This window comes from Pan paniscus, chromosome 21 (genome assembly GCF_029289425.2).
Source record: "Pan paniscus chromosome 21, NHGRI_mPanPan1-v2.0_pri, whole genome shotgun sequence".
Lineage (NCBI taxonomy): Eukaryota > Metazoa > Chordata > Mammalia > Primates > Hominidae > Pan > Pan paniscus.
The window spans coordinates 66684153-66828331 of NC_073270.2; the positions used below are offsets into that span (position 1 = coordinate 66684153).

Genomic DNA, 144179 nt, shown 5'->3' on the forward strand with positions numbered 1-144179 from the left:
AAGCAACTTCCATGTCATAAGAAATGCAGAGCAGTGGCACAAAGGAAAGACCATGAGTATCCTGAGAACCTCGTCTCCTTGTTCTCTGCTCTATTCTCAGAGCTGGGAAATACATGTGGCATGTAAACAGGCATTCAATGAATGCTAGATACAAGAATAAAACTCAAAATTTATTTACCAAAAAAACATATCTGGCATTGAGCAATATCTATCTCAACTATGTCTAACAGAGAACAATTATATAATAGACTTTATTTTTAGAACAGTTTTAGATTTACAGAAAAAATTAGAAGCTAGTACAGAGGGTCTGCATACACCCCACATCCAATTTTTTGTCCAATTAACATCTTACATTACCATGATACATTTGTCACAATTAATGAACCAATATTAATACATCATTAACTACAATTTTGGAGGATACCCCTCTATTGGAATTCGTTTGATGTCTTCTCATGGTTAGACTGGAGTTATGGGTTTGGGGGAAGAAAGCCACAGAGGTAAAGTGCTTTTCCTATTCTTGATTACAGGAACATCTTTGGCTTTGTAAGAAACTGGCAAAGTAGCTTTACCAATGTGCATTCACAACAGCAGTGAATAAGAGTTCCTATCACATCATATCAAAGGTACATAGTATATGCATGACATTACTGCCTGCCTGCATCAGCCTTGATCACCTGGCTGAGGTAGCGATGGTCAGGTTTGTCTGTTGTAAAGTTACTCTATCTCCCCCTTTCCATTCTATAATCCACCCTATGGATGGATGACTTCCATCCTGTACTCTATGGAAGGAAGCCACTATGTGTAGTTAATACCTATGGGGTAGGAGTCTTGCTTCTACTCATGGAATCCTACTCATGAAGACAGGGTATCTGCGTAAATTATTTGAAATTATCCTTCATTGGAAAATTGTCTTTTCTCCTTGTTTATTTATTTGTTCATTCATTTAACCATTAATTTATATCAAAATAGGTTAGTGGAGATTTATTTTATAAGTTGAGTTATAACCCATGCCTTTATTGCTCCTTTAGTTGGCCTCCTTGGCTCAGCTTTGGTCATTAGGAGTTTTCAGTTGGCTCCTGTGCTTTTTGAGATAGCTTTGTCAATGTGTATGTTGTTTTATATTTTGTATGTTTGTTTGTTTTAAGCACTTTCTTCCTTTTTGGCCCTACAAGCTGCTTCAGACCCATCTTGTGTATTACCTCCTCCACTCCCAGAATGAGCCATTTGTTTAAGGATCCCTGGTTACTTTTATTGGAGAATGGCACTAGAAATGAAGATCTGGACACTAGATGTGTTCGTTGCTACTTGGATGCCACTATTTCCAGGCCTTATCAACTAACAGAGCAAGGGAATATGTGTATGTATGCTAATTCATGTGTATACATATGCCTATGAATATTTCACCTATATCTATATCAAGCTAAACATGAGTTCCATTGATGTCTCCAACCCTAATCCATAATCATGTGGTTCATTCTCGGCTCCTCCTCTCGCACCTCTGTAACATCCACTCCAACAGTGAGCAACCTGGCTTCCCTATCCAACAATCATTTAGTTAATTGCTCAATTCCAGTATACATGTAGAGTGACCTCAGGACTCTCATCCCAGACTCCATGGGAAATAATTTCACCAACTAGTGTATAGTGCTTGTATATCTTTTGCCTTTAGTCTTACAGACAAGTTGTTTAGATCAGGACCTTTCTTCTCCCAACTCCTTGTTCTGGGTTGATTCGTACAGTTGCAGCCCAGTTAGATTCTCTTCTCACATGGTTCCTCCCTGGGATGACAAACCTCTTAAATGGTCTTTAAACCATTTGTATTTTAAGGTTTACTCTTCATTCTCTTAAGTTCTATGGATTTTGACAAACTTATAATGTCATGTCTCCAACATTACAGTATCATGCAAAATAGTTTTATTGCTCTAAGATACTCTGCACTTCATCTATTCACCATCCCTCTCCTCTTGAACACCTGGAAACCACTCATAAACTTAATATCAATACAGTTTTGCTTTTTCTCAGAATGATATATACCTGGAATCACACAATATGGAGCCTTTTCAGACTCGCTTCTTTTACTATGCATTTAAATTTAAGCCATGTTTTTCAAGGCTTCATAGCTCATTTCTTGTTTTTCTCCCCATAGAATGATATTCCATTGTATGGATATACTATAGTTTGTTTCTCCACCCACCTATTGAAGGATATCTTGGTTGCATCCAATTTTGTTTGACTATAAATAAAGCTGCTATACCTTCACATGCAGGTTTTTGCACGGACATAAGTTTTCAAATCAATTTGGTAAATACCTAGGAGTACAATTGCTGGATCATATGGTCATATTATGCTTGGCTTTGTCAGAAGGTGCCAAACTGCCTTCTACAGCGGCTGCACCATTTTGCATTCCCAGCAGCAGCGGATGAGAGTTCCTGTTGCTTGGCAGTCTCGTCAGGATTTGGTGTCACTGTTTTGGATTTTAGTCATCCTAATAGGTGTGTAATGAAATATCACCATTTTAGTTTTTAATTTTCTGATGGAAAATGATGTCAAGCATCTTTTGATATGCTATCTGTGTATTTTGTGCAATGTCTCTTATGATATGTTTTACATTTTAAAAAATTAGGTTGTGTTCTTATTGTTGACTTTTTATGACTTCTTTGTATATTTTGTATACAAGTTCTTTATTAGATACATGGTTTGCAAATATTTCTCCCCATCTGTGGCTCATCTTTTCATTATCTTAACAGTGGTAATGAAGTTTTTAATTTCAGAGCAGAAGTTTTTAATTTCAGTGCAATTTATCGATTATTTTCTCATAAACTATGCTTTTTGGTGCTGTATCCCAAAACTCATTGCCAAACCTAAGATCACCTAGATTTTCTCCTGTGTTTTCTTCTGTAAGCTTTATAGCGATACATTTCATTTTTAGACTCATGTTAGACCTTTTTTTTTCAACTTTTATTTAGGTTCAGTGGACATATGTACAGGCTTGTTACATGAATAAATTATGTGTTGTTGGGGTATAGTGCACAAGTGATTTCATCACTCAGGCAGTGAGCACAGCACCCAAAGGGTGGTTTTTCTACTCTCACCCTCCTTCCAACCTTCACCCTCAAGTAGTCCCTATTGTCTGTAGTTCCACTCTTTCTGGTCATGTGTAGGCAATGTTTAGCTCCCACTTGTAAGTGACAACTTGTGGTATTTGGTTTTCTATTTCTGCATTAATTTGTTTAGGATTATGGCCTCCAGCTGCAACATGTTGCTGCAAAGGACACACATTTGCCAAGGGGGTGTCCCGGCCTCTCAGTGGTTCCTCTCCTCTTTTTCCAGCTATGAGGCAACCCTGCTGTTTCTGAGAGCTCTACAGGAAAAAACTTTCTGAAGACACCTAGGCTTTTAAACATATGTATGTGTATACATATATAGATAGAGAGATATAGATATAGATATATAACCAGCACACCCATTTAGAAAAGATGACCCAAATTACATCTACATTTAGACCTTGTAGAAACCTTACTATCATGTTAATTTTCATGTTAATTTCACACTCAAACTGTTCAACTTTCTCCTAGGAGTTTGAAATGGCCCTTGTGCCCCTTAGTAGACAACTGGCCTTCCCCCCAGCTGAGGGCCTTGGGGAGGGAGAGCTATGCAGCCCTGGGTGCATCCCAGGAGAGGCTGGGTTCCTGCCCCGGGGCCACCTGATCTATTTACCTGCTCTAGCAAAGGCAGTTGTAGGGTTTCCCAGACTAATTATCACCTGATTCTGCAGCAGGCACATTACAAGGTGTGGAGCAGGGGCCATGTCATTCCCGCTGTTGTCTTACACGGGCAGGACTCGTAGGCTTGCTGTAGAGCAAATCATAGCAGCTCCGTGGTGAAAGGGCACCATCCTACCCTTTAGAGAACATAGTTGTGGATGGAAAAACAGCCTTGTTCTCAGGAAAATGTCAAATGACTATTCCGAAAGGAAAATAGAAGCTAACTTCAATCTTCAGGAAAATGAGAGATCTGAGATGGAAGTGCCATATTTTGCAAAGTAGACAAAGCTTTTCCTCTGAAGCTCCTCACGTGGTCTGTGTGTGAAACCCAGTGAAACCCAAGCTGGTGCCCTAGGCACGCAAAGCACCTGCCTCAGAGTCTACTTTTTGCTGGCTTCTTTCAATCCTCCCAACTTCATTTCTCTTCACAAAACGTGTTCATGGTTTCTGCTCCCAGGACCCTGAATTTCCACTTATCTAACTCCGTCAGTCTAACTCATCTCAAAATTATATATATTATATACAATTATATATATTATTATAATTATATTTATAATTATAAATATATTATATACGTATATATATATTGCTTAAACTGTTCCAGCTTTGACTGTTGGGAGCTATATCAGTGGGTGCCTGTGCCTCTTGGACATACCCCCATCTATGTGTTGTTGTTTTTTAACTTTTAAAGTTTTATTTTTTGAGCATTTCTTTGCTTTCTGACGCTGTAAGATGCTACAGACTCATCTTTTATATTCTTGGCACCAGTCCTAGAATCAGCTATTTCTCCTAGGAGCCCTGGTTTCTTTACAGGAGAATGGTATGAGAAAGCAGTAACTGGGCTCTAGGTGTGCTCCCTGTGAATACTCATTGCTGTTGGCCTGTTCAGCTGACAGAGTAAGGAGACTTATATGTGTATACTGTGTATATGCACCTATCTACAAAGATTTCTATGTGTATACTAACAGTGTATATGCACTTGTCTATAAAGATTTCTATGTGTATACTGTGCACATGCACCTGTCTATAAAGATTTCTATGTGTATACTGTTCATATGCATATATCTACAAATATTTCTACATGTATGCTAATAGTGTATATGCATTTATCTACAAAGATTTCTATGTGAATACTGTGTATATGCACCTGCCTATAAAGATTTCTATGTGTATACTAGCTGTGTATATGCACCTATCTACAAAGATTTCTATGTGTATACTAGCTGTGTATATGCACCTATCTACAAAGATTTCTATGTGTATACTAACTGTGTATATGCACCTAACTACAAATATTCCTACATGTAACCATCTGTATATTATTCTACACATGAATGCACAGGTTTAGTGTTTCCTAGGATAACCTCCATCGCCTCCCAAATAATCTCCTTGCCCTCACATCCTCATCTCTCAGTCTGCTTCTAGGGGAGCCCAACTTAACCTAGCATATCTCTGGACCTGGGAGAATCTCCAGGCCATCTTCCCAAGGATGATTTGAAGTTCTGTCTCCACCCTTTTCCTGACCTCACTGTTCGGTCTTCTCTGCCCCTGCAGGCTGGTTGGGGGTAGGGCTTCAAGAAGACTCCAGGGTCCCCTTGGGTGGCGATGCCACAGCTGTCTCTTTGGATGTCCCTAGGATATACTGCAGGTTTTCAGCAGCACCCTTCAAAGATGCACTTTCTTTATTTGGACAAAAATCTTCTGCCAAAAGACTGCTGGCTTCATATCGGCAGGATGCTCAGCAGCCCAAAAGTGGTCCCAATTTCCTCATATGCCTTGGCTGTTTGGCTGAGCTCTCCAGATGGCCTTCAGCAGGTGCAACATTACAGGTTGCCTCACTGCATGACACGATCTCTGATACACCCGGACTCTTCTCTTCTGGCTCCTGCATGTCCCTTTCTTCTTCCTGCCTTGGTGACATGGCTCACATTAGTCCTCCTTTCCAGCCCCTATCCCACCACCCAAACCTACCTACCATCCCCTTAGGTGCAACTGAAACCTTCCCTACGAACCCTGCTCCCACCATGACTCTTCATGGAGCCAATCCTCTTGGCTCCATTCATGAATGGAAAGTAGTTTTGGTCTCCCATGCTAACTTTGATCCATTGGAAGCAACTATGTGGAGAAGAAGTCTGAGACCGGCTTCGAGCTTATTGGTGTCAGTTAGAGGTGTCTGCTACCTGGTGAGCAGTAGCCTAAATGAAGCTATCCCATCCCCCTCCTACAATTGTTCATGTACATTTAACATGACTCTGTCATTAAATCATGAGCTCCTTAAGTTGGTCACTCTGTGGTGCATATTTTTTCCTTCTTTGTGCTTCTCTGACTCATGTATCTAGACTTTGATTCACTCATCTGAGCATAAAGCTGAGTTATGAGGTTTGCATTCATAGATATTTTGGGAGTGCATGAAGCAACACCACTATATACACCTGATCAGCTAAAAATGTGTTCATGTCAGCTGGTAGCCTACAGAGTGTTAAACATGCAATCAGATATACAGGATTTTAAACCATTTTCCCTTCTGTTCTTTGAGTTCTCTGTTCTACAAACCTTCCTCTTATGCCATAGCACATTTGATTATGAACCTTCCAGCCAATTTTCCCTAAACTCACAGAGTAAACCAAGAGGGAATGAGCATGTGCACTTGATTCTGATGAGATATAATTTGAGTTGCTCTTGTAATATTTGAGTTTAAGTCACTCGTTGTGCATTGGACTAAATCCAGCAACACCATTGGTCAATGAGATTTGACTTTGTGTTTTATATTGTAAAATAAAATGCAACCGACCCCATGCTTTACTTAAAGAAAGGTTTTAGTGGAAGAAAAATAGTAATAATAAACCAACACATTCTAAAGCCTTTCCTGAACTTCTACTGCAGTTTGTGAAAATGTGATTCATGAGGATGTATTAAATATTAAAACCAGTGTAAGACTTAATCCAAATTTGTAGGGCAGCTTTGCTTAATTTACTGTCTATCACAAAATTTCCTTTGCAGATGACTTTTAGTCTGCTGCATAAATAATAAAACAGTGCCCACATCCCTCAATTGCTTTACCATAGCCCAGTATTAAAATTGAACTTGCCGACATTTAATTCTCTCTAGGATGTGTGTCCCCTTTTCTCTTCTCTCTTTCTTATTTCTTTAACTGGGATACATTATACTTCTATCCTGACTTTATGAGTTCAAGTGCAGAAGCTGGAGGCAGTTTTCAAGAGTCAGGCCCATGTTTGGCTTAAGCTTGAAACATTTTCTTGGTAGCAAAAGGGTAAGTACTCAGACGGACAAGTTCCTAAGAATACTCAAATTGAAGGTGTCACGGAAACAAGGATTTAGCCCCTTTCCTCAGCCCTCTTCAAAAATCTTGCCTCTATTAATGAGCCATATTGCTACTAAATTCAGTTTCATTTCACATTTTCCATGTCGCAGGTCCATCCATCATGCTCCCAGGTGGATGGAGAAAGAGGCTATTGCACAATCAGAGAGTTCTCTCTGCCAGGGAATTTACTGACAATGTTCACTTGTAATTTTCCTCTTATTAGGAAAGCAGTAAAACACTGGAAGCCAGAGGGTCTCCCTGGCTGCAGTTTTTCTTGCCAGGGTGGGTGATTTGATGGAAGCTGCGGGAGACGTGGTGCCTAGGAGTCGCTGATGGGAGTTGGGTGATTGCAAAGGAGGGACTCTAGCAAACCCTGGTTAAGTACATCTTTAGGGAATGGCTGGGTGAAGGGGGCGTTTCCAGGCAGCCAGAGAGGGACCGTGAAGCCTAAGTGCAGAGAGTCGTGCTCAAACTCGCTCATCTCTGCATCCTCAGCGCTCAGTGGAGCACATGGCACGTGTTAGGCACCACGTGTATTTTTGTTGGATGGGTAAAGAGAGGAAGACCAAAGGAGACATGGAAAAAGGGCAACCCCTTCCCATCTTCCACAGGTCCCAGTGCGAGTCAGAGGACAAAGGCGAGGAATGAGGGGAAGAGGTTGCAAAATGAGAGGCTCCCATGGCCTCACAGCTCTCCTCCCCCACACAGCAGGGGTTCCCAAACTTGGCTCATGAAGGTTGAGAATCTGGGTCATCTCAAAGCCAAGAGGACTGCAGGAGGTAGTGAACCACAGGGAAACATGTCTACAAGAATGGGACCCAGTGGAGGAAAGAGAAGGGAATCTTGTGCCTCTGAGCCTTGTGCTTCCAGGCCCCTGAGAGTCCCTGGCCCTCTGCAAACCCCCAGGACAGAGTAAAGACTGGAAGGACAAGCTTTCCCACCACTCCCTCCCTGCAGAGGACTCAGGGAAGATAACCCTGAGTTGTCCTAATTGGCACTCAGCTCCAATTCTCTCTTCATGTGTTCCTTCTCGCATTCACACTCAGCAGCATTTATTGAGCACATGCTGTGTTCCCAGCACAGTACTAGACACAGAGAATATTAGTGAACATGCCAGTCCCTGTACTCTTGGAGCTGACGACCTTGTTAGGGAAACAACAGATATTGGATAAGTAATGACACATTTGATGAGTATTTCCAAAGGACAGACTACAGTGGGGACTTAGCCTCCAGGTAAGTTCTGGCTGTGGGAAGAGGGCATGGTAGGGGCTATCAGAGGGTCCCAAAGCAATGGAGAATGTGTGAGAACCACCTTGTTCCAGAGAGCACTTTTCTGCTGCATGGAAGGGGCTGGTGAGACAGTGGCTGGGTCCAGCCTGGGATGGAAGTCTCCATGAGGCTGCAGCAGTTGCAGGGTGGGGGAGCCCAGCAGGGTCTCGGATACTGAACTGAGGAACTGTCCAGCCTGAGGGCCAGGTCAGGGCCTCTGGTGCAGTGGGAAAATGAACAGGAAGCCGGTGAAAGCGTCATAGGAATGGGGCCAGAAGGGGAATGGCAGGGGAGGAGGTTGAGCCCCCTCTTCAAGCCTGGGGCAGGAAGATGCTTAACTCATCCCAGAACTTAACTCCTCCCTCACGTCTACCTCTGCATCTGGGCAGCACTTCCAGGACCTACTCAGCTTGGGGGCCCTCCCCTGCCCCCTTCTCGGCCCCATTCTACCCTCGCCCTATCTCAGCTGCTCTCCCTACTTCCTCTGTAGCAGGAGAGACCTGCCTGACTCAGAATTCAAAGCCTAAAATACAGGACTTGATGCAGACGAGCAACTGGCTCCCTTCCAGGGGCCTGGAAATGCCACTTGTTCTGTGTTTTGATTTGTTTTTATTCTTGTTTTAGTTTCTCTTAAGAAAGTAATGCTTTTCTAGGAACATGTTTTTTTCCAAGTGACAGGATAGTATGGTGACTGCACACACAGCTTCCAGAGTGAACTGTCTATGTCCTAACTCCAGTTCTGCCACTTCTTACCTTCACCCTTGGGTGGGTGACTCAATCTCAAGTTTCTCTGTCTATACGCTCTATACACTGAGGGATCACAGGGATCTTATTTCATAGCGGGGTTATGAGAGTTAAAAAGGTGAACCCATATACAACTTAAAATAACACCTGGCACGTAACGCATGATGGAAAGTGTTTTCAATGGTTGTTTTCATGAGAACAATGGTCCAGCTCTGAGGTTCATACATTGGCCAGTAGGAATATGGAGCCAGGAGGAAATCTCGCTGACTGGCATCCATGCCTGCTGCATTGAGCAGCATGTCTGCTCAAGACAAAGCAGGACTGAGAAAATGAGACACCATCCCCCAAACAAAAAAAAGAAATATTCCTGTTAGAGATGATGCCATGGGGCTTTACGGGAGTGGCTGAGACCCTGACCATCCTGTGATCGAGTTCTGCTGGAGGTCTCTGTGGCCAGGGATCAGGTGAATGTACAAGCATCATAGAAGCAAACCACAATCAAACCTCTTTCTATTCTCATCCCTAGATTTGCCTCTCCTCAAATGCCCCTTTTTTTCTTCTTCTTGGGCCTTAAAAATCTTTCTGCAGTAATAACATATGCAAGGAGGTGGGGACAGCATGGAGCATCTCTGAATGCATCCGGGACTGCCTGAGAGCCAACTGCTGGAGTGAGATGTTGCTTTGGCTCTGTCTTTAGTCAAATCGTATGACTCGCCCACACTTCCCAGAGGACTACGGATTATGAGCTTCACCATGAAAGGGGACAGTCCTTTGGGGATGAAGCAAGGTGGAAAAGTAGAATCTAGGCATTCCAACATCTAAGTCTGAGAAGGGGAAAATGAGGAGGAGGCGCTGGGTGCCAGGATGATGCTCTTAGTCACCTGTGTGCCTTCCCTGCTATGGGACGCTCATTCCTGTACGCCAATAAGAGACCAAATCCAAGTTTCATTAAAATTTCATGAATAGTCCTTGACACAGTCTTCCTTCCACTGTGGCATCTCGAGGGTACCTACATCCTCATTATCCAGTCTGTGAGGTGTGCCTGACCAGACTGAAGGATCTCAGGACAGGGCCAGGGCTTCTTCTATGCTGTCGCAGGTGGACTTCACATATGGTGTTTCCTGGAGATGGCTCTCCCAAGGCGTTTCTCTAGCTTTGTACTCATAATTTGATTTTTATTAAGTAGTAAGAAAATCTCCACATTTGTGCATGACTCAGTTCTGGAAAAATCTAGATCTTTCCATGCAACTCATAGGGATTTCCATATCCAGGAAAGCAGCATCAGGGTCACCAAAGGAGTTATTGGAAAACACAGATTGCCAGGACCTCTGTACAGCCCCACCTGAACTTCGGAGACTTTGACTCTGTAGGTCTGGAGTGGAACTATTTAAACGCTGCTAGGGAGGGTCTAATGCTTGAATATTGCACTTCAACTAGAGAGAGAAACTTGTGGAAACTACTTTCACTGGTGTCCAAGAGATGAATACTTAGTAGGTAACAATACCTTCAAGCTGCTACTGGCATCAATGTGAAAAGCAGCCCATAGAATTGGGAAGAAGAAGAGAGAAAGTGTCTAAGATGGCTTTTAGGCCATATCCATTTACCAGCTATCCACTAGCAGCTTCCTAGGGCCCGGGTGCAGGCTGTGCACTGGGGACAGAGTAGGGGGTGGAGGGACAGTATCGCCCTTCCCTGCCTTACTCCTCTTTCTCCCATTTTGAGATTCCACCTGCTCATGACCCCCTCTCAAATGGCCATCTCACACTGGTCATCACCCAGGGCAGCCTCTTCCCAGTCTCTTGATTTTCTCATTCTTTGGTGACAGTGAAGCCTAGGAGTCAGGAGTTCAGGATCAGGACTCCAGGGTGGCTTGGATTAAACATGGCCCTCTCTCTCTCCCCTGTAGTGTGGTCACAGGAAAGCTGCTTAATGTCCTTGAGTCTCAGATTGCTCATCTGTGAAACAGATAATTAGAACCTCTTACTGTGGAGTGGCTGTGACTATCAAACGGCCTCACATGGTGTGCAGGGCTGGGAATGATTGGCATGGAGTTGAGAAGTCAGAAACCCTCTGTCATTAACATCCAGTTACCTTGCTGTTGGGCCCCTCATGTCTCAGGCCACTGGGTAGGAGTTTTGGGGTATGAAGACACACAAAATAAACAAGCAACATCCCCTGACTTCAGGTTGCCATGGCCTCTGAAGAAGGGCAACCCATAGGTAATTATGATGTGGTGTCACAAAGAAAGAGAATTAGATGATCCTGAATAAAAGTCCTGAGCCTTGGGCAGCAGTGAGCCATGGGCCAGAAGGATTGCAATGGTAAGACCAGTACAGGAAACATGTAGGGGACTCAAGTCACCATGCAGGGCTTGAGCGTGGTGTGCAAAGGGGGAGGCCAGCTCCGTGGAGTGTTCTATGCCCCAGAGCTCCTCCCAGGGTCTGGCTATGACCACATCCATGCTCAGCTCTGTCTCATGTCTCATCCCACTTCCCCCACCCCTTTCTCCTGAGCAGTGTCCCCTATTAAATCTTGCATCTCAGGGTCTCCTTCTGGAGAATAGGAACAAAGGTAAATGAACCTGAAATCTGGACCTGTTTCTAACATTTAGTAGCTCTGCAGCCTTGAGCAGATCTGTTGAGCTAGGAGGCCATCCTCATTTTCCGTTTGCAGTCTCCAAACTATTTGCACAAATCTTGGCTCTCCTTGATCATCACAATAACCCTGTGCAGGTGTTGCAGTAAAACAGGTCCTGCGGCCTCCAAATACAGAAAGGTGACATGTAGGAGGCTAAGGTTCCAAGCTTCTAAGTTGCAGAGTCAGGGCTCTGACTCAGCCCTACCGTTGCAAGTTCAGCACCATCCACCCCTCCCCTTTCCGCCTCTCTGTCCTAGTCTAGGTGATTGTGAATTTCATGACAGCCAAGTTAAATATGTGAAAGCATGATACACATCAGGGATGTTGGTATAATACTTTGAATATATAATAACAAGAGCAGAGGCAAAAATGGAAGCTATGATGACAATGCCTTCCCATGAAGGGAACAGGAAGCCACGGGGCTGCATTTCCAGCAGGTTCCTCCCAGACTGTGAAATCTCCTTGTACCTGATCTCATAGAGAGATGCTGTGGAAAATTATAGACGTGATCAGCTTTGCAATGATAGAAATGCCTTTGGCACCTGCTTCTCTCCTGAGATTCCCTGAAAAAAAAAAAAAAAAAAAAAAAAAAAAAAAAAAAAACCTTAAAGCAAAGAGATCCACATTTGGGTAATTATCCAAGTAGCCAAAGGGGATCCTAGGGCACAGCCACTCCAACTTTTAGAAAAAGGCCAAGGAGTGAATCAGGACTTCCCATAAACACTTCTCTCTGGGTGCTTTTATACTGTTGCATTTCTTGTTGTTCCTGTTATGTCTGGTTCTAACTTGGTTCATTAAGAACATAACTAATGAGGCTAAATAGAGACAGCTAATACCTGGGCTTGGTGAATCTGCACACCTTGCCACCTTCTCCTGAACTCTCTTCTCCTTGTCCTCCTGCTCTCCCTCCTCCCCTTACCTTCCTCCCTCTCCCCTTCCCTCCTCTTCTCCTTCTCTAGCACCGCAATTTTTCAGTATCCTCACTGCCAACATCTGTTACTGTATTTTTACTAAGGTCCATATATTGTCATTCCAATCATCCTTTATTGTTAATTTAATTACACCCTTTGTACAGATGATCTGCCATTCAGAGAGTGACATAGCTTGCCCAAGGTCACACAAATGCTAAGCAGATAAGTCTAAATTCAAACTTGGTCTCCAAACCTACCAGGTCCACAATTCTACAAATTCTGAAATCCACCCGTCACAATGAAGACAGCCTGGCCCTGATCTGGTCCCATGTAGAGGAGAGCTTGCAATGCAGTGGGAAGGCTAGTACTGTCCCTTCTTACTCCGCTGCAAAGACCTTCCCAATTGTTGCAGGCGTTCTTCTTTGTCGTGACTGACTCTAGGCCCCAGGACCGAGAGGTCCAGCAAAAGCCTTGTCCCAGATGCATCCCTGAAGCTTGTCCACACAAATCCTTTGATATAACAGCGCCTTGAAGGGCTTTATATGGGCAACAGTCCACTAGGGGAGCTCCCAACAGCACTGTTGATGGTGGGAAGACACTGAAGAGTGCTGAAGAGCTTGTCTGGAAAGGGCTAGAGGAATCGGTGCTGTGGTGGGCACGCAGGAACTCAATGACACCCTTGAAAATGAAATGAGATGCTGGTGTGGGAAGCTCCCAGCTGACGTTCCAAATCATGGGTATAGTGTGAACCTTTGGAATAAATGAAACATATGCACAGGTGAATACAGACATGGACTAACATAGACTTCTAGAAGAAATTACTAAGAACAAAAACAAAAACACCTGCCACTCCTAGGGAGAGCTTTCTCTGGGGAGAAGAATCTAAGGCAAGATGGGACCCTGGGGTCTGCATTTGTCTTTTCTAGAGTCACAATAAAACAAAAGTAAAATGACCTCAAGAAAGTCATTTTCTTCCTCTCACTCTCTTGTGTGGGCTGCTGGCTTCAGCCTGGAGCTGTGGGGTTTGATGGGTTCAGCCCAGAGCCTCAGACACGCTCCCATCCGTCTGTTTCTCAAATCCTCCAGCCCTTCTACCCCCCGCCCCTGGCTTTGCATGTGCCAAACCGACCGTTTAGGGTGCTCTTCATCTCCCTGGTTGCTTCCTGCCCTGCAGAGACACCCTCGAGCTTCAGTTGTCCCCTGCCCACCTGACCTAATAGCCAGTTTAATCACTGTCCCCGCACCCTGTTTCCCTCTTACTTCTCTCCAAATGTGTAAGTTCATACGCCCCTGTCCGCTGTTTATGACCTTTTCTTCCATGACCTTTTCCTCTCTCTGTGCTCCACGAGGATAGGACCACCTTTGTTTCATTCATTGGTGCAGAGCCAGAATCCAGCCCAGCATCTGGCGCCAGGGGGTCACCTGCAAACACTCCTTACATCAATGAATTAAGGGATGGCAGGAAGCATCCCAAGCACAGATCAGGATGCTTCTTAAATATTCAGCTCTGCAGCTTCTCATTCCTGGTTTTCAGACCTTTCCCTGCCTTGACTTTTAATTCCCCCATCAGGGCGGACAGAATGAAAAGTCTTCTGACACTTGGTTTGTGGTGTAGCCAGAGTTCATGGGCTTTGCACCGCATGGAGTCTGGGTTTGAATCCTGCTGCTGCCACTTGTCCCAAGTGCTGCCCCCACTGTGTGACTGGACTGACTGCATCCATGAACTCAGTTTCTCTTCTGTCAAAAGGGCTCATGCACATTTTCTCAGTTTGTTCTCAGCGTGAGGTAAGCAGACCTGCAACCATGTCTAGTCACATTGTAGGGGGAGTAAGATTGACAATATATTGATATGCTCAAATGTATCATTAAGATTTAACTATGGGAAGGAGGTATCTGTCATTATAAAAATAACAAGGCAGAAAAATAGATTATTAGCTTAACATTCACGGGGAAAGACAAAAGGAAATTTCTAAGTTTTGCATTGTTTTGATCACAAGCGTGTATGCAGAACACTTCCATAGACACCAGCCAGCCTTGTGACCAATAGCATCACCGCTGAGAACAACTGGATGATCAAGAGCAGCTAAGACCATCCATTCTTAAAAATAGTAACATGGACACTCAGAGTGTGGGCCTGAGAGACTCTCGAGAGATGCGTGGGCTGGAGAGACCAGGACCGAAGAAGGGCGTGGGCCGTGCAGCTGGGACTCCACCCACCTCTTCTTGGCACCAGTTTCTGAACGTGTGGAAATCAGTTCTTTCAGGGACAGCTCTCAGCCACTGCTGGGAAAAAAAAAAAAAAAGGTCAGTAAATATTCTGTGTTCCTCATCCCTTCGTGTGACAGCTCAGAGACATTTTCTTTGGTAATTGCAGAGTCCCCACAGGACTGGGTGCCCTCCTGCTCATTAACTCACCTGTGCCGGCTTGGGTCCCTCCCCGCCTCACTTCCCTAGGACAGCTGCGGCTCCCTGGAACCTCTCCCACACAACCCACCAGCCCTCAAATCTTTATCTCAGAGCCTGTTTCTGGAAGAGCATGATGTAAATAGTGCTTGAGACCTGCTTGGCAACTTCAGAAGCCCCTTCCCCTACAAGTCCTGGTGAGCCCCTAGAGGCAAAGTTCCCCTAGCCACATGTCCACACTGCAGTCCCGATCTACCCGCCTGCGTTGCTGCAGGGAGACCCAGGTCCCTGCCACGTGAGACATCCAGGGAGGGGAGCTGGAAAGGTGGTCTTCTGAGCATTCCCACCCACTTCTGTTCGGGACTATTCTTCTCAAAGTGAAAGGGGAAAGGCGGGGGTGTCAGGGAAAACAGTAGGATCCCTCCCTTTGGTCTTAAATTCCATTAATCAGCTCCCTAGAAGCCACTGGGAAGGAGGATTGAGTCCCCTTGGCATTACCAGTGATCCCTGATCCTGACTCAAAAGCCACTTCCTGCTGTGGAGACGTGAGGGCAAGTTGCTGGGGTTTTTACACCGAGATACTTACTTCATCACGGTGTGAAACTCACTTCTCCAAATGATTGACATTTCTAGGACAAGGAAGCCTTCTAAACTATGTCCATGAGTTCAATATAAACCCACTTTTCATTCAGCTTGATGGTAAAAATAATGTTTCAGACAATTTTGGTGTCCGCTGCAAAGTGGAAGCCTCTGTAAATGTGCAATGAGAAAAGAAAAATCTTTAAAGGAAAAGAAGGATTCAGAAATAAGCAAAGAAAGGCATATCACTCAGGAAGAGAAGGTCCACAAATTCTCCATCTCTCATGTTCAGAATGTGCCTTCCACACGGCTTCTCTGCACCTGAGTTCTCCAAAGACACCTTCTGATATGCGGTGTAATTACAGTCACTGTGTGTGAGTTCCGAGGAAAGCTGTGGGGATTTGCAGAGGAAAGGCATGTTCCTGGGCGCTGGGTGTGTGTGGGCCATCATAAGGGTCTTCTCATTATTTAATTTACAGATTAAAATAGAGCCCTTAAATTAACTATGTTTTGCAGGCTGAAAATGTTGTTTAAGAGCCATTTCCTCATTGAAAATAGACTGAATGCTGTGGTGTTGAGCACAGCTTCACCTATGAATTTCAGGTGATGGAAGGGGTTGAGCTCCTGCATTGACTTCACCATGAGGAGACATTTTTTCTTCCTTCCCAAAATATTAGCCCATCCTGGTAACTCTTGTCAGGGTCTTGACATTCTGACAGGCACAGTGTGAAAATATGTGGGATTTTGTGCTTAAATTCCCAGAGACCATGAGCCAGGAAGGATAAGGAACTGGAGACGGGCTTTGCAGGTTTGAGAAGCTTGTATACTTTTGGAAAATAAGTATCATCTCAGGTATTTTCAACTCTGCAGATAAACAGATACCTGCAGACCGTCCCCAGTTTCTCTCTGCTTAAGGCCCCTACTCAGCCCAGAGCCCCTGATCTTTAGCAGGTGATTGGTTTCTTCTCCCCTGGTCTCCGGCCGGCCCAGGCTCCAGCGAAACAACCCTGCAGGTCTCCAAAAGCACAGAACCCTGCTCATCCTCAAGGCCTTTGGGATGACTTTCCCAGGGGCTCTGTGCCCTGTACCTATGCCAGGGTCTAGGCCCCATCCTGTCTTATCTGGCACGTCTCCTCTCTAGAACTCTTCCCTGACAAGCTCTGTACCCGCAGATAAACCCCTATGTGTTTCTCTTTTGTAACATATAAGAGGATTGTGACTGAGTGATTGTCCAAACCATAAATGTCTGACTTCCAGGTAGCTGGTGAGCTCTGCTCAGTTAGGAACTCTGTACAACTTGCAAATGGGGAACTTGAGTGCCTGCCACATGGGTGCTTACTTATAAATAGAGAGGTATAGATATGGATATGATATTAATATGCATATAAAATGGATATGACATGGATCTGAATGTGGCTATGGACATTATATGAATATGGATGTGGATATGCTATGGATATAGCATATTGATAAAATATATACATATGGATATAGATATGATATTGATATGTATATGATATGGGTTCAGATATAAGATGGATATGAATAGAGATATAATATAGATAGGTATATAATATAGATATGGATACAGATATGAATATGGATGTGATATGAATATAAATTTGATATGGAATGGATTTGATATGAATGTAGATATTATATAGATGTGATATGGATGTGAATATTATATGGATATAGATATAGATGTGGATATAAATACAATATGGGTATAGATATAATATAGATATAGAGATGTGGGTATGATAGGGACATAGATATAATATATATGAATATAGATATGTTGATATGGTATAAATATGATATATAAATGGATACAATACAGATATGAATTTGATATATGTATGTATTTGATATAAATAGGGATATAGATATAATATGGGTATGGATATGAAATTAATATGGATGTAGATTTTTATGAATATGGATATAGATATGGATATGGATATGCTATAAATATGGATATAGATATAGTGTGGGTAATGATATAAATATGATATGGATATAATATGGTTATGGATATGATATGGACATAGGTATGGTATGATATGATATAAACATGGATATAGAGATGATATCATATGGATATGACAGGAATATGGATATAGATTTATATGGATATTGATATGATATGATATGGAATTAATATAGATATGATATGGATATTGATAAGATAGGGATATGGAAATAGATGCAGACATTGATGTAGATTCAGATCCAGATCCTGTTATGGGTACTCAATATAGATATTGAGACTAGATGACACGTGCATAGAGATGCACGTTGCTGTGGATACAGGTATTGATACACACATAGACACCAATATAGACGCAGATACAGATATTGCTATTGTAGCCTGAATGTATGAGTGAGAGGACACTCCTTAGACTTCACCTCCTTCCACCCTTCCTCCCAGGTTCATCCCAGCCAGCATGCTTTGGACAAGTGACCGTCTATGAGGCCCCCATATCCTCATCTCTGAAATGGAGGTGCTACGTCAGAGGATGGAGGTGTGGATTAACGAGGCAAGCATAAGAAACACATCACCTGAAACTGTTATTCACTTGCAGATGAATTAAGTGTTCCCCAAACCTGGCTAACTGACAAGGCAAGTCTGGGATACACTGGCCCAACCCTTCAGCACTCAATCCATGTGGACACTGGAGTTTGAACCAGGAAACTATTCATAATTGGGGTGGTCCATGCATTTTCCCTGTTGGCATGCCCTTCACTTACCTCAACAGGACAGAAGAAACGAATAGCCAGAATGAATAAAAATGAGGACTACCTTTGGAATAGAAATGAGTTGCTCAAAACCTCCTCTTTCTTTCCCAATTAAGCATCACTACGTGGAGGCTGCCGGATCACCAAGCACTAGAATGAGATGGAGCAGAAGTTGGCTGCCCAGCAAATTGCTGCCTTCGCCTTGATGATTGTACATTCCCTCCAGCTCTAGCTGGCTTAACTGCAAATATCATTAAATTCAAAATCTCACTCTCTCTCTCCCTCCCTCCCTCTGTGTGTGTGTGTGTGTGTGTGCGTGTGTGTGTGTGTGTGTGTAGAACCTATTGATAGCCACAGGCAGAGCTAATCAAATGCAATGCACATTTCATACTTTCATGCAATTTCACACAATTATGAATTTTGCAATAATGCAAATGAAAAGAAAACCAGGAACCAAGGTGGGTGAGTTGTGGGAGGGGGCATCAGAGGGCCAAGAAGTCTCTGGTTCTTTCTAAGCTTCCCTGAACCACTGGAAACTTGCCAAATGTCCCCAACCATTGCCTCTATCAGGTTGTTGTATGCACCAGGAGCAATCATTGGGAGGCATTTAGAATCCGAGTGATCCAGGGTCAAGAGGCATCTTGGAGAGGAGGTGGAGAAAACTTCCACCTGAGCCTCAGAGTCCCTGCAAAGTGGTCCTCTAGTCACACTCCCTGTTGCAATCATTACTGAGCACCAACAGGCTACAAGGATAGAGCAGCTGAACACATGTCATCACGAGGTGGCTCACTGCTTTCTGAATCACGGTTGGCAAACTTTTGTGCAAAAGGCCAGACAATAAATATTTTAGGTTTTGCTTACCAGATGTTTCTGACACAACTATGCAACTCTGTCATTGTGGCCATCTATAAACAAATGGGTACGCCTGTGTTCCAATAAAACTTTATTGGCAAAACCACATGTTGGGTGGATGTGGCCTGAGGACCACGGTTTAACAACCTCTGATATAAGGGATCACTGGAAGAGTGTTTTAGAAATACCTGACCAAGTGTATTGGAGAGATGTAGAGTCAAACATGTAAAAACATGACCACTCAAAGTGACCTCAGTGGAACAATGGGTCTAGTTAAGAGTTTCACTTCTCAGACTGAGGTAGGAGGTGGGACTCAACTCCAGAGGCGGGGCTTGGGCACTAAACCAGATTGAGGACTAGCTAAAACAGGGTCAGGGAAAAAGCATCTTTCCAAAAAGACACGCCCACCAGTGTGTCAACTTAGTGTTGTCAAGGCAACACCACTGCCCCTTTCCATGGCAATGATCCAATGACCCAAAAGTTACTACCCCTTCCCTAGAAATTTCTGCATTAACTGCCCCTTAATCTGCATGTTATTAAAAGTGGGTATAAATGTGACTGCAAAACTGCCCTGAGCTGCTCCTCTGCCTACCGGGTAGCCCTGCTCTGAAGGAGCAATCATGGAGCTGTGACACTGCACCTCAATAAAGCTGTTTTCTTCTACCTGGCTTATCCTTGAATTCTTTCCCGGACAAAGCCAAAACCCTCGTGGGCTAAGCCACACTTTGGAGCTCCCCTGTCCTGCATCAAGACCGGTGCCTGAGATGAAGTTCATCCTGTAAGGGCTGGAAGTGGGGAAGCTCTGAAGTGGCGTCTGCACAAATGGAGAAGGCCACATGGATGGTGACTCATCTATTAATTGGATATTCCTTTGGAAGTTTAAAGGCTAGGTGTTCCCAAGAGGACAAGCTTTGGGGGCTCCACACCTACTCCTAGCAACTGTACTCTAATCTTCTGATTTGCAATGGGGCTGCTGTAAGTCTCAGTTTTTGAATTTCTGAAACACATATTAATCATGCAACTACAAGACTATCCTTGTAACCCAGTGCCACTAAAGCGATCTGGGAATGTCCCTTCCGTACACCTCTACAGACACAGCTAAGCAAAGCTTTCATAGTAATATCAGAGTAGCAGCCAGGTGTATGAATACAGGCCAGGAACCAAGAGCACACAGGAGCTTTCGAGGCAGAAGGCACATATCGCTGTGACTGCAGGGTAGGGCAGCGGCAGTAGGGCATGAACCACAGGATGAGAGAGGTGCTCCAGAAGTCTTCTTGTAGAGCAAGAGACCAGTGTTGTGCTTTTTGTTCATGGCCCTGTTGTTGTGTGTTTCTCAGCTGTACAGCCCATAAATGACATGTTGGCTTTAAGAGATAAAAACCCAGCCATAGACTTGTCTCATGTCAGCCCACACAGCGGGACTCCTGGGGGACTTGGTCATTGGACAGACCTTGGATTTAGTCTTGGCAAATAGATTTAGTTTCCCCATCCAGTTGAAAGAGGGTCTGTTTCTGTTACAGACTAATCAATGCACATATGGGTTGCTTGTTCAATAAAAGAAACTAAGTGGAGATATTTAAGGAACTTGAGAAGTATTCAAAAAATCTAAAGCAAAAATGGTTTAACTGCAGACACTGGCATGTAGTTCTTAAGGTACACAATTAAGAAAATTTGTACAGTAATTAGGTCAATTAACGAGAGTTCCATGTTCATCCTCTTCATTAGCTAAGCCTGAGAATTTTTCTTTTCTTGCCCAACATCTCAAAATTCTTAGTTTGAGCTGATTTTTCTGATAAATTCTTAGAAATTTCTGGTTGAGGCCGGGCACAGTGGCTCATGTCTGTAATCCCAGCACTTTGGGAGGCTGAGGTGGATGGATCACTTGAGGTCAGAAGTTTGGGATCAGCCTGGACAACATGGCGAAACCCCATCTCTACTAAAAATGCAAAAATTAGCCATGTATGGTGGTGCATGCCTATAATCCCAGCTACTCTGAAGGCTGAGGCACAAGTATGGCTTGCACCTGGGAAGTGAAGGTTGCAGTGAGGCGAGATGGTCCCATTGCACTCCAGCCTAAGTGACAGAGGGAAACTCTGTATCAAAATAAATAAATAAATAAACAAATAAATAAATAAAAGAAAATTTCTGGTTGGCATGAGGTCTTCCTATTAACAAAAGCTGACAGGTGAGCATTTTATGTACCAGGAGTATTTGCCAAGCTGACCCCAGTGATCCCAGAGAGTCTTTTGCCAAAACAGGTGCAGACCATAGAAAGTATAGACCCTGGTCAAACCAAAAGCAGCCCCTATTCACAATACAGTGCCCCTCTATCATGAGACTCTCCTTTGCTTGGCTTTCTAACTTCAGCTCCCACTACTGACATCACACTGCTCTCAGGGTCGGCCTCTGCTCTGAAGAGCATGGTCTCCCCTGCTCCACACCGCACAACCCATCATCTTTCAGACATCTCTTTCTCAGCTTGGGTTCTCTTTCACTGTCTTCTCTACTAGTCCTATTTCTATTCATCTTTCTGCGTCCAACTCAAGCCCTTCTTCTCCCAAGTAGACCCTTGTAACCTCTGTAAACTTGCATCCTATCGAACTTCTTAGTGCCCATTTTCAATAGTGTCAACGTTTGTTTTTAATTCTCTCTCTCTCTCTCTTTTTTTTTTCTTTTGAGATGAAGTCTTGCTCTGTTGCCCAGGCTGGAGTGCAGTGGCGTGATCTTGGCTCACTGCAACATTGGCCTCCCAGGTTCAAGCAACTCTTCTGCCTCAGCCTCCTGAGTAGCTGGGATTACAGGCACACGCCACCATGCCTGGCTAATTTTTGTATTTTTAGTAGAAACGGGGTTTCACTAGTTGGTCAGGCTGGTCTCCAACTCCTGACCTCAAGTGATCCACCCACCTTAACCTCCCAAAGTGCTGGGATTATAGGCATGAGCCACCGTGCCTGGCCTAATTCTCTCTTTCAATACATAGATTTTGGTTTCCCAAAACCAGTGAGCATGGACTGCATTTTATATGTATTCAACAAGTGTTTATTAAGTAACTAACATCAGTTGTTCATTATTTGTAACTTAAATAATATGAAGTCAATTGGCATGATTAAAGCTCTATGGTCTTCTGCAAAACAGCAATGATCAGTTACCAATTGCTTTCTTTAAGTATAGCGTGGAGAATGGAGTTGAAAGTGACCAGCATTGTGGCCTTTGTTCTGGGGGGTGCCTGCCATACTGATGGCAGCTGCTGCTCCAGACAGCCTGTCACTGCCATCACGTTGGCTGCAGCAGGGAGGCATTGCCTGGGCTGCATGCCCCATGGAGCCAGCGGGAGCCCCATCCCTTCTAAGTTGGGGTGGGAGCTCCCTGGGTGCCGCTGCAGCTGCCCAAACTGCCTGCAGACCCAGGCTGCTGCCCCATTGGCCTGGGAAGGCCCCCTGCCCTTGCAGGCTCAGAAGTGCCTGCTCCCACTGCCTGGCTGCTTTCTGCTGCTGGTGTCTGCTCCAATCTCAGAAAAGTTGGGGCAAAACCTGGGCATCATGAATGGCAGCAGAAGGCAGATAGGTTCCTGGGCAGAAAAGGATGGGTCCCTGGTAAGGCCAATCCCATGGACTGGAATGAAGACTTGTGGTGCCTTTTCTGTGTCCTCCCATGGCTGCCCATGAGCCGGCTGGCACACACTTTCTCCCCTCTGTGGTCCATAGAAGCCCTGGGCTTTACCAGAGCAGGCAGAGAATGGAGAGATGACAGGATGACCAGCAGCAGACAGGAGTGGGAAGACCACTGCAGATGATGGCTGCAGAGATGATGGGGACAACCTGATGGCAGAGAAGAGCCACCCTCTCCAGAGTCTCTGCTGAGAGCTGAACACTTGATGGGATGACCTGCATACAAAGAGGAGCTACCCACTGTAAGTCTCCCCTGAGCTGTTCTAACACTCAATAAGCTTCTCTGTCTTGCTCACCCTCCACTTGTCTGCATACCTCATTCTTCCTGAATGCAGGACAAGAACTCGGGAAAAGGTGCCACTGGCCACCGAGATTTCTGCCCAGAAAAGCGACACCCCAACGATCCCGTAACAATACCAATGCTATTATCCCAAAATAAGCTGGACATATTCCTCAGTGTGGAATTTTGGAGAAGGCGGTAGACGCAGCATTGCAAGGTCATGTTTCTACCTGTACTCTGATCTGTTTTATTGGCTTTGTAATTTTTCTCATACTGTCTATTTTCCTCTCAATAAAACCTTAGAATGCTCTTCAATATGTAAGATAAATAAAAGCCAGAAAAACAAAAGTTTGAGTGGTCACTTCACCAAAGAATATGTACAATTGAAAAATAAACATATGAAAAGATACTCAACATCATTAGTCACTAGGAAAACGCAAATTAAAATCACAATAAGATACCACTACAACTATTAGAATGGTTAAATTTAAAAGAAAATCCCACTGTAACACCAAATGCTGGGGAGAATGAGGGGCAGTAGGAGCCCTCACTCCTTGCTGATGGGATGAGTGACATATCATGACACAGCCACTCTGGAAGATAGTTAAGAGTTCCTTATAAAGTTAAACTTACCGTAACTCAGGACCACATTCCTAAGACTTTATTGGAGTAAAACTAAAAAACCCCTGTTCACACAAGAGGCTGCATGTAAATGTTTGTGGCAGCTTTATTAAACATCTCCAAAAACTGGAGACAATACCAATGTCTCTTAATTGGGGAACTGAAAGACAAATGGTGGCCCAAAATAAAGGTCAGAAATAAAAGGAAAGAACTCTTGATTCATCAAGGAAGAATCTCAGGTGAATTACGCTACTTGAAATAAGCTAGCCCCAAAACACTGCATACTGTATGGTTCAATGTATACGACATACAACCTGGAAAAGGCAAAATGACAGAGACAGAAACTAGATCAGAGATTGCCAGGGGCTAGGTGGGGGATGGAATGTTCTGTATCTTGATTGTGGTGCTAGTTACATGACTGTACACATTCGTCAAGACTCACAGAACTGCATACTGAAAAGGTTGAGTTGAACCGTGTCTAAATTATATCTTAGAAAAAAAAAATATATATATATATATATATTTTGAGTCTCGCTCTGTAGTGAGGCTGGAGTGCAGTGGCTTGATCTCAGCTCGCTGCAACTTCCACCTCCCAGGTTCAAGCGATTCTCCTGCCTCAGCCTCTCGAGTAGCTGGGACTACAGGTGCATGCCACCACACCCAGCTAATTTTTGTATTTTTAGTAGAGATGGGGTTTCACCATGTTAGCCAGGATGGTCTCAATCTCTTGACCTCGTGGTCTGTCTGCCTCAGCTTCCCAAAGTGCTGGGATTACAGGTGCGAGCCACCACGCCCAGCCAAAAAAATATATTTTTTAAGCTAGCAGGTATGATTTTAATTAAGATTTGGAAGTCTACCTGCCCAGGCTTCCCAAGGTGCTCCAGTCAGATCCTGGGTCACCACCAAGTCCCACAGAAACCAGTTTGGAGACCTGTAGACTAGCTCCTCACTGAGCCATTTCTGGATCTCCAACTCTCTGTCATCTTTCACCTGGGACTCTCATGGGAGGTGGATGCAGCAGATTCTCTGAAATCCTACTTTTGAACACTGTCGTTTTCATCAGCAAAGCCATTTCCTGGACTGCTCCTATGTCCACCACCCAGACTGTCCAGCCAGGCTGGGCACCTTCCTAGGGCGAGACTGTCTCAGCTTGTCTGCATGGACTGTCAGCCTCCAGTCTAGAGGGAGGGAAGTACAGGGCTGGGCCTCCTGCCTCTTTTCCTATGGAGGGTGGGGATGGCATTGCACGCACATCAACCTGACGCTACAGGGCTTGGCCTCTTGCCTTGTGTCCTGTGGAGGGCGGGGATGGCATTGCACGCACATCACCCTGACGCTGCACTTGCCCCAGAAGTCAGCACTCAGGGATTTTCCTCCACCACGGGGCTGCCTGAAAATGGAAATGAATTCTCAGCACAAAACAAAAAGACAAACTGGTATGATGCCTCAGAGCATGTTCGTTTGGGGTTTTCAGTTGTTTTAAAATTTTCTTTTCATTCTAATAAAGGACAGCTTTGTCTTTAATCCACAGATATGGCTGAATCGCTGTTTTCCAAGCAGCACACAGAAAATTTTCCTACCTGAGGAGCGGAGTAGTATCCATGGAGACACAACACCAAGGCCTTCAGCGTCTCATAGGCTGGCAGGCCCAGCAAGGAGCAAGTGCTACGGCTTGTTAGTAAGAGGTGGCTAATGAGAGAGCCTGTTACTGACTCTGGGGTCCCTGAAACACCTTTCACTGGGGCCTCGCTCATTCCTGGGAGGAATGCAGTTGAGTGGTTTGATACCAGGCTTGAGCGGGACTGCGGGATTTGACTCCTATCCCCTCATTTGTGGCTGCAGGATGCTAGACAAGCACTTAACTCCTTTGAGCTCTTCTCTGTAAAAGGCAGACTGTAGCACCTACCCCCTAAATGTATTGAAATGTTTCAACAAATGTGAGCACAGAATCAGTACCCTGCCAGGTCCACACTGAGAAATCAATGACAGCTGTGATTAACTTCATGCCCATGCCCATTGGGTCCATTCAAGCCACCGAGCCCCGTGGTTGAGTTGGGCTACAGGCTGCCCTGTCCCCACCAACACAGCACATCTCGGCGGTCCCAGACAGGCGGGAGGATGGACCATGAGACAGCACCTTAGGGAAGGCGTGAACGCACGGGAATCTGGCGGGCATCTTTGGTGAGGTTCCACCCTCTCCCGGCAGAGACCTTGGTGGAATCCCGGGACTCCCTCTCCAAGGAAACCCCATCAGAGGGGCCCTGGTGGGTACCCAAAGGGCAGCCTAACTCCAGGGAGAGGCAAAGGACAAGAGAGGCCGAGGAGCCAACCTGACGCCTAGAAATCGTTCAATACGTATGTATTGAGTGAGTGATTTAACGAATGACCTTTAGAGTACCCATAGCTCTCCACTTCACCTGGCTGGCTGACACCACATACAGACATCTCAAAGACACAGAAGGTAATGGAACAGAGTGGTGACTTGCAGGGGAGGCGCACAGCAAGGCCATGCTGGCCCCCCACACCACGCAGTTCCCAAGGGAGCTGTTGACAAAAATAACTCCTTTTGTGTTCTGACTTCCCCTTTCACAGGCCTGACCACCATGTCTGCCTTCCCCTCCCTTGCTCCCCAGAATCCTTTCTGTTCCCCAGAAGTGCCACGATCTCCCTGAGACCGGCCTTTGCTCTCGCTGGTGCAACTCCCTGTCTTTGGCATCACCCATGATGACTTCAGCACGGGACTCAGGTCTTGGTTGCCATGGCACCGATCAGAGGCCCTTCACCCCAGTGCTGCAGCCTAACACAGTGCTTTATCACGCTAGTCACTTCCCAGAATCACCTTGTTTATGGTTGACTTGTGTGCTGTTTGTCTTCTCCAACTAGAGTGAAAGCCCCATGAAGGTGAGATTTTCATAGTTGAGTTCATCACTGACTCCCCAGTGCCCAGAACATGCCTGAGGCATAAAAAGCATAGATGTTGGATGGATGGAGGGAAGGAAGGAAGGAAGGAAGGAAAGAAGGAAGGAAGGAAGGAAGGAAGGAAGGGAAGGGAGGGGAGAGGAGAGGAGAGGAGAGGAGAGGAGGGAGGTAGGGAGGGAGGGAGGGGGGAAGGGAGGGGGAGAAAGGGATGGAGGTAGGGAGGGAGGGAAGGAGGAAGGAAGGATTATGGGTATTTGGATGGATAGATGAACATGGCCGGGCGTGGTGGCTCCCGCCTGTAATCCCAGCACTTTGGGAGTCCAAGGCAGGTAGATCACAAGGTCAGGAGATCGAGACCATCCTGGCTAACACGGTGAAACCCCGTCTCTACTAAAAATGCAAAAAATTAGCCGGGCATGATGGCACGTGCCTGTAACTACACAGGAGGCTGAGACAGAAGAATAGCTCAAACCAGGGAGGCAGAGGTTGCAGTGAAACAAGATCGCACCACTGCACTCCAGTCTGGGCGACAGAGTGAGATTCCGAAAAAATAAATAAATAAATAAACAAACAAACAGATGACTGCATGCATATCTGCATGTGTAAATGGATGAATAGATAGATAAATGAATAAATGTGTGGATAAGGGTATGCATGTGTGGATGGATGGGTGGATGGATGGATGGGTAAGTGGATGATGGGTGGATGAGTGATGGGTGGGTGGTTGAGTGAATTAATAGGTGGAGGGAATAGATTGATGGATAGACAAGTGCCTGGGTTGATGACTTAGCCAGTGGGAGGCAGATGCTTCTCTCCTAGGACTTTCTGTCTTCCAGGTAAAATGCCTCCCAGCTTTGTGCTGATGCTAGTTCTCACAATGAGGCAAATTCATTTTATATCATGCAAAGAACCTCGACTTTATGGGGAAAAGGCGATCCTTGGCTTCACAGACAAAAGTACCCCAGGCGGGTTGCCAGGACCTCATTCCATGCCTCCAGTTCAATGGGGCGCTTGGGGCTGAGTGGCGAGAGCAGCCCCTGAGCAATGTGGTGATTTCTGAAGTGTGCTTTCCCTGGCTGAGCTCACTGAGCTTTCATCTTTGTAATTACGCTGGGACACATTTCTCATTACAGACACGAGGAGAAACCACAAGCAAGCAGGCAGCTGGTTAAGCAAGAAAGAGCAAAGCAAAGATTGACCTAGTTTGGATAAAGTGGGATCTTACCTGAGTCTTTCCCAGATGGAAATCACACAAAACCAGAGCTCTCTGTGTCTTGCACACACAGATTGTTTTTCTTCACTCTCTTTTCTTTTACAGTGATTTTTTTTACAAGTTTTGTTCTATTCTAATTGAGTAGAAGTATAAAGAATGAAACTAACTGGGAAAATCTGAATGTTCAGCATGCACAAAGCCGCAGGCACTCGGCGTCCTCTGGAGCCTCTGCCTATAAGTGTAGGTTTGAACCTAACAAATGAAAGTCTTTAGAAGAGTTCAGATTAATATATGTACATGATGCGTGATGGATCTGGGGATGGCTGGGGAGGTGCGAGGAGGGCGGCATGTATCCTGACAGCTCATTTTGGCTCAGTGGCTGGAGTCATAACCATGGTTACCAGTTCAGGGTCTCCAGATGGGAGTGACCAGGGCAGTGAGAAGCTCAAAACACTAGCAGGACTGAGAAAGGACTGAGAATGACAAGCCCAGAGTAAAGCAACTCAGCAGCCGGGACATGTGTTCATGTACTTGAAGAGCTGCAATGTGGGAGAGAATAGTTTATGTGACTTCAGAGGGTAGAACTCAGGCTAACTGATAAAAGTTTCACAGAGGGACAGATGCACGTTTTGAAAATGAAGCCCAAACTTGTCCCCGCAGCTGGCCGAGCCCTTCACAATGAGGCCGCTGTCTTAGGAACAACCTCTCCTAATGCTCTCCTTGTTTGCTCTGCTCCAGTCACAATCGCAGAACTTCCTCCAACACACCTTGTCCTTGGTGGCATCAGGACATTGGCACTTGCTGTTGTCTCTTTCTGAAATGAAATCCCCTTTCCCTTACTAGGGCTGGATCCGGTTTAACTCTTTACTCGAGAAGTCCTCCCTGACCACCGTGGCTGAGGTGACGCCCCAGGGTCATTCTCTGATGCTGTGATCATCTGGGTTCCTTTGATTCTCAGCATTTATCACTCTCCGAAACAAACTTGTGTATGCGTTTATTTCTTCATTACCTCACTTAACGTGTATGAAGACGGGCTGCATCTCTCCTGTGGGCCTCCTATGCCCAGCTCCTAGGAGGGTGTCTGATGCACAGAAGGGGCTCAGCCATGACAGACTCAGTGAGCGCATGAATATGCACAGAGCAGAGATGCTCCAGCAGGGTCCGAGCAATGATGTCCCTACCACTCAGAAATCAAAGGACCAGCTGTATCACCTTCACACAAGAGAGAATAAGCCTCACCCACACCAGCGAGACAGCAGAGCCTGCAGCTGCATTTCAAACCTGAGCCGGTTCTCTAGCCTGCAGGGATTCGAGGCTGAGAGGTGTGCATTTCAATCATAAGTTTTGTTTTTGAAAATCCTGAGATTTCTGGCAATTTTGTTAATATTTGATGTATCAAACAATAATCAATATCTCTTTTAGGACACTTTTAGCCATGACTTTATATTAACCTATTTTATCTCAATGTGCATTTGTTCTGGAATGAAAATCCAGTGTTTCTAAATTCAGATCTCCTAGGTTCCATGTTTTCAACTCTACAAAATCTAATTAAACATGAGTTTAGAAAATGATCATTATCTCTCACATCCTGGGAGGGTCCACACAAGCGCTTCTCCAGGGGGGCTTGTCTTGAGTCAAGTTCTACTCAAGGCCATCATATGGGCAAGGCCAATTTTAATCCAGTGATGGGGGTGGTGGAGGGAAGCTTATTTTTCATATTAAGACAAATACAGATTTGTAGGGCAAATTCACTAAGATTTTAAAGAAAAGGCTTCAATATTTAAGACATTTCACAATGAGGTGGGACACTTCTATGCTATATTTGGCTTTCAATAAACCCAAATAGCTAGGAGTGACCGTATGACATCATTCTGGCCAATGAGTTTGATTCAGAAGTTTGTGGGAAGAGAGTCCTGTTGTGAATAAAATGGCAGCGCCTTCTCCTGCCTGATGTGCCATGATGATGCGGCCATGCAGATGAAAGCGGGATCAGGAAGGAGAAGCAGGATGGTGGAATGACCTTGTCCATTGACCCAACAGCCCTGGCCCGAGGCTGTCCAACTGTGGACTTGCTGTAACCAGAGAAGCTACCCCTCCCCTTGGCCGGGACCCTGTGGTAGAATTTTCCAGAAGTGACAGCTGAGTACAGTCCCAGATGGAAATGCCTCCTTTGGCCTCCAGAACAGAGGCGCAACAATGAGGTCCCACTGGGGATTTTCAGAGCTCAGGACAGGTGGCAGGTCACCTCTCCAGAAGTCTCTACAGGACAGAGTTCAGAGAGGAGTTTGGCTCTGAGGCAACCAAGTTAGGCTTTACTGGAGCTGCCGGGAAACAGTAATGGTGGAAGAAATCCCCAATCCACTGGTACAGCAGGAAATGGCTTACCGCAATACGACTTGCTTAGGGCTTGCAGGTGCCGTCTCGTATCCACGACCGGGTCAGACATAGAGCCTCCACATTCCCGTGCTTTGTCTCATAAAAGATTAGCTGAACTGTGGTTTCCACTGGTCAATCAGAACAAAGTGCTCGCTAACTGACTCAACTACGCTGTAGTTAAGAGTATCTCCACAGGACCCTGGACTCCGACCCACCCTCCGCCGGACAGAGCACGCAGCCTCTGCTCAGACACAAAGAGCACGCTCCACGAGCTTTGCTTGTTCCTCTCTATAAAAGAAAAGCCCTTTTCTACCAGGCATTTGAGATGCTTGCAGATCTCAGGGTCAGAGTGAGCCCAGTTGCCACAGTCCCTTCCTTCAACTGCGACAGTCTTTTCAAATAGCATCTCTCCTTCCATAGGTCTAGACTTGAACACACACATAATCTTGACATCCCCAAGCTGTAAGGGTTATGAGAAGTTATAGGTCCAATCTCGTTATTTGCTTGTCAGTAAATTCAGTCCAGGGCTGGTGAAAGGATTGTACTAAGTCTAGGTAGTGTAAGTGGTGAGCTCTGGGCCAGACCTGACCCCTGCTTTCATGTTCTTTGCAGATTATCACAGCTACAAGGGCAATCCCAGGTGAGCTGATGCAGGCACACACATCTCCAAACACACAGCATCACACGTGCACAGGCACACAGGAATGTGTGCACACCTGTATCTACAGCCCCTGGTCAGTCCGAAGAGCAGCGAGTGTTGCTTTCTTCACCCCACCCTATAGTTAGATTGACACCTCACAATGAGAACGAAATCAGGAGGCCACAGCCCTGGATGTACCCTGCCCTGCACAAAATCATCCAGTTCTCTGTCTCCTCTCTCTGTCCTGCTCCCGCTCCACAGCCACTTCTACCAGAGGTGGCCTTCTCCTGCGCTGCTCTACCCAAGTAATGGCAAGGCTGGAGGAGTTTGCAGTGACCACAGGACGTACAGGCAAACCACCCTTCTAGGCCCCGTGTCTAGGAGTTGGACTATCAGACATCCCTCTCGAGAGTGGAATCGAGCAGGGTTTGTTCTTCTGTGTCTGGCCTATTTCACTTAGCGCAGTGTCTTCTGTGTTCACTTATGTTGCTAAGGGCTGAGGGAGGGAAATGGGGAAATAGACTCAAGTTCCAGTTAGGAGAGGTGAATAAGTTCCAGAGATCTGCTGAATCACACAGTGGTTAGTGTTACCAATACTGAATAGTGCACTTTAGAATATGTTAAGGGGCCAGATCTCACATTAAGGGTTTTTATTGCAAAATAACAAACTCCCACACAGGAACACACCAGAATGTTTAGAGGTGATGGACATGCTTTGTCTTTTGATTGTGGTGATGGCATCACAGGTGCATACATATGTCCAAATTTATCAAAATGTATAAGTTAAATATGTGCAATTTTTATCAATTATACTTCAAAAAACTTCTAAAAAGTATAGTTAAAGAATCAACTTTTCCTGTAGGAAGGGGAGGAAAGGGACTTTATCATGATAATATAGTATAATTATTTTATGTGCATTGCAAAACTAATATGTATATCATGTATATTTTATGTACATAGCAAAATTCTACCCCCACTGCAATTTAAGTTAACAAACACTGAAGACTCATTTTGTGCCAAGCTGTGTACCAGGCACCTAAGACAAGGCTCCACCTGCCAGACCCCACAGTGAAATGGTGCAGAAGTGGTAATAACAGTCAAGTAAATGTAAATACATGATATATGTACATAAACTTATAAATATGAGTAGGTGCATACAATAAGCATATAAATTCATATTCTTATACTGTATATGCAATACATATATGGAAATATGTATATTTATGGGCTTTATCTCATATAAAACTTAAGATAGGATGTTGTTGTCCATCCTGTCATCATGTGCTTTTTAAAAGTGAGGAAATTGAGGCTTAGGAAGTTGAATTAACTTGAACAGTAACACAGACCTCATAACGGGGTATCCCAAAATAAGACTCTGGTGGTCCTATTCCAGAGCCAGAAATACTAATTGTCTTATTGCATTGAAGACAGACACATAAATGGGCAATTTCAATAGAATGGACACTGTTACAAAGGAGGTGTGACTAGATCCTAAATCCATCCTGAAGTTTACTCAGAAGGGAAAAGAGAACACAGCTTTATCAGAGAAATCTAACCATCCAAGAATGCTGGGTTCTTGTAACTGCTTCCATATTCAGTTTGCTGTGGTATGTTGCTGGGTGCAAATGGATGAAAAAGTCCAGTCTCATACAGATATGCAGTTGGAAGGGAGAGGATTTCAACAGTGTTTACAGATCTCTTCAGTTCCTTGTGCACATTCTTTTTTGATACTATACCAAAACTTAGCAGCAGTCATTTTTTTAAAGGTTACATGCGATGCAAGTCTGAAGTTACACCAATTAACTTTTCATGTTCTATTAAGTGAAAATCCACTGGTCTATTTGAAGTGTAAGGGAATCTTTTACCAGTGCATAATTTGATAACATCATGTTGGTCAGTGGGAAAACAAAAGTTCACTATGTTAGGCAGATTTTCCATTATGCAATATCAGAAAATGAATAACATTTGCTAATATCACCAGATCTCATTAGAAAAGGCTTGAAGTCTGGGGATACTGCCAAGACAATGAGTGTAGATACAAGTTTTCCAAAATTTTTATTTGAACTTAGAAGCTCAAATTTTATCACTGGAAACAAATACTATTCGTTACTTTCCTCAAAGTGACAGGCTCACTTCGTTTATATTTTTAAATACACTTTTTATTTTAGCAGAGTTTTAGGTTTACAGAAAAGTTGTGAAGAGAATGCAGAGTCCCCATACACCCCACATCCAATTTCCACTGGTGTGAATACTGATACATTGTTATTAATTTAAGCCCATAGTTTATTCAGATGTCCTTTGTTTTTACCTACGGTCATTTTTCTCACAGAAAAGGATTCTGGGATGCCCCACAATCCCATCCGGGATATCACAGTGCATTTAGCCATCGTGTCTCCTTAAGCTCATCTTGGTGGTGACAGTTTCTCAGACTTGCCATATTTTTGATGACCCTGGCAGTTTTGAGGAGTACTGGTGTATTCGTCTTTTCTCATGCTGCTAATAAAGACATAGACTAAGACTGGGTAATTTATAAAGGAAAGAGGTTTAATTGATTCACAGTTCAGCATGGGTGGGAAGATCTCAGGAAACTTACAATCCTGCTGGAAGGCACCTCTTCACAGGGTGGCAGGAGATCGAGGTGCCCAGCAAAAGGGGGAAAAGTCCCTTATAAAACCATCAGATCTCATGAGAACTCACTATCATGAGAACACCATGAGGGGGCCACTCCCATGATATAAGCACCTGCCACGAGGTCCTTCCCACAATATGTGGGAGTTATGGGAGCTACAGTTCAAGATGAGATTTGAGTGGGGACACAGCCAGACCACATCAACTGGTCAGGTATTTTGTTGAATGTCCTTCAGTTGAGATTTGTCTGATTTTCTTTCTTGTGGTTAGACTGGGGTTATGGGCTTTGGGGAGGAAGACCACAGAGGCAAAGTGCCATTTTCACCACATCCTATCCAGGGAGCATATTATCAACTCTTGATGTTGACCTTGATCACCCGCTTGCCTCAAGGAGCTTTCATCATCTTTCTCCCTGATAAGGTTTCCCTTTTCTGTCACCCCCTGCACACTGTGTTCTTTGGAGGGAACTCCCTATGCAGGGTGCAACCTGTACCTAGGGAGTGGGAGTGAGGCACCCCCTCCTTGAGGTTGGAGCACCTACGTGAATTATTTGGAATTCTTCTGCACAGGAGATTGGACCTAATTTATTTTGGCGAAGATTTGCAAAATATCCAACTCTGAACAACTGTAGTTTATCTGTCAGTTAATCTTTCAAGTAAAACTGCTGTTTCTTGAAAAACAGAGCAGTTCAGTGCTCACCTCAAATGAGCATACCGAGTTTTTCCTTGGGGCAGCCATTGGGTCCTGGTAAGCCACAGAAGACCCTCAGGCCCATCTCCCTCATCATCACACAAAGTGTTTGCTCAGAGCACCCAAAGTTCAAGAATTAATAAAATTAATACTTTTTACTGTTTCTATGAGTCATTTCTTAAGTGATATTGGCATTGCTTTATTTTCCTGAAGAGTGTGGTGATGAAGGATGCAGGGATGGCCCATGCTGTTCAGTGCCACATCCTCGGTCCATGCAAAGGTGCCAGCACTTTTGCCTACAGTTGTTCTTGCCCCATCAGTGTTAATGCCAGTGGAAAAGGCAGATAATGTCATAGTATGATTGTGAAAATAGTTTTGACTTTATGAACCCTTCAAAAGAGGGTACCCTAGAAGTACCCTGGAGGTCCAGGGGGTACACTTTGGGAACCACTGTCAGAAGGTAAAAACGTAGCTTCCTCTTGACCTAGTTAAACTTAGCTCTCCAGGTCTCTCAGAGAGAATCAAGATCAACCTGCTGTAGTCAACCTGTTGCTCTCCATGGTCCTACAGATTCTCATCATCACCTTGACTTTGCTCCAGCTGTTCCTCATTTCTGATGCTCTCCTGTACCAGAACAATGGGTGCCTATTGGAAAAGTCACTCTGAAAGCCCCAACGCCACCTCCCCAAGGCCCCAAGTCAAGAAACCATAAAGTCTTCCTCCTGGTTCCTTTTTGTATTCATTATCCCCCAGACTTTAAAAATGTCTCCTGCCTTATTACTGATTAATTCATTGAACACTTATTAAGCACCCTATTGTGCTGGTCCCTGGGCTCATTACCTTGAGTGTCCTGCTCTTCAGAAGAGAGAAGATGCACTCAGCCTTTCCAGGCAAACAAAACATTAACCCTTTTCCCTGAGTCTTAAAAAATTTTATTTTGAGCCAGAGTTAAATTATTAGCATATATAAGCCTAGTTATTAATTACATTCCTTCTCATTAAGGAAGTTTCCAGGGTCAAGTTTTCAACTGAAGTTTCTAGGCAGTTTGCCCAAGTAAGGACTTCATTAAGAACCAAGGCAAACATTAAAAAAAAAATGCAGAGAGCTCAAAAGGGACAAGGAAATGGCCAGGGAAGATGGAAAGCCACGTTTTCCTAATTTACTCTCTCACCTTGGGCTCCCTCTTTCGCCCTCTTGGATCTTGGTTGTTGGGGATGAAGAGAGGCCAGCTTTGAAGGGATCTCAGTCATACCTCTAGGGCTCTAAATCTGGAAGTATTTCCAGGAGATGGAAGGAAGAATGCCAAGAAGGACTGCCTGCTCGAAAACAAGAGGTTGGTTTTGTGATTCTGTCTATTGCGATAGATTCATCTGCAAGAAACAGAATCACTAGCTAAGAATGCATTAAACTCAAAGACATGCAATCATCTCACTTAACAAAACGTTTGGAGGGAGAGGATCTTGGGCCTGATGCAGTGGTCCATTGAGGACCCAGGTTCTTCCTCTACTTCCACTCTGCCATCTTCCCTGTGTTGCTGGTTAAGCCTGGGGCTTTCTGCCCTCTGTTTACACAGCTTTGAGTGTCCCATGCAACGATAACCAAATTCAAGACAGGAAGAAGGAAGGAGCAACTTCTCCTTTCCTCTTTTAATCAGGGAGTAAGCTCCTTCTGAGCCTCCACAGCAGTCTCCCCTTCATGTACCATTGGCCAGAAATGGTTCCATGCTCACCATGAGCCCTTCCTGTGGCAAGTGAGAATGATGTCAAGGTGGGAATGCGTGGTTTATTAAGGGCCCAGCTTCCCTCAGCAGGTAGCTGCTTGAACCAGAGTAGGGTTTCCTGAGCTGGGAAGGGGAGTGGCAATGGTCACAGGAAGGTACCCAGCACTGTTCAGCATGGTAAGTCAAGGAGACCCTTCCCAGGTCCATGTGAGGTTCCCATAGTGTGAGGCTACCAAACATCCATGTTCCCTGGGAGCAAAAGACCCCTTCCTACTCCACCTAACAGATGCAGGCATCCCAGAGAAGCAAAGCGCCTTTCCTAAGATCAATCCCAGGTCCTCCCAAAACCAACATCCATGCTCTCAGCCCTTCCTTCTCTTTGAGGATGTTATGGAGAAAATAAAAGAATCAACTACATGGGCCTTGGACTAGAGCTTCCTTAAACAGACCCATTCTATTCCTGAAATTCTATTACTTTAATCAATCATCATGATACCAAAATGGAATGCATTTATTCACTGTCATTGTTGGGTAGCACAAATTAATATGTAGATACAGATGGCACTGAGTATTTTGAAGCAAAATACAATGTATATCAAAGAAGCAAAAACCATGTACTTATAGGACTGAATAATTTAAGCAAATTCACAGCATCACTGGGTGTGAATTTGTTGAGCAGAGCACAGCCTTTTGCCTAGAAGTGGCAATTTCTGAACAGCATTAGTTAAAAAGATAAACCTCCCCACAAAGGAGAAAATTTCTAAGACTTATATAGTAACACAACGTTTTATGGGGTGAAAAGTCATAGGGATGACAGATGAGATGAGATGAGAGGAATTGATGGATACAAGGACAGATATAGGCAGGTGGAGCATCATCGTCATTGCATATTCACCCATCCGCAACACTGAATAATAGTAACATCCAGATGGAAATCTCAATGCTCTCAGGACACCTGAGGGCATCAAAACTTTTCTAAGGCCCCAAAGCTAACTCCCTCTGAAGGGTTTTCTTGCATCAGCTCATTAGTAAGATTCTTGGTCACTTTCTACAGTCTCCACCCAGTTTTGAAATACTGAGAATTTCAAGAATTAAGATGAGCAAACTTTCTAATCTGCCAGTGTGAACATAACTAAACCAGCTTCCCTGGGAAAACCACAACTTCTGAAGAAGCCACATCTGAATGCTGGGGTCCATCAAATGCACGTCTTGCATTTGAAAATCAAGGGTATCCCCCAGAGGAGCCTGCACCTGGACACACACTTTAAACCACTCATTCCTCTGGGAGAGAAATAAATTCCCAGTATTTTAGTAAATCGCTGCCTAAGAAGGGCAGAGAAGAGACAATAGAGTCGGTTGCTTCAGTTCCTTGTGACTTCAGAAACCACCCAGGAGACTGGAAACTTTCTCAGCTTGTTATAAGATTAATAATTTCTGGGGTCTTGCTTACATAGAAATGGAAAAATAGAAGATTGTTTCGTGTTCATCTTTTCTTCCCACCTCATGCATTTTTCTTCTCAAGCATTCACACTTTGCCTCAGCTGAAGAGTTATTTGATTAATTTGCCATTTGGTTTATTTTCCTTGTGACACCACCTTGCCCTGCAGTGTCGCTGGGCACCCTGGCCTCACCCCTGGCTCTGAGCCCGTGGGTTTGGATTCTATCGCTGGTCTAGGCAGCTGACTCCGCTCACACTTCTGATTCTCCCATCGATGGTGCCATCTGCTCTGCTCCGGAAGCTTCTGGTTCCTTGTCTGCCAGCAGAGACATTCACACCTGCACCACAGGTGCACCCACATGAAGAGGAGGCTGCTCATCCACTCTCTTTGCCCCCTACTTTCCTGGTTACCAAACCCTCAGAATCATTTCATCGCCATCCAAATTAATGTTAATAGCACCTATCATTTCTTGACATTATCACATTACCCCAAGAGTACACGAAAGACGTTACATGTGCTCTCTGGGGCAAGCAGAGTCCTAAGGTGGACCCCAGTGAGTCCTACCCTTGTGCAATCCCCTCACCTTGAGCCTCTAGCATAAGCAGAGCCTCCGAGTTGCTTCCAGTCAACAGAACACGGCACAGGCATTGGGATGTCTCTCTTGGCTACATGGCACCCCACAGAGATGTCGTCTTCACAGACTGCACTGGAAGAAACCCCTGCTGGCCTTGAAGAAGCCTCCATGTCATCAGAGGGTCTATGAGAGTTGGCACCCCTAAGACCTGAGAACAGCTCCTGGCTGACAGCCAGCAAGAATACAGAGACCTCAATCCTACAGCTGCAAAGAACTGAATTCCAGCCAGCAGCCATGTGAGCTGGGAAGAGAAATCAGAGGAGCACTGCCTGGCTGACACCTCCGCCACCAGCTGAAACCCCACGCTTGACCATGAAAATGTATCCTGAGATCAGTGCTTGCCGTTTTAAGTCGCTATATTTGTGGCACTTTGTTCTAGACCACAGATATCTTCTACACTGGCTCATGGAATTCTCACCACAGCCGCAGAGCACAGGCAGAATTAATGTAGTGCTTCTCAAAGTGTGGTCCTCAGACCAGCAGTGTCAGCATCCTCGGACCAGCAGTATCAGCATCCTCAGACCAGCAGTAACAGCATCCGCAGACCAGCAGTATCAGCATCCGCAGACCAGCAGTATCAGCGTCACCTAAGGGCTTGTTAGAAGGGCCAGCTCTCAGGCCTCTCCCCAGATCTGCTAAATCGGAAACACTGGGTGTGAGGCCCAGCAGTCTGTACTTGGGCAAGGCCTCCAGGTGACCTTGGGGCACCTTCAAGCTTGAGAACCACTGGATCAGCCAGTTCTTTAAAGTTGCAGGTGATGAGAAACAAACCCCAAATTCACTTTGGCACCGCGCAGGGAGTTTGTGGCCTTGTCAGGTAGGAAAATGCAGAAGGACGACTGGCTTTAGGCTCGGCTGGATCCAGGAGCTCAGCCTATTGTTGACTTTGATTTGGCCACATCACAGCTACGGGTGGGCTGTGAGCGGAGAGAGGTGAGGTGCATCAGAGGACAGCCAAGCTCAGAAAGAGGAGTGGATGGACATCGACAGGAAGCAAGCACAGAAATTGCAGGTGCTCCCTGCACAGTGAACAGTGTTTGTCATCTTCACCTCTCAGATAAGCAAACTGAGGACTCCAGAGTTAGGAATGTATCAGGGCCTCAAGGCTGGGATGTGGCAGAACAGAAACTCAAACCTGCTTTCCTTGTTCCTAAATGTCATCTAACTGAGTTACCCAGGATGGCCTCCAGAAGAGGCGAGCGTGTGTAGGAAGAGGGGGCTCTTTCTTTTTTTTCAAAAAAAAGAAAAAGCGGCAACTCAGGAAGGGAGGCGGCCAGTCTCCCAATGTTCACCTAATAAGAGGATGTCAGCCCAACCATCTTTCATATTCTAACCCTGTGTGACTTTGGGTTGCTTTGGGGGCCTCTGAGGACATTTTTCTCACTGGACATCACTGCACGGTTGTCCAGGTTGCTCACTTCCACAAAGCCTGATGGGCTCCTCCATGTGGAAACCAGAGCCAGGTGTGCCACCCAAGCAGGTGCCCTCACCCCAGCCATGGCGGGACTGTCTGTGCAGCTTCCAACACCCGCCTCCCAGAGCAGCAGGGTGAAAGTCCAGCTTGCCTGGGGCATCAGTCATTTCCCCTCAGGCCAGTTCTCAGCATCCCTGGAGATCATCCTAGGATCCTCAATGAAGGCAGCAAATTGCATAACAAAAACTTTATCAGGAGGAGAGTTTGAAAAAGCCTCTCTTGGAGGGCCACAGTGGGTTTCGGTGAGGTAACCGAAGTCTCCTTTCCCAGGTGAGGACTGAAGCCAATTAGCTCAGGGGCTGAGACACTGGCCTCAAACTGAAACATCAGCAAATTCTGTGAAACTTGGTGAGATAAAGAATCTCATTTAGGACTAAAGAAGACTTTTTCCTCTCTTGTCTCAGATTCTGTACAGATACAATCATTTTCAGAAAGCCAGTAGCAAGAAAAAAAAAATTCCACGGTTCTCTCATCCCAGAAATGCACTCAGTGACTTGATGTTTTTAAAATACATATCCAAGATACAATAAGGAGCTTCGAATATTTTTAGATATCATGCAGTGCTGGAGAAGTGAGAGTGTGGAGAAAAGCAACTGCCCCATGCTGAACCCAATGCAAAGCACCCTGATGACAGTAAGAAGTCAGCCAGGAGATTTATACATACTTGCCATGATCAAATAGGTGTAAAAACATCAGGAGAACTGTTGAAGTAAACTTATTTGTAAGAGGCACATTCAAAATTTCCATTAGAAAAGTTACCAAGCACCTGGTTTATATGCTTATGTAAACTTTTCTGGGAAAGTCTCCAAATTTGTTGAGAACATGGACAGTTTCTACCTAGTTCCAGTGATGTGTTTGGATTCTGGTCCTTGGAAGACAGAAAAAATTACCCTTTACTAAGAAACGCTTTCCTGTGAAGACACTGATTACAGAATTAAAAGATGCCCACTGTATTTCCATCGTGAAACAATGCACACAGATTCCTAAGTACTATTTACATTGTTGAAAATAGACTGCGTGACTCCCAGGCATGTTGTGGTCTGTCTTGTATATGTAGGAGGTTTGCTGTTGTGATTTTTAAATGTTAGAAAATTTCATTTAAAAACAGTAGCTCTTCTCAATCCAGTTTCAAAACGCAGTCACACATATGCACCATAGAACAGTATGATTATATTAATCTTCTTTCATGATTCTGAACTCATATGCAATACAATGGGCAGACACTAACATCTCCAATTTCTCATGAGTACTTTTGAAAGCTGCATTTCATTTGAAAGCAATATTTACAAAACTCTCACTTGGCTGTGGTTTTTGCATAGTGATTAATTATCAATAGAGGAAACCTGGAGAAAATTCCTTCATCTTTTCCCTGGTTCTCTTGGAAGGACTAGAAAATGTGGTGTTAGCTCCTGCAGCTTTCCAGTAACCATTTGGCATGACCTCTCGTTACCGTGTTATTGGAAAGAACACAGGATTCTTTGGGGAACACAGATGTGGCTTCTGCACACATACCGTGCTGGAAGGTTAAACTGTTAATGCCAAATTTCTTTAAAGATGAATTTACCTTTTCCTGATGCAGAGATGCAACTGAGGATTGGGGATTTAGGATAATCTTTCGGGGAAACAAATGCAAACACTGTACAAACAGAGATGGGTGACATTAGCACTCTGCAGGCCCTCCTCCTTGCTGAAACCTGCCTCCTTTCTATCTGAGGACAGCTGTCACTCACTTCCAGAGTCCATTTTAATGCTGCGATGATGTTTTCACTCCAAGGCAGCTACCACGGGCCTTTTGTCTTCCTGTCATTCTCTCTTCATTAAAATATTAATATGCATTCTCTGAAGGAATTGTTGATGAAGTATAGATTCTGGAATAAAATGGATATTTGTCATGACTTCAAAACTGATTGACTAATCCTGGGTCATATCTACCACTAGATTGATTTCTTAAGGTTTTATGAAAAGAAATAGGAATACTAATTGATATTGAGGATGAAAATATGGCCTGAAGAAAGCATAACTACAAATCATTAGACAAAATCAAGTTGGCTGTTTTAGTGTGGCCAGCTAGTTGTACTTGAAATGTGTAGGATGTGGGAGCTTTTGTGCAATGAGAGGTTAGGGGGAGGTAGCTTTTGTTCAACACTCTAAATCTGAAAATCCTGATAGATATTATTTATTTATTATTTATTTATTTTGGCAGAAGGTTTATTGTAACACTGGCTACTGGTTACCTCCTTTGGTTGCAGTGACAGAAACTGAATTTGAATCAGCTTAGGCATGATGGAGTCATCGACCAGCTCCTCCAGCCGGGTCTAAGGAGGGAGGCTCTTCAGAAACACCTGGACCCAGGGGCTGTGAGGATGGCACATTCCCCTCTCTGCATCTCTCTGCAATTTTTAACCTCAGCTTGGTATCATGACACGTGCAGATTCCCCGTCTTCCAGAACATGGAGACACAGTGATCAACAGTGACCCAAGTTCCCTGACCCCCGCTTTAGCAGCCCCAGCAGCAAGGGCAGCCCAAGCTTTCCACCTTAGGGTGACCTCAGATGCCCACTCAGTAGTCTTCAATGGGGTTGCACAGCCTCTCAGGGAACTTTGCCTGTGGTGTCACAATGATTGGAGGGTGCTTCCAGCATTGGCAAGGGAATGAGGGAGTCAGGAACGCTAAACCACCTTGCACAGTTGAGACCTGTGCCCACCCTCCATGGTGGATGTTTACTTGTCCAGCCAGAGATTCCCAGAGAAAAGAAGCTTGTTAATTTTCTGAGCCTAGGAGCGTATGCTGGTTTGCAATGAACGCAAAGCATCTGTAACACACTCTGGGTTTTCCAGAAACAGACCTCTGTGAATTTGTATTTTCCGAAGTGGAAAGGCCTGACATCACCGGGAGTTACTCCCCATTTTAGAGTCATTTCTGTGGCCGTGCCTTAGGGCCTTCTTGCATTGGTATAAAGGAATACCTGAGAGTGGATAATTTATTTTAAAAACGAGTTTAATTGGCTCACAGTTCTGCAGACATCACAGGAAGCGTGGTGGCATCAGCTTCTGGGGAGGCCTCAGGAAGCTTCCAATCATGGCAGAAGGCAGAGGGGGGCACAAACATGTCAGGTAGTGAGAGCAGGAGCACGAGAGAGCGAGAGGACGTGCTGCACACTCTGGCGACGGAGTCTCACTCTGTCGCCCAGGCTGGAGTGCAGTGGCATGATCTCGGCTCACTGCAAGCTCTGCCTCCTGGGTTCATGCCATTCTCCTGCCTCAGCCTCCTGAGTAGCTGGGACTACAGGCACCTGCTACCACACCCGGCTAATTTTTTGTATTTTTAGTAGAGACGAGGTTTCACCGTGTTAGCCAGGATGGTCTCGATCTCCTGATCTCATGATCCACCCGCCTCAGCTTCCCAAAGTGCAGGGATTATAGGCATGAGCCACCGCGCCCAGCCTCCTGCACATTTTTAAATGACCAGATCTTGCAAGAGCTCCCTATCAGGAAGGCAGCACCAAGCCATGAGTGATCCATCCCCACCACCCAAACACCGCCACCAGGCCCCACTTCCAGCATTGCAGATCACAATTCAACAGATTTGGGCAGGGACAAACATCCAAGTGATATCATTACAGCAACACCGCTGGTGGGCTGGAGCTGCCAAGGGCCTGTGGGCACCCTCCCTGCTTTGTGAGTAAGACCATCGCCCACCCACAGCCGGCCAGCCGGCCACAGAGCATCCGTGGGGTTGTTCCAGAACATTTTCATTTTGAAATATATATTTTATTATCAATTGCTTTCCTTTCAAGTGACCTTTATATTACAGCTAGGGCATAAAATTCATTTCTTATTAAATTGTGCGTGTAGGTAGGTTACATTATTTCATTGCAGGAGTAGAACATAGATCCTTGACTGATGGCTGTGCAAGGAGGCTGATGGGACAAGGGGCACGAGCGGGGATGACTGGAGCTCCCACAGAGAGTCTCGGCTCACAACCCAAAAACCGGAAACCATGCCTGCTACACTTGCTCAGAGACAAAGTACAGGGCAAAAAATGGAAGCATGCGCAGAAATAAATGTGGATTTAAAAAGCAATACATGTGTCTTAGGATTCTCCAGAAAAACAGAACAGGATGTGTGCATGGGTGTATTTGTATACAAAAAAATAGAGAAAGAGATTAGTTATAAGGAATTGGCTCGTGTGATGATGAAGGCAGGCCGGCCTCGCGCACCGCAGTCCGCAAGCTGAGACGCAGGGCAGTGGATGCTTTCGCTCCAGTCCAAGAGCAGGTCTGCTCTAGACCCGAGAAGCACGGAGACTTCAGTCCCAAAGTCAGAAAATGACCCAAGTCCTAGCTCACAGTCGTCAGGCAGCAGGGGCTCCCTCTTACCTGGAGGAGGATCCGTCTTTCTGATCTATTCAGGTCGGGCATGGATTGGCGGAGGCACTCACAAGGCGGGGAGCACCTGCTTTTCTCAGTCTACCGACTCAATTGCTAATCTCAGCCAGAAACGTCCGGGCACCCCAGAACCCAGTCATGTTGACACATAAAATTAACCATCACGACACGCAAAACTAAACTCACAGATCATATCCACTGGGGAGAAAATCTTCTCACTACAGAACTCTGCAATTTAACAAAAAAAGTAATTCTTGCATCATCTAGGGGGGTGGGTCTTAGGCGTTACCTGAAATTTTCCTGGTTACGTATTTTTAGGTATCAAGAGAACCAAGGGAGCATTTTCTTAATAAAGTGATTACAGGGCCCTAATGTTGCCGATTAGGATGGACATTTTCAGAATTAGATTTGTGGAGTTAAAATTTACTGAAGCACTGTAAGTCGGGAGTTCTCCCCCACCCCGGGCACTACTGATATTTTGAACCAGGTAATTCTGTGTTGCGGGGTTGGGCGGGCGGAGGGCGCGTCCTGTTCTGTGTTGCGGGGTTGGGCGGGCGGAGGGCGCATCCTGTGCTTTGTAGAATGCTCAGCATCCCTGACTTCCATCCAGAAGGTGCCGGTACCACCTCCCCCAGGTATAACAAGCAAAACTGTCTCCAGACATTGCCAGATCTTCCGGGGAGCATAAACTGCCCCTGCCCAGTTGAGAGCCACTGCTCTAAAGGAAACAAGGCAATTCACGCAGTGCTAGCTGCTGATTTTTTTTTTAATTTAATGTGGACAGTAAGCTGCACATGCTGTTAGACAGGAGCAGTGATACCCATGGCTGTTGACTGAGACACTCCCAAATTCCATGTCCCCAAAGCTTTTAAGCATCTTTATGCAGAGGCCCAGGCTAAAATTTTCATCCTGCTCATCTTCATGAGTGTAGCAGCATCATAGCAACTGCCTCTGGCGGCCAGCGCTGGCGAGTGTTTGGAAATGAGCGCACATCAGCACACGCCAGCTCCAGGCCTGGTAAACAGGGGTAGGGAGAAGTGGCCGACGACTTCAGCTTTTTAGAGCATGAAGGGGCCGAGTCTTGAAACTCACCACAAGATGGTTCCGAGAGGAGAATGTGATGGATGCTCACACATTCAACATGACAAGTATTAAGACTCATCATTGAATCAGATCGCATTAAAAGATTAATATAAAATTAGATTCAAAGATAGCTTTGAAGGTGGACCTTTCCCTTCACCAGAGTTAAGCAGAGCTCTAAAAGCAGAATCAGCTGCAAGGCACAGGCAGCGTTCTCCTCCGTTTCTTCTTGCACATGGAGTTTTCACCACGGGCTGAAAGAAATTTGCCAAAGAGTGAATATTTCCTCCAAGATATGCTTGGAATATAAGAGAAGCTGCCGATGACAACGCCAACCAAGATGACCCATCTCCCAAGAGAAGATCTCAATGACGCCAACCAAGATGACCCCGTCTCCCAAGAGAAAATGCCAACAACGCCAACCACGATGACCCTGTCTCCCAAGAGAAGATGCCAATGACAATGCCAACCATGATGACCCATCTCCCAAGAGAAAATGCCAATGACAACGCCAACCACGATGACCCTGTCTCCCAAGAGAAAATGCCAATGACAATGCCAACCAAGATGACCCCGTCTCCCAAGAGAAGATGCCAACGACAATGCCAACCAAGATGACCCCATCTCCCAAGAGAAGATGCCAATGACAACACCAACCAAGATGACCCTGTCTCCCCAGGGGATTTGGGAGGTCCCTCATGCAAACTTGTGTTGTCTCTGCTGACCGTGCTGCCCAGGCTCCCGAGGGCTGGGCTTTGTGCTATTTTCCCACTTCCTTCTGTGCTGAATCCAGAAACATCCCTGAACATGGGCCCTTAGTGTAAACACTACTGCCCATAGAGCACTCAGGGCTTGCCAGTACTCAGCTCAAAGCTTTACTCAGATGGTTTCATCGAATCCCCAAGGAACCCCACAAGGAGGGTTTGGTCCTTAGCACAGTTCTCCAGATGAGGAGCCGTGAAAGGATGCACACCTCTCCCAAGGCAGAATGGCAGTGGGTGGTGGTGCTGTGATCCCACACTCTGACCCCTGACACCCAAAGGCAAACCTCGCACCTGCCAGGCTGACCCACAGCCCTGTCTGCCTCTCTCACTCCTCCCGCCACTCCACACCTCTTGACAGGGAGGTCTCCTCAACACAGAGAGGCCCGTTCTGCCTCCATAAATTTGTGCCAGAAAAAACCGCTGTCGAAAGACCCAACCTCCAGCCTTACCTGGAGAAGCCTCAGTGCCTTCCCCACCAGATCTTACTCTTACCGTCTGAGGCCCCAGCACTGTGCTTTTGCTCTGTTAAAATAGAAACCAGGGCATACTATGTCCTGCTCAGAGCTCCCCAGAGGCTTAAAATAGAATCCCAGGGTGGTGTGAAACCCATGAGCTTAACTTCCCACCTCAAAATCTAGAAAAAGAATAAATGAAACCGAAAGTAACAGAAAAACAAAGAGTATAAATCTATGAAATAGAAAGTAAACAATAAAGAAAATTAAAAAGGCAAGCAATGTTTTGAAAGGCTAAAAAAAGGTTAAATTTCTAGCTAGACAGAAGAAGAAGAAAGAGAGAAATTAAAAATTACAAATATTAAAAATAAAAGGAGTGCCTTCACTGAGATACTGAAGTCATGTAATGATAAAGGAATATTATGAATGAATTAAGGCTAATATATCTTAACAGTCAATGAAATTACAAATTCTTAAAATATAATGTATCAAAACTACACAAGAGGAAACAATAAAAACTGATTTAAGAAGAAATATATCATGTAAATGTCCTATATGTTTTAAGGCATTTCAATCTGTTATCAGAAAGTTTCCCACAGGGCAGGTGTTGTGGCTTATGCCTGAAATCCTAATACTTTGGGAGGCCAAGGATGGAGGATTGCTTGAGCCCAGGAGTTCAAGACCAGCCTGGGCAACATAGCAAGACTCTCATCTCTACAAAAAATTTAAAAATTATCTGAGTGTGGTTGTACGTGCCTGTATTCCTGGCTATTTGGAAGGCTGAGGTAGGAGGACTGCTTGATCCTAGGAGTTTGAGGCTGCAATGATCTATTATCACATCATTCTACTCCAGACTGGGTAAAAGAGCAAGACTCCAAAATATTTTTTAAAAAGAAATAATTTCCCACAAAGAAAGTTCAAGGCTGGGTGCTGCCTGCCTCTCCCTAGTTCATTTCCTTCCACTGGCATCCCACTGGTAAGTAATCCAAATATTTAGTGTTGCCACTTTTCAGGGGCTGACAATGCTATGCCCATCAATGATGATGTTCTCGCATCCAGGTCAGAAAGTCCATGAATAAGCATCAAAATCCTAGTTTAGAATCTGCCTCATTGGCTCATTGTTGGTATTAATTGTCATAACTAAGTTTTCCTAGCTAGGACACAGCTGGGAATGCCCCCACCAAAGAGGAATTGAGAGGTTCTTGCAGAATTCACACTGTGGGAGAGTGAAAAGACCAGGATCAGATAGAGGGAGAAGCTGAAGTATGATGCAGCTGCCCAGGTCTTGAAACTCCCCGAGCTCTGCACCTGGGAGAACTCTGCAAAGTCATCCCTTCCAGCGCAACGGGCCCACATTCCTGTGCTGACCAGGCATTAGACGAGGCTGCCTGAGGCTGGAAGCATAGCTTTGGCCAGGACAGCACCCTCCTGCAGAAAGCAATGCTCAGAGAAGAACGTGGCTGGAACCCAGCAGCCATGAACACCCCAAGCAACCCAGGGACTTGGTGCCTGGGTTCTGACAAGGGAGGAACTAGGTGCCGTACCTCTGCAGCCGCTGCCATCAACATACAGAAATCAACTGTGTTTCCACATCTTAGCAACAAACCATGGACTACAAACTATTCAAAAATACCATTTATAATAGCATTAGAACACATAAAATACTTAGTCATACATTTAATTAAATGTGCAAGACTTCTATACCCCAAAATAGATAACACTGTAGATAAAAATTACAGTAGACCTCAGTAGATATATAATCTGAATGTCCTGTATGTTTTAAGGAATTTACTGCTGTTATCAAAACGTTTCCCAAAGGCTAGCTGTGGTGGCCGTGTTCATGGAGAGAACTCAGCATTTTTAAGATGCCAATTTGTCTCTACATTGATTTATATAGCCCATGAAATCCCTATAAAAGCCCTAGTATACCTTTTTGTAGAAACTTATAAACTGATTCTAAAATTAATGTGAAAATGCAAAGAACATAGACTAACCTAAGCAATCTTTAAAAGAAGAGAATAAAGATGGAGGACTCTGCCTACCCAGCTTCTAGATTGACTACCTTACAATGATCAACTCAGTGTGGTGTTTGCTTAAGGATAGGCAAAATGATCAATGGAACAGAGGAGAGAACAGAAATCGATCCACCCATATAGAGACAGCTGATTTTTTTTTTCAAAGATGTCAAGATAATTCATTGGGGAATGAATGATCATTTCCACTACTGATGCTGGAATAATTGCATATCCAAGCTTATTAAAATAATCATCATCATCTCAATTCCTGCTTCATACCATACACAAAAATAAATATGAGACGGATTAGATGGATTATGGACTTCATCCTAAAAGCTAAAATTATAAAACTTCTAGAAGAAAACAAAGGAGAATAACATTGTCAACTTAGGAGAAGTAAAGATTTCCTGAAAAGTACCAGAAAGCATTCATGATAAATTGGACTTCAAGATTAAAAACTTCAAGTCTTTAGAAAACATTATTAAGAAAATGAAAAGGTAAACCACAGATCAGTTTAAAAATATTCACAGTACACATATCCTAATTTAAAGCCTCTGTAAATCAGTAACAAAAAGAGCTCAATTTAAAAAAAAGTAGAAGACTTGAATAGATATTTTTTCTTTCTTTGTTTTTTTTTTTGTTTGGTTTTTTTTTTTGAGACAGAGTCTTGCTCTCTCACCAGGCTGCAGTGCAGTAGCACAATCTAGGCTCACTGCAACCGCAACCTCCACCCTCCAGGTTCAAGCAATTCTCTCTGCCTCAGCCTCCCCAGTAGCTGGGATTACAGGTGCCTGCTACCATGCCTGGCTAATTTTTATGTTTTTTAATAGCGACGGGGTTTTGCCATGTTGGCCAGGTTGGTGTTGAACTCCTGACCTCACGTGATCCGCCCACCTCAGCCTCCCAAAGTGCTGGGGTTACAGGTGTAAGCCACGATACCAAGCCAGAATAGATGTTTTAAGAAAAGAACATATATGAATGTCCAACAAATACATGCAGTGGCGCTAAATGTCCTGAGTTCAGGGAAAGAGACATTGACTCCCACTGGGATGGTGCTTTTTGTGTTGGCAAGCATGGGGTCAACTGAAACTCTTGGGCATTGAGGACAAAAACATGAAATGGGGAAACCACTTGGAAATGATTTGGCAGTTTCTTATGAAGTAAAAAGGACTAGCCTATCACCCAGTGATTCAACTCTTAAATTTTACCCAAGAGAAATAAGAATAAATCCACACAAAAGATTTGTTTTATTCATGATCCAATACTGGAACCAATCCAGAAGTCATCAACAGGTGAATGTAGGACAAATGCAACACAGCTCATCAATAGAAGGGACAAACCTTTAGTACCTGAAGCAGGTGGAGGTCACCAATCGTGCTGTGTGGACAAGGCCAGGCTTGAAGGAGCACCCTCTGCAGGATTCTGTCTACAGGAGGTTCCAGAACAGGGGAAAAAAAGCCGTGACCACCAAAATTGTATCTGGTTTCTCACATGGGTTGTGGGAATGGCATGCAAACAAGAATGAGTGGGGATGAGAATATTCTCTAACTTGTTTAGGACACACATGTTTGCCAAAAGTCATGGAATGTCTTACTTGAAATCTGTGCCTTTGTTAAATGCAAATTATACCTCAATGCAGTGGATTAAAAACTAAAGTGAAATCCATACTTTTCCCTCAACCTCAAGGCTCCCCCATGACCTCTCCTGCCTCCCAGGGTCCTCCCACACTGGTCCCCACGCTCTGGTCGGCTGGTCCTCAGGTCCATGGAGCTGCTCACCTTTGGACTGTGTGCATGTGCATGGCTCCACCTAGACAGCTCTCCTGCCATGCATCTGCACCGACAGCCATTGAGTACATTCTGAGTGTGTGTGTGTGTGTACAGGGGGTGTAGTATTTAATTCAAGGCAAACATTAATCAAAAGTAAGACATGGTATTTCCTAGCAGTTAAAGATGTAAATTCTGGAACTTGGGTTCTTACCCTGGCTTTACCGTTTACCAGCTGGACAACTGTAGGTGAGTCACTCAACTTCTCTCTGCCTCCATTTCCCCATCTGTGAAACGAGTATGGTAATAGCTACTTTATAGAGAGCTGCAGGAAGGGTTCAGTGAGTTAGTACCTGTGAAGTGCCTTCAGCAGCATGGAGCACACACGACGCTCCAGTTCAGTGTTGGCATGTCTATGGGTTGTCCTAATTCAACACCAGCAGGATTCAAAGGAATAGCAATGAACTTAGGGTTATCTGTAGTTCAATAGCCATGAACTTCAGGTCATTCACTTGAGGTGACCTGGGCTTTAGCCTCAATCCTTCTAGCAGCCAGTTGGGTGCACTTACAAAAGCAACGTGCATGGGGCTCATTTCTCACCTATCAGATGAGGCTTAGGCTGGATCCCTGCTTCCAAATTACAGTTCTTCAAGGCCACATTTAATATATTTATTTATTACTTACTTAACAGTTTTCTTTAAATCATCATTTTTTTTAACTTGGATATATCTAACCTCATCCTACGCTATAATATCAACAAAGTTAAGGGTTTGATTTGTTAATTAATTTTTTTTTCTTAATACACATTGAAAGCATTGTTTGAATACCAGGAAAAAATTTAACTGTTTTTTCGCAGGGTCTCTCAAACTGTCTCACATGTCACCTGTTTTATGCATGTTGGGATACACGGGGCTGGATGGTGGCTGAGCGCTCTCCTGGCCCGAGGCTCCTGGTGCCTCCACAGTACTGCTAGGAGACCCGACAGCCTCAGCTGTGCTGGGAAAGAGAAACCACCCAGGCAGCAGCATGAGGCAGCTGGGAGACGGCTACGCTCGGGACGCCCAGGGTGCCCGGGATGATTCAGGCTGGATGATGATGAGGACGGAGTTTCTATGGGAGACAGTTACAAAAACATAGAGAGAGGAAGAAAACAAGCCGCATGAATCTCTTCAGGACAGAGTGTTTCATTGTCTAGTATTATCTAACATTACAACTGGGAAAAAAGAACGCTCTTAGAATCTCAACATGGGACTTGGCCTTATATGTTAATAATAATCACTCCTTATTGCTATCAAGTGAGCTGAATACGTATGGGATGGCTATTTCTTTGTCTTGCTTTACTTCCCCATAAGCCAAAAGCACAGAGAGATCATGTGCACCATCGTAGGCAAAGTGATCCTCCCAGATTCAACATCCTTGCCCAGCAATGCACGCCTGTGCTCTGATGCATCAGAATCTCTGTGTGTCTTACAAAACCCTCAGACATGCTTCAGAGTAAGGAGGAGAATGACATGATAGGAAGCCAGAGAAATGCGCAAAGGCAAGGTCATTTAGAGTGAGAGTTGACAAACATTTTCCGAAAAGAGACAGAAATAAAATATTTTAGGATTTGCAGGCCGTATGGTGTCTGTCACAGCTACTCAGCTCTGCCTTTGTAGCTCATGAAAGCAACCCCAGATAACTTGCAAATGAAGTGACATGCCTGTGCCCCGATGAAATCTTATTTACAAAGCTATCTCCCTCCATGCTAGGCATGGCCTTGTGCCACGTTCACTAGCAACCTTGCAGCCTGCCACGGGAGACCACACCTGCAGACAGGCCCACTTCCTCACTGCTTAGGGACCTGGGAGGGCCAGACTCCTGAACTGAGATAGAGGAAAACCTTGCCTGTGTAAGCTACCATTAACCTTGTCTTCTTGAAACACGTAGCTGAGCCTAATCCCAGCCAATGCAACCTCCTTTCCACCCAAGGACCTAGGCTCCAGGGCCATAGGGGCTGGGTCTGACTCTACCTTTGTATCTCCCATCCCCCAGTTTGCAGCCCAGTGCACAATGAAAATATGTCTCTTCTTGATAAAATATGAGATTTCTTTCAATCCTGGATAACAAAAGTCAAGTTAATTTCTTTCTTTCTTTCTTTTTGTTTTGGCTGATTTCTTTAAAAATAACGGCTTTATTGAGGTATAATTCACAAATTCACGTACCATAAAGTTCACTTTTTAAAAATACAGTTCAGTGGTTTTTAGTATAATTGGGCCTCATTATTCCTAGATTCCATATTTGCAAATTAGCCTACTTGCAACAATTTCAGTTCATTTCTTTTTACTCCTCTTTGTCCCCAAAGGTAAAGCCAGGCCCAGTCTCTCTGAACACTGCCGGGTGCATCGTAAGTGGCACCAGCCTACAAAAGGATTTACCCAAAGCAGGGCTGTCCATGGTTAAACTGTGCTAGACCCAGTACATTTCAAATCTGATTCCCTCTGCCAACAAGTGGGGCATTCACGGATGGCTTCTGAGACCCCGCTGGCCCCTAAAACATAAGGATGAGATATGACGAGGGCCCAGGTGCTGACTGAATGTGAGGCCCGGAGACCCACGGCAGACTGTCTGAGCAGAAGATGGTCAACCTATCCTTGTTTGAGTCTTTGATTGCACAATTCCCTTTTCAAAAGGTAATTGAAGTTATTTAACAGCTGTTTGTGTTGGAAAAGCAGGAAGAAACAGAAAGATATGTTTCCAAATGTGTGCTGCCTTCTCTTGCTCCATCTGAATCAAATCATGATATTACCAGAGTTTTAAAATGCAAAAGAATAGGGAGGTAGCTGCCAAAAAACCACCTTTCTTTGCCATTGGTTCTTTGTTGAAACAAAATGCCTTTCCCACCTTTTCAAAGTCAGAAATGGAGCTCAAGGTCATTGCAGGATTAAGAGGCTCTTGCTCTGCACCCCCACTTGCCTTTCCCTGTATCATCAACTCAGCCTCGAGGGGCTGTGGCTCACTGTCTGCCTCATGATTGAAACCCCGGCTCACGGGTCCGTCTTCTCCAGGGAGAGCTTCTCTTCCCTAGAACTGCATCTGTGGGGACGAGCTGACATGTGATGCTGTGTACTGGCTCATGGATAGGAAGGCAGGGCCCATGCATGCTCACCACCAAAACGAGGCAAGAACACGGGGACCAGCCCACGTGTAAGCAACTGTTAGATTCAGGAACAGTCCGCCAGAGTCTTCCACTGCCACCTGCTGCATTTAGCTTGGATCTCAGGGATGGCAATGGGTTCTGGGGGAGTTCAGGGCCACAGGATGTGGTGGGAAGGTAGAGGACACAGAGCAAAGGTTACCTTCCAGCCAGTGGGAAGCAGCTTAGATCCTAGGAGTGTGTAAAATTGACCAAGAAGTAGGATGGGTTGGGGATGGGAACATGGGAGGGGGAGAGGTCAGAGCACCTGTTCTAGTCCCATCTGCCTTCATGTTCAGGAGGGCCAGCTGCTGGTTTGTGCGTGGCATCATAGGGATTTCTAGAAGCGCCCAGCAGCCCCCAGATATTATGGACTGAGGCCTATCCTTCAGGCCACAGTGAATTCCACAGGCTGGCCAGCACCAGGTAGATAGAGTCCTGCCCTGACACTGCACGTGGATACAAGAAGAGAAAATGCCTCCTTCCTTCTGAGGTCACAAACAGAGACAGCAGCAGCCAGGGATTTCCTGTGGAAAGGCCCCAAATGAATTCCCATGCCCACTCATGGAGAAACATCCAGCATGCCACAGGTGGAATTGACTGCCTGGTGTCAGAAAGGCCCAACAGGAGCTGACCTCTGGCCCCAGGGGCCTCTGTAATTCTGGCTGAGCGGAGCACACACCCTCGCCTCTGGCTTTTCCAGCTCCAGAAGCTGATGGCTGTTCCAGGCCTGGTCACTTGGAGCAGAACAGCCCCTTTGGTTCAAAGGTGGGCCCTCCTGGGACTTCTACTGGAAGTAAATCCCAGAAAGAAGATTACCCATCCTTCCATGATGTCTGACACTCTAAATTAAGCCAGCCTGTTGCCCAGGGGGTTATCTTTGTCACCCCAAGAAGAGAACTGGAGTGTGGATGATGCCACCCTCTAGGAAATAGAGCTTAGAGACAGAGTGACATCTCTGAGCCCCTGGGTACAGCTGCGGCAGAAGCTTTTCAGTTGAGACTTTTCAGTCTTGTGAGCCTACAAACTCCTGTGACTCTCCTAGTCACTGCTGTCACTCATCACCAGAAGAGTCCTGTCTGGTTCAATCACCGAGGACAATGACATCTTCGGGCCTCGCTGTCCCATAGGTTTGTGTTAAATGGTGTCACCATGGTGACCTACCAGGTCTCTGCCTAGGAGAAGCAGGAACATGCATTTCAGTTGTCCAGGCACTTCCTACAGGGGGACAGGATCGAGTCCATGGAGGAGCAGCTCTTGAGGGTGATGCCCCAGACCTGAGGGGGACAGAGAGTATCCCCCCTCCATTCCTGGCTCCTCAGAACTCACTGTGCCACACACTCCAGGGACTGGTGGAACTACAGAAAACCGGACAGGGATGGGAGGGGAGGCAAAGGCAGTGCTGCACAGACCCCCACCGAACAAAATGTGATTGCTTGCTTATTTGCCCTTCTCCAGCTATTCCAGATGACCATCTGGGAACCCACAACAATTAGACATTGCTTAGCCGGAGCCTGCCAGAAATCAAGTGCCTCCATCATATTATAAACAGTCCAAAGCTCAGTGTAGAAAACATAGACTCAGACAGTGCCTCCATCATGTTATAAACAGTCCAAAGGTCAGTCTAGAAAACACAGACTCAGACAGTGCAAACGCCACGCCTGCAGTATAGCCTGTGGGTCTGACACTCAGCGCTCCAGACGCTGCTCTTGACGGGAACGAGTGTGGAAATTCAAGAGGCAAGCATCTTGCCCGCCCACTCTGCACTCATGCCAGCCTGTCCTTCTGCCAGCTGTCTTGTCGTCTCAGTCCTCCTAGCACTCTGCTTCCCAGAAAATGTCACCCAAGTACACTATGGGAAGGCAACACTAGTTTTTGTTCATTTTCTGGGAAAATTCTGTGAATTCTTGGTGAATTTTCAAAAGCCACTAGACCTCATTTTTGAATGAGAAAAATCACCCAGTAGAACAGAGTGAGGTTGAGTCTCCCCTGCTTATGTCTACATTGAGGTAGATTTTACATCTCATAACATTTACCCATTTCAAGTATACAATTCAATGATTTTTAGTAACTTTACCAAGCTGCTAAAAATTACATCACCATAAACCAGTTTTACACATTTTCATCTCCCCAATAAGATCCCTCACACCCATTTGCAGTCACTCCCTACGCCCACCCCCAGCCACAGGGAACCACCAATCTACTTCCTGTCTCTGTGATTTGACTTTCCTGGACATTTCATGTAAATGGAATCATAATAGTTGGTCTTTTGTGTCTGGCTTTCTTCCCTTAGCATGAGGTTTTCAAGTTTCATCCATCCTATAGCAGGTATCTGTGCTTTGTTCCTTCTATGGCAGAATAATATTCTGTGGTACAGATGGACCATATTTGTCTACTCATCCACCAGTTGATGGGTATTTGGGTTGTTTCCAGTTTGGGACTACTGTAAATTTGTGAGCAAATATTTTTGTAAACCTATGCTATGCTTCTCTTGAATAGGTGCTGAGGAGTAGAACTGCTGGGTCTTAAACAACAGGGTTGTTTTGCAAGCAGCAAGGCACTTGAGTCTAAGGTCTTCAAGTTCATCTAACAAGGTGCCTCAGAGCACAGGATCTGCACTTGAGCCCTGGCTTGGCCATTTTTGAGCGAGTGTCAGCTTGAGCTGGTCATTTAAGCCTTTAGAACCTCAGTGTTCTCATCTGCAAAATGGGGGTAATAAGAGCCCAGTGATCACTTTACTACTCCAAGTAAGAGTTTGCAGAAGGCAGGTCAGCCTCCTTTGGTGTTTTTAATTGGTTTGCATTCCTGCTTTGCTCGTCCTTGACTTGGAGATCTTATGTCTTGGGAAACTGCCTCATGTGCTTCTCACTCACTGCCCCTCACTTGGCACCTCTGTGCATGCACGCCAGGCTGTTATGACACTGCACCGCTTGGGCCAGCTTTCCTACCCTGCCTCCTTCTGATTGCAGTTGCTGTGGCCTTGATATTCTCCTGGGTTCCTCCATTAGGAGCTGTTCTGTCAGTTGTCACATTGTCATTGTCCATTATCTTTCTTTAGCTAATATTCATCTTGTGTTCTAAATGATGCATTAAAAAAAGAAATGCTCAATCTGTACAATGAAAACTATAAAACACCAATGCAAGAAATAGAAGGCAACACCAAAAGATGAAAAGATATTCCATGTTCATGGATTGAAAGAATTCATATTGTTAAAAATATCCATAGCACCTAAAACAATCTACAGATTCAATGCAATCCCTATCAAAATACCCATGGGATTCTTCATATCAATAGAAAAAACAACCCTAAAATGTATATAGAACCACAAAAGACCCAGAATAGCCAAAGCTATCTTGAGCAAAATGAACAAAACTGAAATAATTACATTACCTGACTTCAAATTATACTACAGAGCTATAGTAAACAAAACAGCATTGTACTGGCATAAAAACAAATATATAAACCAATGGAACAGAATAGAGAACCAAGAAACAAATCCATACATCTATGGTGAACTCATTTTCAACAAAAATGCCAAGAACATACACTGGGGAAAGGACAGTCCCTTCAACAAATAATGCTGGGAAAACTGGATATCTATATGCAGAAGAATGAAACTAGACTCCATCTCTTGCCATATACAAAAATCAAATAAAAACGGATTAAAGACTTAAATCTAATACCTCAAACTCTGAAACTACTAAAAGAAGATATCAAGGAACCTCTCTAGGATATCAGTCTGGGCAAGGGTTTCTTGAGTAATACCCTACAAGTACAGGCAACCAAAGCAAAAAGTAGACAAATGGAATCACATCAAGTTAAAAAGCTTCTGTGCAGCAAAGGAAACAATCAACAAAGTGAAGAGACACCACACAGAACGGGAGAAAATATTTGCAAACTATCCATGTGACAAGAGATTAATAACCAGAATATATAAAGAGCTCAAACTACCCTATAGGAAAAAAAATCTAATAATCTGTTTTAAAAATGGAAAAAAATGATCTGAATAGATATTTCTCAAAAGAAGACATACAAATGGCAAATACGTACATTAAAAGGTGCTCAGCATCAGTGATCATCAGAGAAATGCAGATGAAAACTACAATGAGATATCTTACCCCAGCTAAAATGGCTTTTGTCCAAAAGACAGGCAATAACAAATACTGGCAAGAATATGGAGAAAAGGTAAGCCTTGTACACTGTTGGTGGGAATGTAAATTAGTACAACCACTATGGAAAACAGTTTAGAGGTTCCTCAAAAAACTAAAAATAGAGTTACCATACAATCCTGCAATCCCACTGCTAGGTCTACACCCAAAAGAAAGAAAATCAGTATATCGAAGAGATATCTGTATTGCCATATTTGTGGCAGCACTGTTCACAATAGCCAAGATGTGGAAGCAATCTATGGGTCCATCAACAGACAGATGGATAAAGAAAATGTGCTACGTACACTCAATGGAGTACTATTCAGTCATAAAAAAGAATGAGATCGTGTCATTTGCAACACTATGGGTGGAACTGGAGGTCATTATTTCAGTGGGTTAAGTAAAGTAAGCCAGGCACAGAAAGACAAATTTTCCATGTTCTCACTTATTTGCGGGAGGTAAAAATTAAAACAATTGAACTTATGAAGATAGTAGAATGGTGGTTACCAGAGGCTGGGAAGGGGAGTTGGGGGGAAGGATGATTAATGGGTATAAAAATATAGCTAGATGGAATAAATAAGACCTAGTATGTGATGGCACAACAGGGTGAGCGCAGTTAAGAATAATTTAAATTTACATTTAAATTATATACAATTTAAATTCACATTTAAATTATTTACAATTTAAATTGTACAATTGAAAATAACTAAAATAGTATAATTGGATTGTTTGTTACACAAAGAAAGGACAAATGCTTGAGGTAATCATGTACCCACACGCTTGAGGGTAAATCACCTTTACCCTGATGTGATTATTATGCGTTATATGCCTGTTAAAATAAGTTATGTACCTTATAAACAGATACACCTACTATATGCCCACAACAACTTTAAATAATTTTTTTATTTTAAAGTATTTATTTTTGTTTTGATTTTTTCCATTGACCCACTCATTTTAATGAAATAATCATTTTTCATATGCCAAGGTTCCCCAATTTTTAAGTAATTTCAGCAGTAATTTTTTTAAATTACAGAATTTTATTTAAAAATAATGATGTAAAAATCACAAATAAAATATTATCCAGCAATAGCCCATTATAAGAATAATATATTAACTGAGGCTTATCCCAATAATGCAAGAAAGGTTTGGTAATAGGAAATCTATTAATGTATTATAAATATATAAAAAAGAGAAAAACCATATGATATATTCACAAATGCAGAAAAGGAAATAACATTTGACATTTCATTTTTGATAAAACGTTTGATAAAATAAGAATAGGTACATACTTTTTTAAAAATTTTACTATTATTATACTTTAAGTTTTAGGGTACATGTGCACAATGTGCAGGTTTGTTACATATGTATACATGTGCCATGTTGGTGTGCTGCACCCATGAACTGGTTATTTAGCATTACGTATATCTCCTAATGCTATCCCTCTCCCCTCTCCCCACCCCACAACAGTCCCCAGTGTGTGATGTTCCCCTTCCTGTGTCCATGTGTTCTCATTGTTCAATTCCCACATATGAGTGAGAACATGCAGTGTTTGGTTTTTTGTCCTTGCGATAGTTTGCTGAGAATGATGGTTTCCAGTTTCATCCTTGTCCCTACAAAGGACATGAACTCATCATTTTTTATGGCTGCATAGTATTCCATGGTGTATATGTGCCACATTTTCTTAATCCAGTCTATCGTTGTTGGACATTTAGGTTGGTTCCAAGTCTTTGCTATTGTGAGTAGTGCCACTATAAACATACGTGTGCATGTGTCTTTATAGCAGCATGATTTATAATCCTTTGGGTATATACCCAGTAATGGGATGGCTGGGTCAAATGGTATTTCTAGTTCTAGATCCCTGAGGAATCGCCACACTGACTTCCACAATGGTTGAGCTAGTTTACAGTCCCACCAACAGTGTAAAAGTGTTCCTATTTCTCCACATCCTCTCCAGCATTTGTTGTTTCCTGACTTTTTAATGATCGCCATTCTAACTGGTGTGAGATGGTATCTCATTTGGTTTTGATTTTCATTTCTCTGATGGCCAGTGATGATGAGCATTTTTTCATGTGTTTTTTGGCTGCATAAATGTCTTCTTTTGAGAAGTGTCTGTTCATATCCTTTGCCCACTTTTTGATGGGGTTGTTTGTTTTTTACTTGTAAATTTGTTTGAGTTCATTGTAGATTCTGGATATTAGCCCTTTGTCAGATGAGTAGGTTGCAAAAATTTTCTCCCATTCTATAGGTTGCCTGTTCACTCTGATGGTAGTTTCTTTTGCTGTGCAGAAGCTCTTTAGTTTAATTAGATCCCATTTGTCAATTTTGGCTTCTGTTGCCATTGCTTTTGGTGTTTTAGACATGAAGTACTTGCCCATTCCTATGTCCTGAACGGTATTGCCTAGGTTTTCTTCTGGGGTTTTTATGGTTTTAGGTCTAACATTTAAGTCTTTAATCCATCTTGAATTAATTTTTGTATAAGGTGTAAGGAAGGAATCCAGTTTCAGCTTTCTATATATGGCTGGCCAGTTTTCCCAGCACCATTTATTAAATAGGGAATCCTTTCCCCATGGCTTGTTTTTGTCAGGTTTGTCAAAGATCAGATAGTTGTAGATATGCGGCATTATTTCTGAGGGCTCTGTTCTGTTCCATTGATCTATATCTCTGTTTTGGTACCAGTACCATGCTGTTTTGGTTACTGTAGCCTTGTAGTATAGTTTGAAGTCAGGTAGCATGATGCCTCCAGCTTTGTTCTTTTGGCTTAGGATTGACTTGGCAATGCGGGCTCTTTTTAAAAAATAGAAATCCTGATTCTCTTTCCAACTGTTTTTCCTGCTGTTCTTCTTCCTTTTGCCAGAGAATACCTGGCTTACTATTTTTTTTTAAGGAAGTAATAAAATTCAACCTCTAGCTAGTGTCAAAAACAGTGCTTCACAAAAAAGATAATTATAGGTAGATCTCAAAATTTACTTCCCAACATACTTGATGGAACTGACCTGCAAACAGTAGAAACCACAGCTGATGAATGGGAATTGAATTAAGAAGCTTTATTTGACTCTGGAACCCTGAATTTTCTTAAATATAATATTTCCCAGTGGGCCATGGGGAGGGCAGAGGGCCTACCAGACCCACCTAGAGCCCTGAATTCTTAGGCACATGCAGAAGATGTTTTTAGCCTTGAATAAATCAGAAGCCTTTTAAGTAACAAACAGAAATGAAAACAATAAAAAGTGTTTCTGAGCTTAGAAACAGTGGCTTAGAACTCTGTGCCACAGGATGTTCTAAATACTTTACTTTGTTTTTTTTTTTTTTTTTTTTTTTTTTTTTTTGGCATCTAATCCTGCAATGGTGCTATGAGACAAATCCAATCGGTATTCCCATTTGACACATGAGGAACTGAGGCCCAGAGGGACTAAGACATTTGCCCAAAATTACACCGCTTCACAGTAGTTAAATCTAGAAGCCTATGCCTCCCGTGGTTCCCACTCTCAGTTACCCAATACACACACAGAAGCCCACAAATCTTTTTACCAAATGCGGTCCTGCAAACGCTCCCAAAATCCACAGGCTAATCTCGCTTCCCACCAAGTGGGAGCAGGAAGCTTTTACCAGAAACTCATTTCTTTTACAACAGTTTTTCACGTAGATTATTTTCTAATCTTGATTAAAGGCACAAACATAAAATAAATGGCACACTGGATAGACCAAACATCACCACACACTACATGTGTATTCACTCAGAAAATACAATTTCACACGTAAATTAATTTCAGAAAACGTAAAGCATAGCTGGTAACTCCAGCTTTGATCTGAATCACATGCCATTTCCCTTTCCTGTCCCGCTTCCCCTGAATTGACAATAGCAGCTGATGTTTATTGAGAGGTTTCTGTGTGCCAGATAGTACTTCGCGTTCTCTCTTCCTCACTTCAGCCCTCTGAAATCAGCGCTGTTATTAGCACCCCCTTGAATAAAGAGAAAATGGAAATTCAATAAGCTGAAGAACTTCCCCTAGGTCACACAGCTAATAGGTTGAGAATCTGAGGTTTGAACCCAGAACCTCAGATCCAGCAGCCAGGCTTAGTCTCTTTATTAAGCAGCCTAATCACTCCGTGGGGGCATGGCACCTCTTTCTGCAACATGCATTCATTCAACACCTGTTCCTCAATTTCCCATAAGAGCTGGGCATATTGCCAGGGGACACAGCGGTGGCCAGACCTCAAGGACTTAAGAGCAGGGGAAACAAACAATTTGAACTTGATCGCAACAGCGTGTGATGACATTTATCAGGGGAAACGTCAGTGCTGTAAGAACACATACAAGAGTCCTGAGGGACCTCCCTTAGGAAGAAACTCCAGCTGACTGCTAAAGTTCAGAGATGCGTGGGAGTCACATGGACGTCTGCATCTCAGGAAGGTCGTACTGGATGCCTGGCAGAATTCCCGTCAGAGGGAAAAAGGGGGTGAGAGTACACAGGAGAGGCAGGTTGGGAGGTGTCTCGGTGACCTGGACGCCTCAGGGAGGGGAGGAACAATGCCCTTCAAGGGATACTTGGGAGACAGGCTTGGCAAGAATTGGAGATTGAGCGAATAATGAGGACAGGATGAGAATTATTAGGCTTGGAAACATTTGAAGACTTGCACAAAGAAAAACAAAACTACCAATTTCATTTCCAATAATGCTAAAGCTTAATTTCTGCCATCTTCAATTCCCAACTGGTCTTCCAATCCCAACATGTATCACAACCCAGTCCCAAATCCTGGAATGACTCCCCCACTGACTCCCAAAATCCTCTTTCCTTAAGACGCCCTTCAAGATCCTCCATATACTGCCCCTACTCTTGCTGTCTGTCCGACTGTCCATCCATCCATCCATCCATCCATCCATCCATCCATCCATCCATCTGACTCTGGCATAAACAGATCAATCATTTAAACCAAAGCACAATTCCAACAGCAGCAAGAGCTGAGAATGAAGGTCCTCTGTGCCACAGCAGTGGGGTATAGAAGAGGCAGGTCTGACATGGCTAGAAAGGCTGTTACCATAGCTTTGCTTCTCATTCCCTGGACCCAGGGCAACTCAGCTCCATTCCCCAGCAAGCCTGTGCCTTCCCTCCTCTGTGGTTTGCCCTGATGACAGGCCTTCCTGGAGCTGCCTTCTGTTCTCACTAGGTAATAGCTCTGTGTTCTTCAATCTGGAAACCCACTAGGACTCTGAAATTATACAGCATCCCTATCACCATAGGGACATTGAAATCCAGACCTGAATCCTGCCCTCATGGAGCAGACAATCTAGATGAGAAAGAAAGACATGAATCTGAGATGCACACAAACATAGTGACTGTGACAAGAGCTACCAAGGGGAGGGGTGTGGAGCCCTGAGGACAAGAACAGGACTCGAGGAAGTCAGGAGGGTCAGGGAGAGCTTCCTGGAGGAAAGTCAGAGATGTGTGTCCTTGAAATGGCATTCCCCTGAAACTTGGTTTCCTTGTCTATAAAATGGGGGGACATCATAGAAAATACCTCTCTGAGTTGCTGTAATAGAAAGAGGAATAATAAATATCAACTGCTTGACCCAGAGTAAGTGTTCAAAAGATACTTGTTCTTATTGTTTATTACTCACCTGCCTCTATGTCAAGCATATTTAGAGCTGAATCCTTCAAAGGTGTGTTTCCTCTAAGGTTTCACATGCCTTAGTGGTAAATGCAATCAGAGATCTGGTCCACAACAGAGGCTGTAATAGGTGGGGACCAGGTTCCTGAGTTCTGGAAGAAGAGCCCAAGCAATTGTCCTGTCTGTAGGTGAGCAAACGTCGGGGAACATGGGTGCCAACTGACACCTGCCACCTGGCACCTGGCTTCCTCAAGCTCTTCTAACACAGGCTCTCACTTACCAAAGTAAAATTAAACATATCCAATTTACGGAGGGAGAAGGGCTCAATTTTAACTATGTTTTCTTGTCTTCGGCTGGAGTTGTGACGCTTCACATAGTGACAGCCAGAACTCACAAGAACGTCTGTGGCAGTTGTTTCTTCTGAATTCTGTCCAACTTGTTGGCGTCATTGGATGCCAGCTTCCCCAGAACAGTGGGAGGAGTTGGCATGCCCATCTCATCAGCGCAGGACAAAGAGGAGCCTGCAATTCCCAGTGCTCCCGGAGAAGCTTGGTTTTCCCAAGGTGGCCTCCATCAGCTCTCAAATGTTCTAAGAGCTTGTGGCCAGAGAGGTGCTGGCCTGACTATTGGGCAAGGCTTGTGGAAAGGACATGAGGGACAGAAACTGAGCAGAAATAACAAAGGCCGTTCCTGTGGCCTGTGGGAAATGCTCAGAAGAAACTCTCTCCCAAGATCCTGCCACACCCGGCTGTGCCTACTTGGAGCGAGCGCATTCCTCCATGCTGTTAGTCCCAACTCAGACTGACCCTGGCGAGAATTAATGTCCTTCACACCCATTAACATCACAGATTAGCAGGGACACTTTGTAATCCATCCACAGCTCACCTCTTCCTTGTGTTCATGCACCCATGCATTTATTAAACAAGTAGTCATAGCTGCCTGTTACATCCTCAACTCTGCAAACAGATGCAGATAAAATGAGGAAGAGAAACAGACCCTAATCCTGCCCTCATGGAGCAGACAATCTAGATGAGAAAGAAAGACATGAATCTGAGATGCACAAAAACATAGTGACTGTGACAAGAGCTACCAAGGAGAGGGGTGTGGAGCCCTGAGGACATGAACAGGGCTTGAGGAAGTCAGGGGGTCAGGGAGAGCTTCCTGGAGGAAGTGGCAATTGAGCTGAGATTTGAAAAATCAGTAGCCATGAATCAAATGAAGAAAAGAGGAGATAACATTCCCAGTGGAGGAAAGAGCTTACTCAAACTCCCCAGGAAAGAAGAAAAGGAGGGGCTGACAAAGGTGTGCCCAGGTGAGCTTCCTTTTGGAGCAATAGTCTTGAGAGCCACAAACACCTTCTTTTGACTCCTTTACTGCCTTCTCTTGGCTGAGCTCGTCGTGTTGTGACTTCTCTCTTGGCCTCCAAATTGTTCTTACCTGTGGTCTTGCAATAAATGGCCTGTTCAGTTGGCAACCCTGAACGTCTGTGGGTTTGACTCCATGCATACAGTTCAGTCTGTTCTATTGGCATGCATAGATTAGACAACCAGGACACCCAAAAGCAAGACACAGATTGTGGTTCCAGAAAACCTGAGATGGTTGAGGCAGCTGACAGGGACTGTTTGGCACAAATGACATCAAGAATTCCAGAAAAGATAAACATTAGGCATCTCCTCCACTACTGATCATTGGACAAGGAATTTCTCTGACTTCTGTGAACCTGGGGTCACAGTGAAGTTCGTTGAAGATGAACATGAGACTTCACGTTGCTACCAGAGCTTTAAGATAAGAAATCATATCTAGTTTCAAAAAACTACACCACCTTGTAAAGGCCAGCTTTAGCTTCAGCTTTTTCAGGTTGTCCTGCTTTCTGGGGAGATAAGAAAATAGAAACTACAATTAATAGTTTGTTAATTAGTTATGATGAGCTAGCACTACACTATGTAATTGACACACGGTAACTTATATAACTCATAAAACAGCCCCATGAGGTAGGAACTCTTATTATACCCACTTGTCAGACGAGAATACTGAGGCTCAGATAAGTGAAGTCACTTGCCCATACATGGGCCAGTTGGTGAGAAAGGGGTGGAACTTGAGTTTGAAGCTCAGCTCCCCAAGAACTCACCTTCTCTGAACTCTGCACCCCCAAGGTCGTTCCTACCATGGGGACCGTGCCCCAGGTTAACTCATTCATTCAGTTATTCTTTCATTTCTTTGGTGAATATTTATTGTGCTCCTAGTATGTTTTAGGCCCTGTTCCAAGTGTTTAAGGTAAAATAAACAAACCTACTATGGTCTGAATGTTTATGTTCCCACAAAATTCCTATGTTGAAATACTAACCCCCCATGGGATGGTTTTTGGAGATGGGCACTTTGGGAGGTGATTAGGTCATGAGGGTGGAGCCTTGTAAATGAGACCCAAGAGAGTTCCCTCACTCCTTCCACCACGTGAGGACACAGCAAGAGAATGGTTGTCTATGAACCGGGAAGCAGCCCTCACCAGACACCAAATTTGCCAGCACCATGATCTTGGCCTTCCCAGCCCCTTGAACTGTGAAAAAATGAACTAAGGTGAACCTGACACAAATTCCTATCCTTTTGGAACTCATAGTTTCATGGGAGTTGACAACAAGAAGCCAAATGAATAAGTAAAATACACAATGCACAGGAATCCTATGTGTCCAAGCACGACAGGGGGTAGGAAGTTTTGGGGTGGAGAGGGGAGGCCACCTCATGAAGGTGAGAGGGTATTGGATGTGTTTTCTCCCTACATGAGACAATTTCCAACAAGACTCACATTTGGAATAATGGAGAGGGTGGTATATTAAAAATGCTAAACATTCATTCGAATATTTCTTTAGTGTCTGCTTTGTACTGGGCGCTGATACATCACTGAACTAAACAAAGATGCCTGTGTCTTAGGCTTCTGATCCCATGTGGAGAGCCCAACAGTAGGCAGCAGACAAGATAAACCATCACTGACTCCATAGGACGAGGCAGGGCACAGAGTGTGATGAGTGCCGGGGGAGTGGGTTGAAATTGTTTTGTGGGGTGGGCGAGGCCTCTTTTGGAAGATGACAACTGAGCGAGGGGGAAGAAGGAGAGGGAGAGGATTGTGTGGACACTGGGGAAGGACGTTCAGGGCAGAGGACCAACTAGAAGAAGGTCTCAAGGTGGGGCTTGTTACAGGTGTGTGTGTGTGGAGTAATGAGGGAGCTGGTGAGGTGGGGGCAAAGTGAGGCTGATGGGTAGAGAGGAGAGGAGGTCTGAGCCCTATTTACTCAGCAAGCATGCCAAGCGCTAGACTGACCTGACCTGACTGCTAACCTTTCCAGAGTCCTTCATGCATACCAGGGGCTGTGTTTAAATCACCTTAAAGGTATGTTCATTTTATAGATGAGGATCCATTTTACAAATGAAGAAACTGAGGCTTAGGTTAAAAGCAAACTTTCCAAAGTCTCACAGAATGTAGCCAACGCCAGGCACAAATGGAATCCTCCCTGGCACTCAGTGGGGGTCTCGAATGCTTGGCGAGCCTGCATCCCCAGGCCTCCAGGAGACAGCAGGGAATGGAGAATGGGTGGCCCTTTCCATGGGCCCTGGAGCAGCTGGGGAGGCAGAGCTGAGAGGAACAGGGCCGCAGGGAGTAGGTGCCCTGATATGGGGGAGCTACCTAGCTGGGTTGAGACCCAGATGAAGGACACAGTGCAGACAGGCCGTAGGGCTTGCATTCTTCCTTCCCTTTGGGGAGCAGGCTGAGCTTGCCCTGAGAAGGCCTTCAAATCGGTACTCAGGCCCTCCCCTGGCAGGAGGCAGGGAGAGATGGTGGGCGACGATGCGCCTCCTACGAGGGGCCTGTCAGTCCACTGCTGCTGCTGGAGGGGCTTTATCTCTAAAATACAGTGTTCCGTTAGAAGGTGCACATTTTCACATCTATTAAATTGCTTTGCATGAAAGTGTACTTTCCTGGTACCATAGCAACTGTGCTTCCTAATCTGATTTAAATTTTTTGCCTTGTGCTGCAAAAGCTAATGCCACACTTTCTGAAGTCGGTGGCTGTGCCGTGCACAGGATGTCCATTTTTGAGAAAAGAAAAATAATCATCCTTGGCTAAAAATCACCAGCACCACCCCCGCCCTACAGGTGGCTGTTCTATGTGAATGGTTACAGATACAGGTGCCAGCATCTTCACCGCTTCCCAGCGGGTGATTGTCATCAGGTTATTGAACCCCTCGGAGCCTCAGTTTCTTCATCTAAAAATCAGAAATTAAAATATTTCTACCTCACAGGGCTGTCAGAAGGGATGAACGACATGAAGCAAAGGAGGAGCTTAGTTCTGCATCTGACATTTATTAAGTGCTAAGTAAACAGTAACTAGGGATCTTGTCTTCCTCAATCCCGCTCCTTTATTAAGAGTAATAATTGACTACTGGCGATGTTGCCAGGCTGACTCTGAAATCCATTATTCTCGGTAGCGGCTGCAATGCGGCTTTCCATTTACTGCTTGTCTTCCTCACTGTAATATTCCAAGAAGGTGCTCAGCAGTTATTTGAGGAAGGGATGAAAGGCAAGGCTGCCTTTGGCGTATCATGCTGTGCTGTTTCTATGTGTCAGGCAGGTCTTCCTCTCTCAAAATCCACCCCCACGGATCTATCCGACTTCCTTTCAACAATGCCAGACTCGATCTGGAGGCCTCAGGTAGGCACTCGTTGTGGTCCTCACTCCCAGGGGGCTGCAGCCCCGTCTCGTGCAACCTTGCTCACATGCTGGTGGCCTGTAGGATGCTGTTACTGGGAGGGTTGTGGACACATCATGTCCCTGTCACACAGCTGAGAGTTACATCCCTTAGACTCAATGAGGATGGGCATCTCAGAGCCACTCAGCTATGCAGGGCTGGACTCCGCTTCAGCCTGGGAACACAGCGGGCTCCACCCACGGGGGAGCAGAGAGGAAGGGATTCTTGCATCCACACACACAGGGTTCTTTTTTTTTTTTTTTCTTTTTTTTTTTTGAGATGGAGTCTCGCTCTGTCACCCAGGCTGGAGTGCAGTGGTGAGATCTCCGCCCACTGCAAGCTCCACCTCCCGGGTTCATGCCATTCTCCTGCCTCAGCCTCCTGAGTAGCTGGGACTACAGGCGTGTGCCACCATGCCCAGCTAATTTTGTGTATTTTTAGTAGAGATGGGGTTTCACCATGTTAACCAGGATGGTCTCAATCTCCTGACCTTGTGATCCACCCGCCTCGGCCTCCCAAAGTGCTGGGATTACAGGCGTGAGCCACCCACCACACCCAGCCAGGGTTCTTAAACTGGATGGCACATCAGATTTACGGTGGGGCCTGTTAAAATGCATATTCCAGGTATCATGACAGGAATCCTGATTCAGGGGGCTCAGCCTGGGTCCCTGGAGCCAGTATTTGCATCTCTCACCTGGTAGTTATTGTGTAGATATCCAGACAGGCGCTGTCGAACATCTGTCTTAGTCCATTTGCGCAGCGCACCTGCTGAGTGCCTGGGCCCTCCAGAGCTATGGCCCGAGTGCCGTTGGGTGCCTGCGCCCTCCAGAGCTGTGGCCGGAGCCACATCTGGGTCTGGGCCACACAACATTCATGCTGAGCATGAATAAGTGGAGCAGAAACCGGGGGGAGCTCTGACCATCAAGCCCTGAGGTCCCACAGGCACCCTGGGACTCCCCTTGAAACCGTCCTGCCTTGAAGGCCCTGGCTCTCTCTCTGAGACTGTGATGGGCATGACAACTCAAACACCTTTACGGTCATTTTTCCATTGTCTTGATAAATCGCATCTAGCTTTTCTCTCTCCATACTAATCTACTTACTAGAGAAATTAATATCAAGGGTGTCACTTGGCCACACTCAGTTTTCCCTCCTGAACGCACCTGTTCATTCTTAACATAGCCAGGCTGAGAATTTTCCCAAGTTTCAAGTGTTGCTCCTCTTTTGATTATAAATTCCATCATTAGTTTGTCTCTTCTTACATTTTACCGAGCCATCAAGAGAAGCCATGTGGCACTCTCAGCACTTGGCTTAGAGATTTCTTCCACCAAGTTTATTTCTTCCACCCAGTTTATTACTCATGAGTTCTGCTTTCCACAAAGTGCTACAACATAAATAAAATTCGAGCAAGCTCTTTGCCACTTTATTACAAGGACAGTCTTTCCCCCGAGGTTCCATATCTTGTTTCTCATTTTCATCTGGGACCTCATCAGACCTCATATTTCTACCAACATTCTACCACCTAGATAATCTCTAAGAAGACTGAGTCTCTCCAGCTCTCTTCTTCTGGGCCCTCCCTAGAATCACCACTAACACTCTTTCATGGCAATACAGAATTTTTTTTTTTTTTTTTGCTTCAAAACTCTTCTGGCCTCTACCCAATACTCAGTTCCAAAGCTGCTTCCACATTTTCAGGTATTTGTTATAGTGACATTCTGCTGCTTGGTACCAGTTTCTGTCTTAGTATGTTTCTGCTGCTATAACAAAATACCAGAGACTGTGGTAATGTATAAACAGCACGAATTCATTGCTCATGGTTCTGAAGCCTGGGAATCCAAGGTCAAGAGGCTTGCAGGCTCAGTATCTGATGAGGATCTGTTCTCTGCCTCTAAGATGATGCTGTGTCCTCACATGACAGCAGGGTGAAAAAGAGGCAGGCAGCTCTATGGAGCCTCATTTATATGGGCACCAATCTCATTCATTGAAAGGTGGGTTCCTTAGGGCCTCCTCACCTCCCAGAGGGCCCACCTTATAATAACAGCTCCTTGGTGATTGGGTTTCAACCTATGAATTTTGGAGGGACACAAACATTCAAGTTGTAGCAACATCTTAGAGTTTAGATGCTGTTGCATTACTTTAGAAAGTGTTCTTTATTGTTTAAGTATTTAGAGACAAAATTTCATGATGTTTGTAATGAATATTAAATATATTACATATACCTTAATATACTCCCGAAGGCAGAAAAGACAAAGTAAGCACAGGCACATGTTAATGATCATTTGGGGAACTGTGTGTGGCAGTTCATTATTGTATTCTCCCTGTGTTCCTGTATTTTTGAAATTTTTCATAATAAAAAAGGTTTTTCTTAATGCTATGATAAGCTAAAGATCTAAGAAACTCAGAAATCCTTGTAGATCTTCCCAGCCTTCAACTCCAGCCAGAAAATCTGACGTATTTAAATATTGGTGCTCATCTTGTAGCTGAAGAAAATTCAGTTTCTAAAGCCTTACTTTTCAAACTTGAGCAGCTGTGGAATGATTTGTTTTTCCTTCTCCTTCTTTCTTCTCTGACTGACACAGCAGGTCGTGGCATCCCTGGGGGACTGCACCTCATAAGCAAACATGACTAGCGTGGCCTGACATCACGTGCCCTGATGCGATTCTGCAGCTGGAAATTCAGAGGTTTTTTTTTTTTTTTCCTTCTTCTTCCTTTCATTCTATATACTGTGCTTTCTGGCACCTTAGGAGAATTTGAAAGGAGAAAAGCTGTGTTCTCTAATTAGCATGAAAAATGCAAAATCCATGTCCCGCACACCACACACAGCCACAGGGGGCGCTCTCGGCATAAGCCTCCATGAGGTTCCTTGTGGCTTTGGAGCCCAGAGTGCTCATGACCACAGAATCTGAGGTAGCAGAGGGACGTACCAGGGCCAGTCTTCCCAGGTCTCTCCTGTCTCATCTGCGGACCATTCGGAGGGTGCTTCGGCCTCTTTGTAAAGTTCTCCAAGGATGGAAAGAAAGCAAAATGAATCATGGGTCCAATTAGTTTCCACATCTGAATGCCTGGAGAGGTGAGGCACAGCTAAGGAGACACAGGAATGCGATGAGCAGGCTTTAAATGGTCCAGACCCCAAACCTGGCTCCACCACTTACCACCTGTGTGCCCTTTGTATCGTTAAACCTCAGTTTCCTCATTTGTAAAATTAGGGGGAAGTGAATTTTCAGAATACTTTTGGGAGGACTGAATGAGAAAATTCATGTGAAGCATTAGCCTGGCATATAATTACCATCCAATAAATGTAATAATAATTACTTTTGTATAGTCTTATGCACACACATACAGATTCATCATTATTGAGACACCTCCAGACCGCCCTCTCTCCTGTACACATCTTCGGGTAAGCCAATCCCCTCTGCACAAATCCAGGGAACCACTTAGCTCCACTCAGCACCAAATGAAAGAAAGAACGCGTCCATGGAGACAGAGAACATGGGGTTTTAGGGCTGAGAGGGACCTTCAGAACATGACATGCCTCCCCCCTTCCCCCACACACTCAGTTCTTATCAGTTTCCTGAGGCTTTACCCTGCACTTAGCATAAATGCAAGCCTCATGTGCAAGGCCCAGTAGAATCTGTCCCTCTCACCTCCTCTACCTCAGGGAATCTCAGTCCTGCTCCTTCACTGTGTTCCCACCACCCTGGTCTCCTCCCAGTTCCCCCCATAGAACCAGCAACGGAGGGGCCATTGCACACGCTGGCCCCGGCTGGGAACACTGCCTGCCTCCCTCCCCCATCCCACTGCCCAGATACCCAGGTGACAAGGCTTTCTCTCCACCCTGGGTCACCTCCTCTGCAAGCTCTTCCTGGAACACCCCTCTAGAAGCAAGTCCCTGCCCCGAGTTCATGTCACCCTTGTTGTCCCTTTCATATCTGTCCTTGTAGTTTCATCTGTTTGCCTCTGCTAAGTGGCTTGTTAGAGATGCTACCACGCATGAGCTCCACGGGACCCAGAAGAGAGGTGACTTTGCTCATGGTGTCTTCCCAGGCCTACTCGCCTCTCAGTACACAAGGAGGGAGGGAGGGGACACCTGGCCACTGGACAGGAAGGGGAGCCACAGCCAGGGAACCCAGCGTCAGGGCAGAAGCTCAGCCCAACTCCGCCCAGAGCCCCTCAAACTCTGCCATTTGTAGGAAGGAGGTAAGTGAGACCTTGCCTCCACCTGGGAGACATCTAAAGAATGGAACAAGGGGCTCCTAGGGGGTTCCCCTGTGGCCAGTCGCTCGCTGCTGCATTGCTTTAGCAGAGCAGTGCAGAATGCCATCTTGGTCTAAATATCTCCTCTCCTGGCCTCTTGTGCTGTGGGGATTCTGCCATCAGACGTGTTCTCTGTATGAGTCAGGAGGCTCTCAGTGGCTGGTGACAGAGACCACACTCAAACCACTTAACAAAGGGAGATGGCCACCCAGAGCCTCGGAGAGTCCCGGCGCCTGCAGCAGAATCTCTCAGGCACTCTGGGCTGCAGTGCTCCAAAGGCTCCTGCCACTGGCTTCGTTGTCAGGCTCCTGGGTACGTGACTTTAGAAAAGAGTCACAGCAGGGGTGGCCCCCACAGCCTGGCACCCTCAGGAAGGCTGGCGGAAGCCTCACGGTGGTTTTAATCTGGCTGATAAGGGACACGTCTTCTGCCCAAGCACATCACTTGGTGCTCCTGCTGGCCAGATCCAGGTTCTGTGATCCGATCCTTACCAATGCAACTGCCATGACAAACGGGGCAGAGGGGTTTTCCATGGGGTAGCTGGGCACTGATTCCAAAGGACAGGAGAGGCACCACCAGAGTGGCCAAACGATGGAGTCCCACCACCAAGGGTGTGCTTGCAAAAGACTTGTACACAGATTGGTACTTCCTGGGGGTTTGTGTCCTCACACACCTGGGGAACATTCTGTCCTATGAGCAGCAGTAATTTCTCACCGAGAAAGAGGCGTTGTGGGTGAGGATGCTAAAGCCAGCACAACTCCATGGTCGGGGCAGGGACTCTGTGTACCCTCTTCTCCCCGCCAATGACATTCCCCTTGAGGTCGACTCAGTCTCAATGTCCCTCCCTGTGTGCACGAGGAGTTGGGATTTCACTTACGTGGTTGCAAAGAAGGTGAAAAAAAACCTGTGTAGGACAGGCTGGGTGTAGTGGCTCACACCTGTAATCCCAGCACTTTGGGAGGCTGAGGCAGGCGGATCACTTGAGGTCAGGAGTTCAAGAGCAGCCTGGCCAACATGGCAAAACCCAGTCTCTACTAAAAATACAAAAATTAGCCAGGCATCATGGTGTGTGCCTGTAGTCCCAGCTACTCGGGAGGCTGAAGCAGGAGAATCGCTTGAACCCAGGAGGTGGAGGTTGCAGTGAGCTGAGATCGCGCCACTGCACTCCAGCCTGGGTGACAGAGCCAGACTCTGTCTCAGAAAAAAAAGTGTATGCAAAACCACCCCCTGAAAATGACTGCAATAGTCCGTAACGCACAAGTGGCCCCTGTGCAGAGATTCATATGCAGGCATGGTTTCAGGAACCACTCACCAGGCTCAAGGAAGGAAAGAAGACAGCTGCCCACAAGCAGAGACTTGGGCATTCAAATCACCCAGTCTGCGCAAGTCCAAATGCCTCGTGGAGAGGTCAGAATGGTCCTGCCATCTGCACCCTCTTTTCTGTTTGTTAGTTTCTTTATCCTTAGAACCTTGATCCATGTACTTGTTATGAAAATTATTGCTCATATGACAAAGCCATGTTCACAGTCTCCCAGTACCAGTTACCTGTTGCCATAATAACACTGTGTTCAAAACCAGCCTGAAAACTCAGAGGCTTAAATAATAAGAAGGAACTTGGCCCCACATCAGCGGAGCATCAGCTGATAGAGGCTAGCTTCAGTTGACAACTGAGAGTCTGAGGTCCACCCTGGCTCCATCCGCAGCAGGCAGGAGCGGGAGCCACAGCAAGCAAGCGAGCGCAGCCCTCCATGCGCTGCCTCAGCTTCAGCTTCTGTCATGTTCACTCGCACCCCATGAGCTTCAGCAGGTCACACCATCGGTATTGGGTGCTGCAAAGTTACCTATCCCAGGTGGAACTCAGGATACCCAAGGAGTGAAGAATTAAAGGCCACCCGATCTTCCACCCTGACACACAGTGGGCACTCAATAAAAACTGTGTTGGCTTCAAGTTCAGATCTTTCATGATCACACCCACATATTCTGCAGACAATTTACCCACTGAATGGTACCCACCATTCCCTTCTTAAGAGCAACTCAATCCCACCTTCCCACCAAGGGCTAAATCCTGAGGGCAGGGAGCATGTACATCTCATTTATGTTCCTTTCTTCAGCAAGGAGAAAGGAGATGAATGAACATAGGCTGATTGACCAAAGAACAGCTGGCCTGACCTGTGTCTTCAGCATCTGCAATGCTCCAGGCCCTGTGCAAAAAACTGTATGTGGAATGTCATGTTTTAACATTTCATTGTGCAAATTTTAACAAATACTAAAGAAGACAGAATAGCATAAACCTCTATATACTGCCTTGACTTAATGATGAGTAATATTTTACCATGTTTCCTTCAAATGATTTTTGCTTGAATATTTTAAAAGTAAAATACTGACAATATGACATTTCATTTCTAGTTTAATACTTCAGTATATAGCTTTTAAAGAAAAAGACATTTACTTATAAACCACAATACCATTATCAGACGTAACAAAATAAATGGTCTTCCTTAATATCTACTAGCACGTCCATATTCAAATTTCCTCTGTTGCCCTACAAATGCCTTTTGATAATGGTTTTGTTCCAATCAAAGCCAGACAACCCACATAAGACATATTTGGTTGTTCTGTCACTTAAATATCTTTTAATCTAGAAGAGCCGTGCCTTTTTATTTATGTCACTGACTAGTTGGGGGAATGTATCTACTTTTAATCTGTGCAATAGCCATGCAATGTAATTGTACTTATCCCCATTTTCCAATGAGAAAACTGACAAAGTCGGTGTCATCAAAAAGGAGATTTGCTTTCATTCTCAAAACCACACTCTTTCTGCCACTGCAGGTCCATATCAGGAGAGGAAAAAGAAAGGCACTAAAACTTTCAGTTTACATTGTAAAAAGCAACACTCACGTTTAAGGTGGGTTTCTAGCACATTTTGACACAGCTGGGCTATTTCTGCAAAAGAAAAGGAATTGGCAATGGAAAAATGTCAATTCTAGCCTGATGGAGGAGTAATGTTGCCTCCCCCCAGCCCACATCCCATTCTGTGCTGCGCAGAAACTATCTAGCAAATCAAGCACATAAAACTGAGGGTTTTGTCTCTACAAATATGGGAGTTGTCAGCACAAACAACCAAAATCAAAGATCCGATTGTCTTTACGATTTTACACCCTGACCATCTATTAAGTTTGCATCTATTAGATTTGCAAAATCTAGACCATCTATTAGATTTGCAAAAAGGAAGATGCTTCCCATGGCCTCATCTTACATGAAAATGTGGGTTTCTGCTTCTCTCTGGTTGCTCCTTCGAAGAGACGTGTGCTGGAGAACTCCTTAATAATACTGGGGAAAAAAATATCATGGAAATATCCACCAGGCGAATTAAGGATTATAAGGGCTCTTCTTCCTTCAAGTTCTTTTAAGCGAGGTTGCTTTGCAGAGAGAGATTTGTAGAACAGCTTCTCTAAAGGCAAACACTGGCTGATAAAAGCTCAACAGCTCTGAGAATTGGGTTACAAGCTCTTTTCCTGTGCTCGCACCAAGAGTGCAATGGGCTTTCAAAATTCCATTTCTTCCATATTGCTGCAACTTAGGAATTCACTTTTGAAACCCTGGTGCCTGATGGATGAATTTTTAAAATTTATGTCCCTAGAATATCCTATGGGTATTTAATAGTAGATATGAAAGTTTCCAAATATCTGAGCATTCTGTTTTAGATCTGGCAGCCTCTTATAATGAGCTCAGCTAGATCACCCAGAAAGGGCCTCTACAGATTTACCAACCAGAAAAGCAGGGAGGAGCAGGTGTGCCCCATGGAGGAGAAGTCCACTGTGGGCACTGTGCAAACCAAAGTCCATGATGGGGAGCCCACAAATGGAAGGTGCCTGCTAACTGAGAAACCAGGGGTCACACTCCAAAATCTCCCTGCTCAAAAGAAGTTTTTTTAATTCTTCAGTCCTCAGTAATTTAAACTCTTCCAATGAACAAGGTTTTCGCTTATAAACAGAAACTAGAAAATGGTATAAGACTCTGTTTAGTAAAGCTATAGGAGATAGAGAAGATATTTTGGAAGCTGATGCAAGTCTGAGAAACAAGAATGGCTCAGCACCAGGGTTTGGTGAGCAAAGCAAGTGAGGGCTGCCAAGTTGATTTTTTTTTTTCGTGTAAAAAGGGTGGTTCCTTTTGATGGGTGATGTAATGATGCCTCTGCAAGTCATAAGATGAGATGCAGCTTCAGCTTCTCAAGTCGCAGTTGGCAGATCTGTACTAGTCTCCTCCAGTTTCACAGCACAACCCACTTCCAAAGAGAATCCCAAAACTAATATCCTCTGAAAAGAGTCTAAGAATTCCAATGAAAATATTTTTCAAGGCCAGAATCCTGAAAAAGCTAAGCCATCCCTTTAGATTCCCTGGGGCCATTCCAGTTTTTACCAATTCTCAATCCACATGGTATGGAATGTTTACCTGTTGAAATTTTTTTTTACTAAAGGGACCTCAATTTGCAATGAGATAAGTTTAGACAAAATTAATCATGATTGTAAACAATATGGAAAAGTTTTTTATGGATACTGTCTTTCATCCGTGTCCATGACTTCCAAAATTGTGAATGACACATCTCAGCGTGACCTTCCTCTTAAATAGGACAAGACTTTTCCAGCATCCTCATGTAGCCCTTTTTCTCCTCCTTTGCACTGGAATATTGCACCAACAGGACTCATTCGGCACTGATAGTGAGTTTCCCAGCACAAAGAAGGAGTGAGCCCTTGAGTCTCTCAATATTGGCAAAGCTTTTCCTTTGCCCTGAGTTTCCGCTCTGAAGACCTATCACTGAAAATGCAGCCTCAAATTCATCCGTGGGGAAATCAATAACAAATCAAGCAGCTATTCACTCAGATTTATTGGCATAACCAGGTGAGGCACCCAAAAATCTCCGAGAGTGGGTTGTTGATTATGAGTCAGGCAGTCAGAAACAAGCTACTGCTGGATTTCATGCTGCTGTGATAAATTCTGCTGCAGCCATGGATCAGACAAGTGGTAACTCAAATGCATGGTTCCTCAAGATGCAAAAGCATATTTCATTCCACTTACATCTTGATGCAGCTAATCAGTCTTAATCTCAGCATAACTCACGAGTCCAGAAGAGTCTTCTGGAAGGCACAGGTATAAGGCTCTTTTTGAATAGCCTCATAATTTCTGTGCGCTAAAATCCTGTGGGGAATTTTCTATGAGTCATGATTTGAGGAGGAGTTCATTCCCAGGATATTTGTATGGAATCTCTTAATGATATCTAGTGATCGACAGCCAGGCTTCTGTCATTGACACTTTGAGTGCTTAGTGGAGCTGAATGATTGCACAGAATGAGATCTGGGGTTTAGACTCTCGGTAATTTTGAAATTGAGAAAAGGGGTTTGATGTGAGCTGACAACATGGCGCCTTTACAAATGCTAACGTTTATTTTGAAATCTAAAGCCTGAATTTTTTTAAAAAACATAGAAATAAAGACAATTAAATCCTTCTCATCTCTTGCCCTAAGACTCTGTGTTCTCTGGCCAGTGTCACAGGGGCACTTGCAGTTTTATCATCTAGTTTAGAACAAATGGGGCCTGCTACATTGACATTCCCTTTAAATCCCCACTGCATCACTGAGAAAAGAACTATCTTACTACTCAGAGGTTTCACATCTCCCTAACCACTTTTACAGCTGCATTTATTTATAAAAAATAATTGGAAATGACTGATGTGAGTCAAACTTAATGCTCATGAGACTCTGTGGACTTCCCTGTCAAATAACATGAATCAGAACATACAGGTGCACATTTCTGGTTAATGTCCAAATTCTGTCAACACAATGCACGTTTTAGAGAGCAATCTAAGGAACCTGAATTGTCCTTGATTCACAGAAAAATAGGTTATAATTCCAAACATCTGCTTCTTCCAAATAACACCACTTAAATGAGAAGTACAGAGTTCACATTCTGAAGATGAAGTCTGATGTTTTTGCCTACAACAATTGCACCACGGGAAAATGGTTGTCAGTGGCATGATCAGTGCTTTGCACCTTTGGAAGGAGAACCGGCTGGGATCCTGAGAGAACAAAGGAGGGGTAGTGTGACCATGGCAGAGAAGGACATCCAGATGTAGCCTGTTTGCACCAATGGCTCCACGTCATGCTGTAATGACACCCCTTCCAATGTGACTTGGCACCTCCTTCTATGAGGCGGTGGAATCTCTGTCCTCAGCCTTTGAATGTGGACTGGACTTGCAACTTGCTAGGGCCACAACGGTTTCAGGCTGAAGTCTCAAGAAGCCTTGAGACACATTATTTGTACCCTGGGAACCCTGCGTTCGCTGCAAGGGCAGGCTCAGGCTGGCATGCTGGAGGAGAAAAGACCATGTGGAGGAGGACTGAGGTTATGTGGCCAATACCAGCAAACCCCCAGAAACAGGGCTGCCTAAGCAATCACTGTGGACCACAGAGGAAAGAGAGAGCCCAGCTGAGACCACGTGAACTACCCAATGATGCTCAGCCCAAATTTCCAGGCCTCAGAACCAAGAATTAACAAGTTTTAAGCCTCTGAGGCAATTGGTTTATGCTATTAAGCTTCAGAGTAGTTCTTCATGGGGTCTAACTAGTTCAGACCCCATAATAGCATCTCTCTCACACACACACACCTCTATGTCTCCCTTATCTCCCTCTCTCATTTCTGTCTTTCTATCTCTGTCTCCATCTGTCTCTTCCCATAGTCTCATAAATTCAGCCAAGGAGCCCCAGATCTGCTGTAGCACTTTCATGGGAGAAGAGTCTTCTCTCGACATGAAGGTGGGGGACACAACTTAGGTTACGTTTGCCAAACCTTGTGGTCTCGGGACCATTTTCACTCTTCTAATTAGTAAGAGTAACCTCAAAGAGCTTCTGCTTATGTGGGTGATGTATATCAGTATCTATCATCTTAGAAAAGCTGAGAAAATGATAAAAGTCAAGAAAATGCAAGTATGCATGCCGTTAACCATTGGAGCGATGACGTCATCCCAGTTCACATGACTGCTGTAAAACTCCACTACACACTCATAAAAAAATCGAGAGTAAGAAATGAACATAACTTCTAGTGTTTCTATGGAGGTAATTTTGCCCTCGTGTATCCCTGAGAACTTCTGACTTGAGCTGAAATGAAAGAATCAGCTGGACCATTGTCTCAGATATTCCCAAGCTCTCACAGTGTTTCCCAACTCTGTCTGCTAGGTTTTGCTTATGATGAAAATCATCAGAATGATAGCGTAGGCAGTTAGGCCTACATGAACAGGGGAGGAAAAGCACTCCCAATAACCCCAGGAATGTCCCCAACTATCAGGTGATGGTCAGGTGGTTGTTAAACTGTTTCTCTAAAATAATAATTGGTTGCAGCCGGTGCCAGGGAATGGCAGTCTCCCAATAGGCAGAATATACCTTAAGCTGGTTCCAGGTAAGTTCTCAGGAGCCAGTTGGGCTCAAGCAGGAGCGCTAAAAGGCAAAAATGGCAGAGTTTAACTGGTATATGGCCTTCCTCTAGGAACACTGGACTGGTAAGGGAAAAATGCCTCAAGTAAGCATGTGCACCACTTCAGGAAACACCCTGTGCATAGGGCCCCTCCTAAGTGCTGGCCGGTCACTGCACATACGGACAGTCCACCCAAGGGAGGAATCAGAGGAGAAGAAACGCAGACCCCAGAAGCCGATGTACAAGACCCCAAGTCAAAAGTCAAACCATGCACTTGATCTTTTAAGTCACCTGCTTGGTCCTCTTCCAAGTGTACTTTACTTCCTTTCATTCCTGCCCTAAAGCTTTTTAATAAACTTTCACTCCTTCCAAAAACTTGCCTCAAACTCTAACTCTGCCTTATGCCCCCTCAGTTGAATTATTTCCTTTGAGGAGGCAGGAACCAAGTTACTGCAGACCCATACAGTTCGCCGCTGCTAACAAGAATATCAACATTAAATGGCTTGCTCATTAGAATGCTTTGGAATTTACTACACAATGGTAAAATGCATATAGTTAGTAAGCATTTATGTAGGATAAATGCTCTAAAATTATTGTAATTATTGCATCTCCATGGTAATATTTATTTTTAATGAATTACATGCTTACCTTGGAATTCATTGAGCTAATTGGGGAACTAATTTTGGGAAGCCTATTCAGATCTTACATAAAGAAGCTTCTGCTCTTTCTTGGTGAAAACGTTTTGAAGAATTTCTCTTCCTTCCTTAAGTTGTGGTGCAATACCTGGTCTCTCCCTCAGGAAGCCCCTTACACCTCCTTTCAGGCTCATCTTCAAGCATCTCTGCCATCAGTCAAACCCTCCTTCTGCCACTTCTCAATTCCAACTCACATCCATTGAATTCCTTCTCTGTTCCAAGTGCCTTTTCACAGTTCTCAACATTGATTCTTCACCACACTATGATTCACACATTACATCTCTGTTCTGTGGATGAGAAAACTGTCCATCAACTTACGGCAACTTGCTCAGAGTCCAACAACTAAAAAGAAAAAAAATAAAGAAGATGATCCTCACTCATTCTTTAACGTATTCATTCACTGATCAAAAACATTTAGTTTACCTATCGGTCAGGTACTGAGCTGGGACTGAAGGATTAACTGATGATTTGTAAAGCCTGAAATAACCTGGTTTAGTCTGAGGGTGTGGTCAGACAGGCATAAGAAAGTGACCTGCAGAGATGATTGATTGGCACGTGGTGTGTGTCATGCACAAATGAGAACTGGGACCCCTGAGTTCCCTAAGAAGGTACAGTCACCTATCTATGGAGGTGGGTGAGGCTTCCTGGACCTGTGTGGCAGAGGCTATTTTCCAAAGATGGCTGCAACAAGATCTGCCCTTGTTACAGGTGTATTTAAGGCTTCTCTCAGCAGTGGGTGGGCCTGCATTCCTCCTTTTGAATCTGGGCAGACAAGTGACAGAGGAGGAAATGGTCCATGTGATTCCAGAGGCCATAGAAGGCGATGCTGCTTCCACCCACTTCTCTTGAGAGGTCCCCTCATGGATGCAGCTGTCATGCTGGGAGGAAACCCACGTCACCCTGTGGGGACCCAGGCGTGAAGAACAAGCAGCAGCACTGCTTGCCTGGGATGTGTGTGGGCTGGTCTTGGAATTGCGTCCTTCAGCCCAGGCAAGCCTCCTCAGCTGATACTGTGAGAAGCAGAGATGAGCTGCCTGTCCTCTCCACGTCCTTCCCTAACAGCAGATTATGAGCAGAATCAATGATAGGTGTTGCCTACGGCTGCTGAGACATGGAGTTGTTTGCTGCACAGCAATGGATAACGGGGAAATGAGGGGAGGCTTGAATCTTGGAGGCTGAAGGAGAGGGGCCAGGCATGGGCTAGGGTTGGAAGGCTATTCCGAGTATAAACAGCCTCATTCAGGACGACATGGAGACAGTGATCGTGGAGAATAGACTGGAGTCCCACATTCCCTGCTAAAGCAAAGGGTAGCAAAATTGTGGCAGGCGGGGGCAAGAGGAGCAGGGTGATATAGTGAGGCCCAATCTCTATTAAAAATTGAAAAAAGAAAAAAAAAGGAACGTTTCTGTGTCCTGTGAGTTCATGAAAATCAAAGAGAGAAACAATACTAGTTATTATCACTGCAATAACTATTCCTACTATTACTACTAGTACCATTACTCTACTACTGCTACAGATAATAATAGTTTTCTGAACTATGTTAGAGTTGAATGGGAGGTGAAGACCTGGACTCAGTGTCTATAGACCACAGACCACACTTTGAAGATATTCAAATGAGGAGAAGAAAGGAGAGATGGCTGGAGGCTCAAACACACACGCCACACACTGAGCCTGTGAAACGGAAGGAGAGAGGGATGGGAGTGGATGGGTATAATATGGAGAGTTCCAGAGGTTGAATTACATTTCCCTGATGGCCTAAACTTTTCTCACCAAATCAGAAGAAATGCTGTCTACCAAAATTGTCCCCAAATCCCATATCTTGTCTCAGTGCTCCGTAAATACTTGTTCCTAGATTCTGGTAGATAAAGTTGTACTAACTGTGGATGCCCTTTCTAATTAAACTCCTTCCTCCTCAATGAAATCACCTGACAACATTGATGACCTGGGTCAAAAAAAGAAAATGTGCTGCTTTGCACTCCTTTTCTGAGCTGCCCTCCAGGTTCTCTTTGAATCCACACAAACTTCAGCCTCTGGGTGGGCCTGGCTCCCCTCCACCCAACACTGGAGCCATTATGGATAACAGAGCTTGCTCCAGGTAAGGGTCCTGTTGAGGTCACTTGACTCTGCAGAATCATAGAGTGGAAGAAAAAGTGTCCAGTGTCCTCTCCAGAAGACGCAGGAGCCCAAGGAACCAGACTGAGACGCAGGATTTGGGGACCATCTTGGTAGAGAGCTTCCTCCTAAATTGGTGAGAAAACTTTAGGCCATCAGGGGAGATCTAAGTCAACTTCCTGAACTCCCCAAATTTTACCCAGTTACACCCATCTTCTCCTGGTGGGGGTGGCTCCCAGGATCCAGGCTTGGACAGGTGTCCACAGCAGGACAGAGACCAAAATCAGGGCAGGACAATGTTGATGACAGCATCTGGGGAGACAAAGAGACAAGGGCCAACAGGACAGAAGACTGGAGCTCTATTGGAGGGAGTGAGCAACTGCAGAGATCCCAGGAGACTGGGGAGAAGCAGAACCATTAGGGCTTAGCAAGGGTTAAAGAGAAAGGAGGCAGGGCCCAAGAACTTCCCCGAGGTGTAAGAGCATGTGGACCTTCAGATCTGTGTGCGGCGGAGGACAGAGAGTGTGTCAGAGGTACCCAACAGCCACAAAGTTTCCCAGAAATGAGATTCCTGGGTTATTGGCAGAAAACCTCCACCAGTTATTATTTTTTTTTTTTGGCTTAGTTTTATCTGCTTTGTCCCCGGTGGATCCATGCACCTAGAACACAATATATACTGAGCATCTACTTTATGATCGGCATTGTTCTCCACGCCACAGTTTAAGCCAGGACCAAAGTAGACAGAGGTTCACAGCCTCGCCAAGTTTCCAGACAAATGCATACATCCTGAGCTGGATACGTCTGAGGGCTACAAAGACAGGTGCAGTGAGCAGATGAAGAGGGACCAGCTGTGGGGGGAGGCAGAGCTGGGTAGATTCAAGGATGAGGGAGGAGGAACCCTTTGAGGAGATGATATTAAAGGGGAAACCTGAAGCAAGTGAAGGGGCCAGCCAGGAGGGAACACTGGACTGTGTATTCTGAGTGGAGGGAAGAGGAAACTCAAATGCCCACGTGGGGGTCCCACCTGTGTGGATGCCAACCAGGAGCCAAGGGTGCCAGGAAGCAGGTAGGGCAGCAGCAGGAGACACAGCAAGGCTGAAGGCTCCAGGGCCTTGCTCTCAGCTGCCAGGATTCTAATCCTGACTCCACACGAGGAGGGAGCCACTGGGGGATTCTGAGTTCAAGGGTGACAGGATTTGACTTCCCCTTTAGGAGGAGCCCTCTGGCAGCCGTGGAACACAAGAGACAGGGGTGGATGCCAGGAGACCCATTAGAAGACTCAAGCGACACTCCAGAGGAAGAAGAGGCTGTTGCAGGAGCAGGGAACATGGAAAAAGTGGCCAGTTGGATACATAACCCAATATATTTGTGGACTGAATATCAGTGTGAGAGAAAGAAAAACCTCTCGCTTTTAATTTTTTGTGGAAGTTTTATGCAGATAAATGAATGTACCTACCTCCAGATACAGGACATCATTTTAACATGAATTACAAATATGCTCAGTGGTCATATAATCTCAAATTAATTCGTGTGTGGATAACAGTAACAGAATAGAGGCAAATGCTATCGTAATTAAGAACTAGGACTTGAATGTTCCGTGACCCTCAGTTTGAAATGTGGGATTATCACTTACTAACCAGGGAATTGGGGGAATGGGTTAAGAACACTATGCCTCAGTTTCTTCCGTTGTAACACAGGCATAAAACTAGCTGCTCTGTAGGATTGTTTGATTTTATATGAGTTTCCTTATGAAAAACACTTAGGGCATAGTAAAGAGTATGGTAGACAATCATAGCTCAGTAAAGTGTATTATAGACAATTATCATCATCATCACTGTCATCATTATCATCATTATTTAATTTTTCTCTGGGGCAAACATATTGCATGTTTAGGATTTGTCCACAGAGAAAATGATTGTCCTTGAAGTAACAGGACTGAAGGTCCCTTGATCCCTCCCAGTTCCCTGGCACTGCTGATATTAATGACTTTGCTGACATCGCTAGGACAATAAATTTGGGCACTAATCCTTATGGGGAAGAGAATCCATTTCCATGGTGGCTGTACATCCAAGAGGAAAGGTTCATAGTTCCACATTTCCATTAATTATAGCTCTGAATAATTTAGATGTTAGAAATCCATTCATACCATTAGCTTTTATGGTGGATTTTTATTTTTCTTCTTCCTGGTCCCCATTTCAATTAAGAAATTTCAAGTTTTATAAGGGATCAATGGATGGGCACCACATCATTAATTTAATGAGAAAGTTTATATGAGTGTTCAATTCCTCGGTCAATTCTCTTTCCCTTAATTTGTAAAATTATCAGGAAAAAACTAAAATTCCAATAGAGATAGAACGTTTAAAGATATAAAGAATAAAACTGCATGAAATACACACACACTCACACACACAAACACACGCAGACACGAGTGAATACAAATGAAACCTGAATCTGTGGCAATCTGAATAAGATTAGCGGGGTGTATCTACATTGATACTCTGGTTGTGATCTTGTGCTAGTTATGCAAGATGTTACCACTGGAGGAACCTCGGAGGAGGGTTCATAGGATATGTCTGCATTGTTTTTTACAACTACATATGAATACATTTAATATATATCTTTTACATAAATATGTGTGTGTGTATAGATGTACATGTATACACACACACACACATATATTTATGTAAAAGAGTGCACTTTTTGGCAAAACGTCAACTCCTCAATAAGATAGAACTAATAATAGCTCTAAAAATTTGTAGACAATGCAGGCATTCTTTTCTCAAGTTAAACTCAGTGACCACACATTCTACGAATTGTCCTTCCACTCTCCTCTGTAAGTATTTAGTTCTCCTGTTTTCCTTGCTAACCTGGTGCTTTATACACGTTTCTGCTCTCTGTGAAAGGCATCACTGTTCTTCCTACAAGCCAGAAACCCAAAACCCATCCCGATTCCCTCCCTCCCTCACCATTGCAAATCCAGAGTGAATCCATAATCACCTTGCCTCCCACGCCTGCCTATGTGCATCCACTTCTGCCTCTCTCTCCAGCAGCGTCCAGGCACCTGACCATCATCTCTCACGTGGGCAGCTGTGGGAACCCCCTTCACATCGATTGACTCTCCATCTTCTCTCCACCCTCCCAGTGCTGGTCTCCTCTCAGCAGCCAGGATGACCTTTAAAAAATACGAATCTGAGCACATCCCTCTATGGCTTCCCCTCTTCCCCTACTTTCAGAACAGAATTTTCCCCAAACCCTACCAGGTCAGTCAGCTAGGTTGCCGTCCTTTCACACCCCAAGCACTCCAGCGCTCCCCAGGACTTCATTTCCCTCTGCTGTTCCCACTGCCTGGATGTCCTCAGCCCCCAGCACCCCAGCCCACTTCCTTGAGTCAGTCTCTAATCTTCCCCCACATCTCCAAATGGACATCCTTTGCTAGGAACCGGGAGGAACTGATCCCTCTGCTGCAGGTGTCACAGAGCATATCCCTTCTCTTCACAACATGGCAAGTGCACGCTCTTCTGGGTAATGACTGTTTTAATTGAGGGGTAATTTACGTGCTTTAACGTGTGCAGATCTCAAGTTTTCAGTTCAATACGTTTGACAACTGTCTACTCTCATAAAGCCACCACCCCAAACAAGCCATAGACTACTCCCATCACCCAGAAACTTCCCTCATATCTTTTAGAGGGAAACCTCACCCTTGGAAGCAACTACTATTCTAATTTGTTTCACCACAGATCAGCTTCATCTATTCTTAAATTTCATAGTAACAGACTCACACAGCATCCATTCTCTTGTCTCCAGCTTCTTCCATGTTGCTGCATGCACCAGTAAGTAGATTTTTTTTTTTTTTTTTTGAGATGGAGTCTCACTCTGTCACCCAGGCTAGAGTGCAGTGGCACAATCCCGGCTCACTGCAACCTCCGCCTCTCAGGTTCAAGCGATTCTCCTGCCTCAGCCTCCCAAGTAGCTGGGATTACAGGCACCCACCACCACACCCAGCTAATTTTTGTATTTTTAGTAGAGACAGGGTTTCTCCATGTTGGCCATGCTGATCTCGAACCCCTGACCTCAGGTGATCTGCCCACCTCGGCCTCCCAAAGTGCTAGGATTATAGGCGTGAGCCACCATGCCCTGCCATTAAGTAGATTCTTGATATTGTGAGTACTACACAGAATCCATGCCTTAATTCTCCAACTGAGGAGCATCCAGTCATTTCTAGCTCTTGTCTATTACAAATAAGGCAGCTATGGAAATTGTTGTAGAAGTCATTGTATGGGCATATGTTTTCATTCTTCTTGGATAAATACCTGAAAGTGGAATTGCTGGGTCACAAGGTAAATGTAACTTTAACTTGACAAGAAACTCTCCTGTGATTCTTTAAAAGGCTGTACGAGTTTGCACTTCCTTGTACCAGCCATGTATGAGACTTCCATTCGCTCCACATCCACTCCAACAATTCGTCTTGTCGGTCTTTTTACATTAACCTGTTGCCCAAAACCTGGTGGCTTAAAACAACCCTGCATTTCAGGAGGGGCTGACTGGGGTGGTTCATCTTTGATCCACAGAGTGTCAGTACAGACTTCCTCACTCCCACGCCTGGGGCTTGGGGGCTCCTTGGCACCCCTTCTCCTCTCTCTCTCTGTAGCACCTCATCCTCTAATGTGAATGTGAAATGGTATCTCATTGTGTGTTTGGGTTTTTTGAGACAGGGTCTTGCTCTGTAGCCCAGGCTCGTGTGTAGTGGTGCGGTTAGAGCTCACTGCAGCCTCAACCTCTTAGGCTCAAGTGATCCTCCCACCTCAGCCTCCTGAGTGGCTGGGACTACAGGCAAATGCCACCATGCTTGGTTAATTTTTTTATTATTATTATTTTTTATAGAGACAGGGTCTTGCTATATTGCGCAGACTAGTCTCAAACTCCTGAGCTTAAGTGATCTGCCAGCCTCAGCTTCCCAAAGTTCTGGGATTACAGGCATGAGCCACCGCTCCAAGGCCCTCGTTGTGATTTTAATTTACATTTTCCTAATGACTAATGAGCACCTTTTTCTGTGCTTATTAACCATTTATTTAGCTTCTTCCATGAAGTGTCTGTTAAAGTGTTTTGCCTGTTTCTATGGGGTTGTTTTTCACTTCATTGTTGATTTGTAAGAGTCCTTTGTGTAGTCTGAACAGGAGTCCTTTGTGAGACGTATGCACTGAATGTTTCCTCCCTGTTTGTGATTTGCCTATTTGTTCTCTTAACAGGACCACTTAATAAGCATTTTTTTCATTTTATCAAATGAAAAAATTCAACTTTATCTTTTATGGCCAGTGCTTTTTGTGTTCTATTTAAAAGACTCTTTGCCTACTCGATGGCCTAAAGATATTCTCCAATATTTTCTTTTAGGATGATGCTATCCAGCATGGTAGCCACTACCACATGTGACTGAGCCCTATTGCCCAAAACCTGGTGGCTTAAAACAACCCTTGCATTTCAGGAGGGGATGACTGGGGTGGTTCATCTTTGATCCACAGAGTGTCAGTACAGACTTCCTCACTCCCACGCCTGGGGTTTGGGGGCTCCTTGGCACCCCTTCTCCTCTCTCTCTCTATAGCACCTCATCCTCTGATGTCTTTCCATATGGCATGGGCTTCTCACAGCATGGTGGCCTTGGAGTACTTGGACGTTTCACATGGTGCCTGATCCCTAGAAAGAATGCATCTCTTATGACCTAGATTTATTAGTCCTAGGATGTCATTTCCACCTCATTTTATTGGTAAAGCAAATCACTACGGCCAGCCCAGATTCAGGAGGTTAAGAGCAATAGACTTCACCTCTCAATCGGGTAATTCATACACATACAGGGAGGAACGACACTGATAAAATGTTAAAACAGGCTACCACATTGACCTTGTATGCTGGGTTCTTGTTAAATTCATTTTTTATTTCTAGCAGTTGTTTTTGTAGACTCCATACTGTTTTTGATGTACACACCTGTGTCAGCTGCTAAGAGCAACACTTTTACTCCTTTGTTTTCTCTCTGTGTGCCCAGTATGCCTCTTTCCTGCCTCATTGCACTGGTTGAGACATTTGGTACAATGTTGGATGAAAGTGGTAAGAAGGCACACTGGATTTGTCCCTGATCTTAGAGGGGAAGTGTCCAGTGTTTCATAATTTGTGTGACTGTCTGATTAGCAATTGACTGCAGTCAACTGAAAGCCAAGATTATAAGGAGGATGCCCATGGGCTCATCTTTATTTTGCCAGGGCTTGGCTCAATGCCAAGCACATATGAGGCACTCAAAACATATTTGTTGAATAAATAATCTTGACATGAATTTAGTCTAATCCAGAATGCAACTTGTGATGGTTAATTTCATGTGTTGACTTGACCAGGCCACGGGGTGCCCAGATAATTGATTGCACACAATTTTGGGGTATGTCTGTGAGTGTGTGCAGAGGAAGTTTGCATTTGAATCAGCAGAGTGAGTAAAGTAGATTACCCTCCTCAGTAAGGGTGAGCGTCCTGCAAGCTACTGAAGGTCTGAGTGGAACAAAGAAGCAGCAGAAGAGAGAATTCGCCCACTCTGCCTGGCTGCTTAGCCAGGACATTAGTCTTCTTCTCCTGCTCTTGGGCTGGGATTTCCAGCATTAGTGCTCCTGGTTCTCAGGTCTCTGGATTCAGACTAGAACTTACATCCCATTTCTCCAGGCCTCCAGGTGCAGTTCTTGGGATTTCCCAGCCTCCATAATCATGTGAGTCAATTCCTCATAATAGATCTCTTCATATATATAAACAGTCCGTCACTTACCATGGTTCAACTTCAGATTTTTCAATTTTACAATGGTGTGAAAGTGACAGACATTCAGTAGAAACCATACTTTGAGTACCTATACAACCTTTCTGTTTTTTTACTTTCAGTATTCAATAAATTACATGAGATATTAGACACTTTATTATAAAGTAGGCTGTGTGTTAGATGGTTTTGCCAAGCTGTAGGCTAATCTAAATATTCCAAGCATGTTTAAGGTGGGCTAAGCCAAGTTATGATATTCGGTAGATTAGGTATATTAAATGCATTTTGGACTTACAATATTTCCAACTTAAATGAGTTTATTGGGATATAACTTCACTGTATATCTAGGAGCTTATATTTATAAAACATATACATCTACATTTTTATATCTTCTATTGTCTCTGTTTCTCTTCAGAACCTTTACTAATACACTAGTCAAGTTAGTTATTTAACTCTCAGCTTAAGATTTTGGAGTTTTTAAAATCTGTAAACTAGGGATTTTGATAGCTTCTGCTCCCATATCACTAATATGAGAAAAGAAAAACACACATACTCCAAATATTTTGGGGTTTTTTTTCCACTTGAAAAGAGACATCTAAGCATTTGTTTCAATGCTGTGACCTACTGCTGAGGAGTACAAATGCTCAACCATTTCTACTATGTCTAAATATCAGCCACAAAGTGGTTTCTTCCACTGTGAAAATAAATGTCTCTGCACCTGCTGCTGAGCTGGAGACAGATGCTCATCTCCACAGGCAGGCATCACAGGAAACCAGAATTTTTCATCTGCCTACTTGAAGCAGGGCTCTCACCCAGTTCGCTTGAGCCCAGGAGCCAAACCAAATGAGATTTTGGAGGATGATGGAGTGTTGTCTCTTTCCGAGCACGTTTTTTTTTTTTTGTTTTTTTGTTTTGTTTTGTTTTGTTTTGCTCTGATACACTGAAGATTGAATATGTAAAAATGAAAGATAGGTTACGGCCCCTGAGAGCCCCGTCAGGTGGGCACAGGACACTTTTGGGCTCTTCTCGGTGGGCTCAGGGGGAGCACAGCTATGGAATGTGAGATTAGGAGCCTGAATCCTTGCTTTGACACTTCACATTTGGGTGACCTTGGGAAAGCAAATTAACCTCTCTGAGCCTCAGTTTCCTCATCTTAAAATGAAGACATTAATTCTAACTTCCATGGATTTTTGTAGGGACTCAATGACATTACCTTTGTAAGAAACAAAACAAGAACTTATCATGTATCACACATAGCAGGTACTTAATGGTGATTTTTGCTATTACTGTCATTATGATTAGTATTAGTATTATTAATTACTAAATAGATCCAGAATTTCACCTATTAGGGTTAAATTTTTGTCCTTCCCCCTCGGTATGTCTGTTCTCACACTGCTATAAAGAACTACCTGAGACTGGGTAATTTATGAAGAAAAGTGGTTTAATTGACTCACAGTTCCACCAGCTGTACAGGAAGCATGGCTGGAAGGCCTCAGGAAACTTACCATTATGGCAGAAGACAAAGGGAAAGCAAGTATGTCTTACCATGGCGGAGCAGGAAAGAGAGAGCATATAATCGCTACATGCTTTCAACCAACTAGCTCTTTTGAGAACTCTATCACCAGAACAGTAAGGGGGAAGTCTGCTCCCATGATTCAATCACCTCCCACCAAGCCCATCCCCAACACATGGAGATTATAATTTGACATGAGATTTGGGTGGGGACACAGAGCCAAACCATATCACCTTCCAACATCTCTTTGATTAGGAGATACTGACGGTCTCTGCTTTGAGATACGTTAGCACTGCTGCCCTTACTTTGCATTTGGATACCTCTGTGAGTTGTTCGAGATGTTTCACATACGTTGTCTCATTTGCCTTTAACAGTTTCCATGCTCAGCAGGACAGGTGGCAAACTAATTCATTGAGAGAGAAGACGTTTTCAAATTTGCTGGGCTGAAGGGCCAGGAAGTGGTAGCCGAAGTCCAGAGCTTTTGGTTCCTCCTTCTCTCCTATTAGCCTAGCAGGAAAGTCTCATTAATGAACTTCCTTCCCATTTGCACCTGAGTTTCTTTCCTGCTGCTATTTAAATGAAAATTTTTGCCTTCTCCAGAGACACTGCCTTCCTATTGTAAAATATAGGATCAATGAATGAAGAATACACACAAAAACCCAAATGTATTTTAATTTACAAGCAGTCCGTGATCAAGGCAAAAGCTTTTCCTCTGAGAGCCAACTGGGACTGAACTAGAGGCTCAACAAAGCAGCAGAACATGTTCATGAGCCTCCTCTGCTCTCAGGGCTTTGTAACCGCTGCCCTAGGAGTACTTGGGGTGGGATGATTCTCTCTGTGGGTGTTGCAGGATGCTTAGCATTCTCTGCTGTCACCTGCCTCCAGCCTGGGCATAGCATTACCATCCCTGAGCCGCCCTGGAGCCAATTCCAAATGCCTTTACATTGAGCAAGAACCACCCCCGGTAAGAACGACTGGACAATAATTCTCTTTGACAAATGATAGTCCTCATGTTGACAATATCATCTTTTTCCATCTTGGCTTTTGTTTTCTGAGGCAATGACTGACTCATTAGTATAGGTGTGCTCTGAAAACAGAGCCAGCCAGCTTTCAAATCACAGGCTGAAGCCATTTCCTTGCACTTAAAACACTCGGACACCAGCTGCATTCTCCAGGAAGAACATTCTGTCTGACGTGCTTTCTCGCCAGCCTTTGAAAATCAAGCAAGTGCAAGTTCTATCAAGGGCTTAGCAGCCAGGGGTTAATTGTTTCCTTACAAATATTAGGTGGCAATGTAGGTCTGGCAGCACCTCCCTAGAATGTGCTTACTTTTTTGCATATTCACACCAATGCCTCCCATGTGTGAACATACACTCACCAACTGGCGGAACCTTTAAAGCAGATCCCCAGAGGCCCCGGGAGCAGTGTTCTCTCTACTAGAAGTGTCCTTGTAAGGCAGAGAAGTGAAGTCTTCCAAAGAAGGGATTGCTCAGGAGACCTGCAACATGTAGCCACAGTAGAAAGCTAGCATCCAAAACTGGGTTTCTCTGCAGCCTCAGCCATCACTTCCCAGCCCTGTGCAGGCTGGCTGTCCTGCCCTCGTGGTGGCTTCAAAATGCTAGATGTCCCAAAGCCTCTTCTGGGCCAGCCCAGCAGGAATGCAACAATCCCCTGCTGGCAGAATCATTTTTATGAGAAGTTAGTGATGTGTGTCTTCCAAGAGCTATGTTCCTTATCAGAGGGATAACCTTGAATGGCACCTGCCTTTTAAATACTTTACAATTCCAGCAGTCCCCTAGTCAGAACCCCACAGCCTTTATCACCAACCTCTCTGCCCACAGGTTGCAGGCAGACGCTCCCCCTCAAAGATGTGTTGTAAGAAAAATATCAGTGGAAGGAACTTGCTTATTGGCCACTCGACAGCTGCAAAGACAGCTCACTTGGTCTGATCGCATGTCAGCCCAAATTTCTTTTATGTCATAAGTTATTTATACCCCAACCTGCGGTCTTGAGGGTGGTCACTTGTACTTTGTGAGAACATGAGGCTTTGGAGAAAGCAGAAAAGTCGCCTCCTGAATCTGGCATCTGCTTGGCAGGGTTCGATCAAACCACCTTGGAGCCAGGTTCGCCAGGCTGAGCAACTTAAAATGCCAGTGCCCAGTTAAGTCTGAGTTTCAGGAGAATGGCAAAGACTTTTCCAGTGATAATATGTCTCAGTTGCAACCCTACATGGCCCAAGGACCTCATGGCAAACTCACAGAGTCCTTCAAAACTATTCCTGGCTCACTAGCCCCCAGCTTTTCCACTGAAGAGGGAGGAGACTTATTCCCTCCTTGTGTTTAAGGTTATGTGTACTATATAGGCAACACCTAAACAGTAATCATCATAAGACACCCATGAGCACCCACCCATCATAAGGAAGTGAGCGTTGTTGGAAACTCCCTGTGTGCCCTTCTCTCTTCCAAGCCTCCTCCCAGAAGGAACCACCAGTCTAAAATGTATATTTTTCGTTCTCTTCTTTGACTTTTTCATTTTACTATGTCTAGATGGGCTCCTCAATGTTTATGGAGCATCATGTGTTATGAAATTTCTATTTCAAAAAACCATACTGTCCATCTCTTCTGTAACTGACTCATTGCATTCACCGATCTCCTCCAATCAGGCGTCCGTGCTGCTGGGTGCAGTTGTGGTCCATTCATTTATACTGTGGACCCCACAGTGCATCCATTAATCTTGCTGCTGAATATTTGGGTCATCCCTGTATCTTGCTATTACAAGCAGTGTGGTTATCCACGTGGGTGCCTGTCTTCTGCTGCACACAAGCATGGTGTGCTCTAAGCATTCCCCTGGGAAGGGATCACTGAGTCACAGGTAGGTGCTTCTACTTTACCAAGCACTGCAAAGCTGTTTTCAAAGGGGTTGCTCCAGTTTCCATTCCCACCAGGATTGCTTGAGAGAACCACTTGCTGCAAAGCCTGGACAAAATAATCAGTCACTGATCACTGTCAGCTGGGGACAAGGATGAGAAAGTGTATTTTACTGCAGTCTTGCTTTGCATTGTTTTAATTCAGTTTTCAGTAATGGATACTTTCCTAGGCATTTTTCCATGGTTTAGGATTTCAAGAAAGATAAAATTTACAAAAAAACCACTTTGTTCTATGAAAAGACCTTAAGATTGACAGAGAAAATATAATGATTAACAATGTTAAAAATCAAACAGAAGAAAGAACTAGAAATATAAATTGAAGGGTTAATAAGAAAATAGTACAATTACCCCACGCCAATACAGCTGAGCCCCAAAGGTACCTAATGGTGAATTTAGTGTTGGGACTCTCAGGGCTCCTCTTCCCCGGAATTTCCCTCCGTCCAGCGCCAAGACCAGGACGAGCAACTCCACGGCACCTCCTTTGGTGAAGTGAGTCAAATGAGTTTTGTTGTTGTTGTTTTGAGACAGTCTCACTCTGTCGCCCAGCCTGGAGTGCAGTGGTGCGCTCAATCTCAGGTCACTGCAGCCTCTGCCTCTCGTGTTCAAGCGATTCTCATGCCTCAGCCTCCCAAGTAGCTGGGATTACTGGGGCATGCCACCACGCCTGGCTAATTTTTGTATTTTTAGCAGAGATGGGGTTTCACCATGTTGGCAAGGCTGGTCTTGAACTTCTGGCCTCAAGTGATCCGCCTGCCTCAGCCTCCCGAAGTACTGAGATTACAGGTGTGAGCCACCACACCTGGCCTGGTGACATGAGTCTTTATTCATCTAGTTTCCTCGCTGAGGATGCTGTCTGCCGGGGTCCCGACTTTAGGCCAGCATTTCCTCATTTATATCTCCGTTTTTCTGCGCCCAAGAGTAGCCCACGTTTCCTCCTTCAGGGACCCCTCCCATCCTGGCTCTAGAGAGTAGCGCTAGCTCACTTACCTCTTAGGATTAACTTACTCTCATAATTTCTGACGTCTAAGAATTTCCCTCATTTTCCCACCAATACCACTACATGCTGATGACTTTTTGGGGGGACATAGAAGTTTTCTTTGATTTTTGGTAACACCTTTTTCATGCTAGCAAAAAACATGATTCATCATTCAAAAAACATGAAATGCAGAACCTAGAATAGCTAAAACAATCTTGAAAAAGAGGAATAAAATGGGAGGAATCATGCTACCCAATGTTAAGACTTATTATAAAGCCACAGCAATTAAGACGGTGTGGTTCTGGAGGAGCGATAGACATAGATCAATGGAACAGAATAGAGAAGTTAGAAACATATCCACCCAAATATGCCCGAGGGGTTTTGAAAAAGGTACAAAAATTATTCAATGGAGGAAGGACAGCCTTTTTAACAAATGGTGCTAGGGCGATTGACTCCATAGGCAAAAGTGAGCCTTACCCTAAACTTTATACCTTATACAAAAATCGACTCAAAATGGACCATTAACTCAAAAACATCAAACTCTAAGACTTTTAGAAAAGAAAAAAAAAGGAGAAAATCTTTAGGACCTATGCTCAGTGGAAAATTTTTAGACTTGACACCAAGAGCAACACTCAGAAAATGATAAATTGGACCCCAACAAAACGTAAAACTTTTGCTTTCAGGAAGACCCTGTTAAGAGGATGAAAAGACAAGCTATAGACTGGGAGGAAATGTTTGCAAACCACATATCTAACGAAGGACTCGAATCTAGAATATACAAATAACTCAAAGCTCAAGCATAAAACAAAAAATCTGTTAGAAAATAGCCAAAAGGCATAAAGGGACATTTCACTGAGGGGGATATTCAGATGGCCAGTGAGCATCGGAAACAACGTTCAGCATTGTTAGCCATTCGGGAACCACAAAGGCAGACCACCAGGCATTACTACATATGTATCAGAAGGGCTAAGTTTTTTTAAATGTAATAACATCAAATGTTGTTGAGGATGTGGAAAAGCTGAATCACTTATACATAGCCGGTGGGAATGTCAAATAGCACAACCACTACAGAAAACAGTTTGTCATTTCCTACAACAGTAAACACTTACCCCAGGACACAACAGATTCACTCTCAGGCATTTATCCCAGAGAAATGAAAACAACATTCACCCAAATATCCACCTACACATTTCCAAAGCAGCTTTAAAGTCATAATGGTCCCAAACTGAAAATAACCCAAATACCCTTCGATGTGTAAATGACTAAACAAACTGTGAGTACCTGGATGCAGGCTGTGGAATACTACACAGCAATGAAAAGGAGAATGTTTCAAATACAGGCAATGACTAGGATGGTGTGCAAAAGAATTCGGCTGAGTGAAAAATGTCAATCCCAAAAGGTTGCATACTGTATGATTCTATACATATGTACAGCGTTCTGGAAGTGACAAAATGAGAGATGCAGAACAGGTTAGTGGTTACTCAGGATTATGGAAGAGGGAGGGAGATGGACGTGGCCCTAAAAGACCAGCAAAGAGATCCTTGTGGGACTGTCCTGTGTCTTGACCATGTGTGGTCAAAGGAACCTACACATATGATAAAACTCCATAGAAGTAACACACACACACGCACATACACATGCACACACATGCACACACACATGCACACACGTACATGCACACACGTAGCGGCACACACATACACATACACCCACACACGTACACATACAAGTGCACACACATGCACACACACGTACACATACACACACATGTGCACACACAAGCATGCAAATGCACACAAGTACACACATGTGCAGGGACACACACACAAACATGCACACGCACACACACGTGCACACATGCACACATGCACACACACGTATGCATGCACAGACGTATGCGTGCACGCACAAGAGTGCATGAAAACCTGGCAACATCTGAATCCTGGTGTGATATTGTACTATAATTTTGTAAGATGTTACCTTTGAGGAAATTGGGTGATGGGCACATGGGATCTTTCTGCAATATTTCCTAGAACTGCATGTGAATCTGTAATTACCTCAAAACTGAAAGTGAAAAGACAAGCATGAAATGTGACCCCGAAGATTATCATTATTAACATCTTGCGTGCTTCTCCTCGTCTCTCAGATAGATGAGTACTTTTAGTTAAGCAAAAGCAAGTTGCAAATACTATTTTGGAACCATGGAGTCAGGGTGCCCCTCACACACCCAATCCACTTTGTTGGACCCACAAGTTGCTTTCTCTTTATCTCCATTGTAAGCAGCACTGTGATGAAAACACTTGTAGATCCATCTCCCAACACAACAGTGATGCCTCCCTTCAGGCGAAGAGACTGGCTTATTTTCAACACTATGTTTGTTCTTAATGAGGAGTGTGTTCTAGAGAAGCAAAGTTTAAAATTAAAAAGACAGCTGGGCATGGTGGTTCCTGCCTGTAATCCTAGTACTTTGGGAGGCCGAGGTAGGTGGATCACCTGAGGTCAGGAGTTCAAGACCTGCCTAGCCAACATGGTGAAACACGTCTCTATTAAAAATACAAAAATTAGTCGGGCATAGTGGTGGCCACCTGCAATCCTAGCTACTCGGAAGGCTGAGGCAGGAAAATCACTTGAACCCGGTGGGTGGAGGTTGCCGTGAGCCGAGATTGCACCACTGCACTCCAGCCTGGGCGACAGACCGAGACTCTGTCTCAAAAAAAAATTAAATTAAAAAGACACATGGTGGCATGTGGAGGAATGGCTGGCTCTGTGGGGTGTCTAGGCAGCTCCTCTTTAGATGGAAGGCAGGTGCCTTTTTGTTGTGTGTGTTTTGCAAAGACTCACAGGCCAGTTTTATGGCTACGCTCCTTGACCTGAGTCTGCTCTGATGGACAGACCACAGATGGGTTCCCCCTTTGTCCAATTTCCAGTATCTATTTGGAGGCTCCAGAGAACGATACACCGGGGAAAAACATGACATAAAATTAGCATGAGCTTATAGTTCCTCTAAAAACAAAATACAGATTCCTTCTGTGTACATCCAGGCACAAGGAGCAGGGAAGCCACCATGACGTCCCTTCTCATCCTAACTCAGGGGCACAATGGCCAACACTGCAACGCAAGACGATCATGCCCAGGCCACGCCGTCCTTCCCCAGGCTCCATGGAAAGTCTTTGGTTTAAATGTCCAGGGCAGAAAGGAGAAAGAGAGGAAGGATGAGAGGAATGAAAGGAAGCTGCCCTTTCGAACCTCACAGTCATCTTACAATGGTTTTCAAAAATATACAATTTTTAATCATTTTAAACTGCTTTATTCATTTGTACAATCTTTTGTCAGACGATATCAAAGTCAACTCATTTGTTTTAATAAAACTAAAATTCGACATTTTTGCATGCCACTGACGACCCAATTCTCAGATCTGTCTGGGGCATGGTAGACAAGGAACCTGGGTGTAAATTATCAGAAACACACACACACCAGAAAATCCCTTCTGCTATCAGACTTAGGCCCTAGGTCCATGTATTACTCTTTAACCTTAGCTTGATTGGTCTCAATTCTCAAAACAATGCTCTGAGGCTCTATTAGCATCCCCATTTATAGACAGGGAAACAGGCAGACAAATAACTTGGACAAAAGGCCAGTCGGGGGCAAAACAGTTCGCTCAGAGGAGCATGGACACCCGGCTTCTCTCCTTCTCGGAGACCGCTTTTGAGGAATCGCCTATGCAGCTCTGGGTGCCCTGGAGTTAGTCCAGGCAGTGGGAAGTCAGGAAGGAGATTTAAGGCAACAAGATCTGGGACTCTCCTAGCAGCATGGAAGAGTCTGTCTTTTAACAGAATGGTTGTTTGATGAGTGCTTTTTTGATTCTCATATCAGACCAAATTTTAAGAGCCCGTGGCCAAAATCCACACAAAGATCCCACTTCGTGTGATTCCCTGAGACCGGCGAAGATGCCAGCTGAAAGCCCACGTGGCAGACCCAGGAATCCAGGGAATCTGCATTCCAGGGTCAGCAGTCAAGGCCCACAAGAGGGAAGGTTAAAACCCAGGGCTTTGAAAACTCATCGGACAGGTCCTCCTGTTGTTGCATATTGGGTCACAAGGTAGGTGGGTGATGAGCAGTGACGAAGGGCTGTGAAGACGACGTAACCGATGGCCACTGCCAAGCGGCAAGGCCCGATTTCTGTTTGGCACCGCTCTCTGCATTCCTTCCCATTCCCCATGACCTAGGCACAGGCCCCAGTCTGCCTTCACCATGGGGATACCTCAGGACGTGCCAGGTTTCCATCTCTAAAGTGGGAAATTTCACAGGCACATTCCATAGAATTTCATGTCCTCTGCCCCTGTGATGTCAAATTCACCCATGTTTTACCTATATGTTGTTCCTGGCTTTGTTAAAAATTCAAAGAAAATATCCCATAATACAGGGACACCTGTTCTCAGAGGCTGCTGTGTTATTCACTGGTCAACGCTACACCATTTCCCTTCTTTCTTTCTTTCTTTCTTTCTTTCTTTCTTTCTTTCTTTCTTTCTTTCTTTCCTTCTTTCTTTCTTTCATTCTTTTCTTTCTTTCTTTTTCTTTTCCTCTCCGTTTCTGTTTTCTAAAAAATTTAACTTTGTGCTATTCATACTCCTCTCATCTCCCCGCCAAATCCCATAACAAGGAATTTCAGAAGCATTTCACCCTTTTATCTGCACTTAAGGGCTTTTGATCTATTACCTTGGAGGGGTTATTTATCTGCCACTGTAGCCTCCTCGCAGGAAAAGTGGTCCAAGGAGGCTGACCTAGAACTGCTTGCAGCTTCTTCAAGGAGCCCCTGCTAGCACACCCCACACCCGGATCAATTTGCAATTTATTTGCACTCTGAGGCTAAATGCTATTTCAAAGATATGTCAGCTTCCACCCCAGGGTGGTTCATCATCTTCTGGAAATCTGGGTGCCTCTCGTCCCTGGCTTTGATTTTGCCATTGCGTGAGGTGCAATCCTTTCCCTCATGGAGGCCAGGGTCACCCTCTGCCTCCAGAGGACAACAATGAGAATGACGCAGTGGCCTCAATGTTGCTGGGGACTGTGCTAAATACAGACATCTGGGCTCCGTCCCCAGTGAAGTCCCACAGCTCCAGCAAGTATGGGTGGGGCCTTGTCAACCAGCTCCCGGGTCTGATGGAGGTGGTCATTTGGTCACTGAATCTCTGAGTAGCTCTGGTCTAAGCCACTCTGACAGGCACTCGTCTGGTCTATTTTATGTCACTAATAAAACTATTTTTCACCTGCCACTTACTGAATTGTCACTGGTAAACATTCACTGTGCACCTGTTGGGATCAAGCCCTGGAGCATGAAAACGTTATCATCAAAAGCCACGGAGGCTGCTCCAGCCCTGGAGACAGTCGTGCAGACATCACACATATCAACAAACCTTTCCTTGTGTGGGGTCGGACCACGAGCTCAGTGGCCAGCCACACAGGTTTAAATCCTGATGCCTCCCCTTGCCAGCTGTGAAATACTTTGACAGGTGAGGTAGCCTCCCCGAGCCTCAGTTTGTCCATCTGTGGAATGTGCATTATGACACAGCACACGGGGTCACTGTAATGAAGATGAGACGGGAATTGCAGGGCACTTGGCAGAGCTGTTGGCATCAGTCAGTGTGATGTTGTCAAAGCTTTGCAGCATAGATGGGGCTACAAAATCAAGACTTTCAAAATCACAGGGCTCTTCCTGAGAGCCCGCTGAAGGCGTTACAGGCACTGGTACTGGTATTTACCCACGGAAGGAGCCCTTCACCAGCCAGAAGGCAGAGGCTTGGTGCCCCTAAACGCTGGGGCCCCTTGCAGGCTCCTAGTTCGAAGCTGTGATGTTTGAGGGGACTTTGCAGCCTAGAGCCAGCAGCAGCTTCTGACAAAGAAGGGGCACATTGAGCTTCCTCCGTGGAAAATCGCAGGAACCCCCACCCACACGGCCACTCACAGGAAACCCCACCCTCACGGCCACTCGTAGGGAGCCCCCACCCTCACAACCACTCACAGGAGCCCCCCACCCACACGGCCACAAGCAGGAACCCCCACCCACACGGCCACTCACAGGAGCCCCCACCCACAGCCACTCGCAGGAGCCCCCACCCACACGGCCACTCGCAGGAGCCCCCGCCCACGCGGCCACTTGCAGGGAGCCCCCCACCCACGCGGCCACTCGCAGGAGCCCCCGCCCACGCAGCCACAGCACCTTGTCGGAACTGCTTGGAGCTGGGTGATAAGGTGTGGATCAGTGAAACATCTCTGGTGTTTTTCCCCATTTCAAATGATCTGATCTTCCCAATGAGTCAAATCTGAGGAGCAGCCTTTTAGAAAGAAGACTAGGAACTCAGAAATCACAGGAGGCAACAACGTCCTTTGAAGAGCAAAGATAAGCCACCCCTTTCCTGCCCCGACCCAGCTACAGGGACACGCAGACCCCACGGCGAGAGGGCCTAGAGGAGGCTGGCAGCCCAGGCTGCTCTGCAAAAGGAGAGTGTGGCAGCACAGAGACCTGCCCGCAGAGGCGACGGTGAGGACACAGGCTCATGAGAGGCCAGAGGACTCCTGACTGGACCCAGGAAGAGTCGGGGGGAGTCCCACCTAGACAGGAGGGAGTGCAGTTAGAGCCCAGGCTGGCATGCAGACAGTCACATCCTGCCCCATTATTTGCAAACCTGGTACCTTCATGAGTCACTCCAGTAGTGACCACAAACCGGGCAGAGCTTAGAATAATGAAGTCCAAACTCAAGGTGCCAGCCAGGCCACCTCCCTCCACCACAGGGACATGCAGGCCCTCGGGGAGGCTCCTCTTTGCCTCTCAGAGCCTCCGTTGGATGCTGCCAGTCCCTGGCGTCCACAGCTTGTGTGGCTGCATCCGCCCAGGCTCTGCCTCCGTCTTCCCTTCTAAGGACACAGTCATTGGATTTGGGGTCCACATGGATCATCCCCGAAGATTTCACCTCGAGATCCCTAATTACATCTATAAAGATCTTTTTTCCAAATAAAGTCTGTTAAAATAAAAACTTCAGCCAAATTACATTTAAAGGCGTTTAATGGAGCAATGAACATTCGTGAATCAGGCAGCCCCCAGAATCTCAGCAGATTCAGGGAGACTCCAGGGGTGCCTCGTGGTCAGAACAAATTTATAGACAGAAAAGGGAAATGATGTACAGTAATCAGCACTGAGGTACATAAACACTTGGACGGGTTACAGGTTGGTGTTGGCCTGGAACACAGTTCAACACTCAGCAGTCTATGAGAGGTTGAAGTATGGCTGCTGGGACTGGCCAAGATTCAGCCACTGTTACCGGTGCCTACTCCTAAGTTAGGGCTTCCAACTCCTCTACCCATTAAGTGAGGCTGCACTCAAATATAGAAGTACAGAGTCCTTCTCAGGCCATATTTAGTTTGCTTTAAAAATTCACTTCCACAGGCTCTGGATGAACTTATAATTTGGGGGGTGGGTGGTGGCCACCATTCAACCTACTGCAGAGGGCTCTTTTACCATGCTCAGCCTCGGTTTCTACATTTCAAAAGTAAGAGTAATAACAGTACCCTCCTCAAGGAGTCGAATGAGTTTCATGAGCAAGGCTATGTGTAAATAAAGCCCCAGAACATTCTGCCTTACCTGGGAGCTTGTTAGGAACACAGCCCCTCAGCTGGCCCCAGACAATAGACTCAGAAGGTGCATTTTCATAAAATCTTGGGTGATTTCTGTGCACACCCAGGTGTGAGGGTCCCTGCCTTCTAACAACACGCCAGGTACCTAGGCAACACTCAGGCACTTCCGCAGCTACTGCCCACATGGCAGTTCCAGGAGGCATTCCAGAATCACACCTCAAGCGTCTCGACTTCTCCGTGAAGCTCATGGGCATGGGTTTTTCACACTATGACTTCCATTTATTTTTGCGGTAACAAGCGCAGCTACTTTTTTTTTTTTTGCACATAGCTTGTTTTTAGTTCTTAGGGCTGGATATTTGTATGTTGGGTTTTTTTATGTTAATTTTTAAGTTCTGGAGTACATGTGCAGGACGTGCAGATTTGTTACATAGGCAAACATGTGCCATGGCACCTTGCTGCACCTATCAACCCATCCCCTAGGTATTATGCCTCACATGCATTAGCTATTTATCCTGATGCTCTCCCTCCCCGTTCCCCCACAACAGGCCTCAGTGTGCATTGTTCCACTCTCTGTGTCCATGTGTTCTCATTGTTCAGCTCCCACTTACGAGTGAGAACATACGGCGTTTGGTTTTCTGTTTCTCTGTTAGTTTTCTGAGGATAATGGTTTCCAGCTCCACCCATGTCCCTACAAAGGACATGATCTTGTTCCTTTTCATGGCTGTGTAGTATTCCATGGTGTCTATGTACCACATTCTCTTTATCTAGTCTATCATTGATGGGCATTTGCGTTGTTCCATATCTTTTCTATTGTGAATAGTGCTGCAATGAACACACTCGGTGTAGCGATTCCTCAGAGATCTGGAACCAGAAATATCATCTGACCCAGCAATCCCATTACTGGGAATGATTTATATACCCAAAGGAATATAAATCATTCTATTACACAGATACATGTGCAACTACTTTTGAAAGTTCTCTTTTCAAAAGAGTTTCTTCTGGGTTACCACTTTTATGAGACTAAAAAAAGAGAAATTATACTTTTTTAAAATTAAATACTATCCAAATTAAAAATACATTGTTATTAATGGTGCCATTGCCTGGTGTTATGTTTCTTTCCCCAGGGGAATTATTTTCAGGGAAGAAAATCATAACTCCCTCAATGAGCCCTGAGTTTGGGTCTGTGCTGGGCAGGTGACACACCCTGTGCCACACTGAAGCACAGCCAAGGAGGGTTGCATCCAAAGGCTCAGAGCAGACAGGCTTATAGACCTGTAGACTCAGCGCCAACCCTCTGTCCAGCCTGCTTCAGTAAGTGCCTTAAAATCATCTCTTCAAGACATGTAACCCCTCCCGCCAACCACTTCCATCATTAAACATTATACTCAAACCTTATGCTCTTTAAGTATTTTAGCTCCTGTTGGAACGTTTTATACCTTCAATAATAAAAGGCTAAGGTTTTTCACTACCTACAATATGCGTCTCTTCATAAAAATTTCCAGCCTTTATCTCCTCCTCAAAGGAACATAATTTAAATATGAATAATGAAAAATACTTCCAGAAACATAAACTCAATAATGCTTTCTGAGGTGCAAACTGCTTAATGTGAAACTTGGATGCAACACAAAAGAACTGAATGTTAGCAAATTATGCTTCCTGACTTGGCATGTAATAAAATTCTCAATGGGCCTGGCAGCTGGTGGCAGGAGGGACGATGGCAGTGAGGAGAGCATGACTTTTTAGGCTATTTGCGAGGGTGAGTGCAGGCAAGATGTTCTGGCAAGCCTTTGGAATTAAAATGGCAATTCTAAACACCTTTTCATCACATGCTTTAATATTATACACATTCTTACTCTTTTATGGAGATGAATTTTCAGAGAGAATCAATGTGTTAAAAAGCCGAAGTGTAAATTTATTCCTTTGCTATTAAAAAGAACACATCTTGCATAAAAGTTATTTATGGGAAAGTAAGGAAATTCTAATTTAAACCAGGCTTTTGAATGTCAGCTGGCCTCTGTCTCTCTGCTCTCTCTCTCTTTTCTTCTCTCTCTCTCTTTCCTGCCCCCACCCGCAAATAATAAGCATATGATTTAATTCTGCATAGAACTAAGTAGAATGTTTCTTTTGCCAGTGTCATGGAATATCTGTGATTGAAGCCTTTCGGGGTTTATGCCACTTTGGGAGGCGCTGCCCACAGACAGACTTCAGGGGGCTCGTCCGACACCTCCCAGAGTCACCATGACATCCCCAGTCTCCTGTGTCCATTCTCATTTTCACACTAAAGGCAAAGGAAGCTTACATTTGACCCTAGTAAATGCACCTATCAAACTGTGTTTGTCACTGTGTTTTTCTGAGTTCAAGCGAAGAGAAGAAAACCTGCCTGCAGAATTTGAGAAGGACCATCTGCGGAGGAGGTTGAGCAGAAGCACCAAGTGTGCTGGATTCACAAATCTTCAAGCTCCTTCCTGGGTTCCTCCCCAGCTCTTTCTATATCCCTTGCTCTATTTAATCACATTGTTTATGGTAACAGTTATGAGAAAGAGGATTTGTTTCACACTAAGTGTTTCACACCTTGGGTAAAGCAGTTCATGCTCCAATTCTATTTCAGGCTTTATTTATGAATGTGCAGCTTTCCAAGGGTGCGGGGTGTGACAGCCAGCTGTGTGCCTCTTTTTAAAAAGGCAAGTCTCTCGTTGACAAGAAAGGTTTATTGACACACATTGAAGGACTGTTTTCCTTTTGTATTAAGAGTAGCACAACTAGCTGTGCTCCTAGCAACACAAACATTTTCTGCCCGTAGAAAATGTTTGCTGAGAAGATGAATCAACTATAAGACTTAATGACTGGGTCAAAACAGTTTCAACAAGTGGGGAAAGGAGTACAATCTTTCTCACTCTGCAAAAGAAAGCCACAACTTTTTTTTTTTTTTGAAAGATGGCAGCTTGGCCCACCAGTTCAATCACCTATTAAAGCCACTGTGCAGGAGACAGGTCCAGGGTGCAACGGCCTTGTGCAATTGCAAACCCAGGTGGGCATGAAATGTAATGAAGTTAAAGTTCAGCCATTGCAAGGCCTCTCTCCAACACCGAAGGTGTTACAAAGATGACAATAATCTTAGGAAAAGCAGAGACGTTGGAAAGACACCTTGTTCTTCAGTTTTTGCTGACATGACCTCAGTCTAAGCCAACAGGTGTAATCACAATACTACTGCTCCTGTGGATGACCCATAGGCCCTTCCCTAGGGTTAGAAAAATATTCTCTCCCTCCTTCCCACTTTCCCTCCTTCTCTCTCTCTCTCTCCCTCTCTCCCCCTCTTTCTCTCTCTCTCTCCCCCTCCCTCTCTCTCCCCCTCCCTCTCTCTCCCCCTCCCTCTCTCTCCCCCTCCCTCTCTCTCCCCCTCCCTCTCTCTCCCCCTCCCTCTCTCTCCCCCTCCCTCTCTCTCCCCCTCCCTCTCTCTCCCCCTCCCTCTCTCTCCCCCTCCCTCTCTCTCCTCCTCCCTCTCTCTCCCTGTATTAATCCATTCTCACACTGCTATAAAGACATACCTGAGACTGGGTAATTATAAAGAAAAGAAGTTTAATTGACTCACAGTTCCACATGTCTGGTGAGGCCTCAGGAAACTTACGGTCATGGTGGAAGGGGAAGAGGCATGTCCTACATGGTGGCAGGCAAGAGAGAGAGCAAGCAAGAACAGGAAAACTGCCTTATAAACCCATCAGACCTCATGAGAACTCACTCACTATCATAAGAACAGCATGGGAGAAACTGCCCCTATGATCCAGTCACCTCCCACCAGGTGCCTCCCTGGACACATTTGAGATGAGATTTAGGTGGGGACACAGAGCCAAACCATATCAGTCCCTCTCTGTCTCCTTTCCTTCTTCTCTCCCTCTCTCTCTCCTTCTCTGTCTCCTATCTTGCCTTTCTCTCCTCCTGTCTCCTACTCTTCCTCTCTCCCTCTCTCTCTCTTCCCCCCATTTCTTCCTCCCTGCTCAATAATGTCTCTCTAACCCTTTGGCTCCCTTGGTTTCTCTCTCCTTTCTTTCTCTTTCTCATATCTCCTTCTCCCTTCCTCTCCTCTGCCCCCTCCATACTCCTCTCACCTTCATAATCTCCTTCTCTCTCCCTCCACAATCTCCTTCTCTCCCCCATCTCTGGCCACCACACAGCAGCCCATGAAACTGCCCACACTTGCAAACTGAATCAGAAGCAAACTTGTCCTTGCACTATTTCTACCTCCAGCCTTGCACATGCCCCTGAGAAGGAGGCACAATGGCCCAGCTACCTTCTCGGGGCTGTTCATGCCAATGTTGGCAGGATGTTGATGTCCAACTGGACAAAGACCCCTGAACACACAGCAGGGAGCAAGTTGCTTCCTCCCTTGTTGCTGTAAGGGAAAACTTACACTATGGAGAACCAGGAGGGCCCCCAACACAGGATGACAAAGCACATGGGGAAGGATGGGGGCTCAGCTGGGGCTTCAGGTCTAAGGGGGTGGATCTGCATTGGGTGCTGTCAGAAAAGGGACCAATTCTGTGACTGGGGGTCTCAATCAATCATATCTGGGGAGGGTGGGCCAGAGGGAGGATCCAGCTGTGTGATACAGCAGCAACTTCCACTGGTTCATGGGGTGTGGGTGGCACAGTGAGCTTGCTTGCCATGGACATTCTTCAATATTGTTTGTGTCATGTTGGATGGGGAGCAACACAGCTCAGCTGTCAGCAGTGGACAGTTTGTCCTAGCATTGGGGTCAGACCAGCTCTGGGACAACAGCAGCTGCTATGTTTTCTTTCTAGAATGCAAGAAAGGAAAATTCCAAAAGCTAAACACCCACTGACATCCCACAAAGATTTCCTACCACACCAACTCCATTAACTGGGTCGCATGTTGAAGACAAGTGACTGTGCCCTCACATCCCCACCACACTTGTTATGTGGTGGAATTTTTTGAGAGCAGAAGAAAAGTAGCTTGTTGGTGAATGTGAAAGGGCTCTGAATAACCTGGAGTGGAGAGCATGAGGGTCTGCCTGTGAGCATCCCAGTCAGCTGTTCCCACTCAGTTGCCACGGGCAAGAAACTTAGGTCCCTGGTGCAGGTTGGTCCCCTTTGCAGTGGGCATGAGAAGTGGTCACTTCAGTCTCTCCACTCTGCCCCAATGCACCCTGGGCCTTTGTGTGTTTGGGCAAAACTCTCCAGCCAGAGCCTTGGAGGCTGGCACTGAGCTCTAGGGTTCTCTCTAGCATCCTCGGGTCTCTGTTCTCTGCCTTTGCATCTGTGCCTTTAGCTTGCCAGAGGAGTTCCTCCCTTTTTTCACAGAGATGACTCCAGCCTGTCCATCCTAAAGGTATCACCTCCTGCAGGATGCTCTCTGTACTCCCTGGCCCCCACAGCCCCTGTGGTCAGGGGGCTGCGATGTGCCGGAGGTCATCCTGTCTCTTCCCCTCTGGCTGATCCTGGGAGAGTAAGCCGTGTCCCTCTCCCCTCAGCAGCAGGGCTTTCCAAGGGAGACACCACGTCCTTGGGCTTCAGGACCCTGGCCCTGGCCCTGGCCCTGAAGGATGCTGTCCCACCCATCTCTCCCCTCCCTTCCCATACCTTACATTTCAGGAACCCAAAGATAGGCTGTGGGAAAGCAGAGGCAGATGAGCGACAGATGAGCCCAGTAGGAGGCACAGGGAGGCGTTCTGGGCTGGCTGCACCATGGTGGAGGGGTAGCAGCCATATTCTGCCAGGACCACTGCACCTGGATTATAGCTCAGGTCTTCTCTTCCAGGCCCTCAACCCATCACCCCGTGTGTTTTTAACTCAGAAACCCCCCACAGAGGATCAGGGTCCTCTCTGATATTCTAACGGACTCCACCCTCCTCCTAGAAGTGTCCTCCCCTTCTCATGGGTCTGCCCATCACATGACCATCTGTACCCCACCCCGCCCCTCCAGCACGCACTACACATACTCACACGAGCCTGGGCATGGGTGAGCATGGGCCCCAGGCAGGACCCTGGCATAAGACTGCCACCCCCAAGGGAGAAGGAGGCCTTGGTCTGAGACTGCAGGGACCAGGGGCCACATAGCTTGGAGCTGCCCCCACAGAGGTGGGGGCCTGAGCACAAGGTAGGAGAGGCAGCAGCCAGAAGCCGTGAGGTCAGCCCAGGCTGAGCCCTCTCACCAGACTGTTCTGTCGAAAATGCCAATATGTGCCGTCTTTATGCTTCGTGTTTATTTTTACTTTGCATTGTGTTTCTATCACTTGCAACCAAAAGCCCCTGGCCTCACACCCCTGAGTGCAACCAGAGCATTTGGAAATCCAGGCACCATTGAGAATTCTGGTCAGAACATGAGGAGAGGCTTCCTGCGTGGCTTGGTCTCATCCAGGTAGTTCCAGCAACTGGATCACAGGTTTCCAAGAGAGGCAGAGACAGAGAGAGATTTCAGCCAGCTCCATGCAGTCTGAGTGGAGGAAACTTCCTCCAACTCCTAATCGATAAGTGCATATTGAAAGACAAGAGAGATCTATATTCAGTATGAATAGCATCCCAGTGGTTCTTTCCCAATAGGCCTGGACTAGCCAACTGCGTACAGATCGAGTCCAGGCATGGAGAGACCATGCACGGTGGCTCATGCCAGACTCCACTGTTACTCACTTGGACCCAGAGGGCCGTCCGTCCTGATTCAATAGCAAACACTGTCCTTTGTCTGAAAGTCAGGAAGGAGCCCAGGATTCCCTGAGTCTCTAAACAGCAGGCCTGGGAAATTCCAAACCAAGGCCTGTGCTTATATGTTTAATTCAATCCATGTTGTAACAATATATAACAATATAGAATTACTATGGTAGGAATTGATTCAGTCAATTCGAGTTGATTTTTTTAATCCCCCGCTCACAGCGAGTACAGTGCCCAAGGCGTTTAATGAATATTTAATGCATTGAAGTTTCAGAATAACACTTTATAGAAAAAGTTTTAGGGTTTAGGATAATATATGGAAACTGCTATATTACTCTGTTACTTTGTCCACGTGATAATTAAAACACAAACGTACCTGAGACCCATCATTTTACCTTAAAGTGATGAGTTTTGAAAATTTACTTATGGCTTTTATTTTCTATTTCACATCCATACACTTTGATTTTGATGCCTCTACAAAGATGACTTCTTTCTTCTTTGGATTTTCATTTCCAGCTTTAAGTGCTTTTGTTCCTGACTCTACCCACTCCATGTTGTGTGCTTTTCAAACATGACTGGCTATGAGACTTGCTTGTTACTGGGTGAAAATGCACTTTCTCTGGTCCACCCCAGATGTATAATGTCAGGGTCTATAGAGATGGGATCCAGTAATGTGCCTGTCTACCAAACTCTTCATCCCCGCTCTGGGGTTCCAGCAAGTTCTGTTTGCACAAAGAGGCAATGATATGTAAAGTAAACTTTTTACCCATTGTAGATTCTTAAACCTATGGGAATATTACAAGGGTAGATTCTCAGTGGAATTTTCAAATATAGAATGAAATGCATTTGCGTTTAAAGTCACATTCTTACATATTAGTTGAGTGACTATTCAAGTCCAGGCCCTGAATCAAGTACAGATTTTACATTTAGACCTGTGATATGTTAGGTTAATTTTGTGGAAGGTGGAATGTCTGTGTCTAGATTAGTTTTGAGCATGTGCGAGTTAATTTGTTCCAGCTTCATTTCCTGAAGAGACTCTCCTTCCTCCATTGTATGGTCTTGTCTTCTTTATTTGTTTGGGTTTATTTCTAGCCTCTGTTTTGTTCTATTGATCTATTTGTCTATTCTATTTTCAACACCACGCTTTCTGGATGATGACTCTAGCTGTAGAGCAAGTCTTGAAGTCAAGCAATGTTGTCCTCTGACTTTGCTCTCCTTCAATATTGTGTTGGCTGTTCTGGGTCTTTTGCTTTTCCACATAAATTTTAGATTCAGTTTGTTGATTTCTACGAAACAGCTTGCCAAGATTTTGACTGGGATTGAATTGATTCTATGGATCAAAGTGGGAAGCATGGACACCTATACAATACTGAGTCTTCCAATCCAGGAAGACAGAATCTCTCTCGATGTATTTCGATCTTCTTTAGTTTTATCACTGTTCTGTAGTTTTCCACAAATAGTGCCTGTTCATATTTTGTTATACCTAAGTGTTTTATTATTTGGTGCTATTTTAAATAGTAATTTTTAAGTTTCAAATTCCAGTTGTTCATTATTGGTATATAGGAAAGCAATTTACTTTTGTATATTAACATTATATCCTGCAACCTTGCTATACTAGTCTATCACATCCAAGAGAATTTGTACATTCTTTGGCATTTTCTACATAGGCAACTGTGTCATCTACAAAGGTAGTTTTATTTCTTTCTTCACAACCTGTATATTTTTATTTCCTTTTCTTGTCTTATTGCATTAGTTGGGATCAGTATGCTCTTGAGTACAAGTGGTGAGAGGCAACACGGTTGCCTTATTCCTTATTTGAACAGGAAAGAATTCAGTTTCCCACCAATGAGCATCATGTCAGTTGCAATTTTTTGTTGACATTCTTTATCAGGTAAAGGAAGTCCCTCTCCATTCCTGCTTTGCTGAGGATTTTTATCATGAATGGATGTTGCATTTTGTCAAGTACTTCTTCTGCATCTGTTGATGTAATTGCATGACTTCTATTCTTTAGCCTGTTAATGTGATGACTTGTGTGAACTCATTTTCAAATGTGAAATGAGCCTTGCATACTTGGGATAAATCCCATTTGGTCATAGTGTGTAATTATGTTTATACATTATAGGATTCAATTTGCTAATATTTTCCTGAGGATTATTGCGTTTAAGTTCATAAGAGATGTTGGCCCGTAGTTTTTCTTTCTTGCAATGTCTTCATCTGGTTTGGGCATTAGGATAATGCGGGCCATATAAAATGAGTTGGGAAGTGTTCTCTCTGCTTCTGGAAGAAATTATGGAGAATTGGTATGATTTTGTCATTAAATGTTTAGTAGAATTCATCAGTAAACCAATCTTGGACTAATGCTTACAGTTTTGGAAGGTTATTAATTATCTATTCAAATTATTTTATAAATGTAGGCCCATTTATATTATCAAATTATCCTTGTGTGAGTTTTGACAGTTTGTATCTTCCAAGGAATTGAATGCATTTCATCCAAGTTATCAAATTTCCAGGCATAGAGTTGTTGTGGCATTTCTATAATCCTTTTAATGTCCATGAGATCAGTAATGATGCCTCTTCTTTCATTTCTGATGTAAGTGATTTGTGACTTCTCTATATTTATCTTGGTTAGCCTGGCAAGATGACTATCCATTTTATTAACCTTTTCTAAGAAACAGCTTTGGGTTTTGATTTTCTCTATTAGTTTCCTGTTTTAAATGTTATTGATATATGCTTTAATGTTTATTATTTTTCTACTGCTTACTGTAGGCTTCAGTTGTTCTTGTTTCTCTTTTTCTGAAGAAGCAGCTTATAGTATTGATGTTTTGTTTATTTTCTAATATATGCATTTACTGCTACAAATTTCCCTCTAAGCACTGTCTTCTTTGTATGTCACAAATTGTGATGCTATATTTGTATACTTCTGTTTAAAATGTTTGTTTTAATTTAACTTGAGATGTATTCTTTGACCCATGTGTTATTTTAAAATGTATTATTTCATCTCCAAGTATTTGGGTGTTTTCTGACTGTCTTTCTGATATTGATTTGTAGTTTAATTCCGTTGTAGTCTAATGACACGCTTTGTGTGATTTCTGACATTTTAAATTGGTTAGTGTTTGTTTTATGGCTCATAATGTGGTCTGTCTTGGTGAATGGCCCCCACTAGCTTGAGAAGAAGGTGTAGTCTACAGTTATTGGATGGAGAATTTCTTAAATATCGATTAGATCAAATTGATTGATGGTGCTATTCAGTTGAACTTCAGTTAATCCTTATTGATTTTCTGCCTGTTTAACCTATCAATTACCAATAAAGAGGTGTTGAAATCTCTAATTATAATAGTAGATTTGTCTATTTCTCCTTGCAGTTCTACCAGCTTCCTGCCCTACCTATTTTGAGGTTCTCTTGTTAAGTGTGTAGACCTTTAGGGTTGCTATGTCTTCTTGGAACATGGGTCCTTTTGTCATTACACAATACCACCCTTTATCCCTGATAATTTTCCTTTTTTCCTTCTTCTGATGTCTGCTTTGCCTGGAAGTAACACAGCTACCCCAGTTTTCCCTTGAGCTTTAGCATGTTATATCTTTCTTAATCCTTTACTTTTAATCTGTCTGAATCATTACATTTAAAGTAGGTTTCTTACAGAAAAAATATAGTTGGGCCTTCATATTTCTTAATCTATTCTGATAGTCTCTGTTCTTTAATTGGTGCATTTAGACAATTCATATTTAAAATGATTATTAATATATTTGAATTAATATCTACCATATTTGCAACTCTTTTCTATTCTATACATTCATCCTTTATTCTCTCCCTATATTTTTTGGTCTTTGCTGGTTTTAACTGAGCATTTAATATGATCACATTACATCTCCTTTCTTAGTATGTAATTGTACTTCTTTATAATATTTTTAATGACTACCCTAGTATTTCAACTGACATATATTTTTAACTATCTAAGTCCACCTTAAAATAACAGTATACTAGGCCGGGCGCGGTGGTTCACACCTGTAATCCCAGCACTTTGTGAGGCCGAGGTGAGCAGATCACAAGGTCAGGAGTTCAAGACCAGCCTGGCCAATATGGTGAAACCCCGTCTATACTAAAAATGCAAAAAAAATTAGTCGGGTGTGGTGGCACTCACTTGTAGTCCCAGCTACTCGGAAGGCTGAGGCAGAAGAATTCCTTAAACCTGGGAGGCGAAGGTTGCAGTGAGCCAAGATCGTGCCACTGCACTCCAGCCAGGGTGACAGAGTGAGACTCTGTCTCAATAAATAAATAAATAAATAAATAACAGTATACCACCTCACAGTACAGGTGCCTTATAACTATGTATTCTCGATTTCTTCCTCCTATCTTCTCTAACATCACTGCCATTCCTCTCACTTATTCATATGCTGTAATCACCCAATACATTGCTACTATTATTTTATTATAAACAAACACCTATTTTTGGATCAACTAAGAATAAGAAAACTAAATTTTTTTTTTACCTTCATTCATTACTGCTCTGATGCTCCTCATTTCTTTATGTAGATCCAAGTTTCTGACCTACAGCATTGTCCTTCTCTCTGAAGATTTTCTTATAACATTTCTTGCAGAGAAGATCTGCTGGCAAAAAAGCAAAACCCTACTTGTTTTGTTTTTCTGAGAAAGTCTTTACTTCTTCTTCACCTTTGAATGGATAATTTCACTAGATACAAAATTCTAGATCAGTGTGGAATTTTCCCCCCAACACTTTAAATACTTCACCCTACTCTCGTCTTCCTTGCATAGTTTCTGATGAAATATGTATTGTATTTCTTTTCCTTTTTCCTCTAGTGGTGTTATTATTTCCTCTGACTTTCTCAATATTTTCTTGTCTTTGGTTTTCTGCAGTTTGTGTGTAATATGCCTAGATATGTTTTTTAAAAAAATACTTAACATGCTTGGTGTTCTCTGAGCTTCCTGGAATTATGCTTTGGTGCTTATCACTAATTTTGGAAAGTTTCCAGACATTATTACATCAAATGTTTCTCATGCTCCTTTTTCTTTTTACTCTTCTGGTTTTTCAACAAAATATATGTTATATCTTTTGGCATTTCCCCATAGTTTTTGAATATCCTGTTCTATTTTAAAATTCTTTTCGCTTCTTGAATTTCAGTTTGGAGAGTTTCAAGCTCACTAATTTTTCTTCAGCTATTCCCACCCTATTGTAAGCCCATCAAAGGCATTCTTTATTTTTGTTATCGTATTTTTTATTTCTAACATTTCCATTTAATTTTTCGTAGAGTTTCCATCTTTCTTCTGACATCACCCATCTGTTTTGCATGCTGCGTACTTTTTCCATCAGAGCCCATAGCACATTAATCACAGGTGTGTTACATTCCGTGTCTGATCATTCTGAGTCATAGCTCAGTCTTGTTCTGGTGCTGTCTTAAGGCTTTGTTTTGTTTGGTTTTCTTGCTTTTTTGGCACATCTTGTATTTGTTGTTGATATTGTTGTTGTAAGGCAGTTATGTTGTAAGAGGAAATAAGGAAATAGGCATTTAGTGTGAGACAGTGTGTTAATCTAGGTAGAGTCTGTCTGTGTTTTGTGCTTGCTGTAGCTGCAGGTGCCAGAGGCTTCAAACTTCTCTACTGTTCTTGCTTTTTGTCTCTCCTCTTTTCCTTAGGTCTCCCTAAGTCTTCCTACTCAGAGAATGTCTGCACCTTGCAACTCTTTCACTGTTTTCTGCAGGAATCTGTCAGTGGGGTGGGGAAGGAGAGTGTTTCACAATATTCTGATTAAATCTGTCTTGTAATGGGCCTGTGTTGCAGGGCTGTGACAGTCACAAGCTTTTCTCCAGTAGTATAACTACTTTTTTCCCTAGGTGAGTAATAAGGATAGTGGGCTTGACATGGGAGGAATGCCATTTCAGCATTAGGACAATGTCTAATAAAATAAAATGAAGACAATGTTTTTTCTCTTCAGAGTAGGCCTTAATTATGAGGCGCGCTCTGGGGGTCCTTCACAAGCATTACATTCCCACCGTGTCCATGGGATCATTTTTGGATCTTCACCATGAGAACATGGTGGGGTTCCTGAAAGTAAAACTGAAGAAAATTTGGGCTTCCCAGTAAGACCATGCCCCCAGAAGTTTCTCAATTTCATGTTAATTCACACTGAGTCCCACAAGGTCATCAGAATCTCCATAGAAGTTCTCCTGTCACATTATGGCTCCAGTAACTTGTGCTCAGAGTAGTTGATCTTGGCTGATTCTCTGTGCTCACCTCCGAATTTAAGGGCGGCAGTTTTCCCTGTAACTTCAGTTCCTGGACAAATCCAAAAAAGTCATGTATTTCTGTTTGTTTTGCTCTTTCTTATTGTAAGGATGGGAGGGATGACTTCCACTCTTTACATGCAGTCTCTGAAACTGGAAGTCCCTTAACTATGAATCAATGTATAACTATACTGACATGTAACTGACAGGAACACATTTATTTGCTCTTCAAGATACAGAAACTGAAGATCAGAGGGGTTATATGACTTGCCTGATACCACAGAGGTGGTAAGTGGTAGCCCAGGGCCTTGACTTCAGACCACAACACTGCATTGCAGGAACAACTATGAAATTTGAAGCTCTTGATGCAAAATGAAAATGTGAGGTCCTTGTTCAAATTATTAAGAATTCCAATACTGTGATTAAGCATTAAGCCCATGGGGGGGCACTTTCTGAATGTGGAGGCCTGTGAGGCTGCATGGGTCACTCTCCCATGAAGCTGGTTCTCCTTTACCCTGTCCCAGGCACCCGTTTCCCCAGGAAACCCCACGTTCAGGCTGCCATGTCAGTGTTGAAGGGGCTTTTTCTCTTGTTTTCATCACAGGAGTTAACCAAGATTTATTGAGTCATATCTAAGAACAAGCTCTGATCATTGTACCTCCCCCTTCATAATCTAGAAAAATCCTTGCCTATAAATGCATTCTATGTATTTTTAGTCCACTGAGTTGCATTTCAGAGTTTTTTGGTATAGAATATATTATACATTTTAAGTTAAGGTAGGAACAGCTTAATTGACCTCCTGGAAAAAGTGTATTGAAAACCTAAACACGACGTTCCTTTCTTTTTTTTTCTTTTTTTGAGATGATGTCTCACTCTTGTCCCCCAGGCTGAAGTGCAATGGCACGATCTCAGCTCACTGCAACCTCCGCCTACCAGGTTCAAGCGATTTTCCTGCCTCAGCCTCCCAAGTAGCTGGGATTACAGGTGCCCACCACCATACCCAGCTAATTTTTGTATTTTTAGTAGAGACGAGGTTTCACCATGTTGGCCAGGCTAGTCTCGAACTCTTGACCTCAGGTGATCTGCCCACCTTGGCCTCCCAAAGTGCTGGGATTACAGGTGTGAGCCACCGCGCCTGGCCTATGATGCTCTTTAAAACCATATTTCTAGGTGAGGCAGGATTTATTTTGCAGATTCACCCAAGTACATTTTCTTATATGCAAACAAATTTTAACTTTGATGCAACTATCCAGAGCATCAGGTCTCCTTTGTGTTTCCATAGGCCCTTAGCTATGGGTGTGTTCCCATACACCCTAAACCAGGGCACAGCAGGAAGCTCAGTGCTCGACTGATGGCCACTCTGACTTAGGTGGTCTTGGGTGGTGCTGGGGCCACAGAGTTTTCCTGAAGTCCCCAGATGATATTAATGTTAGTGCAGCCTGAGAACCATTCGCCTCCTATGTCCTAGCCCAGGGAGATCCCAACACTCATGGCCGTTTCATAGGACATCTTACACAGGGCAGCTTGCTACACCTGCTGGGCCCACGCGGGCACGCACGCACATGCATAGGCAACACACCAACATACATACACACGTGTGTCTAAAGCGTCACTTTAAGCCCTTATGGTAGTAAGCACCAACAACAGTATTGCTATTTTGTTTTAGGGCATCGATCATTCTTGTTTTCTTGTTTCTCAGAAAAGTAAATGACCTTTAAAAAATGTCCCATGACTGTTTCTCAGCGCTGACAGTCTCACCACGGTGCTAACAATGGCTCAGCGCACACGTCTTGCTTCCTGAGCAGCGTTTTACCATCAGCCCATCTCTGTTAGAGGGACTCCGGGGCACAGAGAGGGCCAGCAACCTTCCCAGGGTCACAGAGCTTGTAAATGACAGAGCAGAGGTCCAATCCTAGGCTCAAGGGCATACTCTGTCACACTTAACCCTCTGTGTGACACACAGGCTGCTGGTATGCGAGGCCACTTATAGCTCCATGCTGCCCGATGAAGAGCCATCAGTTTTCTGAGAACCCAGAGCCCTCAGTGAATCCAGACCCCTTGCCTCCACCTGCAGCTCCAGCACATAGACGTAAACCATGATGCCTCCATGTCTGCAAGGCTCATGCCGGCCTCCCCAGGCAGAGACAGGAGCGGACTCTCTGCTTGGCCTGCATACGCTTTTCAGGTGACGTGCATGCTTTCTCTTAGAAAAGGTGAAAGGGAAGGGTCAGGAGATGCAGGCCGGGCCAGGGTCCCTGTGTCCCCCACTCCCTCCATGCCCAGGACCCTGTGATGGCTACAGTGAAATTTCCAGATGTTTTCAGACTCTACCTTTGACCTTTGAGGCCTCACAGGGCAAACCCCCCTCTACCCAGTGTTTCTCACCAGCATCCCCAACTCCATGCAGCCCCCTCACCTCTGCAGAAGGTACCCCGTTCCCCTGAGAGGTTCTGAGCCCATTGCCTTTCCAGGTTGTGACAGCATCGTCTCAGGGACCTGTGCCTCTGCAGCACAGGATGGACGGCACGACGCCCAGGTGAGCCGCATCCACAGGCTTTGGTTTGGAGCCATCTGTTAAAAACACTGGGATTGAACTGTGAGGTTGTTTGTTTAAACCCATTCAGGAAAGAGGCCAAATCAGAGTTGATTTATACTCCAACAATAAGAGACTGCATTGGGCCAGGGCATTTCTAGGTACATAATCCTCCCTGCTCAGCCAGCTCCAGGTCAGAAAGCAAACCTGGTGTCTGAAAAGAGAAAATGTGCATGCGGACCCACAGATGGAGGAGGCCATAGCAACTTCACGAACAGACGGAGAAGGCCACAGCAACTTCGCGTACAAATGGAGGAGTCCACAGCAACTTCACATACAGATAGAGGAGGTCACAGCCTTTGCCTCTGCTAGGCTTCATCCAATTATTATCCCATCCCCAGAAGAACAAGTCAGTCTCCATAACTCTGCACTCAGACGTCCCTCAAAGCCTACCTCAATACCAGGTGGGGATGCAGTTTCTACACCTTCTGAAAAGAATCCCGTCCGTTCTCACCATTGCCAAGCCAGGCTGCTCCTCCAACAGCAGTGGCAAATGGGTGGGACCTGCAGGAGCTGAAACACCTGGGAGGCAGCCAGTTGGCAGCCAGAACCCAGGGAAGGGCAGCTGCCCTCCAGAGTGGCACAGCCTCCTGCTGGCATGATGAGTGTCCTGTCTTGAAGGTCAGGATGCAGGGATGCAGAGAGGTGAGCAGAGTGGAAATGGTCTGTGGCTGGGCAAGTGGGCTGGTCCATTTGACACATATTTATTGCACATCTAGTGTCATTGAGCACTGTGTGTGGGGGTTGGAGCCTCTCTCTGACACTATTCTGTATGTGACCAAGGACAGGAACTCCCTACACACACACACACACACTCACACACACACACAAACACATATGCATCTTACATCAATTGCCTGTAGCCAGGCCTCTCTCCACATGTTGATGGTAGAACATGACCACGATTCATATAGAGCACAGTGATGAGCTGAATTGTATTTCCCCAAATTCATATGTTGAAGTCCTAATCCCCAGTCCCTCAGAATGTGACTGTATTTGAAGATAGGTCCTTTAAAGAGGTAATTAAGGCAAAATGAAGTCTTTGGGGTAGGCCCTAATCCAATGTCTGGTGTCCTTATAAGAAGAGAAAATTAGGACACAGACACACACAGAGGGAAGACAATTCCAAGACAGGGAGAAGATGCCGTCTACAAGCCAAGGAGAGAGGTCTCCAAAGAAACCAACCCTGATGACACCTAGATCTTGAACGTTCAGCCTCCAAAACTGAGAAAATAAATGTCTGTTGTTGAAGGCCCCCAATCTGTTGTTCTAGGTTGTGGCAGCCCAAGAAAATGAACGCAGGCTCTCAGCAAAGGATCTGGTCCAGAATATTCATTCTGCACTTCATGGCGGTTAGTATGGCTTCATAATCACGGAGTAACCACTCTGGTCAGTGATCAATCCTCTACTGTGATTGATTCATTCATTTTAGTCATTCCATAAATATTTACCGAGAACCCAGCAAGTCCCAAGCAGTGTTCTAGGCACCAGAATACTCGCCGCCTTGTCTAAAACTGTCAAACCTCTGACGGCACGGACAGAGCCCCTGGACTCACTCTGTCCAGCTTCATGGTGCTGAAATGGTTTCTTCTTGACCTGTCACGGACGCCCGGCTCTCCAGTACCGCACTAATCCTGCACAAACAGAAGCAGCCCTTCTTGTTTGAGTTTAGTTTCCAGGAATAGGTAGTCTCCACAAATGCTTTCTCGTGTCTGAAAACAAAAACGATGTGTACTGTAGCTGCCAGGAAACTTGGGGCACATTTGTTCCCTAAACACTGTCATCTGTTCAGTTCAGGTGCCGCCTGCATCCGCTCCTTCTGTCTCCCTCCCACGGCTTCTGTTCCCTTGTAGTTTTCCTTGCATTGGGCCCTCCGGTATTCTCCACTCAAGTCCTTTTAGAAGTGGATGGGAAGTGTAAATCGTACATGAATTGCACCCTAGGTCACTGGGGCTGTGTCAGGGGTGGAGGTGAATGCCCATCTCATAAAGCAATGAAAACACAGAGGTTTTCACCAATCACCCCGGCATGAGCTGGGAGAAGATGTTAACCGCCGGTATGATTCGTGCCTGACTCACATAAACTCATTGCATCCATCAGTGCATTTATTCACTGTACTTGTGTGAATTCAGTCCCTTTAACCTACCAGACTTTAAGGTGGATTCAAGAAATGCATCAGAAACACCCACTGCCCTCAGGGAGCGGGCTGTGAACTGAGGAAGAAGCCAGTTACAGTTGGATGTGGGGAGTGCTGTGCCTGGGAAGACTGGGGGCTGCAGGGCCAGGAGCCGCCTGCATTGCTGGGATCAAAAACACCTGCAGGAGACCCTGCCATACCCCCTGAGACTGGAGACATGGAGAGCAGGGGACTGTGAAGGGTCTTGAACTGGATTGTGAAGCCGTGAGAGAGGCTGGATAACAGAGCCGCACATGGGAATTTTTGCTCCGCAAGTCAACCTCAACCCCAAAACAAAAATTACATTTTTGTTTTACATCTGGCAACAAAGTAGATGTTTGTTGGGAGACTGAATACCAGATCACCCCATGATGAGAACATGACATTTTTCTTCCTTGTGGGGTTTCATTGCTGGGTCAGCCTCAAGACTGACAGAGATGAGATGCGGTCTTTCTCCCTGGCCGAGGATCCAGAGATGGTGCCAAAAGCGAATTTCCTGCTGGGTCGCTGATATCAGTGACGAGGTCCAGGGGCCCCGTGGGGCTGCTCTTGGCTTCTGTGTGAGGCTCCCACACTGATCTGATCAAAAGTGAGCTCCTAAAAGGCCCATGGAGTGGGATGGGTCGGGAGGGCAGTGAGAGCCCAGAGCCACCGAAGGCCCCAGGTAGCCAGTGGAAGGACAACAGGGCCCAGGAACATGCCCTGGGGCAGGTGGAGGCCATCCCCTGCAACTTCACAGGTGCTGTCGTCTGCCCTGAAGTCCCACTGTGCTCACTTATATATGACATGGCATCAGGGCACCCCTCCTCTGGTCGGAGTGGTCCCTGGGCTCAGTCTTGGATTCTGGAGGTGTCCAGAAGAAGTGGGAGGCAGCCCTGCCTGAGCAGAGGTGGTCACGGCAGGTGGAAGCTGACATTGAACATGGAAGTCATGCCCAGGAGCCTTGTGCCAGTCTGCATGGCAGCATCAGTGGTTAAAAACCCACTGTCCACTCCCTTCAGCCCTTCAGCCCTGCTTCAGCTTCTGGGCCTCCCTGGACCTCTCCAAGTTCCAGTAGTCAAAATTTAGTCCCTGGAGGGGCTCCTCCAGCTCCCGCCCCTGCCCTAGTGCCTGCAGCTATTGACTGGCCATACCCAACCCACTAGTAGACAATTTTAACGTTACCCCTGCCGTGGCCCCCTCCAGGATTCTTCCTGCCATGCTGTTGAGCAGAAGACATGTCTTTCTCTGACTTCTTCTGCCACTAGCCAAAGAAAACTCTCTGCTCTTAAAAATCTTGCCTGATTAGGTCAGGTCCAGCGAAGACCAGCTCCCCTGGGACATAGGATGTAACCTGATCTCAGAGTGATGTCTCCTCATCGTCACAGGTTCTGCCCACACTCAATGGACTTCACAACGAGGATGTGTCCACCAGGGGGCAGAGATATTGGGGTCAACTCAGCATCTTGCCTACCTTAGGAGGCTGGCTATCTTAGGGAGGAGGGTTGAGAGAGGGGAGAAGTAATTCTAGGGCAGAGCCCTGTGTTTAGCGGGCTGAGCAGAAGAGCGACCAAGCGAGCACACCAACAGGCTACTCAGTTCCTTGGTTAGGATCCCAGTGCTCCTCAGTGAGAGCCTGGGACTACAGCCACACACTCCGATGCCCAGGCCAGCAGTCCCTGTATAACTCTATCTATCCATCCATATATTCATCCCTCCACTCATCATCTGTTTACCATTCATCCACTATCCATTGACCATCCATCCATCCATCCACCATCCATCCTCCATCCAACCACTCACCATCCATCCACTATCCAACCACCTTTCATCCATCCATCCACTATCCAACCACCTTTCATCCATCCTTCCACCCATCCATCCTCCATTCATCCATCAATCCATCATCCATCCACCATTCATCCACCCATCCACCCATCCACCATCCATCTGCCATCCATCCTCCGTCTATTCATCCATCATCCATTCCTCCACTCATCTGTCTACCATTCATCCACTATCCATCAACCATCTATCCATCCATCCACCATCCATCCATCCTTTCACCATCCATCCATGCATTCATCCATTTATCCATCTATCCATATATTCACCCATCCATACACACATCTACCCATCCATTCACCATGCTTCTATCCATTCACCTAACCATTCACACATCTTTCCATTCCTCCATCCATCCACACATCCATCCATCCATTCATCTCTCCACCCATCCATCCATTCATTCATCCATCTATGCATCCATCCATCTGCCCTTCCATTCATCAAGTAGCTGTGAACAATGGCCGTGTGCCAGGCACTGTGATAGTGAATGAGACATGAAATAGGCCTTTCCCTTTCTGGGTTCACAGTCTAGAGCAGCTGTAAGACCTTCCCATGGACCACTGCGTCAAACTTTTTTAACCTAGACACTATTAACATCTGTAGCTGGATAGTTCTCTGTTGGGGGGTGCTGTCCTGTGCATTGTAGGATGTTTGGCAGCACCCCAGTTTTTATCCACTGGATACCAGTAGCACCTCCCAGTTGTGACAGCCAAAAATGTCTCCTGATATGTCCAGACCCTTGGGATCAAAATCACCTCCAGTGAAAACTACTGCACTTTGTAACTGTGGTTGGGATGCCTTTTCTAGTGAGGGAAACAACGGTTCTTAGGAGCACCTGGGGAAGCATGCACATCTGCAGGTGTCCACCTCCTGGATCTGCTGAACTGGGGTCTCCAGGTGTGTCTCCACAGGTGAACACACCTGTGTGACAATGCTTTAGGTGGGAAGAGGAGCAGTTTGGTGGCTCCTCTGCATGGGTGGCACCCATGCATCCATGGGTGGGGCTTTGCAGAGGGCACAGAAATGGGGCCAGCCTAGAGCAAGGTGAACACCTGAGAACAAGCACAGTGACCCAGGCAGGGGCTGGGATCAGGAAGAAGCCTGCTTGGTGGAGGGCTTTCTCTGGATTTAACATGGATTAGAGACTCACCACTCCAGCTCCACACACACAAAAAACAAAACATATTTAAGATTCTTCCATGTCACTTCCACCCATGGCAACTTCTGCCATGTTTGAATTTTCTCAGAAATATTTGCTCAAATCATCCATGTTAAAGGGCCCAAGTTCTAAACCACCACAGTCAACTACTGGCTGCGCCAGAGTTTTGGCTTTTCTCCATCTACCAGCTCTGTCTAGCTGGTCTATTATCCTTTATCCTAGCATGAGACTAAAGGACCACAAGATGTGGCAATGCAGGTTCTTTAAGATGTTCTATACGCGTCGTGCTTCTCATTTCCTCTACTCCAGACCAGTGTCCCCTCAACTAGCCTCCTCCACTTTTACTTGTGCCCATTGACACTGAACTGGCTCACAGCTGCTGCCAAAGCAAGGAGATGCGTGTGCCTCACTGTAGCCACATGGTCTCTTCAGCACCAACTGACCACTCCAATGCCACAGGTGCACATCAGGTGAAAGGCCGAAGGCACTCTTGTCAAGGCATCTCAAAATCACCCGGTCTTAGCTCTGCTTCCTTGACAGGCCTGGGCAAGGGTGATGTGTGACAACATGGAGCCAAACATACAGGATGCCCTTCGGTTGCATCAAGGGCCACAGCTGCCCCAGCTGCCCCAGCTCCCAGGCCAGCAGTAGGACAGGTGACCGCACATTCACACATTTTGAGCTGACACTGGGCTGGGAGACCTCCTACAAGGCGCTTCAGTCTGCCGCGTCTCAGGCTCCTCGTGGTCAAGGGAGCCTTCAACCCGGAGAAACAGCCTTCAACCCGGAGAAACAGCATGAGGATTCAGTGAGATAGTCCAGGAAAGGGGCTGAGAAGCCCCAGAAACTCATAGTTGACCTTGGTGGTCTACCCCCCCACTGTAGGGGATGGTTACTCCTCAATAACCCAGCCTCTGTTTCCCTTCAATCTGGTAGCAACACCCCAATTGTTTCAATAAGAAACTACCCCTTATCTCCTCTCAGTCTTTGTGGTTAGGACAGGGCAGACTCCAGCCATCCTGTGGCAGGGATGGGACCTTGAGCCAGGTCCCAAGTAAAAGAGTTTTCCCTCCCTAGACCACAGCAAATGGTGAAGAAATGAGCTTGTGATCAAGGCAGGTCTAAGGAGAGGTGGTTCCAGGGCCACTGGTCTGAGAAGCCGCCAGCCACCTCACCTGCAAGGAGGAGAGAGCCTGCTCAAGAACCCAGCCATACTGGGAACAGCCCGGATGATGGGCCCAGAGCAGGAGCCTGACTCACGGGGGCAACATGGGGTCCCTGCACCCTGCAGCCTACTGTGCCTGAACCCGGAGTTCCAGTCATGTGAGCAACACTTTCCGTCTTTGACACAAGCACTTCTGAGTTAGTTTTTAATTTCCAATTTAAGAACCCATTTTTGTATTTAAAACTCTTCTAGAAGCCCCCGGGTAGATCTATTGTTTTCAGCAACCTTAAGGGGAGAAAGGAATCACTGCCACCTAAATTTAGCAGCTTTGCAGCATAATTAGAAACCAAAATCCCAGCCAGTAATTCTGCATCTCCTATTTGGTGGTGGTGGAGGAAGCCATGTTTTAGAAAGCATAAGTGGTGGACTTTACAAGTTGCTTTTATTTTCTAAGATAGAAATAAACCCAGGAGTAGTGACTCACCTCCCTCTAGCCTGGCTACAATTTTCCACATCCAATTCAAATATTGTCTTTAATTTTTAATTTGGATCTGACTGATGCAAACTAAGTGCATCATCTCTGCCACCAGCTGGGCAAAGCATCCTGTTCCCTGTGGTACAACCATCCTGTTCCCTGCAGAACGTACGGCAGGAAAAGCCTCAAAGATGGACGTAGGGAACAGTGAGGGCGGGCATTGCATCTGCTTTTGACAAATGAGTATTAAATAGAAGAATAAATGGCACTATTGATGCATCCTCTTTTATTTATGGATAGCTTTCTCAACTTGGCCTCCTGCTTACCAGTCTTGCAGCCCTGCATGGGCCCTGGATCTGAGAGTCTGTCTGGGAGATAGAGGTTTGCTTGACAAAGGCCTTTCACACACCTGTGGCCACACTTCTCCCTAGAGCCTGGAGAACAGAGATCCACAGAGACCCTAGAATCTGCCTCCCTGGCATTCTCACTTACACTGTGATCATTAAAAAGTGTATTGGAATCTACTCCAGGAGGGCAGGAACATGTCTATATCTCCAGCCCTGGAACCATGGCTGCCACGAAGCACATCCCCAGGAAACAGCTGGTGAGCAAATGAATAAAGGAATAAACATGTCTCAGAATGTTGTGAACTACGGATTTTTCATTCAAAGTTGCTGGAACTGAAACCAGAGAAAGGTTTCCATCTTTCTGATTGGCCGTCTTAACACATGACTTACCTCATAGTCTAAGATGGCTGCTGGAGCACCAGCCATCATATCCCGTTTTCAGACTGGAAGAAAGAGGAAAGGAAGAAGGACAGCATCCTAGAAGCTGCCTTCCTGGCTGTCATGCACATTTCATTAGGCAGAACTTAGTCACTTGGTACATTTCACTTCATGGGAGTTCGAGGAGGGTGGTCTTTTATGACAGGGGACAATTTGTTACACCAAAGAAAGAACAGAATTTTTTGGCTGGGTAAGGTGGCTCATGTCTGTAATCCCAGCACACTGGGAGGCTGAGGCTGGTGGATTACATGAGATCAGGAGTTCAAGACCAGCCTGGCCAACATTGTAAATCCCCATTTCTACTAAAATTACAAAAAAAAAAAAAATTCAGCCAGGTGTAGTGTGGCACATGCCTGTAGTCTCAGCTACTCAGGAGGCCAAGGCAGGAGAATTGCTTGAACCCGAGAGGTGGAGGCTGCAGTGAGGTGAGATCATACCACTACACTCCAGCCTGGGCGACAGAGCAAAACTCCATCTCAGAAAAAAAAAAAAAAAAAAGGCAGAACTTTAATATTAGAGAGGAAGGGAGCATGGACTTTGGGCTGAGCAGGCAGCAATGTACTACAACATGCAAAACACCCAGAGTCTGCCTTCCAAAATATCAGCTAGTTTTCTAGCCCTGGTAAATTTAGCTTTCTTTCATGATTATATGATCAATCACCTTCTTACTGGGAGGACTGGCATCTCCATGAGGAAATAACCTGAGAGGCCTTTACTGAGTACTAAGTCCCAGCTCCCAGCATCATGCTTGTCCCGGGGCAGAGGGAACTCAGTAAATACACGCCTCATGCAGAACCCTGGATTTCACCATGGGTCCGTGGACATGCCCAGGACAGCTTCACTGGTGAGGCAGGGAACACAGGCAGTGCCGCTGTACAGAAGACGAGTTGGTCTTTACTGTGTGGAGGCATCAGGAGGCCTGTGGAGCACTGAGGCCTGTGGAACACTGAAGTTGCAACTGTCTGGGATAGTCTCCGAGAAATTGCAATTCAGCAGCTGGAGGTGGGGCTCGGTGCCTGCATTCATCTTGATATCCCCTGCATGACCACAGCTGCAATCAGTGAAGTCTCAGCTGGAAAGTGAAGCTGCTCAAGGGGTCTGAGGGTCTACATGTTGCTCCAGGGGTCCTCCCCAGCCCTTGCTGCTCTCCGCCACCTGTCTGGGTGGACACTGATAGAATGATCATGAAAACTGTGGATGATACAAGTATGAGAGGGACAGCAACCCACCAACCACAGCAGCAAGGAGAGGCTTCACCCCGCAGGCTGACGTTGAACAGAAATAGACGTCAGTTTCTGATTTGAAGCCTGAAAAGCGCAGCCAATATGTGCATAAAAGAAACATGTAGGAGCAGTTGTTTGAGTAGCATCTTCAAGGCTTTCTTCAAGTCACCCTCATAATGCAGCTGTCAGGAAAGTATTTAATGGATACTGGGATGCATTAACAGGGGCATAAGCTTAGGAAAGCTGGAGGTGATAGGCCCATTGGAGGTGGTCCTTGCAACTCCCCCTTGGAAAACTCTGCAGATGTCTATGCAAACCAATCTCCTATGATGGGACAAGCCAGCCAGTGTCCTGAGGGGCATGGCCAGGGTGGTAATGAAATGTGCTCATGTAATATGAGGGAGCGTAGAAGGAGCAGGATATGTCCATTCAAATAGGGAAGTCTCTGCAAAGGACAGTTCTTCACTGGCCCAGGTGGCAGAGGGAGGCTGGGTTCAAGATGCTTCAGGCAAATATCTTGATGTTGACATATGGATCACAGAGCTTCAGAAGCTATCAGGCCCCACGTGGTATTGGCAAATAGTGTGTTCCCTACCACCAGAATTGCTCACCCAAAGGTGGGAATCACCAGACGGGAATGCCACAGAGGAGCATCTACCCTCACACTGTTCTCAACAGATCCCAGTTACAGAGGGCGTTTCCAGACAAGCGTGAGAAAAGTGGGAATGACATCTGTTGGGAAACATAACATCCTCTGTCCTCCTTGGAAGACTGAGGTTGAACTTATGGGCTTGAGAAAGGCCCTGAAAAGCCTTGCAGTGAACACACTTGGCCACGTTGGTGATACTCCCAAATATATTGGACCCACGACCTTTTTTAAGATAGAAGTTCTCTCCATCTCTCACAGCACTGGTGATTGGTGTATTTTGAGGACGCCGTCTTTACAGGGACTTAAGGACAGCCTTAGAGCTAGGAGGTGGGTATTTAGGGTGCCCTTCTCAACACAGAGAGGCATGGATTCAGGGGCGAGCCACCCTTCCAGTCAATCAAGCCCAGCTACGCCAAAGCCTCTACCAGATCTGCTCAGAAGGAACTGTGACTCTCTCCTGCCCGATCAAGCTCCATGAGGTTAGTGAGCACAGTTAAATCTCCAGCTCCAAGCAGAGCAAGGGGGTCATAGTTTATATTTTTTTAAATATTTGTTTAAGAAAGAATGGGGAGGGGCATCGTGCTGCGCGAGGTCTCCAGTTCCAGCGATACCTATTCTCACCAGTTCCAGCGAGACCTATTCTCACCAGTTCCAGTGAGACCTATTCTCACCAGTTCCAGCGATATCTATCGTCACCAGTTCCAGTGAGACCTATTCTCACCAGTTCCAGAGAGACCTATTATCACCAGTTCCAGTGAGACCTATTATCACCAGTTCCAGCGAGACCTGTTATCACCAGTTCCAGCGAGACCTATTATCACCAGTTCCAGCGAGACCTATTGTCACCAGTTCCAGCGAGACCTATTGTCACCAGTTCCAGCGAGACCTATTGTCACCAGTTCCAGCGAGACCTATTGTCACCAGTTCCAGCGAGACCTATTCTCACCAGTTCCAGCGAGACCTATTGTCACCAGTTCCAGCGAGACCTATTATCACCAGTTCCAGTGATATCTATTATCACCAGTTCCAGCGAGACCTATTATCACCAGTTCCAGTGAGACCTATTATCACCAGTTCCAGTGATATCTATTATCACCAGTTCCAGCGAGACCTATTATCACCAGTTCCAGCAAGACCTATCGCCACCAGTTACCTATTATCAGCGAGATCAGTGGGAATTCCATCCAGAAGATTCCCAAGGCCTCTTTTCCATGCAGGAGAATAACCTAGAAGAGGATTCCTCAGGGGACGGGGCTGGCTATATGTGAATGTTTTTCAACAGAGCTCTGGCATGTGGCTTTCTGTCCCAGGAGAGCCTTGGCAATTTAAAGAGGCAATTGCTTCTTGGGCTCACCCTTCAAAAATGGAACTAATGGAGCCACAGATTCCATCACAGGAGCTCTGGGGAACGGGATAAAACCCAAGAACGACTGATTCTAGACAACATCAATATTTGTCCCATTAAAACGTGCAGTATAAAAATCAGTTACATTGTTGACCATGCTGCTCGGGTCCTCATGGGCTAATCCCTCCTTATGAAACCTGATCTCTCTCACTCCCTCAGGCTGAGCAGCAAAGAGCTTTGCAAAGGGGCTGGTGCATCTGGCCCCATCACCCCCCGGAGCTCCATCAGTGACGATGTCTCTGGCTGACCCCATTTCGTCGGTTCTTTCCTTCCATATAGCTAAGTCTTCCGGCACAGTCGCCAATGCAAATCACCCACTTATGTTCTCACACAAAATTCAATTGCCAATTTGTCTTTTTATTTCTTACACTTAAAGTGATTTGCCTTCAAATAATCTACGATGAATTGTTCATTTTACTACCGCAGGAAGCAATTGGTTCATCCAGGGAGCCACTAAGTTTACAATCATTGTCGGGGAACTCGTACTTCTCCAGCTTCCCTGTGCAGCAGCTGGGGAAGCCCCTCGGGGGGCTGCTGAACAGGGGGTACAGTGCTTTCCCCCAATTCCTGTGTCCCCCCCACCCACAGAGTCAAGAACCAGCCACTTCTTCCCCTGCCTTTGGGTGGGGCTGGGGGACAGAAGTCAGTGCTGGTTTGGATGGTGCCCTGGGATGCAGGTTCCTCTCTGGGAAGTCATTAATTAGCTTCATTTGCCTCACTGGCACTGGCGTTTGGCCATAATGGAGATGGATTTGATGGTATAATCCCTCGCGGGAAATGTGAATGAATTCCAGAGGAAGGGGAATTGGCCTGGGAAAACGGGCAGCCTGCTCTGGCTTAGCGCTCCTCCTCACCCACACGCACACCACGCCATCGCCCCAGCCTGGGCTTGGCCCCCACCCTCCGGGAAGGGACATGCCCTTGCTCCTCGTTTGCGGATATGAAGGCAGGTGGACCAGCTCTGAGACGACTGTCTCAGGCATCACAACCCTCTGTCTCTCCCTTCACAATAGACTCAGATGTGGTTTGCCAGGCCTGGGCCATCCGAGAAACCTAAAGCCTTGGAAACAGAAAGAACCTGGCCCCATCTGCCCCTGGGCTGGTCCGGCTTAGTCAGGAGGGCAGCCCTTGGCCCAGGGCACGGACACCTGCCTGGGAAGGAAAGCGAACGTGTGGCACACACTGCTCTCGTCTTTCCATTCATCCTTTATCTTTTCAGCAAACCTGTGCGACATAGGACTTGCTCTCCCAGCACCTGTAGCTCCTGCTTTGTAGAGGGATGTCAGGAAGGAGGACGGAAGGAATTTCGAGGTAGAAATAGTGTGAGGCATTCTGGTCAAGGCATGGGCTACTTATCCACCTGCTGACAGAGATCCTCAAGCTGAGAGAAGGTGTAATATCAAAAGCACACTGTGGAATTTAATTGGCAATTAGAGATGGTGGCTTCCAGCTGGCCATCTAATGTCCTCTTTCAGAAAGAGAAAGTGGACTGTAGCTCTGGAAGTAGGTGACCCGGGGGAATGGGACGTGCCAACAACTGGGAGGCCAAGAGCCAGCACAGATCTCACATGGACACAGGAATGCTCCAGAAAGCACAATGCATTATTGATTGTCATGAAAGGAGAGACTGAAGTTTTATCTTAAATGTATGTCTGCATAAAAGAACCTGACAGGGCAAATCAATAAACAAGAGGATTGCTTGTCGGGAATGGCCAGTTTTATTGTTTTTGTTTTTTTAATCCAAAAAAATGCTCAAAGAAAGAAGGATGACTTCCTAGTCAGGTAGGTCAGAGAAGGCGGCAGAAAGTGTGGAGGGAGGCCTGGGAAGCAGGGCTGGCTCGCTGAATTACAAAACAAAAAAGAAGCCCTCTCCCCCTCCCTCCACCCACAAGGAGGAAGCAGACACGGGGCCTTCCCGTGTGGCCACGGTGGAAGCTGCCCCACTGTCTGGGAGGTTTTCGTGGGCCTGTGGACGTGCCGCCCAGCAGGGACTTCCACCCCCAGAGGTGTGCAGATACACACACAGAAAATGCACACACACTCTGGTAAGCAACTGCCTTGGATGCTGTCCTTGGCTGGACTCCCAGAATTTTCACATCATCATGATTTCATTGAACCTTCATAGAAATTCTGTGAGATGAGCGTATGCCCCCCATTTGCCAAATAGGACATCTGAGACCACCTGCTCAACCAAGAAAGCCCTCTCCACCTCTCGCCTTATGGACACCAGAGGGAGACACTGTGAGAGGGAGCCCTTCTTCATCCCGGGACGTCACGGGATGTGGCACTTGATGAAGAAAGCTGGGCTAGCCCTGAGGTCCACTCCAAGCACAGCCTCAGAGTCAGGCAGCCCTGCTAGGGACCATGCTTCCCCCAGTGACTGACAGGGTCCTATGACCTCCTCAGCCTCAGAGGCCCACTGCGGAGAGTAGAGACAGCCACAGGCCAGCAGAGTGTGACGTGAAATGAGGGATGTGGGTTCAAAACCCCTGGGTGGTGCCAGGCACCCAATCACTGCCAAATCAATCACGGCTGCTGCCATTGGTCTCACTGGCTCCTCGGGTGTTCTCTGGATTCCTCTCCTTTAGCCTGGTCTGAAGTCCACCTTGCAGGGAGACTTCCACTGACCACCAGAATGGAGCGTCCAGGCCCCAGGTGTAACCCAGCCCCACTGCTCCCTCTTCGGTCACAAATGTGCTTATTTTCCCCTTGCTCATTTTCTGTCACCCCCACTCTATTGCAACTTTTATAATGAAGGAAGCTAGCAGATGAATAGCAGTTGTGTTCCGTATCATTTGTCGGATGGATGGATGGATGGATGGATGGATGGATGGATGGATGGATACCTGCTTTTTGTCAGATCTCAGGCTGGAGTTACAGCTGGAAGGAAAACTGTCAAACCTATAAACGACAAAAGCACATTTCAAGGTATAGTCAGAGTACAGAGATTGGGGGGCAGGACTAACCCAATCTGAGGGGCTCAGAATGTGGGGCAGAGCTTTAGAGATGCAGAAGAAAAGGGTGAGGAGGATGGCCTCATGCTGCGCTAGACCCACAGAGCTTTGGAGATGCAGAAGAAAAGGGTGAGGAGGATGGCCTCATGCTGCACTAGACCCACAGTTCCTCTGCCTGTGCGCTGTCAACTCTCTGCTCTGTAGAGTCCTGTTAACATATTTAAACAAGTAGACTTGATTTCAGACTACACAGATCACCTCTCCCACAGTGTCACTCCAGCTCATGGCCACCGAGGACTGGAGCACAGCCAGGCACATCCAGAACCCACAGCGGGAGCAGGTTCCGTGGAGCAGTGCCAGGTATTTTGACTGCTCAGCAGCATCTTCAGCCTGAAGAGACACCAGCCCGAAAGCCTCAGTGGTCTGTCACTAATGATCGTTTAATACTGTTTGGTATCAGTTTTGTGTACACACTTCCAAACAGAGTAAATTGCATGTGGGTGTTTACATTTAAGGAGAGCTTCTATGTTAGAATTGATAGAACTTTAATTTCCATGTGGCTTCCACAGTAAACATGCAAATGGCTCTTTTCAGTATTACCAAGCCTTAGTTATTTTTAGGGAAGCAAAATGTTTTACTTTAGCCCCCAGACTGAATGGAATTAAAAGCAAATCCAGATGGGACCAGGATTGGAGAAACAGTGACGTGGACAGAACCAGCTTGCATCTCCCGCCTCCTTCCTCGGCTCCCCTGGGTCCCAGGGGCCCTGACCCACGGCCTGAGCCGGATGGGGGATCCTCTGCTGTGGATGTTTTGCAACCTGGCAGGAGTGAAGCATCCTGTGCGGAGTAACAGTGAGCATGGACCACTCCTGCGTTAGACGAGATCTATCTCCTGCAATAGGGATCTAAGGCATCTATCCCCGGGGAGAAGAAATGGGACAGAAGAGGGAGCGGAAGTCTTTCCCAACTCTTCTGAATCTGCCCTGATGAGAGGCACACGGTGGAGAAACAGCCACTTCCGCACTTCAGCCCATGCTGCTGGGACTCAGGGACCCTGAGCTCTTTGCAATTTAGATACCCGTGCTCCAATCCAATTCCATAAATCAGAGACAGAGGTGGAAGCTCCGAGTACAAGTGTGGATGGTCGCAGGAGTGAAAGCAGATGATGGCCGGGACCGTCCACACTAGGACTTCTCCTCTAGGGGCAGTTCTACCTCCCAGGGGACAAGGAACAATACCTGGAGACCTTTGGGTTGTCACAGCTGGGTAGGCGCTACCAGCAACTACAGATGCGTCCCCAGCTTCGGAGGAGGCCGGGGCTGCTGTGAGCACCCTACAATACCTAGGTGGGACGGCCCTGATGACAAAGAACTCTCTGCTCCCAAATGTCAGTACTGCCGAGATGGGGAAACCCTGTCCTAGAGAGCGCAGCACCACGCCCTGCAGAGCCTGGAAATGGGCCACGAGTGGGCTACACTTGCCTGTGCCCCTGCTGGGTGCTCAAGGAGGCCTGGTGGGTGGGGCCAGTCGGAGCCCCCAGGCTGTCTCAGCGGCTTCCAGCAGCCTCATCCTCCCAACTCCATGAGCCAGACAAAGTTCATCATGGTCTGTGTGTCCTTGGAGGTAGAGAAGTTTGGGGGGCCTGGCTAGAACTCGAGAAGCAGCTGACTGTTCTCATGCACCACGTGAATGTGATGATTAGGGCCGGGTGAGCGGCAATGGCTGCCCTTGCTGTGTGTGGCCTGAGGCCTCTGCACTGCACCTTGGGCATGCGTGACCCTATCTTAGACTCTCTGGAGCCATTCGAGGTGAGGTCAGCAACCATTCCCACCCATGGGGCAGGAATCTGACGCCAAGAAGGCCCCTTTGTCCAGGATAACACAGGTACGCAGGGCCCAGTGATCAGGATTTGAAGTTTCACGCCCAGAAGCAGCCCAGCCTCACCCAGCAGCAGCCCAGCCTCACCCAGCAGCAGCCCAGCCTCTCAGCCACACTGCAGAGCTGCCTGTAACCAACAGCCGCCCGTGATCCAGCACAAGGTGCAAGAAAACACATTCTGCGTCTTTCAGATGAAGAAACAAGTGCCCCAGGGCCTCCTCCCCACCTGTGGTTTACACTCTCAGAGGCCAGGGGAAGAGATGGCTAAAGGCCTCATTAAGTGGCTGGAGCCTTGTGGGCTTAGCCGTGCCTCTTGCTTTGACAGCTGTGCACAGCTGAGTGTTTCCAGAGCTAGGGAAGGCGAGAGGGGCTGCCCTCTCTCAGGGCTCCTTTCCAGCCAACTCACCTCTGGGCCGAAGCCCATCTGCGAGAACAGACCCTGGCCCCGCAGGAACAAAGAGAGACACTGCGCTCCTCAGGGCACTCAGTGGACCTGCCTGACAGCCACCTTGCCGGAGCAACAAGGGTTCCTAGAGGGACGAGAAGCTTCACGGCTCAGCACACGGATTACTCCTCAAGGGCCCACACCAAGCTGCTTCTCCAGGGAGAGAGGGCTCACAGCAGAATCAGCAGCTTCCACTGCAGGGGAACATGGAGATGACAGGTCCAGGCTTTCACTCTGCAGGGGAGGACAGCAAGCCCTGAGGGACCATGTTGGACATAATGACCCCAGTGGCAGCAAGCTGGTGCCGTATCGATGGGGGGCCGAACATGACCTGGAGTTGAACGACACTCCAGGAAGCTCAGCGGGCTGGGAGCCAGGACCTCGCACACTGGAAGGGGGGTTCCCAGTGCCCAGATCTGTCTGCCCCTCCATCAGCCCCTGAGCTGACTGTCTTTGCTTTCCTGGGGAGTCGACCTCATTCTCCACCTGCCGGGAGGACAGCCCCCTACAGCCCAGCTCTGCATTCTTTTCTGACCATGAGAGGTGGTGTGTGGCCACCCTTACACCTCTCATTCAAAAACCCGGCAGGTGCCTCTCAATGATGCCAATTGCAGCCAGCGGCAGCACCAGGGCTGAGTGTTCTGGAAGGGCCTCAGGCAGTGGCTCGGTGTTTCTCACAGGCTAAAATGTGCTGGCCGCAGAGAGAGAATGACAGGAAGGTAGTGGCCAGCCCTAAGCGCTGGCTCCCCCAAGTCCACTCTGGGATACACAGAGGTGACTAAAGAGAGCTGGGGAAAGGTCTGGGCCGCAGAAACCCCTTAAGAGTTCGTGGGGAACTGAGGAGCCTGCCTTCTCTTGCCATCTTGAAAAAGAAAGAAAATGAAGCAAGGATGAAGACAAGTTCGGGAGACACACAGAGAGCTCCTGTCACTTACCCACAGGCGCTTTGGAAGGAGAGGTGATGAGGCACGGCTCCTACCCCAGGGGGCTTAGAATTAGTTGAGAATGCAAAAAATAATAATAAAAAAATAAACTGGGCTCATCAATGAGGCCGTCTTAAATATCACATTTTTAAAAATCAGAAGAGATTAGGCTTGGGGTCAGAAAGACCCAAATTTGGCCTCCTGCAGACTCTGAGAGCTTCAGATGAACGGTTTTATCTCATAAGCCTTCATGTTCTTATCTGTACAATGGGATTAATGATACTAATAGAATTGCCTGGTGGGACATAAGCCCATCTTTCCCACCAGAGAGAAAGTTTAAGAAGCTAAGGGGGGTTATTGATCATGGGGTAAGGGGATGCATAGGCAGATGGGGTTGGGGTGTCATCTGTGTTTCCCCCAAAGCCCCTGCCTTGGGGGACAGAGTACTCCAGGATACATGTCCTGAGAAAGAACTGAATTCCCACCCCACTCCCATCAGGAAAGGCTTCCCAGGGTTGCAGGAAGGAGGAGAGGCAGAGGGAGGTGATGCGTGCAAGCCACCAGTGTGACCAGACATTTTCTAGTAGCCATACTAAAACAGGGGAAATAAACAGGCAAAATAAATTTTAGTAATGTATTGTACTTAATTCACTATATGCAAAATACTATCACTTTGATTGCAACATGTAATCAATATAAAAATATAAATGAGAAGTTGAACATACTTTTGTTATACCAAGTCTTCAAAATCTGACATATGTTTCACACTTACAACACACCTCAATTTAGACAAGACAAATGTCAAGTGTCCAAAGGTCCCAAGTGGCCAGTGGCCATCGTACGGGATGGCTCAAATGTGCTGGGGAGGTGTGTCTTACGCAGGAGTCTTCACCTCCTGAGCATCCGCCTCATGGAACCCACAGTGTTGGGAACTGAGACTGTTTCCTCTGTGATTTCAGCTTGGGGTGATGTGGGAAGTCCCCAGTGCCCTTGTTCTACACAGCAAAAGTCATCTAAAGTGGTTTAAAACTTTCTGTAAAACATTTAAAGTTTTTAACATATCTGCAGTGAACTTTAATGGGATTCCGTAAAAATTGAACAGACATCAGAACGAGCTGAAAGAGTCAGTGGATGACCTTGATGGTTTTAATTAAATTCAAAGTGAAGAGTCAAGAATTTGAGAGCTGTATATGACCAGCAACTCAAAAAGGGTCAAGAGCATTCAAGACAGGACCAGGTGAACACATGGACCCCTTCCTTCCCAGCTGATTCTAGGATTGATTTGAACCAGCTCACCCAGGTGTGCGGTCAAAGAAGTAACATTTCAGGTGTGATTCCCTAATAAAGTTCCTTCCAGAAGGGCAGAACATACTTCTACACAAACCCTACTCCTTCTGTTTCTCACCTTAGAGGACCTACCTGGTTGTGATGGCAGAGCTCACACAAGTCATGATAATGATTTTTTTTTTTTTTTTTGAGACAGAGTCTCGCTCTGTCACCAGGCTGGAGTGCTGTGGCGCGATCTCGGCTCACTGCAACCTCCAACTCCCAGGTTCAAGCGATTCTCCTGCCTCAGCCTCCTAAGTAGCTGGGACTACAGGCACACGCCACCACGCCCAGCTAATCTTTGTATTTTTAGTAGAGACGGGGTTTCATCGTGTTGGCCAGGATGGTCTCAATCTCTTGACCTTGTGATCTGCCCGCCTCAGCCTCCCAAAGTGCAGAGATTACAGGCGTGAGCCACCCACGCCCAGCTGATAATTATTCTTTAAAGCACCTGTGTTTCTTGTGGGATGGTAGTTCAGAGAAGCTGGAGGTACGTGTGCATTTATGGGGTGGGAGCAGAAGGACGCCTAACGTGGGGACTGACTAGTGAAGTTGTCAGTCAACTTTGTGAATGACTTAAATTATAGATCCCAGCCTGAGTTCTAAAAGGCTGCAAACTGCTTCACCTACTGCTTCTGGTCAGTCATCAGCAACAGTCAGAACAGTAAGGTCTAAGCCAAAGGCAGCTCCCAGTTCCAGCCACCCAGACGCCTCCTTGGCCCAGGCAGGGATGCTCCCTGAGTTCTCTGAATCTCCTTGTCGCTACTTCTTCCCAGGCCTCTTGGCCACTTACCCTGAGCACTGTGCGTTATAATTATGTGTGTTCTTGTATTATCTCCCCTGCTAGATTAGAAGATGTTTAAACAGGGGGTTTGGCTCATCACTGTTCTATCTCCCAGAAGTTCCCATGGACGAGCAAAAGAGGAAGTCAAAAGCATGTGTTGAGAGACTTAATCAAGGCATTTGACTTGCTCTGGCTCCTGTCATTGTTTTGTAGCCTCAAAAATCTCTGCAGTCTGGGCCAGGCCGTCTTCCTCTTTCTCCCTCCTTTTCTCTACTTTTTTGGCTTTGCAAGTGCCACAATAGGAAGTCTCAATTAACTGCTAGGCTTGGAGAAGATGACCTAGTTAACTAAATGAATGAATGATTAAAGCTAACTAAAGAGTAATCAGCAATCATTTTTCTGATGCCTATGAAAATCCTCATTCTTGAACATATTTTTAAACGCAGAAGTGCCCATCTGTCTTAGCGACATTAATGCAATGAGTATTCGACTTCTCCTCGATGACTAAGGACTGTTGTGTGGTCATGATTTCTCATTACGGGTGCTTCTCCAGGCTGTCCACTCTACCTTCAGCCATCGGTGCTCACCTCCTGCAAACTTCTTCTCATAAAGGATTGCATGGCTTCCAGGTACATCCAATCCTAAGTGCAAATCAACAGCTCCCTTGCCCATTGTAATCCAAAACTCTATGAGAATATGCACTAGAACGTGCCAAATTGTAAGCCGAAAAAGTTCTGTGGAACGTATTTTGTAAAAGCCACAAAAGAGGCTGGCACATACTGTCAACCCAAACCTGTCCCCACCCCTTCCTCTTCACTTAGAGAACACACATGTATTTTATCCATGCATCAAGTGGCCATGTGATTTAGAGGAGCTGGGGACAAGCAGCCCTGATTAGATAAACCGGTCCGCTCAGCAGCGATCAGCATAGTCCTAAAATGATTGGCATTGACAATACAAACTGGAACATGAAAAGCAGTCCCCAGGGACTCCTGGAGATTTTCCCTACCTTAAAGGGAGGCACAACACTGTTCTCTCTTTCTGCCTTGGGGCAAAGTTGTCTACGGATAAGATGCTCCATGCAATAGCAGCCACTTTGTCACCATGAGGGTGAGATCTGAGAAGCATAGCCAGCAGGATGACAGAGAAGAAAGGCGAGAGAGCTTTGTTCTCACTCATAGAACCGATCACTAGATCTGCCAGCCTGGAATCTCCAGAATTTTCCATTTTGATTTAGGTTGTTAAGTGAGGCTTTCTGGGACTTACAGCTGAAATCGTAATGGATGCACAGAACTCTTACCTCCCTCTGCCCTACAAGTAGATGGCAGTGGAAAATAAAGAGAAAAACACAGTCCAGTTAATTTTGTATTCTGAGTGGTCTGGTTCTAATTAATCATAATTTTATTTATATCTTTAACTTTTTGTTGTTGTTTTCTAGGGGCATTTTGCAGCCATGGCTTCCAAGCTGTAGGAAGTCGGCCACGTAGACTTGGGAGTCTCTGCCTGGCTGCACCTCTGCCTTAATCTGTTTTCCTCACCCTAGAAGCTCCACACCAAAGGCTTCCTCTTAACCCTCACACCTGGATCCTGTACAAGCATGTCTGTCTGCTCTGCCTTTAGCCCAGATGGTAACTTCTCGGCAGCTGTAAACATCCGAACACTCTCATAGTCAACAAAACAACAGAGCAGGAAGGCAACAGCCCAGCACACCAGGAGGCTCATGCCAAGGCACGGAGGTCTGTACTGGTCACTCTGCTTCCAGGAGGCTCGTGCCAAGGCACGGAGGTCTGTACTGGTCACTCTGCTTCCAGGAAGCTTGTGCCAAGGCACGGAGGTCTGTACTTGTCACTCTGCTTAAATGCAGTAGGTTGAAGTACAACCAGTCATAAGAAACATTCTTTCCCTTTGTCCTCTAATTTTTAATTTTTGAAAATTTACATGCACTATAATTCACTTCTTTGGTTTACAATTCAGTGAGGTTTTCCACATGCACAGCTTCTTGTGTCCACCCCCACAGTCCGCGTGCAGAAGCATTCCAACTCTCCTGTGCTCTCCCCACCTCAATCTGTAGCAACCGTGGATTTATTCTGTGTTCCTACAGTTGTGCTTCTCCAAGAATGTCACATCAATGGGCTGATATAGTAGGCAGCCCTTTGTGGCTGCATTCTCTCACGTACCGTAATGTACTTAGAATTCAATTCGTGGTGGTGTATGTACCAACACACAATCCTCTCTCTTGCTTAGTATTCCATCCTGTGGATGTGCCACCGTCTGCTTATCCAGTCACTCACTGAAGGATAACTGGGCGTTTGTGTTTATGAAGAGTACTGTGTTCTGCAGCGGGCAGGCCTATGCAAACGGACCTCCAAGTCAGAGGAAGCTGAGAGGCCAAAGAGGCTGACAAATCCAGTTTCTCAGAAAGAAACATTTACTAGGGGCTTACGAACACAAGTCACATCTGTGTTTCAGGTGACGTTGAGAAGAGATGGTGGGTCCCTGTGCTGTGCCTTCCCCGACACAGGGCTCATAGACCATAGGAAAGGAATGCAGTGGATACTTGGAGTTGACCCCTTGGGGAAAGGCAAGAATATCATGTGAATCTGCCTGAGGGCAGGATTAATGGTCAAGATTGTTTTGACCTAAGGGCAGGATTTAAGTTAAGTGCAACGCTCTTCCACAAGGAACAGTTGATGAAATAGAAATCTTAGAGGCATTCCCGGGACTGGGGTGAATCACAAGCCAACATGCAGATCAACATCCGAGTGGGAGCTGCGCCAGCCTCCAGGTACTGCTTTAAACACTCATGGACAATTCTATGTGAATATCGATTTTATTTCTTTAGGGTAATACCAAGGAGTCAGAGTGCTGGGGGATAAAGTAACTGTATGTATAATGTTTTACAAAACTGCTAAATGGCTTTCCAGAGAGGCCAGACTCTTTTGCATTCTCAGCTGCAATAAATGAGCATCCTTGTTGCCACATCCTCACCAACACTTGGTATTGTTGATCTGTCTATCTATCCATATATATATATATATTTTTTTTTTTTTTTATTGTTGTTGTTGTTTCAGATGGAGTCTCACTCTGTCACCCAGGCTGGAGTGCAATGGCACGATCTTGGCTCACTGCAACCTCTGCCTCCCAGATTCGCGCGATTCTCCGGCCTCAGCCTCCCAAGTAGCTGGACTACAGATGCCCGCCAACACGCCTGGTTAAATTTTTTGTATTTTTAGTAGAGACGGGATTTCACCATGTCAGCCAAGATGGTCTTGATCTCCTGACCTCATGATCTGCCCACCTCAGCCCCCAGAAGTGCTGGGATTACAGACGTGAGCCACCGCACCCAGCCGATATTTTTAATTTTGTCCATTCTATTAGATGTTAATGGCATCTCCTCATGGTTTTGCTTTTTTTATTTAAACAGTTTTTGGGTACAGGTCGTTTTTGGTTACATGAATAAGTTCTTCAATGGTGACTTCTGAGATTTTGGTGCACCTGTCACCTGAGCAGTGTACAGTGGACCCAATATGTAGTCTTTTATCCCTCACTCCCCTCCCAACCTTCCCCACTAGTTCCCAGGGTCCATTATCTCATTCTTATGCCTTTGCATCCTCATTGCTTAGCTCCCATTTATGAGTGAGAACATACGATATTTGGTTTCCCATTCCTGAGTTACTTCACTCAGAATAATGGCCCCCAGCTCCATCCAAGTTGCTGCAAAGGCCATTATTACCTTCTGTTTTATGGCTGAGTAGTATCCATGGTGTATACATTGGTGTGCATATACTACATTTTCTTTATCCACTTATTGATTGATGGACACTTAGGTTGGTTCCTTATGTTTGCAATTGTGAATTGCACTGCTATAAACATGCATGTGCAGGTGTCTTTTTCATAGAATGACTTCTTTTCCTGTGGGTAGATACCCAGTAGTGGGATTGCTGGATCAAATGGTGGATCTACACTTAGTTCTTTAAGGAATCTCCTCACTGTTTTCCATCGTGGTTGTACTAGTTTGCATTCCCACCCGCAGATTGCCATTCCCCTACTGCTCATGATATTGGGTGTCCTATTGCTTGATTGTTGTAGATCTTCTGTAGCTCTTCTCCAGTAAAGCATCTGTTCAGATGTCCTCCTGAGACACTGACCTTCTTATTCTCTAGCACACTTCCTTACTCCACCTGCAATTAAAATCCCTGGTGATCTGGACTCCCTTACCCTACAGTTTAGCCAAGCCCCTATGCAGGATTTCTATAACTTTACCGTTCATGTTTTCTATGGCTGGGCACTGGAGATGACATGTAGATCCCAATGGTAAAATCCAGTTCAGTAAAAAGGATCCCTCGAATGTATCTGGAAGTTTCTCCAGTGCCAGGGTGAGTGCTGCAACTGGAAGGACAACCTGGGACCACTAGGAGAGGACAAGGTCACCGATGACACCGATAAGACTACCAGCAGCAAACATTCCCAAACTGGGGGCAAAGGTTTCATGGGCTGGCTCACTCCCTGACCACATGCCCAGTGCTGGTCATGCAGTTGGGACTGAGATTGTCATGGCTATGGGAAGACTACCCTGGGCGATCATTATGAAAAGCCTTCTGTGGGAGGAGGCTGTGGTTTTTGTTTTCTTAACCTGCATATGCATGTGCCAAATTGCTTTGGCTTTAGGAAAGCTCACTGCCTGCGTGATGGGGCAGGGGAAGCAATTTTTAAAAAATACTAAAACTGATTACATCTGTTTATTCCTTTTCAGAAAGTGGATGAATTAATTTCAGCTGTGGATTTTTTCAATTTAGGAAAAATTGTAAATGGACCTTTTAGCTATGAAAGGTAAAGGCCCATTGACATTTTCCATGGGAGAGGTTAAGACACAGTGAAATTGCTCTGCCTAAAAAGTAATGCAAAAGTTCAGGTACCAGTGGCCTCCTGAAAGAAATGGGCAGGCGTCCTGGGGCTCCAGCAGAGAAGACTGGAGGCAGGGCTTGCTGGAGAGACTGAAGACCAGTCCCCCAGCAAGGCAGTGGAGGGGCCTGGAGGAAGGGGGCAGGGCCAGGAAAGCATCCTGGGGTGGAGGCAGATGTCCAAGAGATGGGGTTGACAGCGACACGTGGTGCTCCACGCCCCAGGCTGCAGTCACCCAGTGTTACCCACAAACCACCATTCCATGGCCTGTGCTCCCACTTGCACAAAGTCACAGGTTCCAGAGATCAGGATGTGGACATCTTTGGGAGCCATTATTCTGCCCCCTACACCTAATAACACGAATGTCTTAGAAAATGGCAAACACACAATGTGCCTAACTGACAGCAGGGTTCCTGGGGAAGGATGGTAATATTTTGTCAAAAGGCTCATTCCAGACCAATAATCCTACAGCCCAGGGAGAAAACGATGCGTTTCCCTGGATCCAACCAGATCCCAAGCCCATGAGGCTGCAGTCTCTTCATAGGACTCCCAGGGCCCGGCGCCCTCAAGGCCTTGTGGGGCAATGGCGGGATTGTGCTGAGCAGAAGAGTCCCCAGAGATAGGGCAGCCACTGCAGGACAGAAGATGAGAGGGGGACCCAGGAGCGAGCAGAGATGGAGACCAGACGTGACTGCTGGCCAGCCAGGAATTCTCAGCATTCTCAGAATTCTGAGGATTTAGGAATTCTCAGAAATGCTGGCCAGCCCCACATCTGTGTGACACAGTCCTGAGCTACAGTTTCCCGGGCATTAAAGAAAGGGAAGCTGTAGAGGGCAGGCAGACAAGCCCATCACCATGGACATGGGCACCATAATGACCAAATCGCCTAAGAGCCTTGAACCAGCCCCGGCTTTGCCTCTCCACACCTCGGGGTCCCTCTGGGATATGCTAGCTTTGTCCAAACTGGCTGTATTTTGTTAGTGGAGCAGCACTCTTCATACTTACACACACACACCCAGCCAATTCCAGGAAGAGCCTCCTGCTGACAAGCAGCAGGGCCTTTGTGCCAATCACTAAATACTTTCCTGAAAGGCCTTTCCAGGATCATGCATGCCTTCGGGAACCCGTGATACCCTGGGCAGCTTGTTACACAGGGAACCAAGCGAGGGAGATTCAGACCCTGCCCTGCCTTACACACCCAGAGGCAGCAGTGCCAGGAGGCTGGCCCAAGAGGCCTGGCTCCTACCATGGTTCTTCTCATCCCACCAGGCTGACCGTGGCTGGGACAGCAGAGGGGGGCTCTGAATTCCCTGTGGACGCCATGCTTCCAGACAAGTGGAAGGAGACCGTGTCCATCTGCAGCCATCACCGCTCGGCAGATGCCCTGCGTGATTGATGGCACATGCCAGCACAATCTCAGTGTGCATCGCTGTAGGAAACTTAATTGATGAGAGAATTGTCAGGAAGGATTCTGGGCGTGTTGCGGGGGTGTATGTTAAAGGCAAATCGAAAGCGAGAGAAGCATTGCTTTGAAATAAAATGCTCTCCCATTATAATTTGTAATATTTCCCCGAGAAATAATCTTCCTAATTTTTTTAACTGAGACTTTAGAAATCAATCTCAGTCAGGTAACAAGGCAGTTCTCAGCAAATAAGATGCATAAAGAGTACACATGTCTAATATCCAAAGACAAGAATGCAATTTGAAATCTCCTGGGAGGGCAGGCCCCGAGCCACAGTGCATTCCAGTTTTGGGAAAGCAGGCGTGCTTGCAAGGGACTCGAACATGCACTGACGGGTTCATAGGATGAACGGTGCTGGGGGCTGGGTGCGGGGAGCTGGGGTCTGGGGGGGTGGGGAGGAGCAGGGAGCAGGTGGCAGCAGAGCCACCCTGGCAGCTGAGACCCGGAGGCAAAGACACTGTCCCTGAGCAGCCATGGCCTCAGACCCACTGTCTGGTTATTTCACAAGCCAGGCTGCAAGACTCAGCCCAACGCTGCTGGGGTGACAGCTATTGGCAATTGTTCTTTGTCACCTTCAATAGGATTGACTAGAGCCTGGTTGTGTGTCCAGAGCACAGGGAGGTGGCAGTGAGGCTCACGAGGAAGTGAGAGGGGCCGTGGTTCAGGCGGCCCTTCTGCCTGAAAGAGGAACCATGCACCTCAGCTCAACACATGGAATGGGCGTGGTAGAAGCTCCCTGCACCCACACCCCTGAGCCGCTCCAAGGTCTCCACGATCTGACGCAAAGTCCAACCCTGGGGAGACCCTTCAGGTCTGGTTTCTTCAGGTTTCCTGCTGACCACTGCAGGGTGGGCCCCTGAGAACCCCGCACAGTCTCCTGCAGCTCCCACATGTGCTGCACAGGCCACCCTGGTCTCCTGGAGTCTGCTCAGGTATGTGCAGGGTGGACCGCCCAGTTGCCCCCAGTTCTACTGCTGCTCGCACCTGCACTGTTCCTAGACGTCTGGAGATGACACGTAGATCCCAATGGTAAGATCCAGTTCAGTAAAAAGGATCCCTTGAATGTATCTGGAAATTTCTCCAGTGCCAGGGTGAGTGCACTGGAGGCCCCGCTGCTGGTCAGCAGGAGGCTCTCCCTGGAATT

At 45.6% G+C, this 144179-nt stretch overlaps 2 long non-coding RNA genes across 2 annotated transcripts; both read right to left on the bottom strand.

Annotated features, from left to right (window-relative positions):
* Positions 1–11314: 11314 nt before the first annotated feature.
* Positions 11315–15479, bottom strand: LOC117977212 (uncharacterized). Its single transcript, XR_004668229.2, has 3 exons — positions 13911–15479; positions 12908–13400; positions 11315–12302 (listed from the first exon to the last, which is right to left on the bottom strand). It is a non-coding gene; the product is annotated as an uncharacterized LOC117977212 (long non-coding RNA).
* A 2938-nt stretch (positions 15480–18417) lies between these two features.
* On the bottom strand, positions 18418–75351 carry LOC129394910 (uncharacterized). Its single transcript, XR_008622310.1, has 3 exons — positions 75170–75351; positions 74812–74856; positions 18418–18524 (listed from the first exon to the last, which is right to left on the bottom strand). It is a non-coding gene; the product is annotated as an uncharacterized LOC129394910 (long non-coding RNA).
* Between the last annotated feature and the right edge of the window lie 68828 nt (positions 75352–144179).